The sequence below is a fragment of the Leptonychotes weddellii genome, chromosome 14 (assembly GCF_054177405.1).
Source record: "Leptonychotes weddellii isolate Sample4059 chromosome 14, ASM5417740v2, whole genome shotgun sequence".
In the NCBI taxonomy this organism is placed as follows: domain Eukaryota; kingdom Metazoa; phylum Chordata; class Mammalia; order Carnivora; family Phocidae; genus Leptonychotes; species Leptonychotes weddellii.
In genome coordinates, this window is record NC_138382.1 from 2,981,854 (window position 1) to 3,105,149 (window position 123,296).

General features: G+C 49.8%; 1 protein-coding gene across 2 annotated transcripts; it reads left to right on the forward strand.

Moving 5' to 3' along the window:
• Positions 1-50,988: 50,988 nt before the first annotated feature.
• Positions 50,989-121,695, forward strand: SYK (spleen associated tyrosine kinase). 2 transcript variants are annotated; one of them, XM_081802742.1, is made up of 13 exons: positions 50,990-51,028; positions 83,527-83,990; positions 85,668-85,828; positions 97,033-97,171; positions 99,485-99,566; positions 99,905-99,954; positions 101,550-101,618; positions 109,412-109,499; positions 110,357-110,534; positions 113,047-113,256; positions 114,192-114,381; positions 118,932-119,072; positions 120,164-121,692. In XM_081802742.1, exons 2-13 carry the CDS (start codon positions 83,577-83,579, stop codon positions 120,278-120,280), a joined length of 1,839 nt encoding a protein of 612 aa, XP_081658868.1. In that variant the 5' UTR covers positions 50,990-51,028; positions 83,527-83,576; the 3' UTR covers positions 120,281-121,692. The 2 variants fall into 2 exon arrangements, with proteins under 2 accessions (XP_081658869.1, XP_081658868.1); XM_081802743.1 differs by lacking the exon at positions 101,550-101,618 and having other exon boundaries at positions 50,989-51,028; positions 120,164-121,695.
• The last annotated feature ends 1,601 nt before the right edge of the window (positions 121,696-123,296 follow it).

Consider the following 123,296-nt stretch of genomic DNA (forward strand, 5'->3'; position numbering starts at 1 on the left):
AGGAGTGGCCCCAAAGTCACCTAACAAAGGGAGGTGGACATAGGGAGGCACGATCCCCCCCTGCGGCCATCAAGGCAGTGATCCGCTGCGATTCCCCTCTGGCCCCAGTGATTCACAGCCCACTGAGACCCCCAAAGTCTCACCTTGTTCCAGCACCTGCGGTGAAGCCCATGAGCTGGTGACGTGCATGAGGCTCCTGGGGTACAGCTCCCCCGGAGCCAGAAAGCTGCGAAGGGCGGCTCAGCCTGGAGCGGCTTACTTAGACACTCAGCAGCCGTGTGTGCTCATTCTCACCCCAAATGCCTACAGCTGTCCGCACTCCCCACTGGCAGCATCCACATAAAGCATACATGATTGAGGACCTCTGTCGGGACGCTTTCCAAGCCAAGCCTTTCTAGTTTGGAAGGTGCAGCCAGTGAACTGGAAAACTTGTATCTGACTCAGGTCAGGGGCCTCTGTGCAGAGTCCACATGACTCTGAACAGCCCGTGGCACCGGGCACCTACCCCATTTTAATATACCTGAGATCTTGCCAGCCATTCCCCACTTCATTGAGTGCAGCAATCAATCCCGGGCTCTTCAAATCTACCAAAGAAGACTGCGGTCTAATTTGGGGAAGCCTTCTAAAAATAGAGGCTTTGGGGAGGCTTCTCCTGATTAATGATCAATGGTCACTATTAAAGTTATTTAAAGTATTTAAAGTTATACTTTAAAGATAACTTTAACTATAAAGTTATCTTATTTTCTTCTGACCCCAAAAACGGAGTGCATAAGCACTATGCATGCCGTGTGCAGACTGAGAACAACCCTCCACCCGAATGCTTTTATGGTCATTGGTCATATTTTCAAAGTGAATTTTATCCCATAAACAGGAACCTCATGAAACAGGAATAAGCAATAGTAGTTTCCTATATTGGTAGTCAGACAAAGGACCTTGCTCAGTTTCCAATTACTTTGCTTTGTATAAAGCTCTCAGTGCATCTGTATCAGAAAGGCAATTCCTGAAATCATTCCATATGTACACACTACCCCCCCACAGATACACGTGCATAATGATGCACATGCACAGATACACATACATGATGCACATGCACAGATACACATGCATGATGATGTATATGCACAGATACACATGCATGATGATGCATATGCACAGATACATGTGCATGATGATGCACATGCACAGATACACATACATGATGCACGTGCACAGATATGCATACATGATGCATGTGCACAGATACACATGCATAATGATGCATATACACAGATACACCTGCATGATGCACAGATACACATGCATGATGCACATGCACAGATACACATGCATGATGCACATGCACAGATACACATGCATAATGATGCATATGCACAGATACACATGCATGATGATGCATATGCACAGATACGCATACATGATGCACATGCACAGATACGCATACATGATGCACATGCACAGATAGACATGCATTGTGCACATGCACAGATACGCATACATGGTGCACAGATACACATACATGATGCACATGCACAGATACACATACATGATGCATATGCACAGATACACATGCATGATGATGTATATGCACAGATACACGTGCATGATGATGCATATGCACAGATACACGTGCATGATGATGCACATGCACAGATACACGTGCATGATGCACATGCACAGATACACCTGCATGATGATGCATATGCACAGATACACGTGCATGATGATGCACATGCACAGATACACATACATGATGCATATGCACAGATACACGTGCATAATGATGCACATGCACAGATACACATACATGATGCATATTCACAGATACGCATACATGATGTATATTCACAGATACGCATACATGATGCACATGCACAGATACACACGCATGATGCACATGCAGAGATACACATGCATGATGCACATGCACAGATACACATGCATGATGCATATGCACAGATACGCGTGCATAATGATGCACATGCACAGATATGCATACATGATGCATATGCACAGATACACATGCATGATGCACATACACAGACACATAATGGCACACACACACACCTAGTTGTACATGCTTGTTTGGCTTCTAGTATCTTTCAGTTTTAGTCACCATTTTCATAACAATACAGACAATACATAGAAACATAGCCTGATAACTATACTAGTTTCATTCTCAGGACTTAAGACAAAACACATTTCAGATGGCCAGCTACCCTGTTTCTTTCCAAGAGGCCAATGTTTTCCATATGGATGCTGGAAAAGATTGCAAGCATTTGAAAAATGGTACTAAAACCACAAACACAATCATATGCAGTCAAATAATGAGAAGTTTCTCCACAGCCCCCTCCCCCGGCCGGGCGCTTCGCAGGTGGTCTGACGGCTTTGTTTCAAGGATGACAACGCACTTGATGGGGTTAGTTACTATTGCTCAGGCCCCCGGCGAATTCCTCCATCACTGACTCGGACTCCTTGGTGGACCTGGTGGGTCCAGGCTCTTACCTGTGGTGTTTGGCTCTCCTCACCGGGGGTGACAGTGTGCTCGCCTGGTGGCTCAGGGCTCATGGGAGTGCTGCGTCCTTCCCACCGCGCCCCTTCAGGTTCAGCAACATGACAGATTTCTTTTTACAAGAACTAAAACTACACATTGTTTGACAGCGTGTGAAACTATAGAATTTGTGATGTGTAGTGCCTCGTAAAACCTGGTATAACGAAGCATCTTTGACAGATTTTTCAAATAAAACACAATAAAAAAATTTGCATTCTGTTGGTCCCAATCCATTGACCCTAAGGATGGTTTCCTTCAAGGAATGGCTGGTGATCACCTGGAAAAAAAAGAGCTCTTTGATGAACTTTAAATCTGGAAGCTGATTTTCTGGAGTTCCTAGACAGGTAACATTCGAGTTTTGAGATAGAAAAAGGGCATTTCTAACTGTAACAGCTGACTTTTCATCTTGAAAGCCAAGTCCGTAGGGCTGAATTCAGAGTTTCTCGTAAGCCCTGAGGAGGAAGGAAGTCAGGATGTGATATAAAGGAGGCTCCGTGCTGCAAGTAGAAAACTCTGATCCGGGAGGTGGGAGGTAAGGAAGGGGAGGTGAGGAGAGACAGAGAGGCGCAGGTGGAAACAGCCAGATGGTTTACGGCTCCCAGCAGGGCACCCGCTCAGGGGGTGGGATATGGGGGGCCTCCAGTGCTGACAGGCTCGGGGTTACTGGCTCTGCCTGCCCACTCTGCCCTTGGCCGTGCTCAGCTGCCTTTGATGGTGGTGTGGCAACGGGGGGCGGGGTGCATGCTATGAAGAGGTGGCAGAGGGTTTTGGGGCGACTGCCAAGAGTAGGGAGGCACCCGGCACTTGGAGAGAGCGCTTTCGAGGTAATTGCAGCAGACTAGCTGCTCCTTAGCGAGTATGAATGCAAAAGCAGAAGATCCATGAGTCGTGGGAAGACCCCTTGGGAATTCTGGATTGTCCTGCAGTCTGGGCACAGCTCCATTCCCCGCCCTGCCCCCCAGTTTTAGGAAGTCGTTCTACACCAGGGCAGGTCTGCTGGCAGCACACGGCCCTGAGCCCTGAATTCTCCCCCCATCTGCGGGGAGAGAGCTGAGGAGGGCTTCACTCTCTCTGCTAGCAGAGGAGAGCTGGGGGTCTGCAGAGGAGGGGCGGGCCTGCGACGGGGCTCCCGCTCCATCCTGCAGAGGCCCCGACCACAGAGGAGGGTGCCCACCTGCTGTGTGTCCCTGCAGCCAGGCCCCAGAGCAAACCCTGCAGGAGAGAGCCGCGGACGGCTTGGCACAGGACGACTGCACACCCATGCTCGTTAGTTCTGCTCGGCGGAAGCTGCGGCCGGTCCAGCCCTTCCCACCTGGCACTTTGATAGCAACCCCGAGTCCTCCCCTGGCCCCTGGCTCGCATTCAGCACTCACCCCATCCTCGCTCCTCACGGGAAACCTCTTTCCAGTGATGTCTCCCCGGATGCTGTGGACTGTGGGCCCTTCGTCTACTCTTCTCTCTCTAATCCCCAGCCTTGTTCGGGCCCTGAGACTCCTCTACCAGGATTCCTGTGACACCACCCACGGCAGTGATCTTGTCAAGGCCAGTGGTGAATTCTCAGCGTGCATCGTACCTGCTGTCTAGCATCTGCAGAAGGCTGACCTCCCTCCCTCCTGCTCCTCGGGGCGCACGCACTTGTGATGCGCTGGTTTACACCTGCCTCACAGGCCCCCCATTATAATCTCTGGACGCTTGTCTCCCAGGCTCCACCGTACCCTCCCGGGGCGAGCTCACCTCCCCCCACAGTGTGCAATGCCTCATGTCCTCTGATGGCATTAATAGCCTAGGCCTGACCACTTGCTGGGCCCCAGGCTCGCGCACTCACTGTCCACGTGTCATCTCCAATTCCACTTATGCATCTCAAACTTACCATGGCCGTGAGCACAAGCCCAGAGTATCAGGCTCCCCCTCCATAGACCCGTTGCCCTTCAGGGCCTTCCCTTCCTCAGGAAATGGCACAGAACTTACCTTATTGTTCAGACCAGAGAACTGGGAGTGCCTGATTCCTCTTCCTGAAAATCCGGCATCAGGATGTTTTGCTAGATCCCAAAATCTGTGACCAGCTTTGTGCACACTGGGCCCAAACCAGGTTACAGTCATCTGTAGTTCTTGCCTTTGACGTGACATGCTGTCATTATCACAGTGAAACAAACCAGTCCACACTCCGGGGGCACCAAACTTCCGCCCCTGTAGCATGTCATGCACCTGGGGCTCAGACTTCACAGGAACCCGGAGGTGAACTCGTCTGCCGCATGACCTCCGGGCCTCAGCTGGGGCGAGCGTGCCGGCGGCCCATGGGTCTGGAGTCTGGGCTGGGACCGTGCGTGCTGGTGGGGTCTCTGCCTGAGTCCAGCTTCTCACAGCACCCTGGCTCACTCCAAGAGGGGGACTCCTGAGGAGGAAGCTGCTTAAAGGTGAGTTTTCCGAGACAGCCAGGCCAAGGTTTCCTGGCCTTCCACGGCCTGGCTTCAGAAGTCACCCAGTATCACTTGCACCGGATTCTAGAAGGGACCCCAAGCCCACCTGATTCCAGGGGAGGGGACGCAGGCCCCACCTCTCTGTGGGAGCGGGTGAAGAACCTCCAGGTACTTTTTAAATGCTTTCTCACCATGTTTCTACCTCTACTCACCCTTTACTGTCCATCAACCCCACGGTGGCCTCTCAAAGACATAAGTGAGGGGGGCAGTCAGTCCCTGCTTACACGGAGAGCCCGCAGGCATCCACATCCAGGATCCATCTCCCTCGGCCGGCATCCCGGAATCCACTCCCTCCGCTCTCCCCCCAGGCTGCCAGCCCCCGGCCACACTTGCCCCATCTGCCTCCTCAGTGTGCCAGGCACGCTGTTCCCTTCATGTGGAAGCCCTGGCCCCGGATCTCCGCTCCCTTCCTTCTCCTCACTCAACACCCAACTCAGCGCCACCTCCTTAAATACTCCTTCCCTCCTTCGAACCCCTTATTAGACGTGGGATTGTTGCACGCAATGTCTCCTCGAGGTGTCTCCTGGTTTCCCCAGCCAGAACGGAAAGGGGTGCTCTGGGGGCAGACCTGGGGAGGCCGTAGGCTGGACGCTGTGGGCACAGGGGACTGAGACAAGGAACAAGGGTCTGAGACATTGGTCTGTCAGTGGGGCTATGTCAGGGGCGCGGCTTGGGCTGGGAGAAGGAAGCTGGAGCATCCCCACCTGGGCCATAGGGGCGTTGGCCTATAGTTCTGGAATACTGGGCTACCCTCTGTATCAGTCAGGTTGTCCAGGTGAACAGAAGCAACAGCACGTATATAGGTCTAGAGAGGGGTTTATCACGAGGGACTGGCTTGCATGGTCCTGGAGGCTGAGGTGCCACCATCCCCCATCTGCACGCCGGAGGCTCAGGGGGGCTGGCGGTGTAGGTCCAGTCCAAAACCCGAGGCCTGAGACCCAGGGAGGGTGGTGGTGTAAGTCCCACACTAGGTCCAAAAGTTCAAGAAGCCAGAGTGCACATGGCCAAGGGCAGAAGAGGGAGGCTCCTGCTCAAGCAGGGCGCAGATTCGCCTTTCCTCCCGTCAGGCCCTCCAGGATGGATGATGTCACCTGCCTTGGCACAGATGACCTTCTTTACTCAGTCTACGGGTCCAAACGTAACCTCTTCTGAAACAGCCTCAGGGGCACACCCAGGAGTCAGGTCGTCCAAGCTGACTGCACACCCCCTAGCTTAGTCATGTTGGCGCAGAAAACCATCCCACCTTCCATCGTGCAATCACGGGAGAAGGGCTTGTTCACCAGTGACAACATACGAAAGGGGACTCAGCGCAGGGCGTGTGGCAGGAATGATGCACAAGGAAGGGATGTTCGCCCAGCCCACCCCGGGCAGGAGGGGCATGCTTGGTACACACACATCAGGAACTCTGAGGAAGGGGTGTAGACACAGCGTTAGTATGATGGAAACCTCCAAGGGAACGGGTTTCTGGTTCTGCTTCTGACCTAAGCAGGGCATTGGGATCCTAGTACCAGCTTCGGATCTCACAGTTTGAGGGTAGGCCCTCCCCTCCGGCCATGGAGGGGTCCTGCGCCCGACCTGTTGGCAGAGCGCCCCCCACAGCGGGGAAGCCCTTTGTTGTTCCTTTCCTTCTTTCTTTCATGACACGGTCAGAAATCACTAGCAGTACATAAAAGTTGGAGCAATGCAAGTATAAGGAAAAAAGTTATACTTTTCTGGAATTTCTCTGCCCCAGGACAACAGGCATACACGTAATTTATATCCTATATGTCTTTATATATATATATATATAAAATTATACCATATATTCTATATATTGATATATACTTATGCTATATATTTATACTCTATTTACACTATGTATTTATATATTTATACATAGTATATATTCTTATGCTATATATTTAGTTTTTATACTATATATTCACACATTTATACATAGTATATATACTGTATATTTAGGCTACATATTTATACTTTAGTTATACTATATATTTATATATTTCTGCCTAGTATATATATATTATATATTTATACTATTTATACTCTGTATATTTATGATATATATTTATACTCTAGTTATACTATACATTTATATATTTATCCATAGTATATATGCAATATATTTATACACTATACACTATATATATTTATGGTATCTATTTATACTCTATATTATGTATTTACATATTTATAAATAGTATATATACTATATATTTATACTATGTATACTATATATATTTATAGTTTTATACTATATATTTAGATATTTACACATGTATATATACTATATATTTATTACATATATATATATATACATATATATGTTCTCACGATATCAGTGGTGTTAACATAATAATAAATGAGAAGAAGTCTATGCTTCCAAATAACATGTCACTTATATTGTTTGGAAACATGTAGGTTAAAATTTGTTTTACTTGCTTATCATGCTATCTCTATCTTCCCTCCTTCTCACCCCTTCCCTGAACCAACACTAAATTAATAACCTGCCAGGTATCCTTTCCCGACTTTCTCTGCTCACATAGTTATATGCTAATAAGTATACATAGATATATGCACATACATGTAATACATATATAAATTTTAAAATTTTACTGAACTTTTTTGAACAGGTGCACATTTCTAGAACAATCGCCACATGGGGCAGAGAGTCCTGTAGACCCCGTTCCTGCACTCTGTTCTGCTAACACTGTCCCTCGTCCTACGCGGCACCCAGTCCCTACTGCTGCCTAGCGTCCATGGGCTAGGACAGAATCTCCAGCTTTTGCTGCTTTTGAAGGACTTGATAGTCTCGAGGAGCACTGGTTGGTGTTTCGTAAAATATTCTTCCATTTGGATTTGTCTTTTTTTCCTGTGTAGACTAGGATGACGGATTGGGGACAAAAGAACAAAGCGGTAGATTGTCTTTTGGTCACATCAAGGGTACGTACTCTCCGCGTGACTCACTCTCACCGACGGTGATGCTGGTCATCCAGCTGAGATACTGTGTGTCCGACTTCTCTGCCGTAAAGGGACTCTTGTTCCCATTTCCCATGTTGTACTCTTGTAGGGAAGTCTGGTGCGCAGCGCATTCCTGCGGCTCGGGGGATACCCTCCACCTCCTTGAGAGTAGAAGATCTCTGCAAATCGTCGGTATTCTTCTACCCAGGACAGTTGTGTCTTCTCATTTATTTCTCATTATATTATTTACATAGGTGTACGCTCAGTGATATTCATCCTATTCATCGGGTTATAAGCCAATACGACTTTATTTTACTTTATTGTTCATACTGCTCTGGCTTTGGCAGTTGAGAGCTCCTGCAATAGCTGAAAGGCCCTCTGGCACATCCTCGTCATCCTTAGCTTTTTGGGGTAGCCTTTCACTATGTTCTTGCACCGAAAGAAGCTTCAGCTTCTTGTCCTTCCTTCCCGAATCTGAGAATCAGTCATTTCTGTGAAAAACAAGCCCTGTTTCCTTTTTTTTTTTTAATTGAAGTATGCGGACACACAAATTATCTTATTATTACATTAATTTCAAGTGTATAACAGAGTGATTTGACAATTACATACATGACAAAATGCTCACTGTGATAACTCTAGTTACCGTCTGTCACCATTCAAAGTTATTACAATATTATTGGTTATATTGATTATATTCCTTATGTTGTAATTTTCATCCCCATTTTTTATTTTGTAACTGGAAATTTATACCTCTTAATCTCCTTTGCCCATTTCACCTACTCCCACACCTCCTCCCAGCCCAGCGACTACCAGTTAGTGCTCTGTATGAATTGCAAAATTAATAACCTGGTGAGTATCTTTTCATACTTCTCTCGTTCACCTAATTATACACAAATGAATATATAGAGATGTGTGCATACATATAGAGGACAGATCCAATTTTTTAAATAATTATTTTACAAGAGGAAATCATTTAAAAATGAAAGAAAAATACTTCTCTACAATTGTCTCTTTAATGTAACAGCAAATCATGGAAACTGTTCAGCTTTTTACTGACGGTCTCCCCAGCACTGCATCCCTGGCCATGAAGGAGCATCACTCCGCTCTTTATCTATACTTGTGCTGGTCACTTTAGGTCTGCTATTCTGACGGGCAGTGACCCATCCTTAGTGCTATAATTTGACCTCCTGGTGAAGCTGAGCGTCGTCCTTCCAAGGCTGGCAGGCCACCCAGGCTGTGTTCTGTGCCCTGCCATCTCCACCAGCCTGTGTCTCCATCCTCCTCCCACCAGTCTTCCTTGGAGGGTTTTGAACGGAGGAGGTGTGTGCTGTGATCTACAGCTCTAGGAGGTCACCCTGGTCAATGGGAAAAGAAGACACACTAGAGCCAAGGACACCCATTTTGCAGGTGCGACGGTCACTATTTGGAAAGTGAAGGTGGCTCGCTTGGACTGACGCAGTGACTTTCAAGGGAAACGTTGAACATTGCATCAATCTAGCCTTTGCACTGGATCGCTATTCTCATTTTGCCTGTAACTTTTATTATGGATGATTGCTAAATGTTACCTTTTAGCATCGACATACTCACATGATTTTTCTGTCTTAATTGAATGTCAACATTTTACTGCTTTTGAACCGTCCTTCTGTAATTGATTATTCCTGAAGTGCTTTTGAAGTGCTTTTAAAGACACTGCTAAGTTCTATTTTTCAACATTTTATTCAAAAGTGGGATTGATATATTTCTTTTTGAAATTGTATTATTGTAAGAGAACTGGCAACGATACTTCTCAAATAAATTGAGTGACTTTGCAACTTCGTTTTTTATCCTGTGCTCTGGAATACTTTCAGTATCACTGGAATGATCAAGTATTTAAAGATCAGGTAGATTGGAGTCATGTGTGCATCATGTCTTTTAAAAACGTGATGAGCTTGCATCCTATTTCTGATCCTTCTATGAAAATTATTATATTTTCTTCTTCTGATTGACATTTTGGTAGGACGTTCTCCGTGCATCACTGTGGAATTATACAGATCATTCTCTCAGAATTCTACTGATCCCCTTGTATGTGTGCCTTCTTCCTTTTCCAATTTTATGCAACATTCACTTAACAGGCTCATGAGAATTTCACCACATTGTTGTTGTTGTTTTAAAGAAACTACGTTTCATTAAAAACAACCAAAAAATTTTGAAGGAACATCATCAGCATGTTGTAGGAGGGAAAAAGCAAACACCTCACTTTCAGCTCTACGGACCCCATCCTTTATTTTAAATTTATTAATTTCAGCTTTTGTCTTTATTTTTTTTTATTTTTTTTAAAGACTATTTATTTATTTATTTGGCAGAGACAGAGATAGCGAAAGCAGGAACACAGGCAGCAGGAGTGGGAGAGGGAGAGCAGGCTTCCCGCCGAGGCGGGAGCCCGATGTGGGACTCGATCCCAGGACCCCGGGATCATGACCTGAGCCGAAGGCAGACGCCCAATGACTGAGCCACCCAGGCGCCCAATTTCAGCTTTTGTCTTTATGAAATCTCTCTCCTTAGTCCTATTTTTCCTCTAATTTTTTTTTAAAGATTTTATTTATTTGAGACAGAGAGAATGAGAGACAGAGAGCATGAGAGGGAGGAGGGTCAGAGGGAGAAGCAGACTCCCTGCCGAGCAGGGAGCCTGATGCGGGACTCGATCCCGGGACTCCAGGATCATGACCTGAGCCGAAGGCAGTCGCTTAACCAACTGAGCCACCCAGGCGCCCATTTCCTCTAATTTTTTATTTCCATATTTCTATATTCTTTAGATAAGTACCAAGTTCCTTTATTCTTAACCTTTCTTTTTTAGTAATGGAGGCATCTAAGATTCTGCATTTCCCAGGAGTACAGTTGCCACAAATTTTGATGTAAAAATTTCTCCCTTTTATTGCTTTTTGGTCTTTGTGGAGCCTCAGTTCCTTGCAAGACTGTGGGTCCCTGTTTGGCAATCCCTGTGCCTCACTGGGGACCCACGAGGGAGGGTCCTGCTTGCTGGAATTAGCCACACCTTCACAAGCTGATGTGTTTTGGTCCCTGCGTTTGAGGGACACTCACCCATTTGCCTTGAATTATAACTTTCTAAGCTCAGACAGTGTTAATTACAAATCTGACGCTTACAAGCTTAGGCAGATCATATTGGAAGAGCACAGGGCAGAGAGCCAGCCCAAAAGGCGGCCCATAGGCATTGCGTTGAGGACGAAGATGTCGAAGAGCTTCCAGAAGACACACGAATACGGATATTCACTGTTAAGTTTCCTGTAGGTTTATATATGCAAACCTTGGCAGTTGCCACCTACTTGACTCAAGTAAGACTTGGTCAAATTTAAAATTATTTTCTTCTCTGTTTTTTTTTTCCCCAAAATTGCCCTGTTTGTATATTCCCTTCATTTCCTCCTTTCTCAGAAGCATTCTTACTTTTTAAGGCTAATTCCCTATTTTTTAACTCCATCGTCTGTAAGCGAAGGGAGAGAGACTCCCAATGCCAACGTTCTAGGTAACTCGAAAAAAATATATTGACAGCAGGCCATACAATACATGACTTGCAAAAAATAGCCATGTTACAAATACTGAGCTTCCAGAATGTGTCAGCAGAGGCCGGTGCAGGACGAGTGCTCTCTCTGGGACTGTCTCTCGCACCGGAAAACAATTCTAACTTGTCTTGATGTAGCATAATATTGGGAAAGACATTTTCCGTTCGCCAGTCATTTTTGCTGACACAACAAAGTTCAGGCTGCCATTACCCCGGGAACAAGAGGACAAAGGAATGATAAATGACTTGCTGCCCAGCTGCGTCCTTTTTAACAGGATGGTTTCCACACGTCTCTCAATCCTGCATGCAGGAGAGGCTCCCACAGAACAAAGAAGCGAAGCAGGAGGCCACAAGACATTTATTTAAATGTCACTTATGCACAGGGTAATGAGTATTGAAGGAGTTCCATTTGAGATAATAAACCAATTTGGGGGAAGGAAGATGAAGTAATTAATTATTCAAGGGCAAGAATTTCTCCTCTTCGTTTCCCCAGACCGCACTCACCCTTGGCTGTTTGAACAAGAAACGGGCTGCACGCGACCCTCCCCAACTCAGAAACCCACGGCAGCTCCCTGGAAACGGCAAGCCTTCTATGACTGGCCAAGGGGATGCCCGGCACCACCTGCTCCTGGATCTGGCCCTTCCTCACGGTACCACCACCACAGGGTCTTCCACGTGCAGGTGACTTCTGCCCCTCATCCCCCAGCAAACCCGGGGACAGAAGTGAATCCATGCCAAGTTCGGTTCCAAGAATGCTTCCTTCCAGCAACGTGTTCCTAAGGAGAATATCCGAAAACCAGTGGTGGCTGGGTGGGACACTTCTCTCTGCTGGATGGAGGGTTCCCTCCATCGTCACTCTGCCCATCCAGTCACCACCACGATGACCGTGGGCCATTTGCCTTCTCTGAAAGAGTTAGACTATGTCCTCCTGTCGTTCCAGATATAGGCTTTGGGGGTGATGGAAACGATAAGGCTTCCTTTTGGTTCCACATGACCGAATAGGCTGCTTTTACCCAAACATGTCTCTCCAAAAATCTTACTGTATTAGTCAGGGTCTTCCAGAGAACTAGAACCAGCGGGGCCGTGCGTGCGTGTGCGCGTGTGTGTGTGCATGCTCCTGTGTGTGTGTTTGTGTGCGTGTGCGTGTGTGTATTATAAGGGATTGGCTCGCATGCTTCCAGAGGCTGACCAGCCTAAGGTATGCACTGGGCAAGCCGGGGGCCCGGGACAGCCAGGAGGGGGTTACCATCTGAAGGCCAGCAGGCTCTGGACCCAGAAAGACACACAGTCTCTGTTGGAGTCTGAAGGCAGGGGAAAGCTGCTGTGCTCCTAGGAAGGCAGACAGGCAGGAGGAACCCCCTTTTTCTTGGGGGCTGGTCAATTCATCGTATGAGGCCCACCCACATTAGGGAGAACGATCTGCTTTACGCAGTCCACTGATTTAACTGTTAATGCCATCCAGAAATGCCCTGACAGAGACACCCAGAATAACGACTGACCGAAAGTCTGGGCACATGAAATGATCCGCAGTAAGAGAGGACAGAGGGAGAGCGGGGGAGACCAGAGTCTCAGGAGTGAGTGTTGACTGCAGGGCGGGGAGACAGGCCTGGGTGACCCGTGCAGACAGACTCTGTCACAGAAGGGGAGTTTCTCCCTGTGCTGACTCCCAGGGCCAAGGGGTACGGAGGGAGAATGGGGGTGCAGAGAAGCACAAAAGCCAAAACGATTAGTGAAAAAAGCAAAAACTGCTCTCCGCAGAAGGATAGCTCACCCTGCGTTCAGGTGGAGCCGTGAGCTGAGCCCCAGGATGAAAGCAAAGAAATAATCACTAAGAAAGTGAAATGATCTTCCTGGAAGGAGACAGGAATCACACAGCCGGTGCCCCAGCATGGCCTCCTCCTGGACCGCACCTGGCTGGGGTGGGGGATGCAGGCACCCCGAACCTGAGGCCTGGGAGCTCCCCGCCGGCCCACAGTCAGGGAGCTGTGGCCAGCTCTCTCGAGAAGAAGCTGACGCAGACCCAGGAAAACCACAGGAAGTACCGTATTGACGGATGAAGGCTTCCATTAATAAAAATGCTGTCTCCATGATCACCAAGTCCAGAGGTCAGCCCAGGAGCACGACGCCCGGGAGGATGAGCTACTGCGTGGTTTTTCCCCCAACGAGGTGCCTGTCCACCTCTGTCCGTGGCCCAGGCTGCCCGCGGACACTTCTGCACCCCAGGGCTGAGGTTTCCGATAGCACGTTAGATTTGGGGGCTTCGGGCGTTCACACAACAGGGAGAGAAGCCCGCGGCTGGCATGCGGCGTTTGCTGAGAGAGCTTCTGCTTTCCCGTCCGCTGCGGGGGGCATCCCCCACTTTGCATCCTCGCCTTGACCCCAGACACCCCTTCCGCCCCTGCCCCTCACTCCACTTTACCCGTCTCATCCGTGCACCCCATTCCCATTCCTTAGGGCGCTAAAGCCGCCATGCTGTCTCGGCCGCCATCCGTGGCATGCACCTGTCTCGGCCTCCACTCCCCGTGCCGCCTGGGCCACCTGGCTCTCGGGGCAAGGGACACGGCCCCAATTACTTTGTGTCCTTCCCCGCCATCTACCTCAGCAGCCAAGATTGCACCGTAGCTCAGAGCTCAGAAGGCGCTTGGTGTCCGCCCGGCTGGACTGCTGGCCAACCTGCCAGGTCTGGAGGCGGACCGTGCAGATGCCCGGGGGCTCTTCCCCGTCCTCACACTCCTGCCCGGTCACCTGTGAGCTCCTGAGCTTGGAGCTCCTGAGTTTGGTGTCCGTCGTCCTGCCACGCTCCTGTTCACCCGAGCGCCGGGAACTCCCGAATGCTGGGACCCTTCCCTGCTTTCAACACCGCACAAGTGATATCTTCCTGTGTGCATTGCTTTGTGACTTTCTTTGCTCACTTGCTGTTGCATCCGTGAGATCCCCCGGCAATGAGGGGTGGACAGTTCACTTGCACTTCTGAATAATACTCCTCCCTTCGCATTTAGATTGTGTGCCTTTATTACTTTTTGCTATCTCGAGCAACGACTGCGTGAACGTGTTTTATACATGGCGCCTCGTCAACGAGCGTGAGCATCTAGGTACACGGCAGGGGTGACGTTGCTGGGCTGTACATCCTTAGTTCTGCCCGATGGGGCCAGGGTTTTTGCCTGCATGGGGTGTGTAGGAGTTCAGGCGGTTCCAATCCTCTCTGACCCCTGGGATTCTCTGATTTTTCATTGGTTTCAGTCAGATGAATGAGAAAGGGTGTCTGGTTATTTAAATGCTCATTTCATCAATCACCAATGAGGCTGAACATTTTAGAAGTATCTTTTTACTAGTCATTTGCTTTTCTTGTGAATTGACTCCGGTTATTTGCACATGTTGCTTCTTTTTAAAAAGATCTTACTTACTTTTTGAAATTATGTTATGTATTCACTGTAAAACTTTGGCTTAGTGCAGGGAAAATATTTTCTTCAGGGCTGTCTTTATTTTTATGTTGTTTTAACAAACAGCAATTTTAAAATTTAATGTGCTTGAATCAATCATTTCCTTTATTTTTCTTCCCTTTCTATGTCTTTTTAATGAAATTCTACATTACTCTGACATTCTTCTGCTGTTCTTCGGAGTAATTGAAAGTTGTGAAATCCACATTTCAGTTGGTAATCCTTGTGGAGTTTATTTTTATAGATTTTTATGGAGAGACAAGTTTGGATCCAAATGCATATTTTCCCATAAGGCTAGACAATGGTTCTAGCACTGTTTGCTTTCTGCTCAGTTTGGGGTGGAAACATACATGACGAAACACAGCAAAAGTTGTAACAGGAAGGGACAGACTTTGACAATTTCAACATTCTGCTTCTTGGAAACACTTGACACGCCCTTCCTTTTTAAGGCAGTGTGTTGGAAATGTGAAGTGTGTTTGCAGCCAGACTGTTGGAGTTTGTATTGTAACCTGACCACTTGTTATCCCATGACCTTGGGCAAGTTTCTTTGTGCTTGTGATCATTAGCTTTCTCATATGTGTTAAAGGGAAAGGACCTGTTACTTGTTACAAGAAACCAAATGCTGTGTGAATATCCCAAGGTTTACCTTTCCTTTTGGGGCTGATAACATTTAAACTTATTCCAGATTGTGGTTTCCACAAAAAGTGCCTCTTACAATGAGTAGAAACACCACCACACACATCATTTTGTGCATGTGTGGAGTTTTGCTGGGTACATACCTAGAAGGTGAATTGCTGGAGCACGGGGCAGGTTTATGCTAGACTTCAGCTGATCTTGCCGGTTTAGAAGGGTTTGCAGCAGTTTGCATGCCCCACAAGCGTGCCCAGGAGCTCCTAGTACTCCAGACTTCACCAACCAATGACGTTGTTGGACTTCTAGAGCCCCGGGGGCAGACAGACCATGGAATCCGGTTGCAAGTGTAAGTCTTCCTTCCAGTTTACGAAGAAGATACATTTACAGGACATTTGGATACTCTCTCTTGTGAAGGGCTTATTCAAGCTCCTACCTGTTTTTCTCTTTGATTCGATATATTTTACTCGATTGGTAGGAATGCATTTATTTCACAAAGTAAGGTGTAAGTGTAATACAATGTTTAAGAGCTTTATGTATGAGTGAGATGCAGTAACCTGAGTATTTTTAAAGTACACCGTTTGCTAAGTTTCGCCTATGAGTGAACTGTGAATCTATTAGCATAATCAAGAAAATGGACATATTCATCACCCCCCAAAAGTTTCCTCCCGCCCTTTGCAAAGCTCCGTTTCCACTACGCCCAGCCCAGGGCACACCTGGGCAACCACGGTCTGCTCAGAGTTGCTGTCAACTAGTTTTGGAAACCCAGTCTCTTGGTCTATCACAGACGAGTTTGCCACCATGTGCCATGGCGGATGCAGCCCAGGTTATAGCTGGCTAGCATTGTGGGCACCAGCCGGGGAGTTGAAGATGGACGCTCCATGCTGCGTTCTCGCCGTATCGTTTCCATAGGCTAATTCTCACCCCTACAACTTTCTCTGGCCGAGTTCACCTCAAACCCCTTGAGACTCCAGGAATTTTTTTCCTTTTCCTGAACATATACATTCTCCTTCGCTGTCAGTGAGGGGAAAATTAAGACTGGAATCGGAAGAATCTTGGGTTGCTGCAAGGAGCCCGAAGACGTGCAGGCTCAGCCTGAGAAGCTGGAGCTCTCCGTCTCGGGTTTGTGCAGCAGATAGCTGTGGGGGTCAGAGACAGCTACGGCTGAGGACGGAGGATGCTTAGCCTCCTTTGGGATCTGCTGCAGGAGGAAGGTTCTCAAGCCAGCAGTTCTTAGCATGAGAACGAGCTGACACCGAGCATCGGGCTGCTGCTTTATTATTGCAGCTCGGGCTTCTGCTCTGTATTCTCACAACCACACCAGTTCCCTAGGACCCTAAATAACACTCCCCCGTGCCCGCCGCTGCTGCACCCCCAGACTCTGTCCCTACCACCCGTGACCCAAGTTCTCTGCAGAATACCCCGCCTTTCCCCTCTGATTACTTTCTCCACTTCTGCCTACCAACTCTAGCCTACAGTTCTTCCCTGGGAACGTTCAGACCCAGGGGCTCACACATTTTAGTGCATTTCGGCATCACCTGGAGGGCAGATTGCATCTCAGAAGGCACAGTGTCTCCCCCACAGTCCCTGAGAATCTGCATTTCTCACAAGTTCTCACTGCTCAGTGGCCTTGGATGGACGGATGAAGATAATGGGTATTTTAAGGGCTAGAAACAGATGACGTCCACCCAGGACCAGACCTCACTATCACCTCCAGCCTCCTTGTTTATAGGCTGCCTTCTTGTAAGAAGCTACGAAGCATGTTCGGGTGTGGATGTGGGTGTGCAAATGCACAGATAAACACACGTAAATACACACGAGTACACATTCCTTTCATACTTTCCATATGCATATGTATACACTCACAGAATTTGATTAGATAATAAACTTTAATTCTGCCATTACATGTGAACAATTTGGGGACCAGAAAAAGAAAAATGGCTTTTTCAAGATAATAGAGATGATCGGCACTAGAAGCCGGGCCAATGTTATCATTTCGATTCCAACCTATGCTGTTTTCCCTAAATTTAAGGAAATTTAAATGCTTAAATTATTAAATCAATACTTTCATTAACAGAAAAAGAGAGAGGACACGTGTGGGAAACCTTGTCAGTCAGTGGTCACCCCTCTTCTAAAGACAGATCTTGTTGGGAGCAAGCTAGTTTGGGTGGCTGGGATTTTGCTCCAGGACTCTGTGCACAGGGGAATGGAGGTCGGGAGCTAAATCACTTGGAAAGGCTACTGAAGGCCCCAAAAGATGGAAATAAAAGTGTGGTGTAGGTCGAGCTCAGCTCTTAGACGAACAGCATGTGACCACCTCACGCCTGCACAAGAACGCTGACCTGTGCTTGCACCGCCTCCTGGGGGACCCGCAGGGCCCGGACTCGGGGTTTCAAACGGTGCTTCTTACTGCAGCAGTTTCTGTCGGGGTGGGTCTGTGGTGGGTTTGTGAGCTGGAGGAGAAAAAGTGGGCTGTCTTCGAAGGAGAGCCCTGGGGTGGTGGAGAGAAGGTCAGGTGTGGCCCTAGACACTTGTCACTGCTGCTGAGAGTGACAGGAGCCCCGGGGATGAAGCCCAGGGAAGCGAGAGGGCGGGCGCCCCAAAGATCAGGAGGGCAGGGTGGGCGCTGCGTCCAAATGGTACTGGGGAGCCCAGGCAGGACGTCAAGGATAGGAAAGCCGCAGGGCACCCTCTGTGCCTGGGCTCCCGCTCTCCGGCCGCAGCCGACCTGGCGGGCCAGGGAGTACGCACAGAACTACTGCAGGCCATCAGGGGTACCCAAGTGGAGGAGAGTCTCCCCACTCTCCCGTGACCTCCCTCACTCCCCGCACCTGCAGGCATCTGGACAGCAGAGTCGACATCAGCCCGGCCCCAGCCCAGCCGGAACCCCGGCCCTTCAGGCCCTGATGAGACCACCCCCTTCGTTCACACGCCACCAACAAAACTCCCTTTTCGGGGCTCAGTAGATTCCCGGAGGCTGTCTGATCATATCCATGTGTAGTAAGTGGCACGTATGTACGTGTACTTCTTGTAGCATTAAGGGCTTATACAAAAAGGAAGGTTCGTGTACAGAGGGGATGTGAGAAAGGTCTGTTTTTGAGACTAGTGAGTCCTTTTATCCACAGGGCGGTCTTGATGGGTTAAAGAATTCGCACATATAAGCATCCTCAGCACTCACACGGCCAGCACCAGCCTCACCTGGGACTATGGCAGGAATGCCCGTTCTCGGGCCCTGCGCGCACCTCCCGAATCCGAAACTCAGGGCTCGCTCGGCGTTCGAGCAGGTCTCCCGGGGGAGTGTGGTGCGTGTGCTAGACTGGGAGCACTGTGTGGGCTGACGGCAGGGACGCGGGAGCGCGAAGGAGAGAGCGGGCCGCAGCCGGCCCAGGTGCCCCGGGGGAGGCCGAGTCCGCGCGGACCCGGGCGCTCACGGGGGAAAACCCAGGAGCGTTTTTGTGCGACCCCTTGGCTGCTAGGCCAACGTGAAATTTGCCGTGATCATCACCTGTGCCTGCATGCATTTCCAGAAGTTTCTGGGCACACACACACATACACACACTGTGTATCTAGTTTACATATACTCTGCATAAACCATATTCAGTTATCCCATTTTGGAAAACATCTGTGGGGAAGGACCACACGTTTTCGCCTGCCCTGCCCGTCAGTGCTCCATGATAGAGGAAATGAGTCTTGAGAGTTGAGGGAATTTACAAAACTTCCTGATTCGTGTCACTGAGGTTCTGAGTTGTTAAGTGTGGTCTGAAGAAATGGAACGACTTTGCTTCCTTAACAAAAATGACCTGAGTGACGGCTGTCATTTAATTATTCCGGAAAAATCGTGAGGTCACAGACTTTGGAAAGTGCTTCTCCACCCAGATGACTGAAGTTTTACACCCTATCACATTACCTTGAACAGAGGGAGAATTTTATTTAAAGAATAACAACTACTAGTAAGAAGTTTAAGTTGACAGATTTAATATAATAAATATTTAAATTGAGTTAAATTACAAATCTTAGTGTAGCTGCAACGAATAAGTTACTATTTAGAAGGTCTTTTTATATCCCGCATGTAAAATAATCTACTGGTAACTTCTAAAGGAGTCAAGGAAAGATTGTTTTCCAAAGAAAGACCGTGCATCTTGTGCGTGTGTAGAATTCTCCTAAAATGAAATGTGTACACACACACACACACACACACACACACACACACACCCCAAAAACAGTATCACCCCAGATGACTGCTTACTTTAATTTTTTTAGCATCATCATTTGATTTGAAAATACTTGAATGATATAAATTAATTGATTTAATTCTTACTTTGGCCAAATTGGGTTGTTTCAGTATGAAAATGGTTAATTTTACCAGTAGTTTGGAGGCCAGTAAAAAATAAAAAATAAAAAAAAAATCACAGCTTTTGATCTGTGAGAGAAACCAAAGAAACCAAAACATAGGTATTTTAACTCACAAAAAAAAAAAAAAATATTTTTGTTGGTTCAGCTTTCACACAATGGATAGCTAAACAGATCTGGAAAATCTATTTCCATTCCAACAATGGTTTTACACCTGAGATCGGTCTCCCTTCATCCTTAATCAAAAGCTTTTATGGTATCTTTTTAAAAAACAAACCATTGCATTTTCTTAGTTGTTAGGGGAATAGAGGGCCAGAGGGTATCCTGTGTTCCTTATTGGTTTGCAGTTGCAGCGAGTAGAAAGGGTCTCGTCTACACCTGTCCTGAGTTCCAGCTGACTCCACAGAGCTGCCCACACGGCCCAGGAAGACGAGCTGCTGCCTGCACCTTGGGTTTGAGACATGTTTCGGCTTTAAACATCAAGTCACATTTTCATTTTCAACAATAAGCATTATCTTGTAGCTGATCGATTTGCTCTGCAAAGCGAGGGAAATAGAAATAGGGAATTATAGGGGCGTCTGGGTGGCTCAGTCGGGTGAGCGTCTGACTCCTGATTTCAGCTCAGGTCATGATCTCAGGGTTGTAAGATCAAGCCCCATGTCGGGCTCCACACTCAGCTTGGAGTCTGCTGGAGATTCTTTCTCTCCCGCTGCCCATCTCCCCCCTGCTCTCTCTCTAGCTCTCTCTAAATAAGTAAATAAAATCTTAAAAGAAAAGAAAGAAGGAATTGTGGCCTGAGATTTTCAACATTAGGGACATTTTAAGTTCATTTATGGTGTATCTAGGAGACTCCTTCTCCTAAAGGGACAAGAGACCAATTAATAAACAAAAATAGCTTCTGCTTTATACAAATGAGTGTTCTGTAATGCTATGCATTTCTTCCCTCTAAACCCCTTCCCCGGGGGAAGTGGACCTAATAAGAAGTCAGGAGAACTGAGAGATAAGGCCCTGTATTTCTGGAGTCTTCTAGATACTTCTAGACCCTCTTGTTAATCTCATCAGGCCTCCCTAAGGTTCTCGATTCTGCTTCAGGATGCTTTGAACTGCGCTAATTTTCCAGGTCTCTTCACCCGCCTTGAAGCTCACAGGTGACAGAGGGGATTAGAGAAATCGATGTTCTTGTACGACAGTTGTGCCAAAGTAAGATCAGCCATGCTTCGAGGACATTTCCGCATAGTGGTTAGGCTCTGCCTCGTGAGAGCTGGGTGGCTCTGGGCAACTTACCTAACCTCTCTGCCCCTGGTTCCCTCATCAGTAAGACGGGATGGTACCAGCAGCTTCCACACGCAGCCGTGGGAAATTAACGGAGGGAGCACAATGCACACGCACAAGAGGAGCTGGAAAGATCGCTCTTCTCCTTCCATTCAGCTCCGAGGCTGCCAGGAAGGATTCTCTGAAGCAGGAACAATGGGCACAAGCCCTCTCTCTGGGCTCCTCATTTACTGACCGGAGTGCAGTGCACTTATGTGGATGGCAAATGAGGCAGCCAGATGCCGCTGGGGTGCAGGGAAGGGGGGCTGTGGGGTCCCAGGCTCTCCTCTCTCCATGAAAACTGCTGGGGGCGTCGATGGCACCTCACTTATGTCAGCGACGGCTCCCAAAGCCACCTACACAAAGGAGACACGCTGGCATATAAAACCTTCAGAACATAAAACGTTAACTACAGGGAAATGCCAAACGCTCGAATTCACAAGTGAACCCCATACACAGGACAATGTGAAAGGAACCCAGGGTCTGGCCATCTTTCCAAGTCCTGGGACTGCTCCCCGGTGCCATTAACCAACCACATTCTCTCTGCTAAGGCGACCAACCAACACACTTGTGGGACCCAGCAGGTCCCAGATGGCTGTGAGTTCTGCTATGCAAGTTCTTTCCATTAAGGTGGAGTCTCAATGCTAATCAGCTTTAAAAAAAAAATCTTGTTTTTCAAAGCAGAGTTGAAAGAAAGTGTGAAATCTGGGCTATTATTAGGATGGTGATGAAGCATTCCTTACTTATGCAAAACCATTGACAAATTTTTAACAGGGAAATAAAGCAGCGGGTGGGGCTCACGGCAGAGGGGACAGGGCAGCGGTGTGGACCGCGACCCCAGCAGGCTGTGGCTGGGACGGGTGCAGGCAAAGGGTGCCCCGCTCAAGTGTGCCGCAAACTTATAGCCAGCGAACGTGCCACATCCCCCCAGATCCTGTCCCAGCTGCCTCCGCCAACTGACGTTCTTTTGTTTCCCATCTTTGATCTTTAAAGCCGTCACAAAGATTTCCATAATTGCTGCTCGCGCACCAAGGTGGGTCTTCCTGTGACAAACGAGGTATTACTTACACTTATTTTAGCTGTTCAGTGGAAATGACTGTGTAACTACAAGGCGGCGTTGTTGCTTCGGAGAGAGGCAATTGCTCTGCATGTTCTCTGTGAAGAAATTCCGGGAAGGAGACGGGGATGTGTGTCGTGGACCATTAAAAATAAATGAGGCAAAAGCAATCTGCTTTGCACATGTGCACACGATCATTTGTATGCCCTTTGCAACATTGGTGCTTGTGTGTGTTTGTGCACGTGTGTGTGTCTGTGCGTGCACGTGTGCGTGCCTGTGCGTGCACGTGTGCGTGCACGTTTGCATGTCTGTGTGTGTGCACGTGTGCATGTCTGTGTGTGCATGTGTGTGTATGCACATTTGTGTGTCTGTGTGTGCATGTGTGTGTGCACTTGTGCATGTCTGTGTGTGCACGTGCGGGTCTCTGTGTGCACGTGTGTGTGTGTGTGTGCACGTGTACGTGTCTGTGTGTGTGTGTGCACGTGTGTGTCCACTGTAACGTGCTTCTCTACTACAGATGTTTGCACATGGGTCCTTGCACGCCCGGATTGCAGCACCTGCAGCAGCCTTCGGGCAAGCCACTTCCCTTCCTCTGGGCTCAGGTTTCCCTTTGCACAGTAAGAACCAGGCGGATTCTAAGGCCCATGGAGCCCATGAGCCCGGCCTTGTAAGCTATCCTGCCTGCCCACGCGTCCCACCGAAGCTGAGACTCGCTCCCCACAGTCACTGGGGAGGGCTGTCCCGTCCTAAGCCTGCCTGCAACGGAAAGGGTCTCCATATCAAAGTCGTAGCTTTAACACATTGCCCACCCAAACTGAAACTGGTGTTCCTAACATTTAACAAAGGACCGCATCACGAAGGTCTCAATAAGGAGAGAACGTGACAAGCAAAAGTGGCAGAAGCTAGAGCCTGGATAAGGGAGCATCCCGTGATTCAAATTCACACAGGGCAGTTTTAAGCAAGGGCCCGGCACCCTGCACTTGGCCTCTGTTTTCTCCCCCCAGGAAAGGTAGAGGTGTGGTCTCCTGCCATGGGCCAGTCCCCGGGACGTCTCTGCTCTGGCACAGTCTTGGCCTGGGGACCATGCATTGCATGCTTCGTGTCTGGTGAGACATCCATCAGTAACGTCTTGCTCCCCTGATAAAAGGTCACCCGATAAATCAGACCTACATCCAACGGGACAGGCTAGGGGACCATGGGCAGGAGCCCTCCACCAGGAGACCGAGTCCAGGATGGGTAAGGAAGATATTCCCTGGGTCCTCCACACCAAACCAAATTCCTTCCCTCAAGCCCAGCTCCAGCCCAGCCCCCCGAGGCCCAGAGAGGGGACTCAAGTCTCCTCATCAGCCTTTGTCTTGCCCTTGGTGTCCTGACTCAGATCCCCATGCTCTGTATTTTGTGCACAAAGATCCTCTGAGCGATAACTCCCTCCCGCTTCCTCTTCTTTGTGGTCCTGCCTCAATGGCCACCTTGCTGGCATCCTCCGTGCTCCCTGCAACCCTGAGCATGGCTAGTTGCACATCTCAGCTCGCCCGCGCACTCTTAGCCTCCTGGGCTGTGGACAGCACATGGTTGGTTTGCCTTTCTTATTCCCTGTGAACAACGTTTAAAAGGGAATGGGTTCATTTCTTATCTTTGTGTTTTATTACATCTATTTATATTTATTGACGTGACAAGTATGCTTAGCCCAAGTTCCGCCATTTCATGATATGATTTTTGTCTTAAAGCTTCCATTTTCCTGTTTTTGCTATTTGATCTGCGTTGGTCTTTTTGTGTAGATGCTTGCTGGGGCCTGATTTTCCGAGAACCGGGGAGTCATCTGTCCGTTGTGAGTCTTTCTCTTGGTTACCTCTCTTCATAAAATCGATGTCTCAGTCTCTTGAGCGTTCACACAAGATATGTCTGAAATGTCTCCCGACACTATGAAAGATGAACGTTTCTGAGAACCCTGCCGTTTTCCCTCCCCCTCGCTTCTGCATTTTCGTTAATTATGTGATGATTTGTACACTCTGCTCTTGTGTAAGATTTACTTTTCGTTCTGTAACCATAGTTCCCACACAGGGTAGCTTGAGTCTGTCGCCCCAGGCTTCATGCCGAGCTCTCCCGTTTATCCCCTGGTTTTCTGGAGCTCCTCTTTTCTCCCCTACTCTGCCCCCCACCTCAAGATTTCATGCTAGCTAATATTTGAGTTGCCCTCTGTGTAAAAAGTTTGGTTTGGGTCATTTGTGTGTGTGTGTGAGTTAACAAGGGGGAATCTGGGGTGATATTCTGGGTCAAATTTTTCTTTTCCTAAAATATTCCGATGGTGCTTACTTCTCCTTATTGAACCTTACTGTGCAGCCTGCTGAGCCTCTTTCTTCCAGGTAATGCTGTGCTCCCAAGAGGGAGGAGGGCTGGGGACTAATCAGGTCATCACACTCTTTCCTTGTATTTAAAAGGATATTAATATTAACAGTTATGTTCTGGGTTAACCCTTCTGTGTCTAGCTTTCCTAGCACACGTTTTGTTGCTTTAGACTCCTTATTTTAAAGAAGATTATTTTCATGACATCCTTAATAGGTGTTGCTTTCTGTTCAATTCTCCTAGGACACCTGTTACACTCATGTTGGTGTCCCTTTGCTTGTCTTCCATACTTACCCTCTTCCGTCTCCATTGACAGGCATGCTTTCAGTGGCAAGAAAAAGAAAACCAACAGGACACGAGTACGCACAATACCACGTGTGGTTGCTCCAAGGAGTTATGTGAAATCTTCTTCCCGATCGCATTCACCACTGTGTCCTTGCTCCTCGTTCACCTTCCCTCCCATAGTAGCAGATCCAAGGCTGCCCAGATCCTGTCCTAGTGCAGAACGGAGCTGTCATGGCAGGAGAGGCAAAATCCGGAAGGGGAAGTTCTCAGGTGGAGAAAGGGCTGATCCTGCAGAGCAGAGCCTCCCTTTCCACCTTCCCCCATATACACCAGCACAGCCCACCATGTTCTCAAGCCCCCCCTGGCACTGAGGACCCCATGGAAGGGAGACCCTCCATTTTTCTCCCAGGGCTTCTTCTTCGCAAAGTTGGGGAAGACGTTTCCAAGAATAACACAAATTCAAATTATTCAATCACATATGGTCTTCAAAGCACCCTTTCTGTGGAAACTTATACTAGAACTCTGGATGTATTATCACTTAGAAATAGCCTGATGAGCATCGTTACTGTTATGTTAGCTCCTTATGTAAAATACATTAAATTGTTTGGGCTCTTGCTCAGGGGCATATTGACAAGTTGGACTGGGGCATCACCCACTTAGGAATAAGGTTTGGCAGCCCAGTCAAATGATGGATACAACCTGCATCTCCAGGTACTTAGAGAACCCCTCAACATTGACTTCAGCAACTGATACAGACCCTGGAGTCACCCAACATGGAACTGGTAGTTTAGGTTGACGTTCCCATTCTTCTAAGCATGGTCATGAAGACAGCACTTGAATTCTAGAATTCGTTTTAAAGTTGATGCTAAATTTAATACATGGTATGTTTGAATGCTATCACAATGGCTGAGGCTCCTCGTCACAATCTCTAGAATGTGATTCAGGAAAAATGTGTTCAGACCATTTTGTAGGGAAAACTAATCTTGATCCCAAGTAGTCTTAAATAAGTAGCTACTTATGTTCAGATTTGCTGTCAAACCAGGGCTATGTAATCTTGGGAATGCTGCCCACTTGAAAGACAGAGGCTGTCGGGGAGAGCCCTTTGGTGCCCTCCCTCCCCAGCTGCCAGAATTAGAGTCCTTACTCCCAGCCTCCTCTATGTTTCTGATTCTGCGTACTTGCTTCTGTACTTACTTATCTGCTTAATTAGGTTTTTAAAAAGTCCTTAATGTTAAAGAGTTAAGGAAAGTTCCTCAACCTGATAAAGAACATTTACAAAAAAAAAAACCCATAGCAAATGTCATACTTAAGGGTGGGAAACTTAAAGCTGTCCCACTAAGATCAGGTGTCAGGCAAGGATATTCTCTCTCATCACTCTTTCAACATTATGCTAACAGTTCTAGTTACTGCAGCAAGATAAGAAAAGGAAATAAAAGGCATCCTGATCTGGAAGGTAGAAATAAAACTGTCTTTGTTCACAGGTGACATGATCATCTATATAGAAAATCTTTTTAAAAAATTCCTAGAACTAATAAGCAATTAGAGAAAGGTTGCAGAATACAAGGTTAAGGTACAAAAGTCTATTGCTTTCTTTTAGACCAGCAATGAACAATTGGAATTAGAAATTTAAAACACACCTGGAAAGAAAAACCAAGCTGGAGGCATCAAGCTCCCTAATTTTAAATTATGTCGCAAAGCCATAATAATCAAACCAATATGGCATTGGCATGAAAACAAACACACAATTCAACGAAACAGAACGGAGAGCCATCTACAGATAAACCCACACATATATGATCATTAATTCATGACAAAGAGCCAATTAGAGCTCCAAATTTGCTTGATTGAATTCAGTTCTTTAACACATTTTGGTAGCAGTGTCAGGACAGGGAGCAAACTTTTGACAGCATTCAGGACCTGGAGAAATGCAGGCGTGGTGCCCCATACGCCCTTCAGAGTGGGCTGTGTTTCTCAGCATTTCCGGCGCTGCTGTTGGGCTCCCTCCAGGTTGAGCATGCTGCCTGGGCTTGGAGCTCCCATCCCACTGGCCTTCCGGTCCAGGGTTACCTGGCCAGTCTGGACTGACAGGAACTCTGGGTTCAGTCCACAATTCCACGTTGGAACCCCTGCCCCATTCCCAGTCTGCACACTGTCCAAGTTAATGGCCTTATACACATCCCCCCTACATCTACCTTGAAAGGAGTCCCCCGTGAGCCCCGCCCGGAGTCAACAGGGCTCTGGGGGATTCTCTAGTAAACTAATATTTATTCCCTTAGACAGCCAAAGGAAAGCTAAAATTTAAAAATATATATATTCCAACATAGGTGGGGGAGGGGGGTTGGTATATCAGTCCTTTAACGTTTAGACCAGACCCTAATTCTTTAAGGAAATGAAAGCGCAGTATCTTACAAATCTTTACCGAACTAGAAATGCAGCTGGAGAGGCCTTTCAGAGTTCACCTACTCCTTTTCCCCTTTCCCAAACCTCTCCTATTTATCTCAAAAAGCTTGTAAATTCTCAGCCTTGGGAAACCAAAGTCGTTCTCGATGGAACTTACATTCTTTCTTTGTGACTTTGAGATAAAAATATTTTTTTTAAAGATTTTATTTATTTATTTGACAGAGACAGACACAGTGAGAGAGGGAACACAAGCAGTGGGAGTGAGAGAGGGAGAAGCAGGCTTCCCACGGAGCATGGAGCCCAATGTGGGGCTCGATCCCAGGACCCTGGGATCATGACCTGAGCTGAAGGCTGACGCTTAACGACTGAGCCACCCAGGCGCCCCGAGATAAAAATATTAAAAGTACAAACCCCAGGGAGGTGACTGTTATCAGAAGTAGAACAAAAGGGGGAAAAGTTATTTGAAATTTAGAGAAATGAAAAAGCCCGTGGCTTCTCCGCAAATATTAGTAGAAAAATTTAGCCACCTCAGCAGGTAACCTTAACTTATTCCATCTGCCAGAAAAATACTTTGGATCCAACTGCTCTTTATAAGCTACAGTTTTGCATTATCACACCCATCTCAATGCTAAAATTTTTATTTTTTTTCAATGCTAAAAGGTTTAAAACAACAAGTCTGATTGTATGTTTCCTGTGTGTTTATTGTAATGTGTGACATTTTCTACCTCCAGATGGTATTACCAAGATGAATGTGTAAAAGAGCTCTATTTCACTGGCTTAAAGAAAATTGTTTATACAAATTTGGAATTCATAAAAATTCTCAAAAATAAAATAGGAATTTAATCCAAATGAATTTCAGGTTCCCACAATCTAAGAAATAGTTGGTATTAAAGCTAATTTAAGGTCGCTGGTTTGATTAAAATAGGCGCATAGAGTCATCAACTTTGGGTAGAATGCAGACACTCTACCTGGTTTATTAGCCAGATGAGTTCATGTTATCTATGTTTGCAAAATTTGTTAGCCAAAAAATACCTTATAATGATGGATGATTTTGTCTGATGTCTTCTGAAATTTTCATGAGTAATTCAAACATAATCGTTGGAAGTAAATGATCTACATGGATGTAATAGTTTTTAGGTGAACTTTGTAGCAGGAATTATGTTTTGTGGCATGTGTACTTGAAGATCTTTTGGGAACTTTAGAGCTTTGTTAAGTTAAATGATAGAAATTCATTGAGTGTCTAGATCATTTCCAAGTAGGATCAAACAATGAAATATCAATTCCTTAAGCTAGGTTTATCTACTTTGGGGTTCCTTATGACACAGAAGCTAAAGATAAATTTGGGTTTATTAGTAAACATTTTTCCTGCTTTATTGAAAGATTGTGCTATGAAGAAGTCTATGTTTCTGCAAGTTATGAAATGTAATTATAAAGTTGCCAGTCTAAAGAATGCTGGTGTGCAAACAGTTCACAATGGCTTAGTACTTCAAATTAGTACTAGGAATTCATTTCTGAGGATTAAGGATTCTAATTTCTATATGTGGCTAAAACTACTAGAAATAACAAGGGAAACAACTCTGTATATAAGGAAAGTAGATGTGTTTTGAGTAATAAAAGGCATGAAGTATGGAGAATTTTTATTAAAAAAAAAAGAATTTTGTCCTAGAGCAATGCTGTTTATTTAAAGAGAGAAAATATGTGGAAAAAATCTGAATGCTAAAAGAGAAAAAGTTGTAGAAGGTTTATGCAAAAGAAATCTTTGAAAAGAAATTTTAATGTGTGATCAGCTAGCTAAGATTAAAAAGAATTTATTTTTTAAGATGGATTTATTTTAAGATGAGCTTTCATATCAAAAGAACATTGGTACAAAATTAGAATTTGGTTTTTCTCTCTGTTAAAAGGATAAAGTTTTCTTAGATTATTGGTCAGGTCTTAATAAGAAATTGTAAACAAAAGTTTTTCTTTACCTTTAATTTAATCTGCCTAGAAAAACAAAGATTCTTTTTTATGGCTATTTAACTTTCTGTATTTGCCTGCAAACTCTTTAACTGTCACTTTGGTTAGATGGGTAACAAAATAGTGTGTCACAGTGACCTATGATCCTATCTTACCAAGTGTTTTTGAAACCTCACTGATATTTTTGACAAACTTTCCAAAACTCAAATTCTAAATAAAGTCTTTTTGACCTTTAACTTTGAGTTTTTCCCGGTATTTCCTGCAACAGCTCAAAGATTTGTTTTGGCTCCTTATGAAAAGGAAGCTATTCAACGAGGTAGGCTTATTTGATACTTTAAATTACATGGAAAGCATGGTCAAGTAAGAAATAATACTAAGCCTTCTTTATATTGTGTCTGGATAGAAATTCCAGAAACCATGCAAAATTTCTGGAAATCCGGTATGTCCACATATAATGTTAACCCTTGTAATTCGAGTTAGTATCTTCAAATGTGTGTCCCCCCATGTAACCAAATGTCCTTGTCCATGGCATTACAATGCACTCTCATCAGATCTCCAACCGTGGCCATCTTTAGGTTTTTCGTCATTTGCAGACACTCGTAGCTTTACTCCGATGCTTTCACAGAAGCTCCCTGCACAGATGTCTCATCTTCAGAGAAATTCGTGGGAGAGAATCTGGCAGATAGTCTAGAATACACACGTCTGATAACTGTCAGAAGGCACAACTGAGCTGGGAAGAGCAAAAGACTGCCCTGCGTGTCCTTGAAGGGACTCTCGCAGGTCCTCCTCACCAACCAGACAGCGGCCAGACTTCAGGGACCCAGCCTTGAATCTGACAGCGGAAGAAGGCTCCACCTGCCATCTACAGATGCTGGAGGCCTTCAGGTCAAATTGACGGGGAAGAGAAGTAGCCGATGTCGAGGTAGATGGCTTCCTCCCAAGACACTGGGTCAAGCATGACATGCTTTCATCTTCTCTTTCTTTCCTTTATGTGGATGCTGGCCTGGAAAGATAATCCCATAGTCTGTAGCCCCCAGACCACTGCTAAGGGGGTAACTTCGCCTCTCAGACTCCTGGATGTGTCTTCGAGAACTCCCATCTGTCCGCTAACAGCACCACCTAGTGGACACGGTCTGTGCCCCGACGGGGTCAGTCTGCAGGTGGTCATCCTATCCTTGCACATCACAATGTCTCCAAGGCTGGGACTGGGCCGGGCAATGCATCTCACACTGTCTAGCCGTGCCGTGAAATGCAAAGTGCTGTAAGACATCTCACTGGTCGATTCCCCTGGATTTACAGCACCGAGTTAGAAAAAAACCTACCCGAAGGCATTCGTAACTCAGGATTCACTTCCTTTGGCCTCACTTCCTTGGTTAGAAATAATAGAAATAAGAATGTGACCAGAAACCTCTCTCTAACTCTTGAAGAGATTGCAGAACCCACTGCTAAGACCATAGCTGCCTGACAAAGTCCCTTAGACCCTGGCCAAAGTTGTTCTTGATAACAGGACAGCTCCCGATTATCTGTCAGCCCAGCAAGGAGGGCTCTGTGCTCTGGCCAGCACCACCGCCTGCACCTGGATGGACACTTCTGGGAAAGGTGCATCTCAGTGACATAAGATCACTGAGCAAGCCCCCTGGCTTTAAAAAGTGGCTCCTTCAGCAAGGTCTTTCTTTGACCTGATTGTGATTGGTTTGGGTCTCAGGGACCATGGCTTCAAAGTGCACCCCAGACATTGGGAATTATCCTACTTGGAATAATCATGATAATCTCCCTGGTGCACTGCATTTTCTCAAAAGCTTTAAATGCGTGTTCGTGACCACTCACCACCAAGCACATGATCCCCCCCGAGACTGAAACCTCAGGAAAAGAACAAACAGGACAACCGACCTAACAGTCATGAGCCTGAAGTCCTGATCTGTGACTATCACGGAGAGTGAACAAAACGTCTCGTCCTGGGAACTCCATGCCCACGGGGAGTGACAGAAGGGGTAAGAACCACGGAGCCAAGGGGACAGGGGCACCAATGCCTTAATTTTGATCACATCTCTCAGGTAACCAGACAGTGTGATCAAAAGGGGGGATTAGAAAAAGCGAATGGTGGGACTAGAATAGAGTCACTCACGCCCGGGGCAGTTGAAACTCCCCCGCGCCCCCGGAAATGTGACCTTTAACCAGCCAACCTGGAATTACCTGGTCAGCACTGGGAGGTGATCCACCGATAGATCCTTTCTAGTCCCCTTGGTGGGGCAACCTTGCCCAGGACAATATGTGCTGTGCTCATAATTTCCTTTTTTCCGCTCCCTTTCTGCGCAGCTAGATGGAGCTCCCCTCTGCTTGCCAAGACGAGACACTGCCTGATTCATGAACTATCCCATCGAGCCCCTGAGCTCTTCAAGTCTTACTTGGCTGAATGCTGTTTGTTAGCGGTTAGAACTCCCCTAGGCCACATCTGTGTGGTGGGCGTCCCACTAACGCATGACAAAGTAGTAGAGGCTGGTGTAGACATCCACACAGCGCCAGCAGGTGCAGTCCCCTCGGGGTCTGGTGCCTGAGACCCCTACAATCCCGCAGATTTCTCTCCCCGGAGGTCCACACGGGGCGAGCCCTCCACTCGCCGCCCTGAGCGCCTCACTGAGCCCATGAAGCCAGGCAAGCAGGGTTCAACCAGCCGCCCTTGAAGAGAGAGAGGACAGGGGCCACAAGCCAAGGACACGGGCAGCTTCTAGAATGAAACAGAGTCTCCCCCAGATGCTCCGGAAAGCGTCTTGCCCACACTTTGCTTTTAGCTTTCGTGAGACCCGGGTCAGATCTCCGAGCCTCAGAACTGTAAAATAAGACATCTGTGCCACCAAGTTTGTGGCAATTGCAGCCGCCAGAGGAGACGAATGCACGTCATCTTTGCATGGCGAAGGGGCCACAGACGGCCTCTTGGCAGAGCAGAGAATGCTCCGAGGGGCCTCCCGCCTCCGTCGTCCAGAAGCTGCCCGCACATAATGGGCACGCAGCCCCCTGGTGTCCGTTTGGCTTCTGGTTTCCAGCACACACACGCTTCAGCTGGGCTGGTTGCAGTGTCTTCTTCTTCTTCTTCTTTTTTTTTTTTTAACTAAGCTTGAAAAAAATAGAATGAGTTTAGAGGTGAAGTGCCAAGATCACAGGTTTCCTCTTCCTGCCAAAAGCCAAAACTGGATGTCACTTCAAGGCATCCCATGCCTCTGCGGGACCGGTTTCCCGGGGGCAGCCCCCTCCCCAGTGAGGTTACCATTGTATTCTGAAAACAGCTCTGTGAGGAGTCTTCACCTGCTGCCTCCACCCTCATCTTTGTTATTTAAATATTCCAGTGGACAGAGAGGGAGCCTTTACTCCCCTGAAAATGGGAAAATGTTGCATCATAGCGGGGAGGGTGGTGCTATGACCAAGACAGTGTGGATGGTTCTACAAATACCGAGCAGTCTGAAAGGGCCACTTTCCACACTCACTTAAACTCGGCAGACTTCAGTGGGGAAGAGTCAAGAAGCAGCTTCTTACAAGACAAGTAGTTTACCTGAGGAATGAAGGGACCTTTCCCTAAACGTTTTGAATGCAAAAGCATAATGGACAGCGATGAGACCCTCCCTGAGTTTAGAATGCAAAATGTGGGGAATTTTAGGGGAAAATTTGTGGCTATGGGCATCCCTAGATGTTCTTGGGGGTGGGGTGGTTTGACGTTGTTTTATTGGGATACTTAGGTTGAGCAGAGAGTGCTCCCTGTGAGGTGTAGGGGTGCTCCGTCTGTCAGGGCAGGTGGTGCCCGGTCATTTCAGGGGATGACCCAGAGGGAGGAAAGATCGGGAAGGAGGGCTATTTCAGAGAGAGATGTTCAGAGGGCTGGGAGCCCAGAGACAGATGGTAAGGAGATGAAAGGCAAATACTGAGTCAGAGCAAAGCAGGAAGACAAAAGACAAGAGGATGAGATGCAGAGGGAGGAAGAAAACAAGGCATCCCACGCCGGGCGGTGGCCCCTCTCCCAGCAAGGCTGCAAGGACTGTCGGTCTAGGCCACCGCCACCGTATTCTCACCAGATTCCAGACCGGAGGGTGGTCTGATGATGCTGGGAGGGGCCTGACACGTGGGGTCCGGCCAGAGCCCCCTCCCTACCGAGGGCCCAGGTGTACTCGTTGCCCAGAACCATACCCGGCAGAGCAAGGAGATATCACATCACCCCTCCTCCAGCCTCTGAGAGCGTGTCCTCAGGCCCCAGGCCTGGCTCACCCGTGTGCGGAGAAGCCAGGGTGTCCCAGCCCGCTCTCTGTCTCCCCAGCACCTGCGTGCTTTCAAAGGAAAGGACGAAGAGGTCCCTGGTCTGGGTCATCCAAAGGGACCGGGTGGTCCCAGAGGCCCAACAAACAACATCCTTCCCTTGGAGACTTTGGACATTCTTTTTCTTCTTCTCTCCAAATTTCCCTTCTTGTGAACTATAAACCCGACAGGTAGCTTTAGCCTCTCCCATCGGGAGCCAGGGGACAAACCATGTCAGGACTTGGCCTCCAGTCGGCCATGGATAAGCCCCAGACCCTCTCTTCATTCCTGTGACACTTACCGAGGAAGGAAAGGCTTGCATTTAAGGTTTTCCCCTATAAGATGGGAGTCATGGTGGTTTAGAGGTGGTTTAAGTGAGGGGACATATGTAGCCGCCCCCCCCCCAGACATAATAGCATATGGCCTGTAGACAAGACCCCAGGAGGCTTAGCTACGGTGCCGTATGAGTTTCCCATCGTTGCCATAACAGACTATCACATACCTAGTGGCTTAAAACCACGAGAAATGTCTCCTGTTACAGTTCTGGAGGTTAGAAGCCTGGCATGGGTCTGCCTGGGTCAAAATCAAGGTATTGGCAGGGCTGTGCCCTTCTGAGGCCTCAAGAGAGAACCTGTTCCCGTGCCTTTCTGGCTTCCGAAGGCATGTACTGCCCTGGCGCCTGGCTCTCCATCACCGACCTCCCTCCCGGCGGCTCCCTTCCCTGCTTCCGAAACTCCCACCACCTCCTTCCCTTGTAAGGACCCTCCGGCAGCTGACTGGGCCCTTCGTAATCCTGCACAGCCCACAAGAATTTGTGGGGACACTGTTGGGGTTATTCTGTCTTCAACGGGTATGGAAACAGGATGCAAGCATCCTGAGGCTTGCTACAGTAAAAGGAAAGGCCTGGCTGGGCAGAACTCGGGTGGGATTGAAGGAGCAAGCCTCGGCGCCCACACCGGGAGTGGCATGGGGCCCCTGAGGGGTGTCTGCGAGGACACTGAAACGGACCAAACAAGAAACAGGGTCTGGAACGGTGACTAGGAAACCAGTAGAGAAACTGAACAATTTCTGCCAAAAGCGGAAGGAGATGGGGACAAGCAAGTAGCAGGTTAAAAAAAAAAGTGAGCTGAAACAGCTTACGACTAAGATATAGTCAATGCATGAAGTCTGAAGGCACAGGACGGAGAGCTCCAGAAATGGGGCAAACACCTGTTTAGAGCTATGGAAATAACCCCCGGCAGAATTACAGATACTCTCTAGCATCACAGAATTCCCTCCCTGTCCCCTTTCTCTCATGCTGTTTGTTTGGTTGTTGGCACTTCCCTTTTGCTGGAGTAAAGCATCCAGAGACAGAGAGCATCTTTTGGGGTCCCTGCTTCTTGCAAATCCCCCTTGTTTGGCTCTCCCAGAGCCAGGTGCGTCTTCTGGAAACCTGCAGACAGATGACGCTCTTCCATGCTCCCTGCTGCGATGCTTGGGTCCAGCTCTTCAAGCCCTGATCAGTGGGGTCTCTGCAGGGAGGGGGTAAGGCGCGTGTGCTCAGACAACTGCACTGAACCAGAAGTTCGGCGGGTGCGTCTGCACAGGCCTGCTCTGCTTTCCCGAAACCAAAGGCGTGAGCCTCATGACGGCAACTGTCCCTGACACCTTCATGCCTTGTACTCCCGGGGTGCACTGGAGCCCCAGCTCATGGAAGGAGCCCCCTGAGGCTGTACTTCAAAAAAATGTCTTAGCACCGAATGCATCATCGATTTCCTTTTTTAAAACTGTGAGGCCCAGATGTCTTACTGGTGAAAGAAGTACGTGGAAGACGTGGCCCGGGGTGTTCCTGGAAGGGGGTCAAGCGTGAGCAAGAGGAACTTGGGAACCTCTTCTGCCTTTTGTTGTATCCCAGTGGTTGGACACGGAGGCGGGGGAAGCGGTGTGCGAGCCCTTGCACACTCGGTGTCTCACACAGCAACTGTGCGTGCGGCCCAGCAGGTACCACTCAGGGCCACGACGCTGCAGCCGCATCCTGGGCCACAGGCAGACAAAGGTGCTTCCAGGATCCAGAACCAGGCGCTGACCATGAAGGCAGGCAAGCCAGGCCGATGACCCCAGGGCCCTTAGGGCCTGAGGAAGAGGGTCCCGAGTGAAAGGACTCGGAACCCACATTCCTAACCCCTCAACAGGGGAAAGCACAGGAAGCAGGGGCTTCCTGCCAGAGGATCCCGAGATCCTGTTCACCCTCTTTGGATTGTTATCTTTATTAGTGTTTATTTCACTTCTCTCCTCCCAGAATGTGAGTTAAGTCATTCCCGACAAATCCTCTGACACCTTCAGAAAGTCCCGAACACCTGTTAGATGCGGAGACCCACTGTTTGCCATCCTCCTTCCCCCAGGAGCACACCCAGACGTGAGACCCCAGGGAAGGAGGTCGTCCGGCAGGTGCAGGGCACCCAGCAGGCGTGTGACAGGGAGGGGAAGGGACCAGAAGGCAGCAGGTGAGGGGCACCACCAGGCTGCCATCCCTGCGGGACCCTGGAGCTCCACCCCCTTGCAAGTGGAGACCCTCCCTCAGCGGGGCCTGGGAGATGGGCATGTATTCACCCAGGGGCCAGTCGGCAGGAAGGCACTGCTAGGCTGTGAATTCCCATGTCTGCATGGACGTGGACAGAGAGGCCTCCCGAGGTTCGGGAGGTGATGCTGGGCAAAGAGGAAATGCAGGTAGAATCTGGGCAGAGCCCACAGGCCAGACAGCTGTGTTGGTGACTCATCAACAGCTCCTGTGACATATACATTTCGGGGGAAGCTTCTGGAACCTACCAAAGGCAGATCCGGGTAAAGACCGTTCCTTCCAGTAGGTGGCCTGCACAAACCAAGCCTCAGAGGACTCACTGTTGCTGACCCTGAGGGCGGTGGGAACGGGGCCGACTGTGTGGGACGAGCCCTGCTCTGCCCCCCAGGAGCTCTGTGATCTCCAGCACGTGGCTTAGCGTCCCTGTGCCTCACTTCCCCCCTCGGTAGCATGGGCTTGATGCTCCTCCTTCCCTGGGAAAGTCCTTGGGAGCGGCTCACACGGGCACGTACATAAAGCCCTTAAAGAGTGCCCAGTTCTCATTCTCTATCTTTCATGAGTTGCTTTTGTTTATGAATGCTCTGACGGCCTGGGTGCTCAAATGAAAACGAGGCATCGTTCTGCCACGAGCCCGTCTGCAGAGACCCGGGGTGCGTGTGCGTGCGTGTGCACATGCGTGTATGTGCGTGAGGCCCGGGAGCGGGCCACGCAGGCCACCGGTCACCCGAAGAGCCCCTCCTACTTTATTAGGATCATCTGACCTTCAGTTCCGAATCCCAGGAGCTTGTAGGTGTACATGAAAACAACCTGCAAAGAAATGAGGTTGTACGAGACAGCCTGCGACAGGCATGCATTCTTTACGTTGGATTTCGGGACGTTGACCGTATCCAGTGCTTGGTGATGGGACACCACTGCGCTCAGCCGTCGGGCACCGGCCGCTCCAGCTTCCATTACAAGCATGTTAATAACTTCTATAAACAGACGTGACGGAAAGCACACCACCTTCATCACTTCTTTTCATGCATGGAATAAAACAAGAAATCTGTTTGCTTTTATGCCTTTCTTACACCTTCCAAGGAACAATGTTCCTTCTCCTAACAAGATAGGATTTCATCTGAATCTATTGCTGGGCACTCTTCCGAATCCCCTCCAGATTCGACCCCTTTCAGCGGAGGTTGGTTTTTGCTGGAAGCGGTTAGATTGTGGCAGGTCCGCCGCTGGGAAGGCAGAGCGCAGGTGTGAGCCTGCACTGCCCTCTGCTGGACGGTAGAGGCCAAGTCAGGCAGGGAAATGCTTCATTTTCACTAAGTTTATAAAAAACCATACAGGAGCTTTGCCTGGAGAGCAAAGGGCGGCTGTTACAGTTGCAAAGTCTCTCACTCTTGAGAGGCAAACATAGGAGGAGGTCAATGGTGCACTTGGAGCTGGAGGGACCGTAGGGGTTGCAAGGACAGCTAGGTTCCAGATGGGCCAGTCCCAGAGGTGCCATCTTGGGCACGTTGGTCAACTGCTATAAGCCTCAGCTTCTAACCTTGAAACTGGGTTAATCCATAAGGTTACCCCAGGATTACAGAAGAAAATGTGTGCAGAGTTGTTCGTTGGCAGAGTGTTTTTCAATGAACGCTGGTTATCATTCCTTAAAAAAGGCAGAAACTCGAAGGACTTGGCAAAAGATCCCAAAGTCATCTGTCTGCTTAGGGACAGAGGAGAGGGAAATCCAGGCCGGAACCTTCCACCTTCCCCTGGTCTCCAGTCCCAGGCTCCAGTGAGCTCCCTGTGCTCCCCAGTTCCTGCCTCAGTGGATACTTGGCCTCGACCCTCTGTCTGGGCAGCCCCGTCACCCCAACAAGGAGATGCTGTCACTCCTGGGCTGAGCAGTGTGCTGGTGGGCGCTGCAGAGACCAACGTGAAGCTAGCGCAATTCTCAAGGTGGGGAGACATTCCCATGTGCCATGCGTAGCTGGGTTGGGACAATGGGGTCTGAGAGCGAGGACCATCGGCTGACTGAACTTACTGAACCATACAAAAGTTCACTCATTCACTTTATAGTCATTTATTCACAATATTGATGAACACCACTTGCCAAGCAAATCTTCTTGGCACTCATGTTGATGGGGCTCCAGATGGCTTCCACCACGCCCTCGCACACCTGGCGGGTGGACTGGTTCCCCTTTCATGTGGTTTGTCACACCCCCAGGACTGCCTGTAACCCTGACCGGGGCATGCTCAGAAGATCCTGCAAAGCGAGCAGTCCCTCTGTAAACAACTGAAGCAGCTGAGGGCTTGTGTTGTCTTAAGCTGTATGTCACCAAAGCCACATATGTGCTAGCCGGGACCATCCAGGCATCGTCCCAACACCACGGCTGTTTTCAGTAGATCCCACGGGCACAGCGACCACTGCGCCTCGGGCCCTCACGGCACCAGGGCATTGCACAAGGATGGATCTAAATCACCACCACTCACCGTTTGGATTGGAATTCCAGAAATAATCCCAGTGGGGCCACCTTCTGCCGAGTTCAATCTTTCTTGTCACACACTTCTCATCAGATCCTGAGAATGATCATTTTTATCTTGCAAAATGGTTGTAAGAAATAGAGATAGCAAGTGTCAAGTCCCTGGTTGCACACTTAGAATGGGCACTAAGTAAATGGTAGCTCCCCCATCATTTCTCACCCAGACAGAATACATATGTGGACTGTGTGGTGCAAGGTCACGTACCTACGTCGGTGCAGATAAAAACATGCATGCGGATTTCTGATATTTTTATAAAATATTTACTGACACTGGAGAAGAGGAAAGAATATACACTTGAAATTATAAGGGGTAAATACATTTACTTAGCCAAATGAAAAATTGAAAAGACACTGCCTTGGGGCGTGAAGACAGCTGCTTTCTCTGTCTCTTGAGGCAAAGGAAATATCTTTTATGGAAAGCTGTGGAGATCGCCACTAAGTAAAAATGAGATTTCAACTTGTTTTAAGGAATGAAATCAGTGTTTCCCTTCACTTGTCTTCTTAAGTATCCTGAGGATAAAAAAGAGATCTCATCTACGGGGATGTATTTTAGATTGACCGGCTTACATTTCCCCCGTGCAAGGAGTTATAATCGTGCTGTAGAAATGCACCGTTCCTGACACACTCAGCAGTCATTGCCTCCCCACCCCCAAGGGAAGGTGTCGTGCAGGAGCACCTGCTACTTTCGGACAGACAAGTGATGGCAGGAGGGAGTTACGATGACAGCAACCTCATGCGTGAGGTCACAGGGACAGCCAGCCTCTGACACCAGGAGCCAGACCGTATGGTTCTAGCACTTCCCAGCTGTCTGACCTTGGGCAAGTTCCCCTCCAACCTGTGCCTCAGTTTCCTCTATATAAAATAGAGATGACAGCACCCCAACCTTATTCTAAGAGTAAATCCATTAATACCTAGAGAAGCACATCGTTACTACCGTTTGTGAAATAATGCTTTTGACTTTACTGATATTTTAACCAACTGAGCCACCCAGGCGCCCTGCTTTACTGATATTTTAAAACCCCTTCAACTCAAAAGAGATGCCAAGGCTTCTTGTCTTGGAGAAGTTGACCTTGACAATAATAAGGAAACTCTCTCAATCAAAAGCACTGAAAACATGTAGCTGACAGCATACTTAATGATGACATAAGGAATGCTTTTCCCTAACACTGGGAAGGAGATAGGAATGTTCACACTCACCAGTTCTATTCACTGTTGTATTAGAGGTCTTAAGTATTGCAATAAGACAAGAAAAAGGGAATAAAAGATATTTCTAAAAAGCATAAAGATAAGAAAGGAAAAATATAACTGCCTCTGCTTGCACGGGATGTAATTGTTTGCATCGAAAATCTTAAGGGATCTACGAAGAAACTATCATAACATACAAATGAATTTACTAAGGTTTCAGGACCCAAAGTAAATGTACAACTTGCCAATGTATACCTATATACCCATAAACCAACAAAAAACAACAACAAACTCACAAAAACTTATACTATCTTACAATACTATTAAATTCTTAGAAATACATAAAGTAGTGCAAGACCTAGTCACTGAAGACTATAAAACACTGCTGAGAGAAATTAAAGAGGAGTGAATTAATGGAGAGGTGTACTATGTTGATGGATTAGGAGATTCAACATCGTTAAACCGTCCCTTCTCCCCATATTGATCTATGGAGTCAATTCAACACCAATCAAAATCCATGGAGGAAAGAATAAGCTAAATGTTTATATTTATATGGAAAGGAAAATGACCTAGAATAACCCAGACAATCTCAAAAAAAGAAAATCAAAATGAAGCAATTACAGTCCATGCTTTTTCTTACTGGTGTAGAGTTAAACATGTAGCACGGTATTTATTTAAGGTTAAATAGATCATTAAAACCAAATAGAAAGTCTAGGTGTATATGGTTAAGTAATTTATGACAAAAGCATCAAAGCAATTCAAAGGGGAAAAGGGAAGTCCTTTCAAAAAATGATGCTGAAACAACTGGATATTTGTATAGGAAAAACAACAACAACAGCAAACAAACCACAACTTCTATCTTACAGCATACACAAAAAATATTTCCAGATGGATCAGAGTTTCATTAAACCCACAGCTGTAAAGTTTCAAAAAAAAATCTAAGAGAATATCTCATGAGGTTTCAGAGTTCTTAGACCAAAGATAACACTAATCTTAAAATTAAAAAAAATGATCAATTTGACTTAAAATTCACAAAGTCTGCTCTTTTAAAAGAACAATAAGAAAATAAAATGGGAGAAAATTTTTGTCACGTGTTTATCTGACAAAGGACTTGAACCCAGAATATATTTTTAAAAATCTCACAAATCAATAATCTAAAGATGAATATGCTAATATTTTTAATTGAGCTAAATATTGGACAAGCACCTTACCAAAAATAATAATAATAATAATAATAACAGAAGGGTCAATAAGCATCTAAAAGTATATTCAATGATCACTGGTGATCAAAGTAACTAAAATCACAGTGAGATACCACTATGCCCCCCACAAGAATAATTAAAGGATAGTCAGGGAACATCCCCTGTTGGGAAGGATGGAAAGCAACTGGAATTCTGCAAAAATCTTATACTTGAGATGGAACAACTTTGAAACTCTGTTGGAAGTTTCCCTTAAAGCTCCACAGAATCTATGATTTGGCAATTTCCTTCTAGATCCTAGAAATTAACCCAAGAGAAATAAAAATGTAAGTGCACACCAAAAAAGACTCATGCAAGAATGTCTGTAGCAGCTTTATTCACAACAGCCAAAAACTGGACACAACTCAAATATCCATCAATAAGAAATGGACAGATAAATATATATTTGATAAAAATAAATGGAAAAGCAACATAGGTGAATTTTTAAGAACCTGACATTGGCGAAATGAAGCCAGACACACAAGAGTATACAAATGTATGATTCTATTTAAGTTCAACAGTATGGAGGGAGGGAGGAAGGGGGAGAGGGAGGGAGGGAGAGAGAGGGGCGGAGGAGGACATGCGGGCTTCCACAGCTGGAGCAGAAGGTAGAGGCTGAATGAACTCTGGCACAGCCATAAGACCCCGGGTTCAATGCCTGTGAGTGACTCTCCCTCTTTCTTGCTCCATTCCCCCAGCTGCCTTCTTCTCGTTCTTCTCTCCCCCTCCTATTTGCAGGCCCCTTTCCTCCATCCTCAGGCTGGCTTTCTCTGTGAGCCAGGAGATGGGGGGCTGTGTCCTCAGGGCACTCAGCCCGGAGGAGGAGAGGCCCTCCCTTTCCCGGAGTTCCGATGGCAAATCTGGAGGAAGCTTCCAGGTGGGGTCTGCATTACATGCCCGCCATGTGCCCATCACCACATGGGGTGGCCTGATGAGCCCAAAGATAGCCGAAAGGAGGGAATAATAAACATAATAGCAGAAACGGACAAAATAGAGAATGGAAAAAAAATCAACAACATTGACAAACATTTAGCTAGACTAAGAAAAAAAGAGAGAGAACAAGTCAATAAAATCGGAAATGAAAGAGGAGACATGAGAACTGATGAGAAAGAGATGAAGAGATGGTGAGAGAGCCCGGCAATCGGCACGGGGGGTGGCCGTCTCTACGCGCCCGTGTCCTGACAAAAGAGGGTCTGAGCCCCAGAAGGCAGCTCAAACCCCAGAGGAGACAAGTCTCAGGAAGTGAAAGTGTTGATCAGTGGAGGAAAGAACGCTACAAAAATTGGAGTTCCCCCAAAATGGAACAGAGATTCTAGGGCTTCTCAGATTCTCAACGCAGCCCCCTTGGAAGGAAAGTGCGGGATGCGCCTCTCTCTCCGTGCAGGGAGCGAGCCGCCTGGAGCCGACTCGGGGAAGGGGGTCCCCGGCCAAGCCCAGGCCGGAGCCGACTCGGGGAAGGGGGTCCCCGGCCAAGCCCAGGCCGGCCAGGAGGGGAGTGCGGTGTGAAGACGGTGGACGGGGCTGCGCTGGCCCCCCGACCTCACACTCTGGTGTTTCCCTGGACCCTGCTGGGCTGTGGGTACTTCCAACGGGCTGTCCCCAAGGTCATGGACAGAGTGATGCTGTCCGGAAACCGAGTGCTTTCTTCAAACCCAGTTTCCTCCACTGGTAGAAAAAGGGAAACAATTTCACATATAAAAGCACGTGCTCACTGTGAAGGCTCAGCCAGCACAAAGAAGCTGATGTGTTCCCTGTGGTGTAACGGCCACTTTTTCTGAGAAGTCTTTTTTGGGGGGATTTTTGGCAAGGTTTTAAGTTTGAGGCTCCTGACTTGAATTTCCAGGCATCTGCAACTAAGCAAGCTGTGATGATTTACTCCCCGCCTGAGGCTGATCTGGAACAGGGACACGGCCAGCCTCAGGGCCTCACCCCTGCTCGCAGGGTGAGAAGAAGGGGTGCCCTGGGGAAGCCAGCGCCCCGGGAGCCCACACCTGTCTCTCCTGTGGCAACCCAGAGACCGCCTACCTGTGATCCTTGCTCTCACCCCCGATGGCCCTCAAGCTCGTCACCAGGTCCCTGATTGTCAGGACCAGTCAAACCCAACCCGTGATTATATTTTTAATCATTACGATGAGAAGCTCTTTGCTGTTTCTGCTCAATTGGACGGGCACAGAAGGGATTTAATTTGGAATTCAGGAAGAACTTTGCAGTGATGGGAGTTTTGCATCTCTAAGAAAGATAACTGAGGGTTTCCTTCTGTCAGTATGGGCGGAAGATCCTCGGTTGCTTAAACGTAAGCAGGGGAGTTTTTCGTCTCCCTCTCGTGTGGTTTTTTTCTGTATTAGAATCAAAGAAAATCAGATCTGAAAGAGGGCTTCAAATGCAGAAGGTAGGTCTTCCTGCTTCAAAACCCAAGGATGAAGGCGATACTGTCAGTCATGCAGTTTAAACACGGAGGGATGCTGAGTGGGCGTGGGGTCTGGGTCAGGCTGCGGGGACAGGGAGGAGAACATGCTGGAAAAGCCGGCGACGTTGAGCAGAGCCCTGTGCTGACAACAGCCTTCATCATCAGATGCCATCGAACATGGGGGAAGCCGGGAGAGGCAGGTACGGCCACAGTCCGAAACATCTCTGCAACTTTTCTACAAATGAAATTATTCCCAGACTAAAAGTTTATTAAAAAGAAAGGACAGAGCAGACGCCCGGCTGACTCAGTCAGGTCGAACATACGACTGACTCGTGATCTTGGGGTTGTGAGTTCGAGCCCCACGTTAGGCATAGAGATAACTTAAAAATAAAACCTTTTAGAAAAATAATAAAGGACAGATTTCCATTTATTTGTAGATTTCTGAGTCAAATTTATTTTCTGTACTGAGTGATAATACATGTTTAACCCCGCAATGTATATGTAAATCAGGACCCCCAGCCAAGATCTCCGAAGGTTAGACAAATGAAGAAACTTCGTCCTCATTGTCATCTGCGAGATAAAATGAAAAGGTTCAAAACACTTAAAATCTTAATGTAGGGTAAGAAGAACTTAAAGTGAGCACCACACATTGAAACAAAAAATAATGTTTGAACCTGATTCTGCCATGTAAGTACGTAATTACTCTGCTATGTAAGTACCATAATTTTTTGAATAGAACCATCCTTTTAAGGAGTTTAGGTAGTAGCAAACCCTCCAGGGAAGGAAAACAGAACTTTCTGTTTGCCTTTTACATTTTTGTTTCCGTCCTTTCATTATGCTACAGGAAAGAGGGAGAGTGGGCAAGCCTGTGGCAAACATCTGAAGTTTAACATAAGATTTAATGTAGGCCCAGATAGAATCTCTGTCTTCTGAAGGTGGGGGGTGGCGGGGGTGGCAGGGGCAGAAGAAGGTGGCGGGGGGTGGAAGGGGGGTGGCGGGAGTGGCAGATGTCTGACCACAGGCAGCCCCAGTGGGCTCTGAGGGTCGTGAGACCCATGTTTTTTCTCCCTGACTAGGACCTACCAGCCAAGCCAGCTCAGAATAGCTGCTCAGTCCCAAGAGACTTGAATGTGCTTGTCAAATTAGAACCCACCTTCTGGTGACACGGACATCGCACCGTGTCCCCCCCCCCCCCCGCCGCCGCCCCAGACTTGTGTAAGGCATCAGCTCCTTGAATACTGTAGGTCTTCCATCCCAGAGGTCAGCACACTTGCTCTGTACGGAGCCAGACAGTAAAAATGTGAGGTTCCGAGGGTCAAATAGAATCTCTGGAGCCTCATCTGCTTTGTTCAGCATTCGTGTGTGTTTTTAACAACTCTTTAAAAATGCAAACACCGTTCTTGCTGTGGGAGGGCGTATAAAGGGGCCACTGGCCAGGTTTGGCCTGTAGCTCTAGACTGCCAGTCCCTGATGCCTACGGACACCATCTGTAATTTTTATGTTTTATAAAAATATCTCAAAGGAAAAAAAAATGACAAGTCCCCGTTAAAACCCTTTCCGTGACATGACCAAACATTCCTAGACCTGAAGGGCCATTTCACAGGGCAGGCCTTCTTCTGACCCTGGCCTCTGAGTTCCGGGCAGGAAGGCTGTGGGTTTGTGGGGTTTGTGCAGAGAGCCACGGGCTCACACAGACGCTGGTCACGGACCTCCGTCGAGGCCCAGAGGGACCCGAGAGCTCCCCAGGCTTTGAGGCTGCGGGGCCCACCGCCTCCTATCTCAGGTGCTGCCAGGAGTCTGAGGGTGTTCCCCCGCTGTTCCGTCACCTGAGCCGCACGGCCAGCTGCCTCCCCGCCTGTGCTCGCCTCCCTCTCCTGCATGCCCCCTCGGACCTGTTCCGACAGCCACGGCAGCAGCCCACCCAGGAAGGACCTTCAGAGCTCTCATCGAGGCTTCTCCGCTGAGACCCCCTGCACAGCAAGGATGCTGAGACCAGCTGGACAGCACAGGGCCGTCCCGTCCCAATAGAACCATCATCCCTTGTCCCTGATCCCTGATGGCGAGTTATTCCAATGCTTGGGGTGCTCAGGATGTTTTCAGCCCTCAGTGCGGCCTTTGATGGGTAAGGAGAATGCAGAGTGAGGGACGCGTTAGGGATGCCCCCAAACCACAGCTTACAGAGGACCAAGGCGGACGCGTGGGCGGCTCCCAGGCATGGCGCAAGAACGGAGGGTATGGATATACGTCCCGTCTCCCGCTGCTCCAAGCTGCCCATCCTCTGACTGTGACCATGGGCACTATCCCTTCTAAATTCTCAAGGGTCTAACCACACTCCAAAATGTTCCTTCTCTAGTACAGAAGGTTAGAGTAGAGAACGTGTGTACATGGTACCTTACGAGCTGTGTTCCCCTTAACTGCAGGCAAGATAAATAGCGACCTTGAAGTGCTCGGGTTCTATGTGGCTGGTGCGTCTGTTTGATTTAACAGAAAGGTTGTTCTGGTCTATATTTCCTATCAAGGAGTCTCTATCATGCCATCAAACACCAAAAGGGGGAAAGTTAGTTAAATCAGTCACTCAAAAAGACAGCAGCCATCGGCCTCTGGATTACAAAGTAAACTAACATAAACACATTCTATATCACCAATTATAGTTTAACAAACTTATAATAAATATTCATGTGCCCAGCTGCATCTGTGCAAATACAATGGAGTATGGAGTGGTCTGTCCTTGCTTTTTTTAGCTGCTCATCCTAATGCAGGTCACCAGAAACATGGGAAAGGTTTAACACTCGGAATGGATCACCATTAGAGAATTAACAGGTGTGTCCAGACTCACTTTTCTACTCGACAGCCGTGAACTAGAGGGCAACGTGCCTCCATCTCCCTCCCTTACCTCCTCCAAACTGAATTCAAGAATCTGTGCTTGGAGAGTCCACACACATATGTGCTTGCTCAGAATCTACTGATATTAGAAGTGAAAATCCCATCATGCCTAGGGAGGGCTGTTCCTACCAAAGAAGAGTTTTTCAAATCCTGAAAACGCATTATGTCTAATGAAGCAAAATTACAGAGCTACCTCAATACCTCGCATATTCGACAGATGAGGGCAACAGAACAGAAAGGCCAGAAATAGACCCAAGTGTTGATGTAATTTGGTATTTGATAAATATGGTATTTGTCTTCCTCTGTCTGACTCATTTCCCTTAATATAATGTCCTTGAGGTCCATCCATTTTGTCACAAATGGCAAGATTTCATTATTTTTTATGGCTGGATCATATTCCACTGTATATAGATCTCACGTGTTCTTTATCCAGTCATTCACTAAAAGACACATAGGTTGTACTCTGCTTTTCTCCGCTGTATCTCTGTTGTATCTTACTGTATCCCTACAGTTAATAATGCTGCAATAAACATAGGGGTGCATATAACCTTTCGAGGTCGTGTTTTCCTGTTCTTCGGATAAATATCCAGAAATGCAATTTCAAGATCGTAGGGTAGCTCTATTTTTAACTTTTTAAAAAATGTTTTAAAGATTTTATTGATTTATTTGACAGAAAGAGACACAGCAAGAGAGGGAACATAAGCAGAGGGAGTGGGAGAGGGAGAAGCAGGCTTCCTGCAGAGCAGGGAGCCCGATGCGGGGCTCGATCCCAGGACCCTGGGGTCATGACCTGAGCCGAAGGCAGACGCTTAACGACTGAGCCACCCAGGTGCTCCTACTTTTAACTTTCTGAGGAACCTCCATACAGTTTCCCACAGTGGCTGCACCAGCTTGCATTCCCACCAACAGTGTAAGAGGGTTCCCCTTTCTCCACATCCCCGCCAACATTTGTCGTTTCTTGTCCTTTTGATACTAGCCATTCTAACAGATGTGAGGTAACAACTCATTGTGGTTTTGATTTGTATTTCCCTGATGATCAGTGATGCTGAGCATCTTTTCATGTGTCTGTTGACCATCTGTATAAATGAAAAGAATGAAAATTTTTCATTTTTAACTGAGTTTCAAGGTAGCGACCTCCACCCTGGATCAAATCTGAACATTCAAATCAGTCAAGTTTTCAAAACTTATCCACAGAATAGATGCATAGACAAGCGGGAAATTCCCATTCATTGAAATGAAACATACTTTGAATCAGAAAACATTATTTCTGTTCTTTGTTCCTAGGCATATGTTTTTCTGGGTACACTTAAAATCTATTAGGACTCCCAGGGTAGTAATATTTAATAGGGACTACACGCCAACACACTTAATGCTTTACATTAGAAGACTATCCTAAGACAATGTTATATTGCTCATCAAGTTAGTTACTATATACTTAACTATAAATTGCAACTGAATTTAATTAAGTAATTATATTTTTGAAGAGTAACCTTTTAGGCAAATACATGGTCACCTGTTGAGATATTTGATCCTTTTTAATCTCCGGGGCTTAGGATCATGCCTGGCAATAACAGACACACAGTGATGGTTTGTTGATTTGAATTTCACTAAAAGTAAGAAATCAGAGGTGCGGGTGCCTGCGTGGCTCAGTCGTTAAGCGTCTGCCTTCGGCTCAGGTCATGATCCCAGGGTCCTGGGATCAAGCCCCGCATCGGGTTCCCTTCTCGAGGGGAAGCCTGCTTCTCCCTCTCCCACTCCCGCTGCTTGTGTTCCTGCTCTCGCTATCTCTGTCTCTGTCAAATAAATAAATAAAATCTTTAAAAAAAAAAAAAGAAATCAGAGGTGCACGGAGGAGCCACACACACCTAGGGAAGTGTGGGGACGGTGGCCTGGGCTTTCTTGCCCCTGCCGGCGCCATCAGCCCTGGGTGTAAACCCAGGCCATCCAACTTCAAGCGCTATCCTCAGTCCTCGAGTTACCTTTTCTCTTCTTTTGCTCAAAACCTCCCTGACAACAGAAAAGGAAGGAAGCCCACCATTTGCAGCTAAAAGGTCACTTTTAAATCCCAGTTCAACTGGGGAAGGAGATCCAGCTGAAGGAGCTTTTTCCTCCTACCACGTTCTGTAGGATTTTTGATGTGATCAGAGGTGGGACTCACTGAGATTCAGCTGTGTGGGTTGATCGAAATTAACTTGCTTCGTAAGACAAGATAGGGTTGAGTTATTACATTTTACAAAGGTATCCTTACACCTTCAAACAGTTAAAATGGTGAAGTCTGTGTGGTGTGATTTTTCTTTCAACTTAAAACAATTTGTATTAAAGTATAGCTAGTGCTTCCTACCTCTGGACTTTGCCTTTTCGTGCACCAATAAAATCTTGCTATTTCAAGAGCTGGAGCTGAAGAGTCTTATTTGCAGCCTGAAGCATCTTAACAGATAGATCATGTGTAACTTGTGTTTTTGAATCCGAAAGAGATGAAAAATGCAGAGCTTGCATTCTAAATAGTAAAATGTACAATGTATCGTCCACACATTCTGTACATCTATAGTTTAAAAATGTGTGTCACTAAATTCTAGATAAAGGTGGTGAACTCTTCAGGGCCCAACTACCTAAAAAAAGAAAAAAGAGCCCTCTCTCCCCCTCCCCCGTCTCCCCAGGAAAAAAGGGAGGGGCAGAAAACAAAAATATAACAGTTACCAAGAATCACCAAACACAAAAAGGAGAAGCACTCAGCGAGCCGAACTTGGAAAGGTGCTGGCTCATATGAAAAACGGAAGTTGGAGAGAGTCATGGTGAGGTCACATCCCGCCTCCCTGAAACCGTATCTTGTGAGTCTATAGAATCCCCGCAGTTCTCACTCAAATCTTGAGGGGATAAAGAAGAGTCATTGCATATTCTCAGTTTTTCCTGATTTTGACTATGGGGTAGTGAAAATGGCCGCAGTGGGGATGAGCAGAAAAAGAAAAATGTCAGCACCTGGGCATGGCTTTGTCACAAGTGTGAAGACTGGGGCCCCACAGGAATTCGGGAACTGACCTGATGCCCAACGGTGCCTCCAAAGAAGTGGGCGAGCTCCTCCCTTTCCCTCTGCCAGCGAGGAGCGGACCCCCCTGCTTCCGACCCAGAGTCCTGTGGGCAGGGGGGAATCCCGTTGGCACAACTCATCTTCAGCTAAGCCTATCCCCCAATGCTTGAAGGCTCTAGAAAATTAGTCATAAAAGGAATATGAAGCCCCGGAACTGTAGCCCTGAAAGAGAAAGATCTGCCATAAGGATCAAGGAGCTGTCACCCTCCGAGGAGCAGAGCAAAAACAATTCTGGGAAAACCCTGCCAAGCCAGGGCAAGGTGAAAACAGTGAAGCAGTCACCATGCTAACAAGGATAAAGAATCAGAATAAAAAGACAAAGAATAAAGAACAAAGAACCAGAATGGTTGGGACCTCTGGACATCAACACTTGAAGCAAGAAACCAGTAGAATAATGACTTACAAAATGTTACCAAGAATCTGCGGGTGGGGCACTGTTTTATGGGAAATTTTTTTTTTTTAAAGATTTTATTTATTTATTTGACAGAGAGAGAGACAGCGAGAGAGGGAACACAAGCAGGGGGAGTGGGAGAGGGAGAAGCCGGCTTCCTGCTGAGCAAGGAGCCAGATGTGGGACTCGATCCCAGGACCCCGGGATCATGACCTGAGCCGAAGGCAGACGCTTAACCATCTGAGCCACCCAGGCGCCCGTTTTATGGGAAATTTTTAAAAGAAGGCTGTTCAACCCAAGAACGAGGAGAGGGGATGGGAGCTGAAGGCTGAGAGAGGTGTTTTCAAAATATTTTTTAAAACTGCAGTAAATATCAAACTTAATGTATTTAGCTCCAGGCATGAGGACCGGTTGTGGGTAGAAGGAAGCAAGTTAAACTCACTGTCAAGAACCCTGAAATAGCGAGAGCCCTCAGAAAACACGGCGTTGGAGAAGCCGGGCCCGTGCAACGGTGCGCAGTGAAGTCTGCTGTTCACCTGGAGCCCGGGGCAGGGTGGCACAGGGCCTTGTGGTCACAGGTCAGCGGGGGCGTCTTGGGTTGGTGACTGGGAATACACCACACAGTGAGCAAGATGGTCTTCCCAAGCCGTGGCTCGGCGAAATGGGCGCGCCCCTTAGTGCTGTCGGCGCTTCAAAGGCCCAGGTGGCAGGCTGGCGAGGTGGCCCGAGGTTCCTGTTGTTGGCAGTGCCCCTCGTCCTATAGGAAGGCCCCTTGCGCGGCCCTGCTGCGCCTGGACGGCAGGGCGCAGGGGCGCTCGGGGCGCTCGGAGCCTGTCCTGGGCGCTGGGGCGCTGGAGCCACTCAGGCGCAAGGGCGGCAGGGCGGGCCGGGGCCGCGGGGGCGCCGGGGGCAGTCGGAGCGGCTCCGGGGCGCGGGGACACTCGGGCGCAGCGGCGGGGGGGCGGGCCCGGGGCGCTGGGGCGCGGCGGCCGGGAGGAAGTGCGGGCCCTGCCCGGGCGCATTAAGGAAGTTGCCCAAAATGAGGAAGCGCCTCGCGCTGGGCGGCTGAGGCGACTCCAGCAGCTGGAGGAGCGAGGACGAGGGAGGACGAGCGCGCCGTCCCGCGCTGCGCCCCGAGCGGTCCCGGTCCGGGCCCCGCGCCCCGCCCTCGGCTCACCTGGCACAGGTAGGTGTGCCGCGCGCTCCCTCCGCCCGGCAGCGGGGACGCGGAGCCCGCGGGCACCCTCGCGCGGGGGAGATGCGGCCGTTGCGCGCCCCCACCCCCCCGGGCCCAGGTCTGTGCCGGCTCCCGGGCGGGGCAGATGCGCTCAGGGCCTCAGGCCTTTGACAAAGGAGGGATGATCTGATTGACTCTTTTGAATCAGAACTGGTAGGTGCTGCCAGCTTTTGTCCTAAACGCAGCGCGTCTGGGGGTCGGGCGGGCCTGTCCGGGCAGCGCGAGGCCGGGCGCGGACGGTGCGGAAGCCGCGCGCGGGTTCGGAGAAGCGCGGGCCGCGAGTGCCTGCGCGCCAGCCAGAAAGCGCACATTTTCGTTTGGCCATTTTACAGATCCCCTGGAAAATTCCACTGTATCTATGGGAGTGACTCAAGGTGCAAATGCTTCTGTGCCTGCGGAGGGTTTAATATATCCACGCCTTTTCCTACAGAAAGAAAGAGCAGTTGCATAAAAACACGAAACTTTCTTAGCCACCGCTAAAATTTAGCAGGATTGCTCACTGTGACACATTTTCATGGTAAAGTAACTTAATTAGCCAGTAAGGGACTTGGAGAGCCAAGTGTAGCACCCTGTAAGTTTGAGTTAAATATTGTTTTGGCAATATGGCTCCAAAACGTTAAGCCCACCTACATTACTGTACAAAGGCAGTTCAGTTTTAGGTTTACTCGAATGGAGAACTAGAAAGCCCGTCACTAGAGAAGTTACAGTTTGAATCTTTTGTTGCAGGTTATTTTTATCAGTTTGCCTGAATCACTGAAGATTCCACTGATCCCTAGCAAACCTTAACTAGCAGGCGTTCCTTTCCTTAAACGCTGGAAGCATGTCAGCGCGTTGTTAGGAGTTGGAGATGCCCCACATCTCAATTTTCTAGTTAAAAAGGAGTTCATCTTGTGATGACTTGGAATTCCTGGAAGAAATGGAAATGATTCTAGAGGCTGAAGTCTTTGTTTTAGTAAGAACAAATTCATTGCTACTAGGAAGACAGCATTTCAATTAAATGCAACTGAATTCATTGATCTGCCTCGCCCCCCAAAGAAGTCCATATAATGCACAAATATATTTATCCTTGAGCTAAAACGTCGAAAAACTTGTAGAGTATTAAGTGTTTTTAATGAGAAATCCTGTCTGTTAAAATTATTTTATCAAACAATTTTGTCCCTCCTCCATTATACTTTTGTTTTGATGTGTTTAGAGAAATTTTGCAGTAAAATAGAAATGGATTTGGATTCTCTGTATGTGGAGTGCTTTCATAGGTAGGATTTTATAAATAGGCTTAATAACTAGAATGTTTTTAATGTTTTGAGCTAGGGTAAAAATTGAGGTATATACTTTAGGTCTTCCCCTTTCCCAAGGGATGAAATTGACAGATAATTTTATTGCTAGATCTGTATTTAAGAAATAACTCACGGTAGCCTTCTTTAGGCTCATATTTAGTATTCTAAGCACAGGTCTGATTTCTCTGTTTTTATTTTATTTTCCTTTTTTTTTTTAATTTCTCTGTTTTTACACCAAAAACTTCTTAAGTATGGTGTCACTTACGCAGTACATAGCGCGTCGATACTTATTTTCCAAAACCCTTGCGCTGCTATGTTTTGGAATCGTGGGTTTTTCACAACTTAGAATTCAAATTGAGGCTCTAAATTTCAGTACTGAGAAAAACATTTCTCAGAATTTAGAAAGGTACTGCTCCCTGGGCAGCCTCCTACATTCCCACTCGTTCATATATGTGCACTAACAGTGTGATTCGTCCCGCTCAGTGGAATAAACAGACTATAAATAGCTGTGTGTCTGTTTAGGGCAGATGTTGTCACCAAGTGAGTTCCCTAAAACTTACCTCAAAACCTTGTTTCTCTGAGCTTTTGCGCATTAGGACTTAAGGGACCCTTTAAGACTCCTAGGGGCTATTTACTTTCGGAAATAGATTGCATTTCTACTGCGCAGTAGCTCACACCTTCTGCGATTAAAATGGGCAATTGTGCCTTTTCGGGGAGTCTGAAATAGCAAGACTTCGCTGAAATTTCGGTGATAACAATCACAGTACAGATCCCAGTGAGAATAGGATGTTTCTGATACACAGTGCTCTCAAACAGCAAGGGTTCCGAGGTCGATGATTTCAGAGCAAGATCACAGGGAGGGCACTGCCGTGCTTTATAGCTTCAGTGTCTTTGGAAGAACCACTGTTCCTGTCCCCTCCACGCCTGGCTCGCTGTCTGCCTGTTATCTGTGCCTAAGGAATGGCCGAGTACTTTTCCCAATCCGAGCTAATTTTTGCTTCATCCTCACTCCTCTCCCCCGGATCCCCATTTGCAAGTTTTAACATTTTCTTCCCTTTCTGGATTGGTTTCCCTGTAAATGAGTAGAGAAACAATGAACTCTTTAGGCCCTTGGGGGAGAATTATTTTTTAAACATTCACGCACTGAACTTTTTTTTTTTTTTCTTTTAAAACAATTGAAGTCAAAAGGCAGAGTCTTCTTGAGAGACTGGAATTAAAATTGCCCAAATTAACGGTGTCTCATCTCTTGCTCTTCTGCCTTGCATTTCAACAGGTCGGTTCTTTTTCACTTAGAAAAGCAGGTTTTTGTTTTGTTTTGTTTTTGGTTAAGAATTGTGGAAAGATTAGTATGAAACTAGACTGAGCGGATTTGAAAGGAGAAGTTCATTCATTCATTTGGGTGTTATATTAGCAGGCGCATTTTCTTTCTTTTTTTTTTTTAAGATTTTATTTATTTATTTGAGAGAGAGAGCACATGAGAGGGGGGGAGGGTCAGAGGGAGAAGCAGACTCCCTGCCGAGCAGGGAGCCCGATGCGGGACTCGATCCCGGGACTCCAGGATCATGACCTGAGCCGAAGGCAGTCGCTTAACCAACTGAGCCACCCAGGCGCCCAACAGCAGTTTCTACGAGCTTATAGTTTGTCTGACAAAATGTTAGCTCGTATCCATTTGAGAGTTGTTTGCCTTTAGAAATTAATTATGTAAGTTTTTTCCTATGGATCTTGAAAGGTGGTTGAATTGGAATCTTAAATGCAGTCACACTTAGCTAAGGCCTAACATACAAGTACAGGAAAGAATATTGAAGTTGTATTACAGTAGGTTTAACGAATCAAAAATGGCTCTCTCTTGATCTGTCCATTTCTGGAAACCACCAGAAATGGGTTTTGGAGGCTGCCAAAGGCTGATGGTTAGGAGGAGGAACCGGGTATTGAACAAATATCAGTGACACCCCAATTACGAAGGAGGGTGGACTAGCAGCTTTTATGACGGATGGTATCTGGTCAGCAGCATCATCTGTCCTGGGGTACCTCCCTCTGACACTGGGGTCCCGGGCGCCGAGGCTGGAGAAGGCGTTAGCCCCCTCAGGGCTGTGCGGGAGCATTGGAAGGGGCCCAGGGCGGGAGGCTAAGTGAGGCACAGGCCCAGGATGGTCAAAACAGTGAGTGGGGGAGCGGGGAAGGATGGCCGAGGGCCCCAGGCCCAGTTTTAGAAAAAGCCACAACTTAGATATTGGCTTGTTTATCTATGCCCTGTGTGGCTACAACAAGCGCTTAAATGTCCAACATGTGACCTTCTGCTCTCCCACTACGGCTGTTTGTCTTAATTGATAAATCTTCATTGCATTCTGGTCAGTCTGATAATTTCTTAAAGCTGTCTGTTTCTGCTAACTTGTCGTGGAAATGCTTTGGTGTGGCCAGAGTTGAGTTTTGCTTTTATGAAATTCTACTTTATAACAATACCTTCCCACCCTCCAGTGCTGCTCCCCAGAGCAATCTTTTCATCTTTTTAGCTATCTCTTCTAGAATTCTCCACCTTATTTCCTGATAATAGGCTCGTTTGTTCTTGGTTTTGATGTGTCCGTGTTAGACCGTGTCTGTCAACTTCCTGCCCTGAGAAAGGAGCACTCGGCAATCCCAGACCACCACCACCCACGGTAGTCATGCCGTAACTGGGGGCTAAGAAGCCTCTTTGGAATTGATTGTGATTATATTGATTGCTAGAGAGAGGTGTATAATATAGCTCCAGTTTATTTCTTGGAGCCCTTTGTTGTTTTTCCTGGGTAAACTCTTGCCTCTCTGTCTTCTCAGTAGGCTCTGTGCCTATGACGACGTCTCCCCAACTCTCTGACGCAAAGCCAGCCCCCCCATTCGCTTTCCCACCGCACCAACTAAACCAGGTGATCGATCCGTTCCATTTTTCTCTTTTTTTTCTGGAACGCTTCATCTTCTTGCTCGAGTCTGATGGCTTCCCCTGTCTCGCTGCACACATATTAATAAGGGAAGCCTGTCCGGGGAAATTGCTTGACTAAAGACATTTTTCGCAAAGTGCCTGTCAGATCTTTGCTCTACCTTTGGGGTCTTAGCATACCTCTGATCAGCAGCATTCACATACAGTGTACCTATTAAAAATCCATGCTAAAAATTTTTGAAAGCATTTCCTCAAAACTTTTTATTTCTGTAAGATATATATATGTGTATATATATATATGTGTGTGTGTGTGTAATGTGTATATTATATATAATATATAGTCATTCCAGTTTTGGCATCTGCATTTTATATCCGTTTTCCTGTCACCTCTGTATTTGCCGTGACACTAGTGTTTTATTATTCAGTTGATGGGAATATGTATTTTCCCAGGAATGGGGAGCCCATATTGCTTTTTTTCAGATGCTTGGCCTGGATCCCTTGGTCCTGAAGCATGTGCTGTGTGATTTTAAGTGACATTCCCAGGGGAACTTCCCTTGTGCTAGTCACGAGATGCTGGATGGAATCATGTTGCCTGAGCAGGTAGCTGTTGGGGGAGGGGAGCCATGGTGCAGGTGACCCGCCCGGGGAGGGAAGGCATCTGTCAACACACTCACACCTCCGTGGCCATGGGATGCGTTGGTTCTTGGAGCATCTTGGGGATCAGAGCTCCTGAAGTCCATTTTGTGAAATGATCGGTGACCTCCTGCTGCCCCTTTATAAGATCCTTGGGTGTTGCTTGGGTGGAGGTAGATGTTGTGGTTATTTTCATCTTAAATGCTAAGAATATTTGAATCATTTGATTGTTAGAGGTCTTCCTGAGTATCTTTGTCAACAGTGGTTGAGAGTAGGGGCCCGAAGCTCCTTTGGGTTCAAGTCCCATTCTGTTTTGAAACTACTGTTTTGGTCTTTAGGAATGGAACGATCACAGGGGTTTTCATGGTGAGGCACCACGGGGACCCCGGGTGCAGTGCCCATTCCTGGCCTGTGGGTAGGACGGACGTGGCCATCTCCACCTCTCCCAGGGGAGTGGCTGTGAATCTTCTGCAATCTTGGGGGGAGACTAGTAATAGCACTCCCAAACAGGTCACAGATGAATAAGTACTATTTCTAAAGTGCGTTTCTCTGACCTCCAAGTTGGGAGAAGCTTCTAGCATTTTTTTTTTTAATGTGTTAAGTGCACGACATGCCCCAGTACGTGTCCATCAGGGAAGAATTCAGATTTGACAGCACCACTAACACTCACCTTGACCAGCTCCCTCTGCCCCAGCCCACCCTCTGTGGGAGGGAGGTGTGTTTTCTTCCAGCCTTGGTCCTGTGCGTTGTACGTGTGTGTGTGTTCTTAACACTAGTATCATTCTGCAACTTTCTTTTTCTAATCAACCACATGCCTGGGGGTGAGGAGGTCTTCCTATCAGTGATCACTGCAATTTATTCCACAGACTAGAAAATAAGCTCATTTACTGACAGACATCGAGGGTCCCCCCCCCACCAATTTTTGATATTATATTAACACCAGGCCTCTCACCAAGCGAGCTAACCAGCCACCTAATTTTTATGAACAAAGCTGCAGTGAATGCACTTTTTCTCTCATTTTTTTCCTTCTTTTGCCCTTTGCATTATGTTTCACAAAACCAGCAGGTTACTCCTCATCTCGAGAAAGATCTTAGCCCTGTCCATCCTGTTACAAAGTCCGTCTACAGAAGCTGTTATATTCCAGCAAGCAGGTGGTTAATTTCTAAGGAACGTAGTTAATCCCTTATTCTTTTTACATTTGGCTTTTGTGGTTTTTCCTAGTGGTTCCAGCTCAGACACTGTCTTCTTACGCCATAGCCTCTGTCTTCCTTTGGCATCGGCTCATCTGTTGGCTCATTTGGTGCCTTTCCTTTATGGAGCGAGCTTTCCTGCTGTGCTTGGTGTTTCTAGGTTGTGTGCTGGTCTTTTTTTTTTTTTTTTCCCCTGAGGTGCCCTAGGAGTTCATTTTCTGGGTCTGCATTTGTTCTGTGGCTCTCACTGAGCCTGTCCCCTTGCAATAGGAAGGGTGAGGTATGCACAGGGCAGGGGGAACCAGGAACCAGGAACCAGTGTGTGGGCTGCAGCCCTGCCTCTCCAAACACGTGTCTTTCCTGCGGAGGGACTGCTTAGCAGGGAAGGGGGGCAGCGGCCGAGGAGCTGGAGAGGTTTGGGCTGCCTGGCTGCTCCGACCCCCCCCACCCCTGCCCTCCAGGGCTCTGGCATTCCCAGGGCACCACAGCCTTGGGCCCGCTCCCCCTTCACGGCTGCCCCCCTCCTGCACGTGGACTGTGGTTTCCCTCGCCAGGCGGAGCCCATCTTGCTTTGTCTTTTGGGGTGGGCAGCAGCTTGCCGTCCGCTGGCGGTATGCCTCCCTTGCTTCCCATCATGGTCACGGACTCACAGTCTGTCTTACCGTCTTAATGCTGTTTCTTGCCTTTCTCGGCATTTATAGCTGCTGCACAGGCTTGGAGAGGAGCTCCACCACTTCCTTTTCTTAGCAACCCCGATCAGCTGATGGTCATAGCTGTGGAGGACGTGACAGCGAGGAGGAAGGAGGGGAGCTTGCTAGAGCGGCCTGGACTACAGGCCCGGCGTGGCTTTGGGGTTCGCGGTGGCCTGGGGAGCTGCGCCAGCCACCCTGGGGCTCAGGCAGGAAGTGCACCCAAGGAGAGGGCTGCCCTGTCACGTCTGGGCTGACGATTAGGATGTGGCCGGTCCAGAAGCATCGCTCGCTCAGAAGCACGTGTAAGGATGCATAGGGTGTGAGGGTGGGAGGGGGCTTGGGGACCATCTCACTCACCTGCTGAGAAGGTGAAGTGACTTGTCCAGCTGCTGAGGGGTGTCACTGGATTTCGAAGCCTCAAACCGATGTGCGGCTCATCCAGACCCGTGATTCTTACCTGCTGCTCTGATAAGGCACGTACAGGGATCTACCACGGTGCCTATCGAGGAGGTGGAGAGTCCTGTCCACGGACACGAGGAAGCCCAAGGAGGCAGGGCGGGGGAGGGGGGGCATGAGCTCAGTGTGCCAGCTTTGTGTTGGGAAACTAAGCTAATTCAATAGGAATTGGACAACAAGTCTTGAATCAATGAGAGGTTAATATGAGAACGCCGGATACTTTCACATTTTGGCTCCTTTCAACACACGTGAAGCTTACTTCCAGGTTCCCCATCAGAGTAAACCAGAGCCACATGGAAGCTAGTTTGACAGGGCGCCCCGAGGCGCCGTCTACACCGCAGACCGCCCCACAAAGGGAAGAGTCGCTGCTCCCTGCGGGCATTTCTGCCGCCAGCGCTGGGAGGGGAGTACGAGGCCTCCTGACCCGTGGAATGGAGCAGGGGGAAGGGACGTTTTCCAAATCAGTGGCGTCCAACTGGGGGAACACTTGTGATGCAGGCGGAACTGAAGTGGTCCGGTCAGGGGAAGGCAGCTCACAAGCTGCTGGGAAAGGATGCGCTCTAGAAGGAAGGCAGAAGGCCATGTGGGGTTCCCGCCAAGGGGTACCAGTGTCTGCAGACCCACATGCACAGACACACGCGAGCGCGCGCCAGTTAACCCTTCCAGCTCATCTCTTCTAAGGAAACTCTGGAAACACGCAGAGAGAAATGGTATTCGTTTGCTAGGGTTGCTGGAACAAAAGACAAAAGACGGGGGGGTGGCGGTTTACATAAAGGTTCTGGAGGCCTGAGGTCTGAGATCAGGTGTCAGCAGGGAGGCCTGTCTCTCTGGCTTGTGGATGGCGTGTCCGCCCTGTGTCCTCACACCTTCTTCGTTCTATGTGCCTCTCTGTGTCTTAACTTCCCCTTTTTATGAGGACGGCAGTCATATTGGATTAGGACCCACCATAATGGCCTCATTGGAACTTAAATCACCTGGGTAAGAACTCTCTTTCTAAATAAAGTCGCATTCTGAGGTCCTGGGAAGTTAGGACTTCAACACACAAATCCGTGCGATGTGGTGGGTCAGCCTGGCTCCTCCTCACAGTGACCTGCTGCCAAGAGCACAAGGGGACTCCACGGGCCTCACCGTGATAAGACCCAGGGACACAATGAAACACAGGGTGGGTAAGGGGAGACGGGTTCCACGGGATCTGAAGACACAGGTGCAGTGGACAGTGGAGAAACAGGCCCGAAGTGTGGAATGTTAGTGCAAGGCAAGCAGGGCATCTGCCATCTGTCAGGGAAGGGAGCATGGGGTATTAGTTAGTGGCCTTGGAAAACCTTTACTTCTTATACCAAAGTAAGTTCCAGGCTGAGCAGAAGATAAAAATATAACAACAAGATCATAAAAGAAAAACTTGGGCAAGTTCTTAAATAATTATGGTGTGAAGAAGGCCTTTCTAAATATGATAGAAAATACGAAACCAAGGAAAAGATTGATGAGTATCATTTCCTAACATTTTAAGCAAGTTTCTATACAAATGATAAAGAATGTATAAACAGGTGGCAAAAACCCTGCAAAAGATTTATTTTCAGTGTCCGTGGTGAAGGACCAATAGCCTTGACATGCGGTGAGTTCTTTCAGATCAGTGAGAAAAATGAACACAGTCCAGTAGAAACCTCCACCAAGGATACAGACGAGCAATTAAAAAGGCAAATGAGCCCAAAGTGCATGGACATACCCTGCCTCTCTGCTGTGAGCATTGATTTAAGGGTCTGCTGTGTGACAAGGTGTGGGGGAAGAGAGACACACAGGTGGACGCAGGCAGGGTTGTCTTCTGAAATTTAAAACACGCATGTGCTTTGACCAAATAGTTTCACTTTTAGGAACTTACTACACATATAAATTCACAAAAATGAAGCAATATATATGCATACAGTAATTCGTTGCTACGTTTCATTTTGTAATACAAAAAAAAAAAAAAAAAGGAAAAAAGAAATACACATCACAAGAGGGCCTGGTTGAATCAGGTGTGCTCTGTCCATGCCTTGTAATCCCGTGTGGTGGTCTTTCTAAAAACGTGGGATCTTTGTAGACCAAGATACAAAGATGTCCAAGTTATAGTCGGTGAAAAAGCGAGTTGTGGTACATCGCTATGTATTTTCTTTTTTTTTTTTTTTTTTAAGATTTTATTTATTTATTTGAGACAGAGAATGAGATAGAGAGAGCATGAGAGGGGGGAGGGTCAGAGGGAGAAGCAGACTCCCCGCCGAGCAGGGAGCCCGATGCGGGACTTGATCCAGGGACTCCAGGATCATGACCTGAGCCGAAGGCAGTCGCTTAACCAACTGAGCCACCCAGGTGCCCCATCGCTATGTATTTTCTAAAACACATTCATACACATGACGAAGGAGGCCACGTGGATTATTTCCTACATTTAGATAGAGGTCTGTCCGCTCAGGTATGCACAGCACACGCACAAGTACGCAGCGTGTTCTGGAAGCAAAGGCACCGACTGTGAGCAGCTGTTACCTGGGGAGGGCAGTAACATCAGTTTAGAGAAGAAGTGACATGCACCTTTTGACTCTGCACACAGAAGTTTTTGGTATTTACAGTGATACCGATAAAATGAGGAGGTTTGCTTGGGCTGAGACTGGGGGAGAGCAGACACAGGACAGAGCATCCCCCGTGACTGGATGTCGGTCCCCGAGCGAGGAGGTGGGCCTCCAGAGGTTTGCCAGCTTGCTCGAGGTGGTGCAGCTGGGGCCCTCCCGCGTGCCCTGGCAGGTGGCTCACCTTTGGACGTTCGTGAAGGCTCCCGCCCCTTCCCCCGCCGAGTGCAGCAGCTGAGGTTGAGAACAGGTGAGCAGGGCTTTAGAGCACACAGGCACATCTTTAAAGCCTAGCAAAATTGCCATCGAGTTTGAATGTGTTTGTGTGCTGGGCATAATGGTGGCTGTGCGTGCCTTTGATTGCCAAGACTCCGGTCCATCCACACCTGTGTATGGGCGCGTGGGGAGAGCGAGACCTCACACGTCGTCACACTGTGGACACCCCCTTCCTTTCGCACTTGCATCACGAGGTCTGGATGTCCGAAGTTGGGGAAGAAGGCGTGTGAGCCCAAACATCGGGGCGTTCACTGCACAAGCCGGCAGACTGGCAGGAGGTGCAAGCATGAGGAATGATTCTCCGGGAAAGAATGTGCGCCCGGGTCTGATAGAAACACTGGCCTGTCGCGAGGGCATTGCACGGTTTCCATTTGTCAGATGACTCTTCAGCATTACCCCAGCTCCCCTGTACTTACTTGAGATGGTTTTTTCTCACGAGGACTAGAACAGTTTCGCTCAGGGTTGAGAGCTGGGGCCCTGGGTTCTTGGTGGCTGCAGCTTGGCTTCGGGGCCTCGCCGGCTGCAGCGGATGGTGACATGGGGCTTGCTGTCACTGTGGGCCATTTGGGGACAGTCTGTGGCTGTGCTTTCCCCGGGGCTGACTCTGTCCATCCACGCACGCACGTGGGACACGGAGCTGTACTCCCACGGGGAGCTCCCAGGACTCATCCCACGTGTCCATGTTTGTATTTGTAACAGAACTTTTAGGACCACTCCAGTCCCTACCCCCAGAGAGGGACTGGAGGACCCCGGAAGTGGTCCTCCAGTCCCTCCCTGGGGGCAGCATGGTTGGCAGAGGCAGACAAGGCACGTGGGTCTGGAGTCCATCATTCACGGAAACTTATTAGGTTCTTTCTTGCTAGCACATCTCCAAAACGAAGCTGGAGGATTCCAGGTGCAAGATTCTGGGGCCTGCAGATGCAAGAGTCTGGGGCTCACAGATGCAGGATTCTGGGGTTCACAGATGCACGGTGCAGAGCACCAACGTTCTGGCTTGCCTGCAGGATGGTCGTGGCTCGGTGCAGGGAAATCCAGGCGTTTACGTAGTAACCTCTGTTCGCCCAGGGAGTGAAAAAAGGGGTCCTTTAGGAGCAACATGATTTTAGAAGACCGTGGGAGGGTCACAGAAACAGAGTGGCCCTTACCGGACAGTGTCACTTTGACTCCGAAGCAATCCCACTGCTCTCTAGCGATGCATCTGGGAAGCCTGCTGGGTTTCACCAAGCAGCAAGCGGGGGATGTGCTTGTCCTCCTGTGCCCAGTCATTGGACAGGGACACACCCTCCTCACAGGGTCATGGCCTCCCTCCTGCCCTAAAGCACCGAAACACTTTGTGGCATTATTTGGGGCCCTGCCATGCACTTCTAAAACGTCCATTTGGAGGTTGTGCTACGGACATGTCTGCGTGCTCTGTGCTCCCAGCTCAGCATCGCTTTGTATGCACACATTTCAACGTATCACGTATGCTTTGGATACAGTGACTATTTGCTACTTGGTGTAGGTATTTGGAGTAAAATGTCTCTCCCCTTAGTAAAAAGAAAGCCCACACTTGGCCTCAGGAGGAAAAATGTCTGAAAGGGAGAGATGTCTCGAGGTGACTTTGCAGGATGATCCCCAACTGTCCCATCATGTCGGTCACGGGCTCCGCTGCTGACACCGGACCCGGGTGGGGACAGAGGCCTTTCCCTTGCTTCCCTGCCAAGGACCGAGAACCGTGTGGTTCCGTATAGCGCCACCAGCCACATGTGGTCATTTACATTTCAAGTACTTAAAGGGAAATAGTTTTAAGATCGGTCCTCTGCCACACTTGAAGCCATGCATTCAAGGGCAGGAGCCCCCCGTGGCTCGTCGCTCCGTGGGGGGCAGAGAGTGGAGCAGCCTTTCCCTCATGGCAGCACGGGCTAGCCCCATGCTCTTTCTTGCTCTTTCTTCCCGGAGTCAGGGGACACAAGCTTCTACCCCCTGCCCCCGAAAATGCTGCCTGTGGAGAGTGGATTGTAACAGTTGCCACTTTTCCGCATGTGGACCTGGATGCCTCCCGTTTCCTTAAAGGGCTCTGACCCCAGGGCGCCCACATCCTTCCGATGAGACCCAGAGTTTTGTCCACAGGATCTGGCCCAGCCCAGTCATCTGCATAGTGACATCTACACTACAGCCTTCCCCGACACACGCATGCACAGAGCACACATGTCTCACGTGTGGACGTGAGCATGCACACACCTTGCACACACCCACGGAGAACACACACGCGTGTGTACATGCACACCCACACGCCCCCACGCATGCAGCATGCACACATGCACACACCGCACAGAGCACACCTATCACACGCACGCAGGTACACACACACACACCAGGATGGCCTAGCTCAGTGACGGGTCAGTATGAGCCGCAGAGAGACTGGAGTGGTTTCCGGTTGTTGCCCTGGCGCGCTCCCGAGGGAACACAGCCTTGGAGAGTTACTAACTGACGTGTCCTTGGTTAAGCATACTTGGTTCAGTATAGTTCTGGAAGAATCAACTAGTTTCTTGTTCAAGAAGATTTTGAGGTAATGGAGAAAACCTTAGTACTTGTTCACTTCTCTGCAGTTAAAAAAAAAAAAGTCCAACATCATTATCTCAAAATATTTGAGATCGGAGTTTCTGTCCATTTAGAAAGGGACGTCTGAAGAGGGAACACGTTCCAACTAAGGCAGAAGGAAGAAAATCATGCAGATCTCATGCCGTGCAAGAAAGCAAGGTCTTTATTTCCGGGAGTGTGCACCGTGTGCTCACGTGTGCTGAGCAGAGGGGCGGGCGTCCTGGGGAAACTTTGACCGCACAGGTGCCCATCCCGCCAGGCGGCACCGCCCCAGCTGGGCGCCTGTCCCTGTCCCCGAGGCTCCAGCCCTGCCTCGCCCTCCATCTGTGCACTTTGGCCTGTTTCTGGATTCCTGTGCTGCTTGTTTGGGCGAGAGATAAAGCGGCACAAGATAGCAGTTCTGAAGGGTTGGGGAATTCTAGAACTTTCTTTCATGATTCAGCCTGTTGTCAGGAAGTGTAGCAACAGGGGCTTCCTACACTTAGCTCGGCGCCCCGCCGCCCGCCCGCGCCACCGACAAGGCGGCCCGGGGCGAGGCGCTCTCACCTGCGGGACTGTGTTCGCAGTGCTGCTGTGTCTGAGGATTCGAGGTGAGGATCCCCGTCAGGGCAAGGGTTTGCCAGAATGCCGCCTGCACATTGCTGCCTCTTCCCCAGCAATGTTACTGCTCACCACCCCGGGCCGGCTCTGTCTGGGTCAGCGTGGAGCCCCAGAACCTTCGGTGCAGGGGTGGCCGGCCTGGAGCAGCGGTTCTGCGTGCCCCCTCCCCTGCCCCCCCGGCTGCACCAGTCACCTGGAGAGCTTCCAAACCCCACAGACGGCTGCCCCCCCCCCGGGAGGCTCTGAGCAATTTGGGGCTGGAGCTCCATCACCAAGCACTTAAAACAATGAATCACCCGGGCTATTCTAAGCTGTAGTCAGGGTGGAGAAGCATTGCTGTGGTCTAGAGCTTTCTTGGGTTTGTGAGTCGAGCTTGCTCAGGAACGCAGACCTCTTAGGATTCCTGCATGAGGAATGCCTCGGGCAGCAGGTGTCCTGGGGCTCCGCCACGGTGATGGTGATGGGCACGGCATCTGCACCAGAGACAAGCGTCTGCAGTGGTTTTGAAGCAGGTGTCTGGAAGGCGGGGTAGCCCTGTTCGGGCCTTCTGATTCTGGGTAGACCATCAGAGCCTTCCTACCATCCATGGCACTGTGGCCCAAGGTCCATGTGCCCCCGCCCCCAGCCCCAAACCCGCTGGACCGGCTGGCTCACGCTGGGCACACGGGCCCCTCGGGACCGGCTCCCATCCTCTGGCTTCGAGGGTGGCCGGGGAGAGGTCTGAGGTCAGTCATTCACGCTCCCTGATAGGCTCCGGGGCTAGAGAATCCAGGGGAGAAGTCCTCTGGTTTCTGAAAAGTGACTTTAATTAAAGCTCTAAACGTCTGTTCCATTCCTTCATTGAACTTTAACACTTCGGGGACATGGATCTTGCCTATTGGGGTCTCCTTTGTCTTTCTAGTGTTTTAGTGCTGAATTCGTGGTGGATTTGCCTTTCAACTTTCTCGAGCTACTCCACCCTGTCCTTCGTGCTCTTCATAACCAAGCGCCTGTTCTCCCTCTGCTTTCCCACCTTCCCCGACCTCTGCCGCTGACTTCTCGTGACCCTCCTTGCCTCCCCATCTCCCCCACTAACGTTTGCATCTCCGGTTTGAGCTGCTGTTTTAACCAAGCGATTATTCTGGTAAGTGCTTTGATCCCATGGCTGTGTGTGTGGCCTTGACTTCATCTGCCCCTTGGGATAGTCTTCCGGTGAATGTTCTTTATGCCACACCTGTCTCTCTTACTGCTTCTCTCCTTGGGTTTTCTTAGTGTCACTGTGCAGACCCAGGGCAGGTTCCTCCCTTGGAAATGAGTCGTGTTAGGGAGTGGCCCAGGGTGGGTTCCAGGCCAGCAGAGTTTTCCTCTTCTCAGTAATGCTGTGTGTGTGTGTGTGTGTGTGTGTGTGTGTGTGTGAGAGAGAGAGAGAGAGAGGGAGAATTGGCTTAATATTTATTTCTTCCCAAGGAGCCTACCAGCCATTCAGAATCTCTTCTTTGCCCTCAAAACATGGTTGATCCTCCACTGCTCTGTGGGAGCCCTCCTCTGTGGGCTTTGCCCAAGGTCTGTAGCTGCCCCCATGTTCCCTGAGGGTCTTCGTGCTCCCGGGGTGAGCCTTTGCTGCATTGGGTCCTGCTCCCACAATCTGGTGTTTGGGGTTAGAGGTGTCTACTGCTGATTCCCTGGCATGTCTCCTTCTGGTTCCTGTTGTGGGGTTATTTCAGAGAGGAGTTGGTCGTGACATCCTTACTTTGTCAACACGCATGCTATCTGATGTTTTGCTATTTATCTTACAGAGCGTTTGTCATTTTTTATTAAACGACTAAGTTTCTGCAGGAACAGTTAAGAATAAACAGAAAATACATTCAGAATGACCAAAAAGAGTTCATGTGGCACTCTTTGCTTCTACCAGCCTCTCCGATCTGTGTGGCCAAGCAGGGCTGTTTCCTTGGCTGGCTCTGTGATCTCTTCAGCACACTGATTTATTGACCAAGTTCTAGCAGCCAGGAACAGTGCCCAGTGCTGGGGCTGTAGCAGTAGCCAAGATCCTTCCCTGCACTCAGTCTGTTTCTGGTCAGACTGCAAAAAAGAACAGGAGCCCAGCCCCAGGCCTCGATCACAGATGACCTCATTTATTCCTCATGACAACCATCTTTTGGGGGGAAATTTTAAATATACAGAAAAGTGCAGCCACACTCATAATTAACAAATGTTGCCATTTTACCTTTTTTCTTCCTCTTTTTTTTTTGCCCTTATATCTCCTCAAAGAACATTCCACATAAAGTGAAAGCCACATCCTTTGTATGGAGAGTAATTTGCCCAACACCAGAGAGCTGGTGAGCAGCAGGGCTGATGTTCAGGCTCGGGTCCCTCCGGGGGCAAAGGCTGCTCGCTCGTTCTCTTGTTTACTTTGCGCGTTGTCGTGTTGTTTTAGGCACACAACATTGATTGGCTGGCCTACAGCAAATATCAATCTGTAATAGTGGGCCAGGCAGACTTGTCTCATGCCGTGGACCGATTTTTGATATATGTATATAAAACCTATGTTTTTGAGGATGCCAGGAAATTTTTGCAGAGCTGACAAATAACAGCAAGATGGGGTCGTCAGGAGCAAAGACTAAGCGAGGTTTAAGTTTTGCAATACTTCTGTCTCCTTACCGTTGTATGCATTTTACAATAACTACTTGCCCATCTCATCTGTGTGTGACCGTGGATGCCCTTGTGAATGTTCTGGAAGTCACTCAAAATGGGTGAAGGATGAATCTACAGCTTACATTTAGCATCTTCTATAAGACAGGGTACACTCAGTCCCCACGAGTCGCAGATTCTGTGTCTGCGAATTCACGTACTCGCTGAAATTCACTCGAGGCCGCAGACCCGAAGCTCACGGGCTCTCGAGGTCCTTTTCGGACGTGCAGACGGCGGCAGGGCATTGACTCACCGGGCCACGCACGCTCCCGCTGAGGCGGATGAGGCGCACTCTGCCCACGTGTCATCTTTGTGTCAATCGAGTTTCACATTTAAAAAAAAATTTTTCTGCCTTTTGTTGGTGACTTTGCAGTTTAAACCTGCCTGTGACCCTAGCGCTGGAGTGCTTCGTGGTGCCCCACGGGCACGAGGCTGTGATGTGCCTTCTGGGGAAAATACATGTTAGATGGGCTTCCTTTGGGGAAGGGGTTGCCATTTTGCTGGCCATGGGCTCAGTGTTAATTAATTAACAATATTCAATCAGGTGTCTTAAAGCAGAAACACACCTAGAACAAGACTGTGCATTGATTGGTTGATGGGCGTGTATGACCACGGACCCCCAAGAACAAGCCTGTGTTTCCTCTCGAAGCAGTGGTTCCTTATCCACTAACTTGGTGTTCAGGGCAGCTTTTTAGGACATGATTACCACACACAAGGAGAATTGACTGTATTTTGTTTCTTTCTTGTACAAAGCAGGGAAATTTTTAAAACCAAGTTGGATTAGACTGTTTTTGTAAGAGACATGATTTTGAAACAAGTGAACCATTTTACAATATAGTGAAAATCCCTTAGCCGTGCATTTCTTATTAATTAATCAGGTGACAGATTCCTCTTGAGCTCCCACAACGTGCCTGGCACCAGGCTGCTACCTGGGGGACATCAGTGAACAGGTGCGGAGGTCAGATCACAAACCTCAGGATTCAAAACAGTGTCGACGACTTGATATTTCTGTTTAAAATGGTAGCAAGCCCAGTGAATTCCCCAAACAAGAATATTCGAATTCTCACACAAGTGTTTTTCTTTTTTTTAAGATTTTATTTATTTGACAGAGAGAGAGACAGCGAGAGAGGGAACACAAGCAGGGGGAGCGAGAGAGGGAGAAGCAGGCTTCCCGCCGAGCAGGGAGCCCGATGCGGGGCTCGATCCCAGGACCCTGGGATCAGGACCCGAGCCAAAGGCAGACGCTTAACGACTGAGCCACCCAGGCGCCCTCATAGCCAGTATTTCTGAGTAAATATTTTTCTCATAACCAGGGACTGACTTTATGACGGGTTTGCTTCCTACTGCCCGAGTTGGCAACTGACAATGATGTAGTAAAATGCACACCCACTGGGGGGGGTGGCCCCCGCGGCTCACACTGTTCAGGCCCCCAGGTCATGGGAGGTCACGTTCAGCACAGGCTGACTCAGAAGGTGGGAGGCAGAAATCTTGGGGGCACATTAGGGCGGCAGTGGGCATTTTCCTTCAGTGGCTCTGTACTGCTTCATACAGCTCAGGGGCAAGGAGATGGGTCCACACCTGCAGCGTGCCCAGGTCCCCACCAGAAGCTGATCCAGAGCTTTGTTTTTTATCAGATATGTTGAGATCTTCCAATGCACATGCAATTTATAAACTAGGGGATAGGAAAGGAGCTCTTAAATGGCCATTTTGGTGAATTTCTGAAGGCTGAATGTGGGCTAATTTGAGAGAGAGAAACTCCCATGGGTTGCAGACTTAAACAAGGCCTCCACCTGCTTGGTTTTTTATCTCTAAATGTCTCATTTTAATGATACTTGGGAAATGTTTTACTCAGGTGTGGTAAGACACACAGACATGGAAATGATTGTCATGAAGGAAGAAGTCTTTACGCTCACTGTCCACAGTTGCCAGAGACCTGGCCCTAGGGTGTGAGAGCCCAGTGGAGGAGGTGGATGCGGGATTGGTTGGCTGGGATAAGAAAGGCTTACTTGTAGGAGAGAGAGACCTTTACTGTCTGCAGAAATTGTCCTACCCTGCGAAGGGCAGTCTCTCTGGGATCAGCAAGACCCAGGCATCAGAACATCAGAAATACAGAAAATAAGAAGAATAAGAAAATAATGAGAGAAATGACTTATACAAACGTCCTGAGGTTCTTACAGTGACGACTGAGAAAGAGCCCCTCATGACTGGAAAGGGGAGGAGAAGAATCATTATGAAATGCACCAAGAGCCTTCCCCACAAGAGGCTCCTCTCCAGGGAGAAGACCTTGTCACTGCTGTGTCCCAGCTGAAGCATAGGGATTCTTCATACTCCACCCCCCTCCTTGTGTCACCTGAAGGCCAAAAACTCACACACCCGTCGTTAATGGGGGTAAGGCTTCAGGTAAATGGATTGGAACATAGCAGACAGGAAACGGGGTGTGGGGCTGGGAAACAAAAGAAGCTAGACCACTGGAGTAACACTTGGGAAGGTCACAGCCTTGTGGCCCTGGCTCACTGAGAGCCTGAGAGTTAATGGCAGTGTTCTGGGAAGCTCCCCTTCCTGTGTGCCTTACCCCCACACCAATAGGGCATAGTGTAGCACTGGATGGCAGCTGAAAGAACAAGGGGCAGACAGTCCTCTGAGAAGGGGTAGTCGGGGAAACCCAAAGGCAACAGAGGACATAGAAACAAGACACAGAAGAATATGTAGTCTTGCCCCTGTAGCTACAGAAAGCATGAAATCCTAGTATAGGAAGGTAAATCCTCACACCTCAGTTCCTGTTACCTGATTCAGCACTGCCAGGTTTCCAACAACAGTAACAACAACAAAACAAACAAAAAAAACAAACACTTCCAGGTTTCAACAAAAAATTACAAAGCATGCTAAAGGGGAAGCGAAATACAGTCACCACAATGAGGATCCAGGAAACCCACAGAAAGAACCTAAAGACAGAGGGAAAAATCTTGAAAAAAGCCAGAGAGGAATGGAGACCCTATGCACAGAGAAACGAGAAGAGTTATTTATGGCAGACTTCCCCTGATAAACTGTGCAAACCAGAACTGGCGTTGTGAAATATTTGAAGTGTTGAAGAAGACTCCACAGGCACAAACCTAGACTTGTAACTAGCTCAAGTATCCTTCAAGTGTGAAAGAGAAATCAAGACTTTCTTGGACAAACCCACACTAAGAAAATTGCCCACCAGCTTACTGGCCCCACAAAAAAAAAAAAAAAAATACTAAAAGAAGTTTTTCAGACAGAAGGAAAAGGATAGAGATCTGAAACTTAGACCTGCCTGAAGAAAGGAAGAGCATCGGCGAAGGAAAAAGTGAAGGTAAAATAAAATATTTTACTTTTCTTGTTCTTAATTGATCTATAAGGCAGATCGTTCATTTAAAGCAATAGAAGTAACAGCATACTAGGGGTTCTCACATGTCTGTAAGTGGAAAGAATGACAGCGTTGTCACAGATGTTGGGAGGGAAGAATAAGAATGCTGTTAGGAGGTAACTCTACTGTATGTGAAGCAGATAGTGTCATTTGAAAGTTAGATTTCAAATTTAGGTTTTAAGTGTATACTGTAAACTCCAGGGCAACCACTAAAAATTTTTAAAAGTTATGCTGGGAGGATCTACTGTGGAATCACATAAAATGCTTAAGTAAAACCAGAGAAAGCAGAAAAAGAGGAGAACAAAGAGACAAAGAACAAATGCAATGAATAAAAAAGTTACAAATGTGTTAGATAGCAGTCCAACTAAATCAATAATCACTTTCAGTGCAGATGTTCTAACTGTACCACTTAAAGTACGGAGTTTATAGGGGTGGGTCAAAAATATGACCCAACCGTATGTTGTCTACAAAAAAACCTATCTTAAATGTAAAGACACATGTGGATTAATAAAGGAATGGAGAAAGATATTCCCTACTAACACCAATCAAAATAAAGATGGAATAGGTACATTAATTTTAGCTAAAACAGACTTGAGAAAATAGAAGATTATCGGGGCTAAAGAGGAGTGTTGCATAACAATAAAGGATCAGTTATCCAAGGAGACATAGCAATCTTCAATGTGTATGCACATAACAAAGAACATCAAAATACACAAGGCAAACACCAACAGAACTGAAAGGAAAATAGGCAAATCCACTACTGTAATTGGAGATCTCCATCACCTTGTCAGTAATTGGTAGACTAAGTAGATAGAGACTCAGTAAGGGAACAGATGACCTGAGCAGCACCTTCAATCCCATTGATCTACTTGACACTCATAAAATATTCAATCCAACAACCCAAAAATACACATTCTTCTCAAACTCACATGGAACATTCATCAAGACAAAGCACATTCTTGGAAAACATATGTAAACATACTTAAATGAATAAAAAATAATATAAAGTATGTTCTCAGAATACAGTGGAATTAACCTAGAAATCAGTAACAGAAGGATAGCTGTAAAATCCCCAAATATTTTTAAATTAAACAACAGACTTTTGAATACTTTGTGGGTCAAAGAACAAGTGTGAAGAGAAATGTGAAAGTATTTTGAACAGAACAAAAGTAAAAATGCAACTTAAAATTTATGGAATTTAGCAAAAATAGTGCTTAGAAGGAAATTTATGGAGTTAAGTGCAAATATTAGGTGAAAGGAATATATAAAATTCATAACCTGTGCTTCCATCTTAGAAAACTGTAAAACAGGGGTGCCTGGGTGGCTCAGTCGTTAAGCGTCTGCCTTCGGCTCAGGTCGTGATCCCAGGGTTCTGGGATCGAGCCCCGCATCGGGCTCCCTCCTCTGCGGGGAGCCTGCTTCTCCCTCTCCCACTCGCCCTGCTTGTGTTCCCTCTCTTGCTGTGTCTCTCTCTGTCAAATAAATAAAATCTTTAAAAAAAAAAAAGAAAACTGTAAAACAAAAGAGCAAATAAGGCCTAAAGCAAGAAGAAAAGAAATAATTAAACTGAGAGCAGAAATCCTTGAAATTGAAAACAGGGAAACAATAGAGAAGAGACAAATTACCAGTATCAGAAATAAAAGAGATATCATCACTACTAATTTCATGGACATCAAAAAGACAATGACCAAATAGTGTGGAAGATTCTGATCTCACAAATGTGACGACATACATACATGCAACAGACTAATTCCTGAAAGACACAAACTACCAGAACTCACAGAAGGAAAAATAGCCTGAATAGCCCTGTCTCTTCAATTTAAGTCAGTAATTTAATAACCTCCTCCCTGCCTGAAAAAAAAGTTCCATGCTCAAATGGTTTCATTGATGAATTACACCATACATTGAAGGAGGAAATTATACCAATTTTCAACCATTTTCTCTTCCAGAAAATAGGAACAGAGGGATGGAGACATCAGTGTGACCTCATGTTTAGGTTAATATAGATGCAGATGGATATATAGAGAGAAATACTTCAGATGGTGCACAGATACCCTGAAGTGTACTTGTATGCATACTTTCTTTCTCTGTCATCTGAGAGGATCTAGAGGCAGTGACATCCTAGGAGCAGTGAGCACACCTTGTGCCCAGATCTTGGTCTCTAACACCACTGTCCATCACAAGGAATAGAGAAATGAGAGAGTCTGGGAATGGAACAAGAAGCATACTTGAGAAACCTGCAGTATCTTTACTGCCAGAAATAAGGAAGTGCCCCCCCCCAAAACAAAACAAAACAAAAACCATAATGCTAGAGGCATTTGAACAGGGCACAGGAACCAGCTGGAAGGGTTCCCAGTGGCCACACTGGGACTGTCAGAGCAACAGAATAAAGTAGTATTGGTTTAAAACCTGATGCATAAAATAAATATCCTTGAATCCATACTTACACAAATAAATGATTGAATAAATAAATAAGAGGGGGAGAATAGACAGTTCTACTCTGCAGAAGGATTCCAAATAACTTTGTAGATACTCTGCACTCTAGGAGTTGAAACATACCTGCCCTCTCCCGATGTGTGGACTGCACAGAGTTTCTTCCTTCCAAAAGGGGCAGGACAGGAGAGGAGGGGGTGAGAGATCACCTTTACAGTGGAGAAACCCGACAAGCACCAGCCCTGCTAGGTGTCAGAGATTAACGCTAATGGCGATAGGTCACGTCGATAGCATGCACCCTTGATCTGATGTGAGGAGGATGGCACTTTCCCTGTGTGGTCTTTCTCCCCGAAATACATAACTCCAGTCTAACCATGGGAGAAACATCAGACAACCCAGTTGAGGGACCTTCTACAAACCACCTGAGCAGTCTTCCTCAAAACTGTCGAGGTCATCCAAAACAAGGAAAATCTGAGAACCTGTCACAACCAAAAGGTGCCTAAAGAGGCATAAGAACTAAATATAGTGTGGTGTCTTGGGGGGGGGGGGTCCAGGAACATAAAAAGAAGGCATTAGGTAAAAAACTAAGGAAATCCAAAGAAAGTAATAAAGTGTGGGCTTTAGGTAACAATAATGTGTCACTGTTGGTTCACTAGTTGTGAGGGATGTACCGTAGTCCCGTAAGATACGACAGGAAAACTGCGTGTGGGGTGTATGGACGCTGTACTTTCTTTGCAATCTTTCTATAAACCTAAATACATCCTAAAATTTCAAGTTCATTTAAAAAGTAAAAGAGAGATGGATCGATACCATCTCTGCCCTCCTCGGGGAGACAGGCATTCATCAAATATACTCATCTAAGCAAAGATATATTAAAATTAAGTCAGAACTGTGGTCAGTAGTGCAAAGGAAGGGGCAGGGTACCTTGAGGGGCACTAGGTGGTCTGGGAGCATCCGAGGGTGCCGTACTGAGAGAGCCCAAGGGGAGCAACTGGCGGAGAGCCGATTGACCCTGAGATCAGAGGGCGGAAGGTGGAAGACCAGTCCATTAGCAGAGAAGTGGTGTGACCAGGTTTTGTTCGAAGGGTGGGCATGTTTGGAAGGGTGGAAGGTAAAATGGGTAGGATTGGTGACGCAGCGACACGGAGTCTTGAGCTCCCTGAGAGGACGTAGATTTTTGTCTTGAGCAGCTACACAGATGGCGTTGTGGGGTGTGAGTCCTCAGACGCGAGCATGTGAAATCACAGATGGCCGGACCCCACCCCCACGGCTTCTGATTCTGCAAGCCACATGGAGCCTTGACGTTTCCATTTGCATTTCTTGCAAGCTCCCCGTGATGCTGGTGTTGCTCTCGGGGCTGCACATGGAGAACCTCTACTGTGAGGTGACAAGGAAGGAGCTCGGAGTTTGGCCAGAAAGGCCTGAGCTTGCGTTAGGTTGTGCTGGCTGAGGGGCCTGTTCCCACGCCCCCAGGTGCCTCCGAAGTCTGTAGCTAAGGAAGGGCTGGCCTCCAGCCCTGGCTCTCCCATGACTACCCGTGTGTCCTTTGGGAGGTAGCTGACCTCCTGGGCTGTGTTCATGCCAGGCCGATGAACCTGGGTACCACTACCTTTAGGGATGCGGGCAAATCAGCTGATGCCCTGTGAGCCAGCACTTGTGAGCTTCCCTTTGCCATCCTGTCATCCGGGTCACCATCCACTGTTGCCCTCACGGTTCTCGCTGGCCAGGCTGGCCCTGAAGGTGCATACCTGCCTCTCTACAGCTCGAGTTTATCATCTGTAAGATGGTAATGAGCTTGCATAGAGCTGTCATTTCTACAGGCCTGGGATGCAGTTTGGCTTCTGTTACTTTTCCAAACACATCCTTGCGAATCTCCTGGCCACACCAAAGTAGACCCTCCACTGGACTCCTTCTGGCGGCTGCTGGCATATGGTGAGGGTGTCTCTCCGCGTTGCACCTCCTGTGATGTTTCAGAGTGGGGGCTGGCCTCCCCCAGCTCTCTTCCCAAGTGTGGGAGACAGCGGAGCCTGGATGTGAGCTTCAAAGTCGTGGCTGTGTGTCCTGCTGGTACCTCGAGTGGCCGCCTCCCAGGAGATCTGGGATGGGGTCAGAGAGAGCTGGTACCTGCTCTCACTCTGCACATGGGCCCTCCTGACATGAAGACCAGGTGTGCTCAGCCTTGCCAGCCCCCTGCCAGGAGTTGGTATCCTGATAAGCTTACTCTAGGATTTCTCTCCTATTTGATCCAGTTTTATAGGGAATTTGATACTTACAATGTCTTGGGGCTTTTAAAAAATATATATAAAATACCCACGAAAATTTTGGCATGCCTTACTTAGCACCTAGGTTCCTTTAGCAACACAAAGTTCATTTAGTAAGAACTCTTGGGGCCGTGCAGTCCCTGGGGACTCAGTGCAACAGGCTCAGCGGTGTTCACTGGCGCTGCCCTTAGAGGCTAGTCTGTTCCAGCGGGATCGGTGTCCTTGGGGTTGGTTTCATCTGAATGCACCACTGAAGGAAGCCCGTGGCGTGGAGGATCGGCACCTCTGCTTTCTGGTTGGTTTTGTGCTGAGGCTGGAGGCGTAGGCCCACTTCCCTAATTACAGACACGGTGCAGCTGCAGGAAGGACTCCAGCTTGGAGGGGCTTGTCTTCTGCTTTGTCTCGTTGCCGCTGTCCTCCCTTTGAAAGCTTCTCCCCATCTTTGTGGGCTTTTCCCCCTCCCACACTCCCTTGCTGTCCCGGGCTCCTGATTCCAGACCTGTGCTTAAATCCAGGAAAGGAACGTAGGTGGAATGTGTGGGAGTCAAGCACGTCCAGAACCCTGGCCTCCCGCTGTCCACCCCCCACCCCCAGGGCGTCTGCAGGAAAGGGGCTGAGCTCAGGTTTCAGCAAGTCCATGTCTGTGCTCGCGTTTTTCCCCACTGCAGCCCACGTTCTTCCGCCAAGCACACGCGAGTGCCATTCCGGTCCTTTCCTGCCCAACCACCCTTCTTCCCGTCATATAACCTTGGCCACCTACTCAAGCATGGGGTGTGCTTGTGTCATGGGTTCATGACATCCAAGAGCATCATCCTAAACTTCTGAGATGTGGTGCAATCATGGGTCCCCCACAGACATGCTTGCCCGGACTAGGGAACGGTGGGTGTTAGTGACTTTTAATATATATTGAGCAACGCTTTCTGTGGATGTCCTAACCCTCGTTAGCTCATCCCTACGTGTTTAAATCAGGTGGTTTGGTTTCTCCAGCAGCCACAGGGCCCCTGTGGTTTGTGTGAATGAGGGGCAGGGATGGGAACCCCAAAAATAGTGTCCGGAAGCTAAAAACCTCAGCCAGGCACCTCTGGATGGGATAGGAGGAGCCTAGTCTCTGTGGGGTGACCAGGGCTTCCCTGGAGCGTCCCCTGGAGCAGGACCCAGGAACACAAAGCTGTTTTGCTGCTTGTCCTGTTTCCCTGTGTGGTTTGCCGCATGAAGAGGCCGTGGGAGGGATTGGTCACGTTCGGTGTGTTGTCCTGTTACTTCATTGTTTTCATTTCTCCTGCTTTTGGGACACCGTGGCTGGGTGTCCAGGGACCCGCTGGCTGCAACCCCACCCCCTCCCTTTGCAGGAGAGCAGGAGAGGGACGTGACCTGGTGACGCCTTGGACGGCATCCTGTGCTCACCAAGTCTTCACTCAACCCAGCTCATGTGTTAACAAGCACGTCCTCCCACCTAAGTCCCGCCCGGGCTGTGAGCGTTCGTGTGTGCCAGGAGCCCTGTGGAGAGGCCGGGCAGATGCAGCCATGCGTCCCCAGTCCAGGCTCGGCCCGCCTGCCGCCTCCTTTCCTCCCTGGCCCCTGGGGGTGGACATGGCTAGCTCATCTCTCTGTTCAGCCCACGTGGAGTGTGAAATGCCGGCTTATAGCAGATCTCTCAGCAGTTAGAGAGCTCCCCTTCTCCAGGGAAGCTCTTTGCAATCCAGACTCACCCTCTCTGTGCTAGGCCTGCTGGGCCTGAGCTGGGGCGGGACCCCTGCTTCCGGAGCTGAGTCTGGGCCAGGCCTGAGGGCCGCATTCGGCAAGCTCAGGGTGTAGGTGAGCCGGAGCTCCCTCCGAGAAGCTAAACCTGCATCAGCTTTGGCCAGTCCCAGCGGGAGGCAGGAGAGGTGTAGACAGCCGAGGCCCTGGGGTCCTCGCAGTCCTGGGGTACACGCTGGGCCCCGGAAGCGGACCCCCGCTCCCCTGAGCCACCTCTGCTGCTGCTTTTCTGGAGGAAAGAGACTTTCTTTTCCCAGAAAAATCACTTGCACATAGATGCTCAAGGAATACATGAATGATTTATATTTTAACGTTAAATTCACTTACAGTGGGCTGGTCGCTTATTTGCAACCAAGTATGTTGAGAGTGAACATTTATGTTGACATCAAAGCACAGTATCTGTGAGTTGTGCTGATACCTCAAGGAAGAGGTATTGGGTCGGCTTAGAAGCAGGGTTCTCTTGTGGAGCCTGAAACTCCAGACGTTGGCTAAGAGACATCTGTCTTTCCTCAGTGCATTGTCAGGGCCCACGAGTTCTGGAAGCATCATAAAAGGACTCAGGTTTGAAGGTTTGGATGATATTTTCAAGTATTGAAACTTCTCCTCTACTTCTAAATATTAGCAAAAAAAAAAAGTCACTTTCTCCAGCCTTAGATTTACTTTTTGTTTCTGGAAATGTGTGTCTCTGTATTCTGAGAAGCTGTGCTTTCCCCCAGATGCAGAACGGGGGAGCTCGGAGGAGATGGCGTTGCATGGCCCTGCCTGGGGAGACCGGGTCTGCAGCGGCGTGGCCAGTCGGCGGCCTCGGGGAGGCTGGGACAGCGTTGCGGGGTGGTGTCCCAGAGGGCGAGCCCGTATCGCTCAGGAAGCCGGTGGACACGGGCCTGACTCAGGCCGGGCGCCACAGGTGCTGTTTGTCTGTGGGCGGCCACTTCGTCTGTGTCCACGTGTTTTGTCCCACACGGCGAGATCCTGCTGTGGGAGGCAGCGCCCACCGCCCTCTGCAGAGCGGCCCGGGGTGGTTGTCTGGCTGCGTCTGCCCCTTGCACCTGCCCAGGCCGGGTCATCTGCCGTAACTAATCAGCCAGCCCCTGCCCAGCCCAGGAAGCTCTATTGCCCCTGTAGCCTGGGCTCTTTCCTCTTTCTTATGAAAATGAATCAAACCCACAGATGAGGTTGTTCCTTTTACGCAAGTCCCACACTGAGTTTTCTCAGCTTCAAGCTACAGAGGGAATTCCCAGGCAAATTTCTATCGGGGCTGCTTTGCATTGAGGTAGCCGTGTAGCTCTGAGCGTTGTAAGCCAAGGTATCCTTTTGTTCCCCTCCACGGCAGGGCTTTGGCCAAAGTGGTCCCCAAATCTTCCCCAGAGTGCCATGCATTTCTGCCACGGTCACCTCAGTCCATATTCTTTGGGAAAGCTCTGGGGCGCAGTGATGCGAAATCAGCCACCGTAGCCGGCTAAGCACTGATGGAGATGTTCTCTGCAGGAAGTGGGGGAAACAGCACCTGCAGGAACCACGGTTCAGCGGGTCTCCAGAAAAGCAGACATCTTCAAGCACTGGTCTGGGCCTCTGATAACCGGGACAGATAGGGCTTAAGAAAAAACAGAAGTACAAAGACACAGCCCACCTCTTCACAGGCTAAGGTTAAAAGCACTGAAACAAACATGGATTTAGGGAACGTGGTCTTATCCCAAGGCAGCGTTGTGCATCTCTATCCGGAGAGAGTGAGCAAAATCGGGTAGTCAGTCCTCATTATGTACAGACTACACAGTTGTGAATTCACCTTCTCGCTGAATTGTTTTTGCAAGCCCCAGTCAGTACGCATCTCGTCTGCGCGGTCATTTTTGGTCATGCTCAGAGCAGTGAGTCTCCTCACACGCCCGTGACGAACAGGAGGAACCCACAGGAGGAGTGTGAGGGGCAGTTTTAGCATGCACGTCGAGGGTAGGGACGTGCTTTGGCCACTGTGGAAAGGGCAGCATTCATTAGCTAGAAGCCCAACGTCAATCCTGGGGTGCTGAGGTCACCCACCTGGGGGACACCAAGCGCAGACTCAGGAGTGGCCTGTGCCCTGCTTGTTTAGGTCCCCGCGGTGGTGGCATCAAAGCTAGCCACACTTTGAAGAGGGTCCTGGGTGAAATGGAACCATGTAGGCAAAGTGCCCAGGATGGTGAATGTCCTATAAGTAATGTCAAGTGAGGGAGGACCCTGCCCCAGGAGCAGGGCTGTGAGCAAGCATGCGAAGATCGCCAGGGGAAGCAGAAGTATTCTGCAAGCAGAGGGTGGTGGGGGGGGTGGGCAGGCCGGAAGAGGAAGGCAGGGAGTCAGGCAACCAGGTCCGTCCCCCGCGGGAGTGGGTGCCCTCAGGGAGCAGTGAGCCAGGAGGAGGTTGGACCCGTCCTCCAGGTTCTCTGATGCTGGGCTGTCAACGTATTGCCAAAGCAGCCTGCATGCACCGCAGAAACTCTAAAAAGGAGAGATGAGCATGTTTCCATCCAACAGGCATGTGAGAGCACTGGGAAGCCCCAGGGCGCTGGGGGTGCACGTCAACACTCCCAGACTTTGGAGCTCCCGTTTTAGGGTGGGAAGACCTGGCTCGTGGTGAAGGTGATGAGGGAAATAAACCCTTTCAGAAGCTAAAGATGAGTGGGGGCATGTCGTCAGCTCATGCCTCTCGGAGGAGGTGGAGGAGCGGAGACCACAGGCCGGAGAAGACCAGCCAGCCGGAGGAGGGCGGGGTGGCTGGACGCGGTGAGCACAGGTATAAGTGGGCAAGATGAGGAGCGGCTCAGGCCAGACCAGGTAGGGTTTGGGATGTGGCGGGGACAGGGAGGTGGCTCGCCAACATCACCCTGCCCGCCATGTAGGGAGCAGACCGTGAGGAGGGCAGGTGGTGGGGAGAACTGGGCCAGACCCAGCGACGTGCTTTCACCAGGGTGGCGTTGGGGCAGATGGTGAGAAGCCATGGCTTTGGGATGTACTTGGAGGAAAACTGATGAGAGCTCCCCGGAGAGCACCTGATCCAGCCTCCTGCACGGAGCTCAGACGCACCCGGGAGCGAGCACGCCGTCTCCTGACTCCATGGGTTAGTGCGCTGTGACAGGGAGGGGTCTGCAAACTGCAGGGTCTCGTCCCCAGCAGCTGCCTAGGGCCGGGGTCCTACCCCCAGTTAGGACAGGCTGAGGGACGAGGTGTCTGAGCAGCCGAAGCCCCCTTCGGGCACGTGAAGTTGAGTTGCCTGTTGGACATTCAGGTGGAAACGTCAGGTGAGCAGCATTCAGGTCAGGAGCTCGGCACAGGTGGGTGTGGGATCGGTGGGCATTGCCGGTATCGGGGGCCGTGTGCAGGAAGAAGGTGAGGCTGGAGCCCCAGCCCCAGCACCGGCTTGCAGAGTAAGTGAAGGAAGGAGCCATGGAAGAGGGGTCGGCAAAGAAGAGAGACTGACCCGCTGAGGCAGGGCCGCTGGGCTCCATCCAGTGCTCCCGAAGGTCAAGCCAGATACAGCAGGCAGGTGACCTTGGGTTTGGCCACTGGGTGACGTTGGCAAGAGCGTGGGCAGAGGACGTCGGCGGGAGAGCAGAGGGACGGTGCGGGGTTTGGACAGTTACAGAGCAGAGGTGGGTAAGGCCACCCACGGACCTTCCAGCCCGGCTCTCCCTCCCACTCCTGACGCGGGCAGGTTTGCCCGTGCATGTGGGTATCAGCTTCTGCAAACAGAACTCGATTACTCTGTACGCATTATTTTGAAATCTGCTTTTATTAATCAGCCAATATTTGTGGCCACCCACCTCATGCCAGGAGCGGTTTTGGGCGCCCAGAAGGGGCGGTGAGCACAGGCATCTCCGTGTTGGTCCCAAAGCCGGCATGCTGGTGGGGGGGCAGATGGGAATCACACTCGCGGGAAGGTAGGACGTGGGAAGGGATTGTGTGGCCTGTGGAGTTGAGCTGGGGAGGGGAGGGGATGAAGCAGCAGAGTGGGAGATGCCCCAGGCATCACGAGACATTATTTCATGTCATAAAACGTTTTTGTGTCACGAACTGCACGTTGAACCTGGGTCATTAAAAGGCCCCCGAGGGGTCAGTGAGGCTGCCATGCTTTGAGGAGCTCACCCCGCAACATCCTGCAGCCTAACCTCATTGAAAAGCTGGGTGCACACGCGCACGCTGGCCGAGGTACGGGGGGCACCGGGGGTCCGCTGTGTGGGATCCAGAGGGCCCCTCGGTTTCTCAGTTTCGAGCTTTTGAATAAAGTGGTTTCACACGTGGAGAAAAGTAACTGGGAATGTTAAAATAGACAAAAACCCGTGGGGGTTAAACGCGGTCTGAGCTGCAGACTTTCCCCGGGGTTGGAGGAAAAGGCAGATTTGGCCGGAAAACAAGTCGCGGGCGGGGGCGGGGGTGGGGCTGAGTCGATGGGCACAGTGATGGAGGAAGGTGCACAACGGGGAAGCCAGCTCCGTGGAAGGCACTGCCGGGCGGCGGGGGGCGCATGGTGAGCCAGTCCCAGTGTCCGGAAAGCAGGCGAGGACAGCAGCGTGGTGATGAGCCCGGGGGACGCCGGCTGGAACGAGGGGGCCTGTGCGGGGCAGAGGAGGTTGGAGACCAGGAGAAGGCTGGGTGGGTGCTGGGGCGAGCATGAACAGGGCATCACGGACCGTGTTCATGCCCCCAACGAAGTAGCCCAAGCCTGTGCCCTAATTGTTCTTGCTGGAGCCTGGGTCAGAAGCACCACCACCGGACAAATGCGCCCCGTGTCCCCTGTGGCAAGTCACCCCCCAGGAAAGAGCTGCTCAGCTGACATGTGCCACCTGCCTGGGGACGAGTCTGAGCTCCATCAGGGCCATGCAGGAGCATCCCCGCTCACGCTTGGGGGGCGGGCCCCGTTCAGTCTTACGTGATGCCTTTCCACGCACCCATCACGCCGGAGCGCCAGGCCCAATGCACATAACCATAAACCAGTGAATTTTGGGAAAGGATAGTTGTGTTGTTAGGACTTACCCAAATTAAAAAGTACTTGTTCGCATTTAAAGTAGTGTTCTTGAGGACTCACGGGTTTCAGCGGAGGCTAACGGTGGGACAGGTCTGCAGGTGGGTCTGCAGGAGAGGACAGCTGTGGCCCGTGGACTGTGCGTTGAGGGACGAGGCTGCCAGGCCAGGAGGGACAGGGCGTGCTGGAAGGGCCGTGGGGCTCCTGGGCAGGCGGGTGGAGGGGGCGTAGGAGGGCACAGGATGCCGGCCAGCGTGTGCAGCTGGGGATGATGTGTGAGGCCAGACAGCAGTAATGGAGAGAAAGGAGCACACCCCAAAGCCACTTGGAAAACAAGCCCGAAAGAACACAAGGACCACGGGCTCCTGGCTGGGGCGGCCCCCAGGCCGGGGAAGGCCGACGGGCAGCACGTGGGGGTCTCGGCCTCAGGTACGGCGAGGGGCACACCATCCGCACCCCCGAGATTGCTGGCGCTGGAGAGCCACGTTTTGACAGAGCCCGGATCATGCGCCGCGCGTGGAAGTGGGCAGCGCTGGGCTGCAGGCAGACAAGCTGGGCATGCACGCAGGTGGTGGGGGCCCCGGGAGCTCCACGGCAGGGACACGGCCGGGTGCAAGGAAGGTGTGCTCAGGGTCCTAGCTGATGGTGGGCAGTGGCCCAAGTTGGGACACGAGTGTTCCAGGAGGATTAGCCGACAAGGAAGAAGACTCGGAAGAGAAATCCTGCTTCTTCCCAGAGAGGTCTTTTTGTTAATGGCATCCTCAGACTTAGGTGCAGCTATGGACGGCACGGAACAAAGCAAACCTGGCCGAGAGAGGAAGTATTAGAACCTTGGACAGGGAAAAACTGATGGTTGGTCGTCGAATGTGAAAGAGGAAGCTAGAAAATTGTTTATATCATTAACTTATAAAAAAAAAACTGATGGTTTTTGGGGGGCTTACTCAGGAGGATGGATTTGGCCGTTCTGCCTGGAGAAAATCGCTACCTCCATCAGTCAGGTGTTCTTATGTTTTATCGCCGCTTGTAGGAAAATCCGTATCATGGAGAAGCTGTTTGGCACGAGTGTGTGTGTGTTCGTGTGCATTTGAGTGTGACACCAAGGGGCGTTCACTTTTCTCCCTAGGTATACAGATGGAGGTACCTAGGTAGTTTTCCGTTGGCGACAAGCCCTTTTGGTTAAAATATACACTTCTTTGGATATTGTTGGAATTGGCAGCGCATACACCCTTCTCATCTACTGCCACAACCGAGGGAAAACACTCTCCCAGTTAAAGATGCGTCCTCTGTCTTCGCGCTTCCCCCCGAAGTGTGTGTCCGCGCAGTGCGGAAGCGTCTCCTCTGTGACAGATGTCCTCATCACGTGTGGACCCTGCACTCTTTCTTTAATATCCGCCACGCAGATGGTGCGTGGTGGGCGCTGGGAAGTGGCCTGGGGAAGCACAGGGAAGGAACCGCCTGAGGCCGGGGGCTCTGAAAGGCCGGCCGTCTTCAGCCTCAGGGCAGCGGCTTGCGGGCCTCCCCCCGAAGGTGCGTGGGCCGTGGCGCGCACCATCCCCATCTTACGTGGTACGTGAGCGTGGCTCGTTTTGGGGCTGTCTGGTGTCGGTCTGCCAGACTAGACCCACTAGAACCCGGCGTCCAGGCACAAGAGTGTTCGGGACCCGGCCCGGGTTTCGGAGGGTCGGTGCTTTAGCCACTGTCCTTGCCGCCCCAGGCCTGACCGATGTCCCATCTTTTTTCTTCTCGCCAGGAAGGCCCCCGCGCGTGCCCCCAGCCCGTGACTGACGGGGACGCGCCAGCATGGCGGGGAGCATGGCCGACAGCGCCAACCACCTGCCCTTCTTCTTCGGCAACATCACCCGGGAGGAGGCGGAGGACTACCTGGTCCAGGGGGGCATGAGCGACGGGCTGTACCTGCTGCGTCAGAGCCGCAATTACCTGGGCGGCTTCGCGCTGTCCGTGGCGCATGGGAGGAAGGCGCACCACTACGCCATCGAGCGCGAGATGAACGGCACCTACGCCATCGCGGGCGGCAGGACGCACGGCAGCCCGGCCGAGCTCTGCCGCTACCACACCCAGGAGTCCGACGGCCTCGTCTGCCTCCTCAAGGAGCCCTTCCACCGGCCGCCCGGGGTGCAGCCCAAGACAGGCCCGTTCGAGGACCTGAAGGAGAGCCTCATCCGGGACTACGTGAAGCAGACCTGGAACCTGCAGGTGCGCCCCGGTCCCGGGCTGGCCGCGTCTCCCCGCTCAGCGGCGCGGGCCAGAGGTGCCCGGCTGCGGGGGGCGCAGCTCCCCTCACCCGGGGGCCCTCCCGCCAGCGATGCGGGTCACCCAGTCACCCCGCTCACGCGGGGCGCCCTAGACAGCCCTCCCGGGTGTCTGGTGTTTTTATGCCCCCGAGGGCGTCGCTCTGTTCAAGCTGATGGGCTCTTGATCCTGTAGCTTCCTAAGGTGTCTCCAGCAGAACGTTCTGGGTGAGCACGCGTGTAGCTGCAGCAGCCCGTGGATGGAGGGCTGCCTGACATTCCCTCCCGCACCCCGTCGCTCACCTGCCTGCTACCTGGTGGTGGGCACTTAATGCCGCTCGGGACTTCCCTCTGCCCATCGTTCCCAGCCTCTGGGCAGGATGGCCCCGAGCCCGTTGGGCTGGCCACAGGGACGGTGCGTGGGTTTCATGAGTACACGGTGACACGTCGTCATCCGGAAAGGCCCCAGGGCAGGGTGGCGGGGGGACAGCTCAGTTCCTGCCACACTCTTAGCAGCCCCTGATGTCAGGAGCCACCGGGCTGGCTGAGGGTCTCCTGCGCGGACCTGTGTGTTCAGACATCTCTCTTGCGTTTCCCGTTCTGTCACAGATGTGTGACAGAACAGGCTTTTTGAGGATTTTACACAGGGACTGCTTTTCCCTCTTCGGATGGGGTCTACGGGAATTCACCCTTGCAGACAGATAGCAGTACCCTGGGTCAGCAGTTGTTAGTATTCTTGGATAGGCCTTAGACCATCTTTTTATCTTTTTTTAAAGTCAGATCAGATTTATGGAGGTGTAGTTTATACAGGGTAAAATTAAGCTTTTTAGGTGTACAGTTTTGTGATTTTTGACCAATGCAGAGCACCACGCAGGTCCCACCGCAGTCAAGATAAGTCACCCCCACCCCCACCCCAGCCCCCAGGGGCCCCCCCACCTGCTTTCTGTCCCTACAGTGTTGCCTTTTCCAGAATGTCATCTATGAAGGGACACACACGTCCCCTCGTTTGGACTCATTATATTTTTATTTTTACTTCTTCTTGTCCTTCTTTAACGTCCAATAACCCAACACGGGGTCTTCATTTACAGCTGCGGAGAATACCTCTGTTTCTCCCACTAAGCTCAGTCGGGAGGGGACCTCACCCAGCTGTCAGCCCCCTCCCGGTTTTGTTTTCCACATCGTCACAGTTCACGTCCTCCGTGCCCTGTGGCCACATCCACAGGTACGGGCAGCAGAGTGAGCGCTGGGAGGAGGCCTCGGTGGGCAGACGGGAAAGCCTCGTCTCCTTTGTGGCACGCACCCTGGGGCTCCTGAGCTGTAGGCGGAGGGGCGTCGGGTTCTGATGCAGAGCCATCAGTTTAGTGCAGGGCTGCGATCCACGGGAGCAGGAGGCCTGGTCTCTGGACCTCAGGGATCGTGCCAGGTGGTTTCTAAAGCCCCGTCCGGCTTCAAAAGGCCAAGCTCTAAACTCTGCGTTGTTACTTATATACTCAAAGGTACTTAAATCATGTATAAGGAGCTTACAGTTTTCTTTATGGTGAATGAATGAATGACCACGTCAGGACTCGGGACAGATTAGAAATGATTCCTGCATCTTTTTCTCATTTTTACTTAGTACTGCTCTGCGCCCTTCTCGTGGCAGGGTCAGGCTCTGGAGCAGGCCATCATCAGCCAGAAGCCTCAGCTGGAGAAGCTGATCGCCACCACGGCCCACGAGAAAATGCCCTGGTTCCACGGGAAAATCTCACGGGTTGAATCTGAGCAAATTGTCATGATAGGATCCAAGACAAATGGAAAATTTCTGTAAGTATGGTGTCTTTCCCCTCACCTCCTACTGCTGGGCCCGTGCGGACGGTCGAGGTAACTCAGCTTCCCCATTACTGGAGCCCATGTGGCCCGGGGAAGACTCACGTGCTGTCATCTGACAACATGCACGCGGGCCCGCCGTAAAGACGTTCCCAAAGCCATCCCTTGTCGTTGTGTGAGTTTTGCCCAGTGCGACCCCAAAGCAAACGCTCTTCTTGGGTACTGAGGGACGTAAGAGTTAAAGAAATGTTATTCCGCCACGTGTTTTGCTTTTCGCGGCAAAGACAAGATGCGTAACGACATCTGTGGCTATCCTTCAGAAGTAACAACACTGCAGCTCATTCACTCACAGCCCCCACCCCCAAGATCTCAGGCTTTATTCTCTTGTGTCGCTTGGAACTAAATGGCAGGAGGGCAGATATCAAAGAAAACGTGCTGAGCATTTGAGCTGTTTCCTGTGAAGGATTTGATCACACGCAGGTCTGTGGATGTCAGCCTTACAAACGCAGAAATGATGTGTGCATCCCCAGCTCTGTTCATTGTCACCCTAGCGACCGATGGACCTCAGGCCTCGAGATCCCGGGGACGGGGGCCCCCTCGGCGCAGGGTCAGCAGTCGCGGATGGCACGGGGCCATCTTAAGCGGCTGTCAGCCATACCCCCCCGCGTGCTGTGGCCGAGCTAACACCCCGGCGTGGCTGGCAGGGCATGCTCACCTCTTGTCACTGCTCAGTGACCCTCCAGAACAGAGTAGTCGGCTTGGCACGCGGTGGGAGCTGGGGTGGCGATTCAGTGGGTGCAGCGGCAGCCTCGAGCAGAAATCCTGCGGGAGATAGTTTTCCCTCGTGTGGCACCTGTCTGCTCATTGCCTCCTGAGGTTCGGACCTTTACCATCTTCTTAGGGGTAATTTGCAACACAAACGTCATGGGACCGTGCATGTCCCACGCACCAGCATCTTGGTGCGTGAAGTCAGCCCCGACTGGTCTAATCCGAAGAGTGATCGAGGCCTCTCGCCTTCTCGCTGGGTCGGACACCAGCTCCCAGGCTCGCTGGGGACCAGCTGTGGTCAGAACCAGCTGCCTGCTCCCCACTCACATGCGGGCCCCCGGGACAGCTGAGGGCTCAGCTGCGGGTTCCTTCCCTGGCAGCGTTCTCACACCTCATCCACGCTTCCCTATAGAATGTCGTTCCTGCCCACTTTCCAGTCCTGGGGTTGTCTCACCCGTCCATGAGGCAATGTCCATTAGAACCCACAGTTGTGGGGACTGCTGGCTCCAGTCTGCACTTAGAGATGGAGCCACAAAACCACCTGCCTCCTGAGCTAGCCTCTCAGTGGGGGGAACAGACACCGTACGGTAGGCTGGTGCACAGAAGGGAAGGGATGGAGCACGCTGCGACGGGGGTATCAGGTTCTGTTTTCTGCAGAGACGAGGGGCCCTGCTTCAGGGAGACCCTCGAGCAGAGACCTGGAGGCCGTGGGGAGCCGTTGGTGGGGAGCAGCGTGTGCCCTGGGCAGGGCGGGCCTCAGAGGGCTGGTGGGCACCAGCAGTGAGTCCGTGTACCTTTGGAAAGTGTTAGGGCAGACCTGGCTGAAGCTCGGGGGGACCCGTCTGGCTGGGTGTAAGAAAGAGTCCGTATAGAGGTTCAGGAGTGAGCACACTCAGAGGCCACTCGGTGTACATTCATACGTACTTGAACCAAAGTGCGATGTTCATTTTTCTGTAGATTTCTGGGCCTCCGCCTTCTCATGCCTGAGCGCAGGAACTGTGCGTGACGCTTGTTGGAAGACAGAGTGGCGTGGGAGCTAGCGCGTGGCCCAGCTGCGTGGCCCTGCCACGTGGCCCTGTGCTGTGGCCCTGCCGCGTGGCCCTGTGCTGTGCTCTGTGCACCTGGCTCTGGTGAAGGCCAGGGCTCTGGGTCTCTTCCCTGCAGACGTGGCCTCATTGTGAGCGCGTCTCCTCCATGCCCTCCGGTGTCCCTGGCACAGGCTTCAGTGAGGAGGGAGGCAGGGTTTCGGGTGGCGATGGCCATGTGAGATGCTGTACTTGGCGAGCAGGCCTCACGTCAACCCTGTTTCCCGTTGTTTACGGTTCCTTGTCCACCCTCACCTTGGGGCCTGATTTGCCCCACGTGGGCCAGAGCTTCGCTCTCTGCGTTGCTGGTTTCCTACACTGGTCCATTCCCAGTTCTTCTAGGACATGGTCTGGCTGCAGTCCGTGGCCTGCTGCACGTGCCCCACCCCCCCGGTCCCCTCCCCACTGCCTCGCTCAGGGGTACTTGTTCCAGGCACGACCCCGTCTGAGACCGGCCAAGGCCAGCCTTCCCTCCCTGGGGCCCCCGGAGCACCTGGCAGAACGACAAAAACCAAGGAGGTTCTCAGATCCTGAAACAGAACCTCATTTCTGTGGTTCTGAATGCTGGGCATCACGAACTGGATTTAAGATAATTTAATGCATGTCAGCGTGCTGGGCATCATGTTAGCACTTTGTAGATGGTTAATAAATACAGATCTTCCTCAACGTGTGATGGGTGACATCCTGATCAACCCTTATTAGGTAGAAAATATAATAAGTCAAAAATGTGTTTAATGCCCCCACGCTACTGAACAAACACCACGGCCGAGCCTAGCCCACCCACCGTGAATGCGCTCAGAACACTTCACGTGAGCATACGGTTGGGCTAAATCATTGACATGAAGCTTATCTGATAGGTGTTGACTGTCTCATGTGATTTATGAAATGCTGTGTGGAAAATGATGGAACGGTTGGTCGTCCACCCTCCCGATGGCGTGGCTGCCTGGGGGCTGGAGGTGCCCCACCCAGCATCGCAGAGAGGACCGCACCTACGCACATCACCCGTCCGGGGGGAGATCCACATTCAAAATCTGAAGTATGGTTTCTACTGATTTCGTATCACCTTCTCTCCACCGCCGTAAAGTTGAAAAATCACAAGACGAACCAAATCATGAACTGGGGACTCTACAAGCTGGGTTGGGGTCTTGAACAAACAGGCAGCCGAGGCCCAGGGACGCCGTTGGGCAACGCTGAAGGCTTGCCATTTCCATGTAGAGAACAACATGGAGGGTCAAATGGGGAAGTGCAAGAGTTCATTCTGGAACCTCTGATTTGCATTTATGGTTCAGTGTGGCAAGACCCCTCTCTTGGGAAAACACATGCCCCTGCCACCCATGGAAGACATGGATGGGAAGTCAGCATGTTTCGAAACATGTGAGGCCTGCGTGAGGTTGTGAATCTTCACCAGTATGGCTCAAGACGCAGGAGATAAATCCCAGAAATGCCCATCCCACCAGGCTGGGGCATGTCGGGCGGATGCTGGCCCACTCTGGTCTAGTTTTCTCTCCTCATGAATCAGGGTGTAAAGTCCATGTGTAGGGCAGAACACTTGGACCAGAAGGGACCTTACTGCTCGTGGGTGTAAATCCTGGATTTTCTGAAGGGGGACCTAGGCACAAGGGAGCCTGCCCACGGTTGTCAGGCAAGTAGGAGATGAGAGTCCGGATCCAGGGTCCTGAGGGGTCTGGGCTGAGGCAAGTACAGGAACCCACTACCAGCAGCTCGCTGCTCACCCCCACTCCCCATGCAAGGCGTGGCGCCAGGGCGTGTCCACAGGAAATGTCGGCTCTCCTCTGTCTATCTCCTGTCCACACAGCCTGCCGGGACCACACAGCGGTGACTTTGAAAAGGCAGGCGTCTGGGTCTTTGCCCTGTGCTCGAAGAATAAAGGGTATGAGTGTGAAGGTCTTTACCGCAGAGATGGACGGTGTGGGTCTATAGACCCTCTTGTGGGGCATCACCTGCGGTGTTTCTAGGGATGATAATTCATCACCCACTGTTATGGGCTGGATGCTTATGTCCTCCCCAAATTCATGTGGTAAGCCCTAGCTGGTGTAGCAGTGTTTGGAGGTGGGCCTCTGAAGGTGGGTGGGGTTAGAGGAGGTCGTGAGGGTGGGCCATGAGAGGTTTGGGTTAGTGCCCTTTGCGGGAGAGGAGGCTGGAGGTGTCCGTGTGTGCAGGAACCAGGGCCTGGCCCTGTGAGCACGCAGCCAGATGGTGGCGCCGACTTGCCGGCCAGGAAGCGGGCTCTCACCAGACCCAGAATTGACCGCACCTTGATCTCGGACTTCTGGTCTCCAGAGCCTTGAGAAAGAGATGTCAGCACTTAAGCTGGTATTCTGACTAAGACACCTGTTCGGGTCTGGGGTCTGGCCGGCCACACGCGAGGACAGGGACCCTCCCGGTACCTGCCCGCCCCCCCAGCCACGGTCCTGTGGGTAGGGGTCAGAGTTCTGCCTCCGTGGTGACCCCAGGGACCAGGGCTCTGCTGGGGGAGGGCAGCCCCTCCGCTTTCTGAAGCCTCCCATGATGACATGGTTTGTCGCTTTGAGAAATTAGTCACAGCTCAGGTGTAACTGAAAAATGAATTTGTTAGAAAAGATAAACAACTTATTTTCCAAAAATTACATATCCCTCTCCTCCGAAGGAAGGACCCAGGATTGGTGGGGTAAAGCATACACAGTTTGGAGATCCTCTTTTAAAAAAATACAAAGTTGGGTACAAAACATATTTTTTATTTTATTTTTTTTTTAAAGATTTTATTTATTTGACAGAGAGACACAGCGAGAGAGGGAACACAGGCAGGGGGAGTGGGAGAGGGAGAAGCAGGCCTCCCGCTGAGCAGGGAGCCCGATGCAGGGCTCGATCCCAGGACCCCGGGATCATGACCTGAGCCGAAGGCAGACGCTTAACGACTGAGCCACGCAGGCTCCCCAAAACATATTTTTTAGAATAAGAAAAGAATTGCAATATATTACAATTTTTTTAAGCTGGGAAATAGGGCAAACATACAAAATTTAGAAAACAGTAATGTAATCTTTGACCTATCTGTCTGCCATCGTTCTGGGCTAAGGGACATTTAAATGTGCCCTGAGCAGTGAGGAGAACAGAGTTAGTGCAGAATGAAAGAAGTGCAAAGGGGGGGGGGGGCAGCAGGAAGTGTTGGTGCAGAGCCTTGGGGGCCAACATGGTGACCTGAGCGTGGCCTGGCCAGGAGCGGAGGCTGGAGCGACAAGCAGGCAGACAGGACAGGAAGCCCTTCCTCATCTGAAGGGCGGCCTCTGAGCAGGTGCCAAGTAGGAGTGCAGCTTGCCCTCCAGACACCCTTTCCAGCCCCCCTGGAACAGCAGATCCCCCTGTGTGGCATGCTCTTAAGTGCCTTGCATCTGAAATTCAGGTGCCCCCCGACATTCCTCCCCTGTCCCTTCCAGGGAGAAACAGACACTTTCATCTGAATCATCCCACTTTATTAGCCAATTCCAGGTAGAGTGTGATACTTCCGTTGTTTCTGCCTTTCCTTCCCGCCCCTCCCATGCCCTTCTCCATCATCCCTCCCTTACATGCCCGTGCACGCTCTTGCACTCACGCCTCTCCCGTTCCTGGCTCCGTGGGGCCCCCTGCAGGTAAAGCAGGGGCAGCATGCGTGGAGGGCCCAGTGAAGGGGTACACAAATTCTGTGCACAAATGGGGACTAGAAGGTTCAGTGAAGGTGGCGGTCCGTCCATGCGGAATTAGGGGTGCGCACACATCAGAGCGCTGTGGCCTTTATGTAGGATGGACCCGGCGCGGGGATAACAGACAGCCTGTCACCCTTGAATATTAGACAGTTTATTCCTTCAGAGGCTCCTATTAAATACATAGTAGACCTTAATCCATCCCCTATATGGTTCCTTACCTTCTGTCGTCTTTTCTCTGCGTGCTGGACCGTGTGATGTCTTCTGAGTTGTTTTCCAGTTCCCTGAATATCCCTCCATCTGTGTCTGATCTGCTTTTAAACTCAACCACTGATTCTTTTTTCCCCACCAATGACATTTTCTTTTTAATTCGTAGCTGTTCAGTTTGTGGTAGGGCTTGTTTCCCAGATATTCCTGGGCATGTTTAGAGTGGCTCACTGCCTGGCTGCGTGTGCGATGCCGTCCTGTGTTTCCTTGAACACTTCATGTGTAGTCAGCTGATCTTCCAGTGATTGACAATTCCTATATGAAATGCCTTGGGGGCACAAATCTCTGTCTCCTCTGCTCTTTCCCTCCCTCCCCTGGTTCTCATGACTCATGCTTGCTTAGGTCTTCACGATCTTTCCGAGCTCGTGTTTGATTGGTCCGCGCCTGTGGGGATCCTGAGTGTCCTGTGTTGGGAATGCGGCCTTGCAGAGTCGGAGAGGACTGCTTCTTCAGGTCCTGCTCTAAGCGGGACTCTCAGGGGCTCAGGTCCTGGGCCCACCTGCTGGCCCGTCCACTGCAGCACTGATGCTGGTGTTTGCCCTTAGACCAGACTCACATCTTTTGTTGTTGTTCTTACTTAATACCACTCACTTTCCCCTGCTCAAGTTTCAAGTCCCTTTTTGTTAGAGACTTAAATTCCAAAAGCAAAGTGTGGTTTTTAGAAAAGCCCTTACTCTTGTCCACTGATGCGTGAGATTGCTTGTGGCTGGCCTGAGCCCCACGTGCCGCGATGAGCGCCCAGGGCTGCTGCGCCCTCACTGGACAGGGGAGGCCGTGTTATCTGACGTGTGTGGTTCTGTGGGTCCGGGTCAGCGTCGAGGCACGGCCTGTCTGAAGTAAGAGCTCCAGGGGGCTGTGGACTGGTGTATCAGCTCATCAATCTGACCCAGGCCTCCGTGAAGCTGGACGAGGGGGAGTGTGACCGAGTTCCGCCTCACGGACTAGAGCAGAGGGAGAGACAAAGGGCTCAGGTGGGGACCCGTGTTCTGTGCTGGTCCCACTTTGCCTGGAATGTGCACCTGTGTCCTTTTGCTATGGAGCAAGGCAGCGGTGCCCAGAGGGTGCGTTTTCTTGTGTCTTTCATGGATCAGTAGGGCTCCTGCTTCGGGCTCAGAAGGCCACTCACAGAACTCCCTCCCTGCGCTCCCGCTCTGCTCCCCGGAAGCCACCGCTCTGCAGACGGTTGGCCGAGGACTGGCCCGAGGCCACACGCAGGACGGTGTCCATGCTGGACAGGAGGGGCAGGCCCCAGGGGAGCCCTCCCTGTGCGTCCATACAGCCCACCCCAGCCACAGTGACTGTCCCATGCCCTCCCAGCCCTCCTTCCCCTCCGGCCAGCCATGCTCCGGGCCGCCGTGGAAACAGCGCACAGTGAGAACGGAGGGGTGCCAGGGCTGTGCCCTGCTCTTGTGCTCTGTCTGCAGCAGACCTGGAGGTGGGTGTGGGGGGCTCGAGGGTCCCTCCAGCTCCTGGGTCCTCCCTTCCCCCAAGGGCCTGGGCCTACCCAGCACACAAGTGCCTCTGACTTAGGAGGCCAGGGGAGGGTGGACAAGGGGCTCAGTGCCTCCAGGCTGGGGCCGCAGGACGGACACTCCCCCACCTCACTGGGCCAAGTGCTTTGGCGTCTGTGAGACGCAAGGCAGTGAGCCCGAGGCCTCCACCCACGGCGGCGGGGTGGCTCCCCTGCCCTCTGACCCAGGAGGGTCGCCGTGCCTCGTGGCATCGAGAGGGGCTTAAGGCCAGTTAGGATGCCTTCGCATCCTCGCCACCGTCCAAAGCTCAGAGATCCCACACTCCGTGATAGCAAAACGCAAACGCCTTGTGAGCTCACTCCTTCCAAGAGCCTCGCTGGGAAGAACATTCCCGAGGCTAGCTGAGCCCGGGGCCAGGAGGGAGGGGAGGGGGCTATCTTCCCCTCGTCGGGGGTCTGTGTTGTGGTTGTGCGGGGGCACAAGGAGCACTCGGAAGAGCGGGGGTGGGGGCAGGAGGAGGGGCTACCTCAGTTTCCCCAGCTGCAGCCTTCCAAGTGTGCTGGATTAAAAAGAACCCCGCCCGGGCGCTGCCTGAAGCCCGCAGACACTTCATCGTGGCCTGCCCTGAACGTCGCCCGGACTCTGCTCTTTGCCACCTACAGAGGCTGGGCCTGTGGCTTTCCCTTGTCTGCACTCGCTTCCTGCCCGCTGCCTGGGGCGGGGGGGTGGGGGGGGCGCGCTGCAAGGCAGCAGGCCTGCCGTCCAGGGAGCGCGCTCCCCAGGGTAGCCTCATCTTGGGCGCTGGCGCAGGCTGCCCCGAAGGAGCTCCCGGACAGAGGGACTCCCCTCCAGGACGCATGCCCCGGGCCGTGGTGGGGGGGGTGCCTTCGCAGACATCACTTGTCCAGAAGCAAGACACGCTGTCTTTCCGACGTGCACCAGATCTCTTTCCATCCCGTCTTTGCCGCGAAATCGAACACGCGCGAAGCCGTGCATCACTCCGTACGTGCACATTCACCACGGTTCACAAGGCAAACAGCCGCAGCGTGGAGACGGCAAGCGCCCCCCTCACAGGACGTCCGCCCCACTCACACCTCCAGGACACCACTTCCTGGATGCTCATGTCCGCTGGACCCTTTGGGCTTTCTTGTTTCTTCTTTTTTGGTTTTATCACCTAGGACCTAGGTGTACATCTCTAAACAAACCATTTGCTTTAGCCTGCTTGGGACCCTGTGATTACAGGACTGTGGCCTGTGTCTTATGCCCATGACAGAGGCCTGTGTTTGCTGTTTGTCCTCCTCAGTGTCCTGTGATATTCCGTCACATGAATGCCCCAGCATTTATGTGCTCGTTCTGCACGTGGTGAGCATGGTAGGTTGTGTATGGGTTTTTGGCTATCACAGATAAGGCTGCTGGTGAACACAGCAGCATACTTTCTGGGTGTGGAGGGCATAAGTGTTTTGGATCTTACAAAAGATACAGAGAAAGATGTAGCTATAGAGTGGATTTCTGAGGATTGAACAGGTGTGGTCTCCGTAGAGAGTTCCAGCCTTCTCCCGAGATGGTCAGACTCACACTCCCAGCCGCAGAACAGAGGGACCCGTCGCTCCGCTCTCCGGCAGCACTTAGGATTAGCAACCTTTTTAATTTTTGCCGGTGTGAAGGGTGTGCAAGGGTATTTCCACTGTGGTCTTACTTGGCCTTTTTTCAGATTTCTGAGGAGGGGATTGCACGAGCTCACTGGGCAATCTGCAATCGTCAGGCTCAGTTTTAACAAGAAAAGGCCAATGAAGGCTAGGGAGAGGTGGAGTGGTGGGATTTGGGCATGAATTCAGAAAACCAGAGTTTGGATCCCTTTTCTTTTTTTTTTTTTTAAGATTTTATTTATTTATTTGACAGAGAGAGACCAGCGAGAGAGGGAACACAAGCAGGGGGAGGGGGAGAGGAAGAAGCAGGCCTCCCCGCAGAGCAGGGAGCCCGATGTGGGGCTCGATCCCAGGACCCTGGGATCATGACCTGAGCCGAAGGCAGAGGCTTAACAACTGAGCCACCCAGGCGCCCCTGGATCCCTTTTCTTATTTCCAGGACCCTGAGGTCAAAGAGGGGAAACACTGTAAATCAAGGAGAATGATATTTTGGAACGGCCCATGGATATCATTCTCCTGAGGTCACCTGTCGTAAGTGTAGGCGTAAATTCTTAATGCTCGGTATTCATTTTAGGCAGTTCTCTGTACCTCCAAGCTATCCTTTGTGGAGGGCACTAATGCTTATGAAATACATAAAATATGAATAGTCCCACATTCCACATTATAAGATAACTTCCTATCAAATAGACTGAGCTCCCCTCCCCTATGAAAATAGGTTTTACCTTTTCTGCGTGGCTGTTTTTTATTTTGACAGCAAGCAGCAGGCTTTAACGGGCTGTGGGACTGTGATGACGCAGGTTCACACCTGGGGTGCTGACGGCTTGGTCGGGTTGGGAGGAAGGAGCTGTTTTCAAGGTGCAGAAGGTTTCGGAAGAGGCCGTGCCAAGGACACAGGGGGTCTGGGTGTGTCCAGAGCTGTGGGCTGTGGAGGGAACCCGTCCATCCTGCACGGCCAGGCACAACCACACGGGAATTTTATTCTTATTATTTTTTAAGATTTTACTTATTTATTTGTCAGAGAGAGAATGAGAAAGATCACAAATGGGGAGCGGCAGGCAGAGGAAGAAGCAGGCTCCCGGCTGAGCAGACAGCCCGATGAGGGACTCGATCCCAGGACCCTGGGATCATGACCTGAGCCAAAGGCAGATGCTTAACCAACTGAGCCACCCAGGCATCCTGGGGAAATTATTCTTTTTTTGGCGGGGGGGCGGGAATTATTCTTAAAACAGAGTTCCAGCTACACAACCCAGCTCGGCCCTCAGTCTCGGGCGACCTCTGGAGAGGAATCCACAGGCGAGAACAGTGCCAACACAGTTGTTTCCAGAGCCCATCGTGGGGGTGAGACCTCCTGCCACCCAGAGGCAGCTTCAGAAATCTTCCCAAAACATGGAAATTCCATGCAGCTTGGCACTTTTGAACCCTTCCCAAAATGCAGTGCATTGGGGCACACGCTAAACATTTTGGGGTCTCGGTTTCTTCGGGGCCAGAAAAGCTTTCTGGAAGCGTCCTGACTCACCCTCTCCCAGAGCCCCTGATTCCCAGGACTTGAGTTGCTGCGGGGCTGAGGTGGGCGGGGGGAGAGTAAGAAGCTGCACTGGGGGAGGGACTTATGGCCAAGTCTTGCTCTGCAGTCCCCGCCGCCACCTGGATCTGCCCTCCCAAACCCCACGGGCCTTCTCCTGGGCCCTCTCCTCCCCGTGCGGCAGCGGGTGAGTGCTCGGCTCCCTGTTGGACCAACAAGTCGTATTCACAGGGAAGGGGTTGGCACCAAGGAGAGCCCGCAGGGGCATGGAAGCAGAGCCTGCGGGTCAGCACAGCCCAGCCCCGCCCTGCCCTCCTGCAACGGGCGATGTGAGGGGAGGCAGAAGGGCCCTGGGGAATCGGGGCCCGCACCCCCTCTGTGCTTACCAAACACCCCCACACCGCACCCCGGCAGCCGGCGGAGCGGCAGGTCTGGGACTGTGACCTCGGGGAAGAGAGGCGAGTGCAGAGACTCTCCGTGTCCCGTGGGTTCCCTGTGCTGGTGGCCCGACCGTGCGGCCGCTCCAGGTGAATGGAGACTCGCCCGCAGGGCCCAGGCTCCCCTGCTGTCCACCCAGGGGTCCAGCTGGGCCGTGGCCGTGACCCACCCGCCACCACGGCATTTCCTCGTCGTGAGCTGCTGGGGCCGCCGACCTGCCGGCCGGGCCTGTGTGGACACGGGGCCGAAGCCCTTGACCCCAGGCCAGGAGGGGCCACTGCCTCTCGCGGGGTGGGTGTGGTTGTGACACGCGGTCTCCTGTCTTGTAGGATCAGGGACAGGAACGACAACGGTTCTTACGCCCTGTGCTTGCTGCATGAGGGGAAGGTGCTGCATTACCGCATAGATAAGGACAAAACCGGGAAGCTCTCCATCCCCGACGGGAAGAAGTTCGACACGCTCTGGCAGGTAGGGGCCATCCTCACGAAGGAGAAAGCCCACCTGGGTCCCTGCCCGACACCCACCCAGGCAGGGCTCCTTTCAACCCTCAGGTGCCTTGAAGCCCCGGGTGGGGGCTGGGGGGCGGGGACGGCAGGTGGACGAGGCTCCAGAGGCCCAGGACCGCTCAGCTCTCCGCACCACGGCGGTGCCCACGGAGAGCCGTGCTCACAGATGCCCAGGAGGCCCTGCCGTTTCTCCCTGTGTTCCAGACCGAGTATCAAGGGTCAGGTGCCTTGCTCGCTGCAGAAGGAATCTCTGTGAAATTAAGGCAACTTAGAAAGTAGGTCAGCACCGCCTGCGCGTGCTCAGGACGTTTTCAGCTCTGCTCTGAAAGGGTTTTATTCTTGACCCCACTGTTAGGAAACCCCCAAACAGCTCCTAATTTGGGAGGCACGTAGGGAGTGAGGAGCGGGGAACGGACGCCATCACGCTTTCCTGAGGGCCGAGGTGGGCACACGCCGCTCATCTGCACTTACGTCATGGCTACGCGTGGCCGAGGCCACACTGTACGTGCCACCCCAGCCCAGCACCCTATAAACAGCCGGGCCCGGCAGCGCAGTTTCCCTGTTTCCCTGAGAGTCGGGCGTTGCTGCCCTTGGTGGAATTCCTGACTTTGGAGAAGGAGCCAGCAAACCCCGAACCCAGCCTGGCCCCCAGCCTTTTTTTGTGTAGTTCTTGGAGAAGTGTTTTTTTCACTTCGAAGGATTCTTTAAAAAATAATAATAATAGTAAGTAAAAGGTTGTGTAACAGGGTACGCAAGCCTAAAATATCGCTGTCTGGCCGGTTTGCTGACCCCTGCCCTTGAGGGGTATCCTGACAGGTTTGCCCACCTGCGGGCACCCTCGTCCAGCACATTGTCGGAAACCACAAGATATTTGAGTGACACTGGAGCGCTGGACGGGAAGCCTCTCTGCCTTAGGGACCCCGAGACTGGCAGCCTGAGAGCACGCGGCTGCATTCATCAGAGCAAGCTGAGCCCCGGTGTCAAGCATCTTAGGGCCGGTCACACTGCAACGTCTGCTTAGAGGGTAGATCTCACCACAATAAAAGACAATCCTTCCTGGAAGGATAAAATATATTCATTCAGGGGCGCCTGGCTGGCTCAGTAGGTAGAGCAGGCAACTCTTGATCTCAGCGTCGTGAGTTCAAGCCCACCTTGGAGTCTACTTTAAAAAAAAAAAATAGATATTTTTTTTTCATTCAACAGAGATTGACCCAAGCAGGGAAGTTTTGAGAGGAGAGAAGATTCAGGAGCAGGGTCCTTAACTGGGAAAGTTACCAATAAACAGACAAGGAATAGATACCAGATATGAAGATTATGAAGATTCTAGGTTGTCCGAAGAGGAAATGTCTGTAAGAAAATGTGAAATACCAAGACTGTCTTCTTACTGTGTAATTTGGATGAGATATAAATAAATCTCTGTGCCATTACTTAAGTTTTGATGGACCAGTTGGACATCATGGGTCACAGTTTTCTGGGAGCCATTAGCCAAGGATGGCCACATTCTCTCAACAGAAGGCCCCCTTTCCCCGTGTCCCAGCTCTGCTGTCTTCTCCCTGGAAGTCTTGGGCTGAATGACTCGGTCCCTCCGAGAAGCCATTGCCAATAACCCCTGTCAGCAGTCATTAATAATTAACAGTATATTGCGATTCCTTTACCTGCCTCTTCATCAAGAAAGGAAGTGCCTAAGGGGTAGGAAATATATCTCATTCACCTTTGTTTGCCTTTGGTCCTGCCTTGGGACCCAGAGGGTTTGTTGAATGAGTCTATGAAGGAATAAGTGTTGACAGGCTGAATTTGTTTTTATAACATTACATAAATAGAGGAGAAATAAATAAGTGTAACTTGCTACCAAAAAAGAAGGGAGGGAGGGACAGAGGGAAGGATGGAGGGGTGGATGGATGGAGGGGTGGATGGATGGAGGGATGGTGGGAGGGAGGGAGGGAGGGATGGAGGGAAGGATGGATGGAGGGAGGGATGGATGGATGGATAGAGGGATGGATGGAGGGGTGGGTAGGTGGAGGAGTGGATGGATGGAGGGGTATAGGGAGGGTGGGGCAAAGTCCAGAGGGGAGCTGGTGAGTGGACTCCTGTCCAGGATGTGAGTGTGGAGCGGGAGAGGCATGAGGAGGGACCACACGACCTCCTGAGGAACCATGTTTTGTTGTTCAGGGGTATCCTCGAGTCACGTTTAAGGTGTGCAGGGGGAGTGGGCTGCTCCAGGATTTCCCTATTTCCTGCCTCTGATGTTTATGGCTCTTTCCTTCTTCCCTTTCAGCTAGTGGAGCATTACTCTTACAAACCAGACGGGCTATTAAGAGTTCTTACAGTTCCATGCCAGAAAATTGGTGGGCAGACAGGTGAGTTCCTGACCTTGGAGCCTCTGTCTCTGGGATCTTGACAATAATCAGCCTGGCTTTACAGTCAGCCTGTCCCAGATCCGGGTGGGATGAGGGCTTGTTTTTACCGGTTGATGAAAGATGACGTCGGGTCACTCCAGTTAATCACACTGTAGCTGATAGCTTTAACTGGAGAAAGCGGGTTAGCTCTAATTGCCCGGGTGAGGACGCTGAGTGGAGGAGGAGAAACTGCTTCTTGGGCAGGCTAGCTGACGGTCCTGCTGAGTGATCTGCACCCGGGCAGGGAGCCGCTGCGTGTTGGGGATTTAGCCATGACTGTCCACGCTCTTTCCACCCAGGAAACATCAACTTTGGAGCCCGCGCGCCCCTTCCAGGGGGCCATCCTGCGGTAAGTTACGAGAGCTGGGCCCGCGGTGGAGCGGATGCATGCTAGAGCCAGGAAATCATGGGTTAGCGCACAGGAGAGCAATGATTGTTGTTCCTGCCACCCTTGATAACCTGGGGCCGGGGAGCGTCAGCTAGAATCAGCCTACTTTCAGTTCCAGGCCAGCCGAGTTCATTTCTTCATAGGTTAGACAGGGACACCCGGTGTTAAATCAGAAATATGCCTCTGGCGGCTTTGGGAAATGTGCAGGATCCAGAAGACCGTGCACATGGTCCCTGGAGTGAGTCTGCTGTGCGAGATGTCTCACTGAGCTTGTCCGCCCAGCTCTTTTGGTTAGATCATCGTTAACAGAAGCATCGACCTCTCCGGAGAGTGGGTTTGACGGTAGCTTAGCAGGGGAGGCTTGGTTGGGGGTGGGATGCTCAGCAGCATCAGATGAGAGAAGCCTCTAGAGAAGGCCAGAACGCACCTCTCCCTCTGCGTCAATGGGAGGTGAGAATGTGACCTGTCCCCACGTCTCCATGTGGGCTTGCCCAACACACGCCCCCCTCTCTCCCCCCACCCCAAGCCAACAACCAGATTTATACTCAGAGAAGGAATTGGGTCCTGCTCCTTTTTGGGGACCTCGGTGTGGACCTTTGGTGTCTTTTAATGCCATCTATAAAGTATAAAAATCCCCCTATCGTGAGCTGTGTGCTCCACGTCTCCCTATTTGCCTATTAACCCTTAAAAAACAGAATCAGCAGAAATCGGGATGTCCGTTCTGCCCACAATAAGGATGGCTGACCGCTCACAAGCCGCACCCAGATTGAAGCAGGGAACCTCTCTGGGGGCAGCACCTGTCACCAGATTGGGGGTGGGGGGGATCGGAATTTGCTAAAATACCAGTGAACTTCTGCATCAACGTCTAAAATAGAGCCCCTGTATGGAATCATTTTATTTTACCCTTCATGTGGCTCCTGGGCTGGCACGTCTAGATGCTCCATGCTCCATCTACCATACGTCACGGTAGATGCTCCATGAGACAGATCGATCTTCCTCCCAGATGGGTGAGGGCTGAGGGCTAAGAACTCTTACAAGAATATCAAGCCCTAGATGCAGCCGTGCATCACCCAGTAGCTTCAAGAAGTTAGATATTTTGGAAAATCTTTTTATTGACTGTCTCAATGCATACAGATAAAAACACGCATGCCCTACGTGTCCAAATCAGTGAATTTCCACAAACCATGGAACCAGCCCCCTGAAGAAGTAACAAAATTGGGCACAGTCAGACTTACTTCTAGTTTCTTTAGAATGATTTGTCGTGTTTGTGATTTAGTAACCTATATGAGACGGGGGCTACTTAATGTGACAGCCCTAATTCTATAGCTTTCCATGGAAACTATTAACCAAAGTATTTTTCCAGATCCTTCTGCTCAGGTGGCAGGCTTATCCTGAAGCATCCTTAATGACCAAGTGTGGCCGGCAGCCAGTCTCTGCAGCAGAGTGTGGAGGGGGTTGGCAGTTAATCACAAAGTGATACCACAAAATTAAATAGCATGTCATGTGTTTGCTTTCTGAGATACTGACTCTTCCCTCTTTGCCGTTACGGTTTCTAGATGTGGTCAGCGGGTGGAATAATCTCCAGAATCAAATCATACTCCTTCCCAAAGCCGGGCCACAGAAAGGTGCTAATGCGTCCCCTGCTTCCTGTCCTGCACGCGGCGCCTGCGCTCCGGCCCCGGCTGCCCTCCGTGCGCGCTCCCCGCCCCGTCCAGCCGCTGTGCTCTCTCGCTGCCGTGTGTGGCCCCGGGTGGGCAGCCCGCGTCCGGTGCTCGCCGCGCTTTCCGTGTGGGTCCTGGTCCCTGCCGCCCGGTCCACCCCCGCCAGCGTGCTCTCCCTGCTCGGTGTGCGCTTGAACGTCCCAGGGTCGGCGCGGGAGGCGGGAGCCTCGTGTCGGAGAACCTTCTCCGAGCAAGCCAAGTGATCTGTTGTCAAAATCACAAGTTGCAGAGCAGGGGGGTCGATTATATAAAGTACGTGCTGATGGAAAGGGTGCCGGGGTTTTGTGGGGGCTGCACAGGGAGCGTCTCAGGCCGTTTATTGCGTGGATGCCAAGGGCCACAACACCTGCATCGAGGCTGTAGATTTCCAACACGGAACTTGACTATAACGCACAAAAAGACAAGCATGGAATTGGAGGATTAGAAGCGCCCTGTTTCTTTCCGAGGCAGTTAAGGTTGACCTGGGATTCGTTTCTGTATTAGGCTGTGTGATTGAGTTGTGAGGGAAAAAGCGAAGTTTTTTTAAATGATTTATAATGAATCATCTCCGTCTATATATATATATGTGTGTGTGTGCATATATATATAATATGTATGGGTTACTATTTTTTCCTTTGTACTTTTTCCATTGGTGGTAGAAAGTGGATTTTTTTGTTAATAATTCTTTCCATTTTCATACCAATTGATATTTTTTTTCCAACATTTCAACCATACAGTTGGGCATCAACTGATGAAGCAAGTTGCTGAAAGTACTTGCTAGGAACAACAGAAAGGAAAAGCATAAGATCCCCAAGATTTTATTTAGGAAGAATTTTCCAGGTGGGCAGTCGTACTCTGCGTGCTCCCAGTCTCGTTGTTGATAGATCAGAGAGGAGAGTTGAATGTGATGGTCGAGGGGCAAGTTGTCTGACGAACGGAGCGGCTGTCTGTCTGACTGTCACGTGGCCAGGCGGTGTGGGCCAGCTCGTGGAACCACAGCTAGGACGTGACAGTGCTTTGGCGGAACCGCAGTCAGGGCAGGCGTGTTAGGAGTCGGGGACCAGGTTGTCAGGGTGACACATTCTCTGTGTCCGGTGCCCCTTTGTCCCACGCTTGGTGTGTGCTTGAAGCCACCGGGCCCAGTAGGTGATTGAGGCTGTGGACCAGAAGAGGTCAACACCTGCCGTGCTCCGAGGTAAAACGCTCCGGCTGCCCCCTTCCGGCCCATGTGGCCCAGGACCCCCGTCGGCTTGCGCCCCTTCTCTTGGGAGAGGGCTCCGTGTGGCCGCCCGGACGGCATCTAACAGGCCGGAGGTAGCCTTCTGATTCAGGGTGCATTTTAATCAAGAATCATCTTTTCGAGGCTGTAATCACAAATTTAGTTCAAATTAGTGACTTCGGTACCACGGTTTGGTGGTCAAACACAAGATGCAAGAGTGTTTAATCGAATGTTGCATAGACAGTGCTTCGTAGAACAGCTCAGGGCAGGACACGTGGCCTCCACAGTGCCCGGAACCCCTTACTCGCCGGCTTCCGTGGCCCCTCTGTGTTCAGGGCCTGCGTGGCAGCCGTGGAAGAAGCCCTGTGGACGTGGGCCACACCGCCGGTTGCCACCACTTGTCTATTCATTACTCCCTTTATGATGTGCCGACACACAGCCCCCTGTCCAGGTGCGGTCCCAGAGATGGGCGGTCTCACTGTGCACGGACCACATGCCGTGCGTGTCTTAGTCCTCTGGCTCTGAGTGCAGCATTCAGGGACCCTTCACGGGAGCATGAGCACTTAGAGGTTTGTGTGTAAGACAGATAAACACAACCATGTATCTAGGTACATATATGTCACACACACATTTATATACACACACATCTTAACATGCATGCACCCCCCCACTCACAAACCGGTTTATCACAAGGACTTGCCTTACACAATGATAGGGACTGACTAAGCAAATCCCATAGCTGTAGGGCAGACCGTCAGGAAGGGTAGATCAGGAGCAGGGTGGAACCCCTCGGGCATGGCTGAAGTTGTCGTCCACAGCCAGGGGTCAATACGCCCTCCGCCTTTCTCTGTTTCTCTCTCAGGAAAGCTACAGCTCTCCCCAGAGGACTCTCAACTGATTAAGCCAGGCCCACCCAGGGTAATCTCCCTAATCTAAATCAGCTAATTAGGGATTTTAGTTATATCTGCGGAATCCCTCCATGGCAGTAGCAAAATGACAATTTGATTTGATCATGGAGGACTGGAGCTCAGACTAACCATGTGGACACATCAAAAAGCCAGGAAACAGTAACCCAGCCTAGTGAGGAGACAAGACTCACCGCCACCCCGTCGCTGTCCCAGGCAGGCTGAAGCAGGCTCACGTCACTCGCAGTAACTAAGGAAATATACAGAAAAGATGCAGTAGATCTTTGTATTAAAGGAGAGCATGTCTCTTTCTTACACTATCAATATATCAGTAAAACTACCTAAAATATCAGTAAGACTACCTAAAAATAAAGAACTATCATCAAAGGAAATAACAAACTGGGAATAAGTATTGGTCCCGATGATACACAGGCAAGGTTAAGATCTTTGATATATAAAGAAATTCTGTAAGTCCATAAAAGTTTTAACTAACAGGCAAATGGCAGAGGATGTCATTAGGTAGTTTGTAGTAAAGCAGATATAGATAGGAAAAACGTAGGAAAACATAAAAATAGGAAAAGCTGTTCCATTTCATAATAAGAGAAATGCAAGTGAAAACTAGGTGCCCTGTTACCTCCACCTGTGAAATGAACCCAAGTAAAAAGCAACAGGATGTGCAGCGAGGGTGTGGTGAGTAAGCCCTCCCCCACTTTGCTGGAGAAGTGTGAGATGATGCAGCCTCCGAAGAAGGCAAGTTCACAACATCCATCCAAAGTAAAACCACATATGGCTGCTCAACTGCAATTTCATTTCTAGGTATGTATTATTCTTGCATTTGTGTGTAACCATGTATCCATGAAAGTGTTTATTCCAGCATTGTGTAACTGACAAAGTCTGGAAACAAATTAAAAGTCTGTCATTGGGAAGTAAACCAGTTACAATAAAATTCATACCGTGAGAGGCAGCTGAGGTCTAGAATTATTTCCAAATTCCAGTGTTAATTACAAACAACCGATATGTGCTGATAGAATGTCAAATATTCTGGAAGAAATACAGAAACACAGCGGTAACAGTAGTGACTGTGAGAGCACGCAATAGGAGTGTCAAGGAGACTGACACTCTACCGTAAACCCCGTTGTGCCTTTGTAAATTCATACCTCTCGAATTTAATCAATTTTTTAAAAAGATAATTAAATATTAGAAAGTAATGAATCTGATTAATACTGTGAAAATACTTTTCTGGCAAAAAAAAAGGCTGTTGCCTATTTAAATTTATAACAACTTTGAAATATGCATTGAATTTTCCTAGATGCCAAAAATATTCATAAAGAAGGATTGTGTGATTTAAGTTATGGATTAAATGTATTTTAACTGCTCATCAGAAATATTTTAGGAGAGCTAGTGTTTATGTTTTCGCAAATAGAGGAGGAATTTTCTATTAATTAAACAGTCATGAGAAAGCACTTACAGGAATTATATCAGCTATCCCATCTGTTTAGATAAGGTGCAAATGACTTTCTTGAGTTTGTTAATTTGATCAGTATACGTGGTTGTTTTTCATAATTCGGGCCCAAAAAGGACATGTCAGAACTTGAATTAATTCTAGCGTGTGGGTAGTTACTGAAAAGTATGTTTTGACTTGAAGAGGACTGTTAATTAGATATTAGAGATTTCCTAATAAAAACTTAAGGACAGGTCTATTTTAAATCTTTTCCTTAGAGACTGGGAATACTTCCGTCCTTAAAAATACAAGTGAAGTCAAGTAACCAATGTAAATAATGATCCACCCTCTTCCCTGCCCTCCGTAATAAAAACTTAAGGGGCGGGTCTATTTTAAAGTTTTCTTTCGATGTTAGTCCTTAAAAATATAAATGAAATTAACTAACGAGTGTCTGTGGGATCCACCCTCTCCCCTCCCCTCCCAACACTTACTTTAAAGGCTGGACGTCCTTAAATGAACGAAGTCCCTCCCAGTCCTAGAACGGGAGCGTCTGTCTTGCTCCTTCAAGTACGGAAACCTTTGCTTCATGTGAATAAGAGCGTCCTTATAGGAGCGTCCACCTCCTGTTTCAGAGGCACGCTCCCTAAAACACTACACAACATTTACCCGTAGCTCAGTGGTGGAAATGTGTTCCAGAATTTCAAATTCAGACCCATTTCTCATGCTGTATTCCAACCCCTGCACTGATGATTGGATTATTTGAAGGCTTATGTGTAAATACACAGTTGGCTAGGGTTGCGCTGGAAGAGCGAGAGAAGGAGAACAGTTGTGAGGTCACCGTCAGGTGGTGACGCCGAGGCACCAGGACAGACCCCGGAGAAAACGTGTTGCCCTGTCATCGTCCGGGGCCACGCTGCAGCCCTCCGCTCCTTAGGTCGGGACGATTGATGGTGGACGTCAGGTGTTGGTTTGAGTGGACCGGAAGCAGACGTGGTCTCATTCCGTGCCCTGGCCGAGGAGGGTCTGCCCTGGGCTGTGGGGTCTTGTTCCCCCTTGGGACCACAGCCACTCTTGCAGAGACCAGGGCCGTGCCTGAAATGGCAGCCCGCGGTCTGAAGCCTGCGGGCTCTCTTTGGCACTGCAGCTGTAACATGTACATGGTCCTCTTTCCTGCTGCTCTCCCTGATGGGGAAAGGTCTGTCCAAAAGCCTAAAAGCGAAGGTCTAGAAATGGATGTTAGGACACAGCACGATGCTCCCAGATCACCAGGAGAACGATACCTGTGTACCTTGTTCACTTCTGCATCCCCCCCTCAGTAGGCACCCAGCGGATAGCTGTCGAACACATTTCAGTTTGCAGTTAAGCCTGGCCGGTAAGAGATCAGGGATCATAATTTAAGACCCAGTTTGGTCTTATCTTTAATTACTGTGGAGTGACCTATTTTTACCTCCATTTATAAAATTAACGATCACCCCTTGTTCTCTGGGAGGGAGAACACGAAGGTCGCTAGTGCCATCTAGTGGTAGCCCGCAGGTTTGAATAGCCGCAAAAATGGGAGAAAAAAATGCACCTGCTCACATTCCATTGACTCCTTATGCTCTATGCGGAAAAGGTGATGGTATTCATTGGGGCAGAATAAATCATCAAATATAAAGCAGAAAGAATAATGACAGATGACAGAATAGGCCAGCAATGTGTTTTTCATTAAATTCTAACGCCAATCAGTACGTTTATAATTTTGCATCATTCTTTACAAAGTCTTTGAATTCTTTTCTGCTGAGCATTCGAACCCAGAGGGTGTTTGGTGTCGTTCTACTCAGCGGCACACCCACCAAACACTTTAGGAAAGATGGAATTGTGTTTTGTACTTTACCTTCATCATAACGTCACCACCACCCTGTTAATTGACGCACCAGAAAATCTCCCATTTCTCCCAAAGAACATTCTCCCGAGTGTCCTGCCAGCTTCTATCCCAGTGGGGCGACCCAGGGGCCCGGGCAGGGAGCGGATGTGGTTGCTGAGGGACTCGCGGGGCCCCAGCCAGGCTGGGAAGGCTCGTAAGGTCACGGGGTCTGCGTGACCTTCCAAGGGAGACCCCAGCCCGTTTCCTGATGCATAGCCAAGGCCGGCGAGGGGTGAGCGCCACTCTGCCCATCAGAGTCTGCTCTGCTCTGTCCAGGGCTTTAGGCTCAGTGTGTCCAGCACCACCAGCTCTCACTCACTCTTGTCACTCATTTGTACACTCCCACCTCTGCTTTAGAAGTCTTCCCCACAGGCTTCCAATGGCAGGTCATTGCATTCTGGCTTAACCTGTGAAGTCCTGGGGCTCGGGAGAGCATTCGCTCAGGGTGGAGCAGTCATGGCCCCAGGATAGCCTGTCCTCGGTGGGCAGAGGGCAGGGCTCAGGGCCAGGAGAAGGAGTGCGGGCGTCTCTCCATATCTGTGACGGGCGGTCCTGGCGTCTTGAAGTCGTGTCTTTGGATCTCAGAGTTTCCTGCCTCCAGGGAAGATCAGAGACGTTGAAATGATTGTATATATGAACCTAAAAGAGGCTTTTTTTTTTTTAATTGAATACTATTTCCACCTTGGAGTTTGACTGCAGCTGAGCAGAGGGTTGATGGGAGGCCTTGGGGATTCCCAGTCTCTCCGAGGATAGTTCTATCGAGACAGGGCAATTATCTTCTAAATGAGAAGTGGACTCACAGGACATCCAACCGCCCTGTAATCACAGGCCAGTTTTTAAAAAGAGGTGGTGGATCGTCATTTGGGATTATCCACGCCTATTTCCCTCCATTAGGGTAAAGCCTGGAGAGATCACTCATTTCTAAACCACACTGACTTACACTTCCCATCTCCCAGTTTTAAGACACTATCCCCATTCATTCATTCATTCATTCACATTCATTCATTCATTCATTCACTCGTTGGTGTGTGTTTGGTAAATTTTTTTTTTGAGCTCCAGCGGCGGACAAGGCAATGTTCAGACGCAGTGAGGGGCCTTACGCTGTTTTTACTCGTGATACGTCCCAGCGCTTCCCGTGGAGTGTGGTAGGAATGCGGTAGGAACGCCGAGAGAGGCGGAGAACGTGGGGCGAGCACCCTCCGCTGACACGGGAGAGCGGGCATCCCGTAGCCCGGTCCCTCGGGCCTTTGTGCTGTGGGCAGCAGCTTGGTGGCGCTCGGCAGATGCCGTGAAGGAGGTCCAGGTTTTGGAGACAGGTGGTGGCCATGGTTCCTTGTGACTCCATTATCGTCCTTCTGGCTCCCGGGCCTGGGACGTCAGGCAGGCAGACGAGGACCCCGGGTGTGCCGCGAGATACGTCACCATGTACAGTGAAGCTTGATGTCTCTGTGTCTTTACGTGTCTCCAAACCCTGGCAGTATCTCGTGTCTTCGTGGCCAGTGTTTGGGCCCTGCTAAGGTAAACGGCTAGGTGACCCTTCTAGTGAACTACATCAAAAAGCAAACAAAAAAAAGGTTTGAATTGTGATTTTTTTCCCCACAAACCAAATGTAGTGCAATACCCTTGTGTTAAAAGGAGGGGGCAAAGGCGGGCCAGGAAGACTCAAGATAGAGACTTTCAAAAGGGAAAGGTTACAGGGATGTAAGGAGGAGATCCTTCCCCCACCCTGTTAATCCATCATGCAAATTAATGTAAATCAGATCAAGCATCAGGAAGATTGCTGCCCTCCGGCATCCTATCCCGTAGCTAGATCTCCATGGAAGGTCAGGTTCAGGACTTGGATAGACCCTGTGGAGTCAGGGAGTAGGGGAAGCAGCTGGTGGATACTGTGTTTCTTCTTACATAACTTTATATGACATTAAATTGAACAGAAAGGATGGATGGAGGAAAACGAATCCCAGGGGGCCGTGTGTAGGCAGAAATGGGGTTTGAAAGGGCCTGTGACCGGGGCCCCTCTGAGACTGTGCAGCCCCTTGAGACAGAGCTTCATGTAGCCCCCGTGGGGTCCAAGCAGTCGCCCGAAGAATGAGATAAGCCATGGTGTTTTTTTCTGTCTCTCTCCCTGACGCTTTCCCTTGTCTTCTCTGCATAAGTCGTAATGTGATTATTTGAAAACAAAAGTCATTGTGCAGATCAGCGCCACGGTGCGTCCGCGGAGGAAAGTAACCTGCTGTCCTCTGTGTACTTCAGTCCTCCTCGTCCACAGGGAGCCGGCCCGAGAACTCCGTGACCTTCAATCCTTACGAGTCAGACCGGGGGCCCTGGGCCACGGACAGAGGTGAGCCATGCGCGGTCACATCCCCGGCCATTCGCGGCACAGCAGTGCCCACAGCCCTCGACCAGACTTGCCATCAGCAGTGGGGCCTCGGCTGGACCTCCTTGGGTTCTCTGCGTGGCTCCAGGTTCTACTTGGTGCACTCGGTCTGTTTATTGCTACAAAAACGGCCCCCAAATGTAGCAGCTTCGGGCAGCAGTCATTCAGTTACGTCCTGCAGGTCAGGGGTCTGGGCCAGGCTGGGCGGTGGGGAGGCCGTGGGGAGGCTGGGGCACGGGGCTGGCCGGCATCTCGGCCTCCACGCCGACGGGGCCCCTCCCTCGGTGTCTCCTCGAGGGCTGGCTTGCACTTTTTCCAGCATGGAAGGCACCCCGGCACCTGGTGTCTGAAGCTTAAGAACCAGTCTTCCAGCCAACAGGGCAGAGACGGTGCATGGTCCTTTATAACCTTGCCTGACTATGTCGCCAACGTCATTTCTGATATAGTCCATTGGTTGACATAGTGACAAAAGCCACTGGGGGCGGATGGTGACATAGACTTCACCCCTCGATAGAAGGAGTGTCAGTTTTCAGACAGTGTAAAGCCATCCATTAGGGAGGCTTCTGGCATGAACGACCCCTTTTCTGTGCACATCCCGTGCAAGAACAGGGTCGAGTCCCATGGGGGTGAGGGGCTTTTTGCTGCTGCCCCCTAACAAACCGGGAAAGACTGCGCCCTGAGTGCTCACCGGCATTGCAACTGTCAGAGGTGATCAAGGTCTGGAAAGGCGAGGTGTGCCCAGAGGAGGCAGGAGCGGGAGATGCGGGGATTTTCAGCAGGGACCCAGCCCCAGGGTCGGGTGTCTCTTGACCGCCCTGCAGAAGCCCAGAGAGAAGCCATGCCCATGGACACCGAAGTGTACGAAAGCCCCTACGCTGACCCCGAGGAGATCAGGCCCAAGGAGGTCTACCTAGACCGCAAGCTGCTGACCCTGGAGGACAGTGAGCTGGGCTCTGGCAACTTCGGGACCGTGAAGAAGGGCTACTACCAGATGAAAAAGTAAGTCATGGCCACACCGCCGCATGGCTCGTTCTCCCGTGAGCCGACGTTCTAGAAACTGCCACACTCCACGCATCCCGCACATTTAGTCCCAAACACAAACTCTAACCCAGCAGGGCTGAATCCTTCTTCGTTAAGGGTGTATGGTTGTTCATTTCTGGTATAGCTACAATGCAAGCATTCATTGTGTATCCTAGCTTTATATACACCAATTCCGTGTATTAGTTTGCACATAGGAGGCGTGCCTTTTAGAGCATTAGAAAGTAGAAACAAGCAAAACGTAATAAAATGAGAACATCCTGTTTGTACCATCCAGATAACCCTACTGTTAAGTAACAGTAGTGTCTATATATTATTTGGGTCTTTTTATGCACACACATACACGCATGTATTTTTTAATTAAAATGCAATTACTCAGTGACAGTAACACAGCATTTTCAGGTATTTTATTTTATTTTTTAAATCATGTCTCATTTCTCTTACCCAGAAAATTCTTGATTATGGACATCATTAGTGTAATTATTTATCTGCTTTTTCCTATAATTTCAGATCACAACACCCACCATACAATAGTTAGAATTGCTGTGTCACTGAAATCTCTGTACTTCATTTGCTCTTTAGAAGGTGTCCTGCATAGAATGTTCAGTAAATGTGCCGGACCGTATAGTCCTTTGAAATAAACCCTATCTCTGAGTCTGTATGTTTGAATTAATAGGTTACTGATACGAATATAGTTGGGTTTAGTTGTTTGATATTATTTTGAATTATGACATTTTATAGATGTTTTATCTTGAGTAGGTAAATTTACATTACTCAAGTGTCAAGAATGTACGCAAAGCATGCACGGAAACTCTTGCTTTCAAATCCCGTTTTTCTGGGTGCATGTAATTGACTGATAGGCTTGTTCAAAAATCCGTGCATGCATATATCACAGTCATTTGTGGGATGAATATAAATTACTCTGTATTAAGGTATAAATTTCCTCAATTAGTTCGTGACACTTAAATTCCTTGCTTAATTAAATACATATATTAACACAGACATAACTATGGATACGTAATTTCAACTAGAGGGCTTGGGGAGAGGAGAGGAGATGTTTTTAATCATGGATGTGCATTACAGCTTATTGAGTACTCGTTTTCTTCTGCTGAGATGACCTTATGGTTTTTCTCCTTTGTTGTGTTTATGTGGTGAAAGACACCGATTTTCAGATGTTAAAGCCACCTCGCCTTCTTGGAATAAACCCATCTTTGTTTTTGAATTAGATATTCATTTTTTTCATAAATCACTGAATTGAATTTACTAATATTTCTGTTAGAATATTTGCATTTAGGTTCACAAGAGAGATCAGTAAATGATTTTCTTGGAAGTTTCTTTGTCTGGTTTTGGCATCAGGGTATAATGCTGGCCTCAAAGTGAATTGGGAGGTTTCCTTCCTCTTCTCTTTTCTGCAAGAGATTGTGGGTGTTTTTTCTTCCTTCACTACTGGGAAAGATCGAGAGGTTTCTCTTGTTGATTTTGACCCCTACCTCATGCCATACACAGAGCCAGTTTCAGGTGGCTGGTAGTCGGAAATGTGGAAAGGTAACATGATGCACTGACTAGAGAGAGCATAGAGAAGTAGCTCCACAATTGTAGGAGGGGGAGGGATGCTCCTGGGGGTGCTTGTGTAGGGTCTACAGCTTGCGTTCGGTGTGGAAACACTTGTTAAACTCTACACTGAAGTGGTCTGGGTTTTTGTGAATGTATGTTAGACTTACCCAATTGTTCTCTTATTTTACCATCTTTTTGGACAGTTCTGTTTTTATTCTCCCATTTCGGAGTTCAACAAAGGAGATGTTCTTCCTGCATGTGTGCGAATCCTTATTACAGAGAAATGCACTTTTTTCAAATCATACAGAGTTAACTTCCATTCAGTTATTTAAGTCCCACTATATCAGAATATTTTCAGGAGGTCAAACATGACCTGTGGGATGTTTTTATAAGAAAGTGAAAAACAATTTTTTGCAAAGTTGTTGAAGCTTGCTTAAAATTGTCAATGCTCAGTTTTAGAAAGTGTTTTGTAAACTGTGAGCTTTAACAATGTATGCTTTTTAATTCTGCACCTGGGTATGCTTCTTAATTCCGCACCCGGAGGTTCATTTTCAACATATATCAAAGGAATGTTGTAGTCACACACATTACAGATAATCTGAGATGGCAAATCTGAATATGTTGCAGGAATCCATGCATGTTGCAATTTGTGAGGTTTATTTGAAAATTATTTACATATTCCGTAATATTTACGCTCTGCTTGGTCGTGTCTTTTTCAGCACCTCGTCATTGTCTGTAACTAATACAGTGTTACTGTTTGTCTATAAAATGAGAGAACAAGGTTGTAACTACCTCCATAACACTGTTTCTAGCACAGCAATTATGCTTCGCGGAAGGTAATCTCCTAGAATTAGGGAATTTAGAACTTAGAATTTAGCCACTTTGGAAAGTTTCTTATGTGTTATGATTTCTTACGCAGAGTCGTGAAGACAGTGGCTGTGAAGATTCTGAAGAACGAGGCTAATGACCCGGCTCTTAAAGATGAGTTATTAGCAGAAGCGAACGTCATGCAGCAGCTCGATAATCCTTACATCGTGCGCATGATTGGGATATGTGAAGCCGAGTCCTGGATGCTGGTCATGGAGATGGCAGAACTGGGTCCACTCAATAAATATTTACAGCAGAACAGGTATGTTTTGGTCCCCCAGGAGCTGATGCTGTGGTGGGGCAGGGCCCGCCTGCCCGGTGTATGTCATAGCCCGATGGCTATGTTGGCCCACACTCAGGGACCTGGAGGGAAGAGAGTTGTAGTCTTTGGATCAAAAGCTCTTTTAGCTCTTATTGTGCTCAGAAAAACTCTAGTCCAACAATTTGGTCTTCATTCTCCTTTGCTCACTCTATATTGTTCGGCCTCAGAATATCCTGGCAATCAGTCTCTCCTCACTAGGCAGAACATGCCATACCTAGTGAGAGAAATATTAAAATAAACGTTTTAAAAGGGAGTAACAGTGATTGATGTCTTATGCGTCTGGCTCACCTCTACGTTCCTACGAGGAATTCTGAAAATAACTGTTGCTGTTAATGGATTACAAGCATTGGTGGGGGATTCATGCTGTGCTCATTTACAGCCATTGTTGAGATGGAGGAGGTCACGTGGGATAAGTCTTAATAATAGCCACTGATCACTTGGTCCCAGTTGATACATTACGCGTGTACTCTACTTAGATTGTGCCTCTAATCAGCATAGGAGGGAAGAGGTGCCGTTAGCCCCACTTCGCAGGTAAGAAACTGAGACTCAGAGGTGGTTTTGTTACCTGTCCAATGTTGGAACAAGGATTCCAACCAAAGCCTGTCTGTCCATGAGTCAGGTCTGTCCACCTCAATTATACTGCAGTTCAATTCAATTCATGCAATTCAGAGCACACCTTGAAAATTGTATCAGTTGAATACCAGGATAACGGTGCTCAGTTCTGAGCAGCTGTAAGCTAACAAGGTTGTCACCACTTGTTACTCTTAAGGAAAATAGGAAATGAGAGGATCCCTCTGCGTGCACGAAGAGCATGGTTGGCTGGTCCCAGACGGACTGCAGTCCACCATCACTAAAGACACGTCTATAACTTTCAGGCACGTCAAGGATAAGAACATCATAGAGCTGGTCCATCAGGTTTCTATGGGAATGAAATATCTGGAGGAGTGCAATTTTGTGCACAGAGATCTGGCTGCAAGAAATGTATTGCTGGTCACTCAACATTATGCCAAGATTAGTGATTTCGGACTTTCCAAAGCACTTCGTGCTGATGAAAACTACTATAAGGTAGGAATAATTTCGCCAATATGCAAAGCAGGTGGTGAGAATCTGAAATACAAGTGTTTGTGTTTTTTATTTGATTATGATAGGGTTTCAAGAAGCAATTTACCTATCGAATTTGCCTATGTAAAAAATGTTCTTGTTAAGCTTTGATTATGTTGTTCTACAAAATGAAAATACTCTAATATATCACAACTTGAGTTTACTCTGAATAGTATTTTCCAAACTATATCCCTGGGAACAAAAAGGAATCAAAGTATTAATTGATAATTCGTTAAAAAACACACACACACACACAAGAATAGAATTCCTTCCTTAAATTACTTTGGAAAAATGTGTTGAACAGGTTGATCCTTATAGGATTTCTCAGAGCCCCCCTGAACCCCCCAAATGAACTGATAGCAACTAAAGGAAGGGAAAAACATAAGAAAGAAAGTCTCATATGAACTCAGTCACAGTGTGTATGTTGAGTCTAGGTTGATCAACTAGAAAATGTAATGGGAATGAAACTCAGATAGTGAAAGAGGGGGCCAAGAACAGATTTCCAACTCTCCAGGTCCCTGGGAGAGTCCAGCATTCTCAGAAATAGACGGCCCACCCTGAAGCTCTCACTTGAGGATGGCAGGATGGGGGCCGTGGGATTGCCCTGGGCTCCACACCCTGGAGTGCCGGGTCCCCCACTCGCCCACCCACTCACTTCTCTCTGGGACGGCTGCCGTGTGTGTGGCAGATGGGGACAGTGGGTCTTGGCCGGCTAGGGACTGGCATAAAGGATGAGCAGCAAGAGCAGAGCTGTCCAGCAGTACTCCATCCTCCAGAGAGAAGCTGGCCCCAGAGCAGAGCCCCTTCAGAGATGAGCCACCGTTAGAAAAGCACCGAGTGAGCCTTTTACAGACACTGCAGGGAAGTGAAGCAGAGGAAACGGCAACCTAGAGGGACAAACCCAAGCTTGCCCGAGAAAAGCACATGTTCCGTCCGGAGGTGCTTTGGAACACACGCTTCATCGTGATAATTAAAAAGAGAGGAAAATCTAGACTGAAACTAGGACTCCAAGAGGACACAGAGAAGTTGAGATAACAGATCGTCCCCAAACTTAGTCATTAACACAATACCAAGTGTTAATTTACTCACAGTTCCGCGGCATGGGCGGGGCGTGGTGGGATGGCGCATCTCCGAGGCTCACGGTGTCTCGGGGGCGGTCCCAGGAGGGTGGGAGGATCCACTCCCACTCTGCTCACTCACACAGCTAGAGCCTGATCTCACATGGGCCGGGGCCTGGGACCTCCGCTGGGGTGTACCCAGCTCACCTGCACATGGCCTCTCCACGTGGCCTTGCCTTCCTCACAGCATGGCGGCTGGGTCCGGAGAGCAGGTTACTCACAAGGCAGGAAGTGAGGCTGCCCCTAAGGCCGGGGCCCATGACCTGCCTCAGAGTCATATCCACCCTGTGCTACAGGTCAGAGCATCCACAGCCCACCCAGATGCAAGGGAGGGAGAAGGACAGACCCCACCCCTAGTGAGGACGAACGTTAACACGAAGGCCAATGTCTAAAACTGCCAAGATACTCAACAGCATACTGTTGAAAAGGAAACCAGTGACCCTCTGAAAATTAATGAAGCAGAGGAAGAAAATATTGAAGACACTAGAGAAATACAAGCCAAAGGATCTGAACCAAGATAGTGGGATAGGAGATCCCAGCCTCCATCCCCCGACAAAGATCAACAATTAGATAGCCATCCCTGAAGGAGACCGCTCTGGGAGAGCTTGGGAATCCACTTTAGAAAGCTTCAGCAACACAGGGCAACAACAAACCTCAGAATAGCTACACAGAAAGAGACGGGAGAACAGCGCCATTTTACCTGCCCTAGCCCATCCATGAAAATGGAAACAAAAAGTAGCAGGAGTAGCTATATTTATAGCAAACAAAATAGACTTGAAGTAAAAATCTGTAACAAGAAACAAAGAACGTCATCATATAATAATGATGGCGTCAATTCATTAAGAAGTTATAACAATTCTAAATATATATACACCCAACGTTGGGGAACTTTCTGAATTTAACCTGAGTAAACAAATACTAACATATCTGAAGGGAGAAATATACAACTATACAATAGTAGTAAGGATTTTCAGTACCCCACTTTTATCTATGGATAGGTCATTCAGACAGAAAATCAATAAGGAATTGTTGGACTTGAACTATACTTTAGGCCAAATGGATCTTAACAGAATTCACAGGTGAATTCTGCCAAACATTTAAAGGAGAATTAATGCCAGTCCTTCTCAGACTCTTCCAAAAAATGGAAGAAGAGGAAACATGCTCAAACTCATTTTCCAAAGCCAGCATTACCGTGATCCCAAGGCCAGATAAGGACAGTACCACAAAAGAAAACTATAGGCCAAAATCCCTGCTGAACATACATGCAAAAATTCACAATAAAATACTGGCAAACTGACTTCAGCAGCATTAAAAGAATCATACACCACAATCAAGTGGGATTTATCCTGGGATGCAAGGATGGTTCAACATCTGCAAAACAATAAATGTGGTACACTGCATTAATAGAATGAAAGATAAAAATCATATGGTCATCTCAATAGATGCAGGAAAAGCATTTGACAGATTCCAGTATCCTTTAACGATGAATACTTTCAACAAAGTGGGTATAGAAGGAACATGCCTCAACACAATAAAGGCGTATATCACAAGCCCACTGCTCACATCAGACTCAATGGAGAAAGATTGAAAGCTCTTCCTCGAAGATCAGGAACAAGGGAAGGATTCCACTCATACCACTCCTACAGTATGGAGGTTCCTCAAAAAGTTAAAAATAGAGCTACCCTATGACCCAGCAAATTACACTACTAAGTATTTATCCAAAGGATACAACCATAGTGATTAGAAGGGGCACATGCACCCTAATATTTATAGCAGTAATGTCCACAACACGTGGTTAAGGAGAAGAATTAAAAAGTAAAGTGCAAACCATATGTCCTAACTTCTCTACCTCCCAAAAGATATATGTTACCTATCTGTACTTGGGTAAGGACTTTTTTCTGGAAAGATTCAGGAAAAATGATCAAACGTGCCCATCTCTATGGAGGAAGATTTGAAGTTGGTGGAGAGAGACTTCACTTTTTGACATATTTAGGACTCGTCAAAGGGTCATCTTTGTATCACCTCAAAATTCAAATTAAAATTGAAATAATACATATGACTAAATTGTTCACAACTTTGGAAACCAGAATCTAAAAATAATGCATTACATGATTGAGACAGAAGGGTAATCAGAGTGTCATTTACAGACACCCATGGTGCCTGTGGTCTCAGAGCGATGTCCCGGGCTGGGCCCCTGCTGACCCACTGTAGGGCAGCCCACCTCCCTCCCTCCCCCCAAGGGTGCTTGTTAGCGTGACCTCCCCAGGAGGCAGCCAGACTGACTTACTCACCGAACTCCAAGCCCCAGAGGAAAGAGTTTCTGCTGGGCACAATTTTGATCTCTTTACTACCCCTTGCTTTTTTAAATTAGAAAGTTGAAAACATTTTTGGAGTGCTGGGCTGTCTCCGTCGGTGGAGCGTGGGACGCTTAATCTCAGGGTTGTGAGTTCGAACCTCATGCTGGGTGTAGAGATCACTTAAAAATAAAATCTTAAAAAAGAGAAAAGTTTAAAACATTTTTAAAGCCATACTAGCAGTTTGTAACAAAATAATTAACGTTGGCTGAAAACTGCAGACAAGTACCTAGTAATAGTTAACTATTCTTGGGAATGGCCCAGTATTTCTTGGAGCACAACCATAAAGCTAAAATTCAGGCTGGGTTCTTGTGTTGGCACAATAAGCCCCATGAAGCTGTGAGTAGCCAAAGGAAGAGGCGAGAGAAGAAGACAAAACGGCACAAGAAATACAGCCTGAATCTTAAAAAATATAATGAAATCTTAAAATTTTAATTTTTTTTAAGATTTAAATATCTATTTTTAAGATTCGGACCAAATACATACATGCAGACATGCACAGGGCATTTCGTGAGTCATTTTATTCCTATCTTTTTTATTATTTTGGTTAACACACATCAGTTTTATTTGTTGACATAAATTTTACCATCTGAACTATTTTTTAAAGTGTGCAGTTCAGTCATGTTAAGAACGTTCCCTGTGCTTACAACCACTCTCCAGAATTCTCTGAAACTCTGTCCTCATTAGATAGCGACTCCCCCTGTCCTGCTCGAGCCCCCCGGTCCCTGGCAATCGTCCCTGTGACTTGGACCCTCTAGGGGCCTCGGGTGAGTGCTTTCATGCAGTATTAGTACTGCAGGGACTTGGCCGGCTGATTTCCCCGAGCCTGATGTCCTCAGGCTCCATCCATGCTGTTACGTGCGCCAAAAGTCCCTTCCCGTTGGAGGCCGGGTGCTACTCCCATTGCGTGGATATGGATGGACCTGCTGTTTATCCAGTCCTCCGGCGGGGGATGCGTGGGGGCCGCGCAGCGTTTGCTGCTGTGAACCCGGGCGTCCACAACCCTGTTGTCACCGAGGGTCTCTGTCTGCTTTGCTCTCAGGCCCAGACCCACGGGAAGTGGCCGGTGAAGTGGTACGCTCCAGAGTGCATCAACTACTACAAGTTCTCCAGCAAGAGCGACGTCTGGAGCTTCGGCGTGTTGATGTGGGAGGCGTTCTCCTACGGGCAGAAGCCCTATCGGGTGAGCTCCTGCTGTTTTGGTTCTAGCTATGTGGCCAGCCCAATGGACAAGCCCCGGATGATTGTCACAGGACGCCGGAAATCACAAACTCGTAAAATCTGGGCTCCCTGTCTGAGTCTTTCACTGTCTTTTGACAGTGAGCAGTGGATATGACCTCCGTTTATTCTAAACTGAAAAAAAAATGTGATATTAACTGAACAGCGGACTTAGTTCCATTGTGCATTACACATATAAATATGCATAAAAGAGACCCACGTCGACATTATAATCAGAGTGGAAATAGATATATATATATATAGATATATATATATATAGATATAAACTGGCAGTTCAGTTAAATATTTTAGTTTTTTTTTAATTTTTTTTTTAAAGATTTTATTTATTTTTTTGACAGAGAGACACAGCGAGAGAGGGAACACAAGCAGGGGGAGTGGGAGAGGGAGAAGCAGGCTTCCTGCTGTGCAGGGAGCCCGATGCGGGGCTCGATCCCAGGACCCTGGGATCATGACCTGAGCTGAAGTCAGATGCTTAACTGAGCCACCCAGGCGCCCCTATTTATTTATTTATTTTTAAAGATTTTATTTATTTATTTATTTGAGAGAGAGAGCACGAGGGTGGGGAGGGGAGAGGGAGAAGCAGACTCGCCACTGAGCAGGGAGCCTGATGCCGGGCTTGATCCCAGGACCCTGGGATCACGACCTGAGCCGAAGGCAGACGCTTAACGGCTGAGCCACCCGGGCGCCCCAAATATTTTAGATTTTTTAAAATCAAAATATGCATACCAAAAAGGGTACCTGTGCTAGAATACAGCTTGATGAATTTTCACAAACAGGTGTGCCCGTGAAACCAGCCCCCAGATGATGAACAGAAGGCCCCCCGTGCCCCCTGCACGCACAAGCTGTCCCCCAAGGGTAACCCCGTCTGACTTCTAGATCATGGGTTAGGGGCTCCTGTGTGTGTACTTTTTATAAGTGAAATTGTGCAGCGTGCCCTTTTGCCTCTTTGGGGCAGGGGTAAGACTTACCTGTTGTGTTTTGTTTTGTTTTGCTGAACGCTGCCTTAAACAAGCTCGGGTATGTTTTGTATTTTAGGGCATGAAAGGCAGTGAAGTTTCGGCTATGCTGGAGAAAGGAGAGAGGATGGGGTGCCCCGCGGGGTGTCCAAGGGAGATGTACGAGCTGATGAAGCTGTGCTGGACATATGAGTGAGTACCCAGCGTGCCCTGCAGTTTATGCAAAGGCCCTGGGGCAGGTGGGAAGGCCCTGGAAAGTAACGGCGCCTCTGTCTTTCCGTGAACCAGGACTGTGCTCCCTTCTAAACAAAGAGTGGTGGGGTTGCTTGCTTCCCGGACCAGGCGCTCCTATTCTTCGGTCTAAAGAATAAGTTTAGACGATGAGCTCTGATCCAGGGTCTCTAAACTTAAGTGTAGATGGTACCAGCTGGGGGTGAGGGCGGTCAGCGTAGAAAGGCGTTGGCGGAGTCCGGGCTGCTGCTGTGTTGCACTTTTGGCAGCAGGGGAAGGAGTATCATACTTGCCCGATTCCTGACCACCCTTCCAGGCAAGACCATGGGTGTCGTCCAGGTCGCAGGGGGATCGGCCAGGGGAGCGCTTCCCCAGAAGTGACTCAGACCTCGGACAGTGGCCCTGAGCGTCTGCCGCGTGCAGTCATGCGTCCTGCCTGGGGGAGTGCGTGTGATGTTGTAGGCTGGTGGTGTTCGGGGCAGCTCAGCGGGCCACAGACGTGCACCACAGCTGACAGTCAGGGACGCGGCCTTTGACCTTGCCCGGATCGGTGGCCTGTGCGTGGGCCGTGGGGAGCCCCCGAGCCTGGTCTCCGTGTCTCTGACCCCGGAGTGTGCCTGTGCGCCCTCGGAGCTCCGAGGTGCTGTGGGTCTGTGATCTAGAGGAGCCGTGTTCTTGCCCTTCGTGGCTTCAATACTTCGGGTCAGGTTTGCTGTCAGAGACGCGGGCTGATGGAGCAGAAGCATCTGGAGGGTGAGGAATATTCCAAGTGCTTTCAGATGCCGCCAGGGATTCTGTAACTCCCTGAGGACAATCGTCCACTACAGCTGGGAGTGGAAGTAAAGAATGCCATCATTATCTAGAAGGGACTCAGGGTCCGCCCCCAGGGGAGAGGGCGGATGTTTCCCTGGCTGACGCTGTGGACACAGTCCAGGGAAAAGGCCTTTGGCAGGGGTCCGACGGAGCCGCTGGGGATAGCCCAGGCTTGTTCTAGCATCCAGCAAGCACCGTGCACCCTGCATGGCTTTGGAGACCCCGCAGGCTGTGAGGATTCTTTGGGAGCTGACCTCCAGGTTGGAAATGAGCTCACAATGCCTTCCCTCCGTGCACTTGGGTCCCAGCCTCTGGCCTAAGTGACCTCTCCTTCCCAAGGACACTGGGTCGGGTGACCCCCAGCAGCAGGGCGAGGCCACGGGTCAGGCGCAGCCCTGGGGGAGGGCACTTACTAGAAGTAAGTAAACTTGTAGAAGTACCTTCTCCTCCTGTGGAAGGTTTCACTTCCTCCGGGAAGAATACTCTTGAAATCATTCTGAGACACATTTTAAAACCTGAAATTAAAATCAGCTCTCAGGGAGGTTGTTAAAATTTGTGTTTTGGCATTTAATGCTAAGACTGACACATTTATTTCTGTCTGCTGTCTTTTGTGTTTGCCAATGAGTGAGGCAAGGGTGGGCGGGAGGGGGCTCAGGGCGGGGGTGGGTGTAAGGGGTGGGCCCCGCGGGGTGGGCAGCCAGGGTGCCACCTTCTGCCGCAGCTCCCGCCTGGCTCGGGGGCCGTGAGCCTGCCCAAGCCGCTCAGCACCAGGCGCGCTCTTCCTGTGACTCAGGGCATCCGGAGCGGGCGCTCTGCCCACCTGTCCCTGTGGGACCCGAACAGCTCCTTGCACCATTATTGGACGCATGGTCCCCAAAGGGAGGACACACAGGGGACACAGGTCTCCTGAGTACTCACCAGACCTGGGGTGTGTGTGCTCACCGGGAGGCTGCAGTTACATCAGAGTGAGGCCTACAGGCAGGGACGTCTTTCCCCCGGCTTCCAACCCAAGCATGCGCTCTGGTGAGTTCCATGTCACTAATGGAGAACCAGCCACAGGATTTAAGTATCAGCCAGGTAAAAGCAGTGATGGCAGTCCATGCCCGAGATGAGAAATGATGAGTACTTATCAGTCTTGGATTCGTTTTCCAGCAAAGCTGTATTTCTGAACGTTCAGGTTCTTCTGGTAATGACCCGACATAGGGTAGAGGACAGGACGGGGGGTCCGGAGACTCGGTCTCAATGTAAGTAGTGAGATGATGTGCCCTTGAATGACAAAGCACCCTTTTCTTGGGCACGGCCACCAAGGAGCCCTTAGACACCAGGCGATGGTCTGGCAGCCAGGTCCCTACCCAGGGCCCTCAGGGCGGCGCCTGGCCAGGGCCACTGGCAGCCGCTGCATTCACCCAGCCTTCCCTGCGGTCCCACAGTGTGTCCCGGAGCAATGTTCTGGGCACTTTCCAGGGTGGGGGCCAGAACCCTGTGCAGGCGGACATGCCCCCTGGCTCTCTGGTTTTGCGGAGGGGAACAAGGCATTCCGAGCAGCACGTGCAGAGGTCGCACTGAGGGCAGGGGGCAAGTCAGGGCCAGGAAGGGAAGATGGGCCCCGAGGGAAATGGGGAGCACCAGGGCTGGGGGCTTTGGCTGTGTTTTACAGAGTCAGTGTATGGCCTGTAATTAGGGATGCCAGTGGGAAAAACCCTTGCTAATCGGGAGAAGTTGGGTCTCTTCACCCTGAAAAATGGGCTCCTGCCTAATGGAGAAAAGCCCAGGACACTGAGGATCTCTGAGGTCGGGAATGCTCTAGAGGGTGCTCAAAGTGCTGCTTAAAGATCAGTAAACCCGAGCAATGGGGTGACACTGCCTGGACCATCTGGTGGCCCGCCCCTGGCTCCCTGCTCGGCTCAGTGCCAAGTCCGTTCCCTCTGAACGCCCCGTCCCCTGAGCGCCCCGTCCGCTGAGTGCCCCATCCTGAGCGCCCCGTCCCCTGAGTGCCCCGTCCCCTGAGCGCCCCGTCTGCTGAGCGCCCCCTCCCCTGAGCACCCCCTCCGCTGAGCGCCCCGTCCCCTGAGCGCCCCGTCCCCTGAGTGCCCCCTCCCCTGAGCGCCCCATCCGCTGAGCGCCCCATCCCCTGAGAGCCCCCTCCCCTGAGCGCCCCGTCCGCTGAG

Bases quoted from the DNA above. Each gene is read 5' to 3' on its own strand.
- SYK (XM_081802742.1), top strand. From the start codon at position 83,577: ATGGCGGGGAGCATGGCCGACAGCGCCAACCACCTGCCCTTCTTCTTC. The intron at 101,619-109,411 runs GTGCTAATGCGT...TGTGTACTTCAG, and splicing joins CAAAGCCGGGCCACAGAAAG to TCCTCCTCGTCCACAGGGAG. The intron at 119,073-120,163 runs GTGAGCTCCTGC...TTTGTATTTTAG, and splicing joins ACGGGCAGAAGCCCTATCGG to GGCATGAAAGGCAGTGAAGT.